This window comes from Lepisosteus platostomus, chromosome 9 (assembly GCF_059453375.1).
Source record: "Lepisosteus platostomus isolate fLepPlt1 chromosome 9, fLepPlt1.hap1, whole genome shotgun sequence".
NCBI lineage: Eukaryota > Metazoa > Chordata > Actinopteri > Semionotiformes > Lepisosteidae > Lepisosteus > Lepisosteus platostomus.
In genome coordinates this window covers 23,060,295-23,194,737 of record NC_142619.1, presented here as the reverse complement: position 1 = coordinate 23,194,737, position 134,443 = coordinate 23,060,295, and the positions used below count along the sequence as shown (strand labels likewise).

At 34.6% G+C, this 134,443-nt stretch overlaps 3 protein-coding genes across 8 annotated transcripts; 2 read left to right on the top strand and 1 right to left on the bottom strand.

Annotated features, from left to right (window-relative positions):
- Window positions 1-37,658: 37,658 nt before the first annotated feature.
- On the bottom strand, window positions 37,659-49,288 carry LOC148654650 (tetraspanin-19). 2 transcript variants are annotated; one of them, XM_088647213.1, is made up of 9 exons: window positions 49,150-49,288; window positions 47,307-47,394; window positions 46,583-46,655; window positions 45,833-45,966; window positions 44,847-44,921; window positions 41,504-41,623; window positions 40,882-41,040; window positions 38,386-38,469; window positions 37,659-37,932 (listed from the first exon to the last, which is right to left on the bottom strand). In XM_088647213.1, coding segments are annotated over exons 1-9 (792 nt in total). In that variant the 5' UTR covers window positions 49,152-49,288; the 3' UTR covers window positions 37,659-37,875. The 2 variants fall into 2 exon arrangements, with proteins under 2 accessions (XP_088503339.1, XP_088503340.1); XM_088647214.1 differs by lacking the exon at window positions 49,150-49,288 and adding an exon at window positions 47,701-47,858.
- Window positions 49,289-50,622: 1,334 nt separating this feature from the next.
- lrriq1 (leucine-rich repeats and IQ motif containing 1) lies at window positions 50,623-102,380 on the top strand. Of its 5 annotated transcripts, none has more exons than XM_088647212.1 (28): window positions 50,623-50,759; window positions 51,495-51,620; window positions 52,052-52,160; window positions 52,378-52,484; window positions 53,058-53,166; window positions 54,142-54,371; window positions 54,693-54,767; window positions 55,299-56,582; window positions 57,003-57,155; window positions 57,331-57,481; window positions 58,993-59,186; window positions 59,683-59,810; window positions 60,742-60,815; window positions 61,080-61,173; window positions 67,320-67,499; window positions 70,575-71,078; window positions 71,541-71,760; window positions 72,561-72,680; window positions 77,801-77,890; window positions 78,367-78,509; window positions 80,698-80,766; window positions 81,638-81,726; window positions 82,662-82,763; window positions 84,581-84,625; window positions 92,797-92,914; window positions 93,777-93,837; window positions 96,321-96,441; window positions 100,916-102,379. In XM_088647212.1, the coding sequence occupies exons 1-28, from the start codon at window positions 50,709-50,711 to the stop codon at window positions 101,047-101,049; spliced, it is 4,881 nt and encodes a 1,626-aa protein (XP_088503338.1). In that variant the 5' UTR covers window positions 50,623-50,708; the 3' UTR covers window positions 101,050-102,379. The 5 variants fall into 5 exon arrangements, with proteins under 5 accessions (XP_088503338.1, XP_088503335.1, XP_088503334.1 ...); XM_088647209.1 differs by having other exon boundaries at window positions 50,686-50,759; window positions 51,475-51,620; window positions 84,584-84,625; window positions 100,916-102,378; XM_088647208.1 differs by having other exon boundaries at window positions 50,686-50,759; window positions 51,475-51,620; window positions 100,916-102,378.
- An 8,819-nt stretch (window positions 102,381-111,199) lies between these two features.
- Window positions 111,200-116,709, top strand: alx1 (ALX homeobox 1). The gene is made up of 4 exons (XM_088647207.1): window positions 111,200-111,595; window positions 113,174-113,478; window positions 113,929-114,057; window positions 115,843-116,709. The coding sequence occupies exons 1-4, from the start codon at window positions 111,370-111,372 to the stop codon at window positions 116,161-116,163; spliced, it is 981 nt and encodes a 326-aa protein (XP_088503333.1). The 5' UTR covers window positions 111,200-111,369; the 3' UTR covers window positions 116,164-116,709.
- Window positions 116,710-134,443: the final 17,734 nt, after the last annotated feature.

The window sequence follows — 134,443 nt, the reverse complement described above, 5'->3', positions numbered from 1 at the left end:
AGTCTCCAAAACAGAAAGATGAATTCAACATAATATGCATGTACTCCTAAAGTTATTGAGGGGGTAAAATGTGTAGAGTAAACTGAGCACCTCTGTAAATGCCGAAGGTAAGACAGAATTACGAGGTTGTAAGGATGGAAGAGAGGCAGGGTTTGGCACATTTGAGCATTACAGACTGAAGGTTTATTTCCTCATGTTTCTCTGCTTCACTGAAGATTAGGCTCTGCTACCATGATTCCACTAGAGAAACATCTCTATAATCCCCATCAGTCTCTTTCGACAGCCTCCTCTGGACAACTCCGTCTGCACCATACCACCTGCATTGTTCACTTTATATCTTCCATAATTAGTTCCCATTATCAAATGCTGAACCATCTAACTAAACTGCAATGGATTCTCCACTGGCATTGCATTTCCTTAAAAAAATCCAGGAGGAGAGTTTCCTTCTGTCTTTGCTATCTATTCACGATAAACAAGCCTTGTTCTTCCTTGGCTTTGGTTCTATCTGACATTCGACCTCCGGCTCAGGTGTCCTAACATTTTCTGGTTCTGTCCCCTGACAGAAAGATCAGCCTTGCAATTGATCCTAAGATTGTTAATAGACCTTAACCTTGTCCATCTTCTCATTCACTCAACTAACCTCCTTCCAAACCAGAAATGTGGCCTTCACTCTGTAATGCTCAAATTATGTTGGAGCTGGTTGTGCCTGAGAAACAGGAGACAAGATTGGTGAAATGGCTGATGGCAAAGATGCATTGGCAGGCTGATAATAAGGAGTTGGGACCTCTTGCTGAAATCTGGAAAGATTACCATCAGAGACGCAGATCAAGAGACCCATGACAATGAATAGAGAATTTCTGGGAAACAGTGACAGTGATGTACAGTAGGTAGGTGGAAATTTGCCTAGAAAGTAATCAGGAACGATTGTGATTTGGAGCAGCTGGTGTAAAGTGACTTCTTAACTATGTCACAACATGATAAATGCTTATGCAGTTATGTGTATTGTTATTTATAAAGTGAAGAACAAAAGACTGGCAGTAGTACAGTATATCTTGGCATGCACTACAACACTTGGGAATATCTGTGTGATTTCAAGACTGCACTGTCTGGCATTCCACAAAGAAAAAATCTGATTTTTGTTCCCTTCTTCACCTTTGTCTCTTAGGTAGTTCTGTGAAAACTTATTTTTTCATATTTATTGATTACTTTAGTAAAACATTGAAGAGGGTGAAAAGTAAATGCATGTAAATCATTTAAAAAGTGAAGTCCCAGTCTAAGCTGGTAAGGCTACCATTAGGACTGTGGTATTTTAAAAGTGAAGTGGATTGTATCTGGTTTATGTGTGCATGTGTGTATGAATTTAATTTTTTACCACCAACCATGTAGAATCTAATATTTTTGGTCATCTAAAATTTTTGTAAATCAGAAAAATGAGTGGCAGTATTGGTACTCTCTCTTTTTGTCACTTTGGAATATTTGAACACAGCACAAGACAACAGGTAAAAAATCACGAACAGCAGAAGTAGTGGCAACCCTCTTAAAAAGTTGCATCATGTATCAGACAGACCAAAATAGACTACAAGGCCCATTTCCTGCAAACCAGACATCCTTCTCTGCAGAAGACTTTCAATCAAGTTTCAGTTTTCTATGTGCTTCCATTGTTTTATATACTCAAAAAGATGCTATAGTTTTATTAATTTCCCCATTTATATTTTATATAAATAGAAGAAAGAATATCTGGTATCTTGGTAAAATGGACAACATTTGTTAAATAGGCAATAAGATTCATCACCATTACAGGAGGTATGTCATGGGCACTCTTTTAAGAATGATGAAATACTTATAAGTTATTGACATATTGGAAAGTGTAAGTTATCAAACAATATCCTGTCTTTTTACCCAGTTTTCAATATTTGCATGTTCAGTACAAAAAACATTCTTCTACAAAAGTAAAAAAGAGGTACTACAGCCATCAGAAAGAATCTGGTCTTTTGATGATTTCTATAACAAGTATAAACCAATTTATACAATATAGAGATACTGTACTTTGGGCAATCACTAAACACTCTTAAACAGAAGTGCTATACAGTGCACTGCATTAAAGCTATAGATTTCATACTCACATTGAAGCACCTTGAAAGTGGCACAATTTAAGATTTGAGCTGCTTCTAATCAGGTTTACAAATGATAATAAAAACAGAAACAATCCTGTTTTTACTTGTATATCAGCCATCCCTAAATCAGATGCATTCACATTTTTGTTAAAAAAACAACATTTCTTTAATTTTAAGTATATTTTTATTAAATCATTTGGATCAATTTGTGGGTCTGCCTCCCATTATTGTGAATCCTGGTATGTTCCAGGAATATGCCATGTAAATAGTTATTTACAAGACAAATTACTCAAACTGTGAAATATATATGTAAATAGGAACACTCAAACATAAGTAATTACTGTATTTCACAGTCAATTAGGTTTAGTGGTCTGCAGTATTCATTATTGCATCATTTAGTATTATTGCATCACCCATTGTCTTTTATTACTACATTTTAATATGAATGGCAGGAAAATCCCATTTCACATTTAACAAATGTCAGAAACCTAATTTTTTGGTCATGAAATGATTACTTCTTCAGTTTTACAGTGTCAAGTTTTCAAAGAGCTGAGTGTGTCATTTTAACCCTTTGAACAAGTTGAGAATTTAAATACAGTATGTGTATTATGCTTCAGGCTCTAAGTCAAACAGGAAAGAACTGTAGTTTTTGTGTGCAATTGCTGAGAATCCAATGCAAAAAAATGTTTTGAAGAACTGTAAATATGGGATGTGATTATCTTTTCTCGTTGACAGACTCATAAATAAACAACAATTAAAACATCTAGATCTACAGACCTGTTGATTGGGAACCATCAGTGGATTGTAACTTTGTCTTGACTTTGTTTCTTTTGTCCATTTAGTCTTCAGTTCAACTTTTAGCATCAGTCATTACTAAGAAAAAAGATCCTGATGCAATATTGTATTGAAAATTTCTGATTTACCTTGTTAGCAAGGCAGATCATTAGCAATTTACTTATGTAATATAGTGTATACATCCTTACCTGAAAAAAATAAAGACATTACGTTTGTTTGACAGATCATTTCTAAGGGAACTGGCCATCTCAATTTTAATTTATTTTGTTCAGGTATGGTGGACTTTGCACCGTGAATTGTTTTTGGGTGGGTTGCAGCAACAATAGACCCACATCCACAGGTACCATAGTGATACCCAATCACAAAAAGTACTGTAAATACACCTCATCTAAATTGTGACTGTTTGTGGTGATTTAATTAGATGGGCATGTTGAGGTCTTTTTATATAGGATGTCAAGTAATTGTGCAGAATTAATGTACTGTATGTTAGTGTCTGTCTCAGTATAGCTGTGTATACACCCACAACCAGGGAAATCTTTTGTTTCTTAATTTCGTTTCTCCTTATAAAATACAAGTCCTTCAGTTTCCATTCAGTGTCAGAGTTGTCCATGTGCGGATCCGATACATTACAAAAATGTTTTTGTAATTTCATTTTTTATTTAGGCTCATTCTGTAAAATATGTGTAAGTCTTTCAGAGACTTCAGAGAGTGAAAATATTAAATTTTCATTGAAAGTACAATCTTTTACAGCCCGGTCCAAGTCAATTAGAAATCAGCTGCTGCTGCTGATGTACAATTTGAACATCAGAACCAGGATCCCTAGTCTGATTCCAAACTAGAAGGGTTTAATGTCACTGATTTCAGTAACAGACTGTCAACTGCGGTGTTGCAGAACTATACAGAGGTGGGTACAGCATCCATGGAGTCAACTGCAATTAACTTGCTGATTTAGCATAAAGTTGTGTACTAAGATAAATACTAGCTAGTACGACATTACTGTATCTCAGGATCATCCCCAGCTTTGTGCTCATTTGAAATGAAAAAAACAGCGGGCCAAAGTTGGAGAAAAGCTGATCCTGTTCTTAGGATAGTAGGTACTATACCGTAGGTAGGTCCCCTTTACAGGCCATAAAGGCCCATGGGGGAAAGGGCCACCATTTTTCTTGACCTTCCGACACTGGAAGTGAAGAGGATGCGGTCAGCGCCGGCCTATTACCCCCAGAATGATTATTATAATAATAATAATTGCTTACACTTACAGTATATAGCGCTTTTCTGGACACTCCACTCAAAAAACTTTACAGGTAATGGGGACTCCCCTCCACCACCACCAATGTGCAGCATCCACCTGGATGATGTGACGGCAGAACGCTCACCACACATCAGCTGTCAGTGGGGAGGAGAGAAGAGTAATATAGCCAATTCATAGAGGGGGATTATTAGGAGGCCATGATTGATAAGGGCCAATGGGAAATTTGGCCAGGACGCCAGGGTTACACCCCTACTCTTTTCGAGAAACACCCTGGGATTTTTAATGACCACAGAGAGTCAGGACTTCGGTTTTACATCTCATCCGAAGGACAGCGCCTGTTTACAATATAGTGTCCTCGTCACTATACTGGGGAATTAGGACCCACATGGACCGCAGGGTGAGCGCCCCCTGCTGGCCCCACTAACACCTCTTCCAGCAGCAACCTTAGTTTTTCCCAGGAGGTCTCCCATCCAGGTACTGACCAGGTTCACACCTGCTTAGCTTCAGTGGGTTGCCAGTTGTGAGTTGCAGGGTGATATGGCTGCTGATTAACCCCCAGTACTCATTTGGGAAGCAGGCTGAGTAGAACCTGGAAGGATTTAAAGCAAGCTACATTGCTTGTCCCTACCTGGGATTGAACCCAGGACCTTCCAGTCAGGAAGCTAGATGTCCCTGCTGTCTGAGCTACCACATCACGGTTCTTAGCATAGTATTTAGGATTATGCTGTTGTTTTTCAAAGCAGAAACTGAAGACAGGGGTGACCCTAATATAGCCACCAGCAGCTGGCACCCCCGGTGAACAAGCAATCGCTGCTCACATACCTCCCCATTCCCTCTATAAGTGAAGTGGTTTGTAAAACATTTTCTTTAAATTTTTAAATCACTTTTAAGACTTAGTTTTAGTTATTCAATTTGTCTATCCATCTGCCCAGCTGATGTTTCTGAGATCAATTCATTTTTAGAATAGATCTGTACATAACAGCTAGACAATTTTGCAGTCCAATTTCAAACAAAAGAGCTTAAAATTAAGGATGTTAATTATAGTTTTTTTAATTTTAATGTTATATATGTGGTACTATACATAAGTATACATATTTTTATTTCACAAACTATCTCGCTTTAACTTGTATTCTCACCAAATTCAAGTATAGAAAGAAATATAAAAATATTCAATTGACTTAAATAGATGTTTACAAAATATAAAAACACTCTGCACTCTAACAACATTATTTTATTGACTCATTTTTTTTCAAACTCACTATTTCTTTAAGATGTATTTTCCAGTGATTTTATGTTCTACTGATATTGTGGCAAGTCCAACAGATCTCTCTTGCCAGTTTTTAATGCAGTGTTTGAATATTTTTTTATCACTAGCTTTGAGAAGCGACGCTCACTGCTAGCTACTGTATGTAAACTAGCTAAATTTTTTATAAAATGCATAGAGCTATGAAAATCTTTGGAAAACTGTCTTAAGAGTTTATTTTCACAAATAAGCTTCAGTACTTCTTCAGGGTTGGAATGTTCCTGAGGTGGTCTTGAAAAAACCTGAGACTCACTACATAAATCAACAGCATCAATGTGTTTTGAATTTCCATACTGTATGTCAATACCACCTTTTGCTAGCTACAGTATGGATAGAACATAGAAAACCAAGTACTGTACTGACTCTAGTTGCTGCACCAGTTTGAATCTTTCATCAACTGAACGAATAGCTGTATTAAGGACTGTAAAGTAGTAATTTACTTTTAAACTCTGTTTTGGGTTCTGAATGTATGTCTAGTCCTTCATAAAGTATGTTTTTACCAAATTTGAATTGGCCCTGTCTCACATTCTGTTTAAAATTCTATTTCTTCAGCAAGCTTGCAAGAATCTACCAGTGTTCTTTCAAACCCTTCGGAATTCCTCCAGAATATTTTTAGCTTACCGCTGTTTTTGAATAGCCAAATGTATGTTTGAGTTATTTTTCTGAAGCTGTTTAGTTGTGAGAATTGTGTAATACAAAATTAGTGAAGCATCTGAATGTGTTACAGTATATTGCCTGATGGTCCAGCAAAGGTATTGTTATCAGAAATTTCAATTAGGGCATCATAAATGTTTTCTAGTTCATAACAAAGAGACTTCAAATGAATAGTTGTTTACAATAACAGCTAATGACAACTAAACAACACATACAACATAAAAGTTATCCTATTTGCAAAACATGATATCTCAGAGGCCTTAGTCCTATAGATCCAGAAACCCAGAATGCTAACCCTGTCACCTGAAGTCCTTTGTAACACCTGAACAAGCTAATTAGAGAAACCCCCAGCATCCGGAATTAACAGAATCCAACACAGTTCTAAGTCTGCCATCCTGCAATACTGGATGTCCAAAAGTGAGAGAGACTCCATCTATCTATTCTAAAATATCATCACCAAATCCAAGTCTAGAACAAGGTCTACTCACCTACTGCTTCTACTTCATTCTGTTAATTTCCATCTCTTTTCTCTGACCTTTCTCTCTCCTGTGTCTCTTTATGATGTCTTTCTGGGAGTTAAATATTTATTCTTCAATTTTGATATACGAGAGGAGAAGATTTCATTTGATCCTGTCTCACACAGCCCACCCACAGCTAGATAAACAGTTCAGTTTCTGCCTATTGTTTTTTATAAATTTTATGACCTTTAAGTTGTAACAGTATTATCAAATGTATCCCATAATTAAATGACAAAAGCATATCTCAGCCCTTATTTCTTACACTCAACCCAGTTATAGGAAAGAAAGGTTCATAATTGCACAGCACAATATAGCTAAGGTTTAATAACTCTTGTAAAATACATTACTCACATTCTAGACTGTATAAAGCTGAAAAGCATTATCTCATAATATCCCCCTTCTAAGGCCTTGCTGAGCGCAGTGACAAAGTGTGTGATGAGACTGGAGGTAATATTTTTCGGTCTTGTAAGTGTATTTCTGATTCTTAAAAATACTGTATGTAGACATTAATTCATATTCCCTCCTTACACACACATGAGTTGAAATAATTACATCCTTGTTATTTTATTCATTTCTAATCTTTTAATTTTTTAAACTATAATTTCTCCTCAAATTTGGCACCCCATGGTGCCGTGGGCAACTGCCTAGTTCCCCTGTATGTACTGTATGACCCGGTCCTGATTGAAGAGGGCTCTGATTCAGAACATTTTAATTATTCAGTCCAGCAATCAAATACAGTATGTGAGCCAATATGAAAATATAATGATTACTTTGTTGTACAGTATATCTATTACAGAATGCTTGTCAATGTCAATATAGTGCTGATTTACATTTTTAAAAGAAATTAAGATATTTATTTATAAATAATAAATAAATGTATGTATGCGGGCAGCATAGTGGCACAGTGGTTAGTATTGCTGCATTGCAGCGCTGGGTTCAGTTCCAGTCCTGAGGAGCTATCAGCGTGGAATTTGTACAGTATGTTCTCCTCACATTCATGTGGGTTTTCTTCAGTTACCTCCCACATTAAAAAAACATACTATTAAGTTACTTGCCTTCTGGGAAAATTGGCCCTGGTGTGAGTGTGTTCATGTGATGGGCTGGCACCTCATCAAGTGTGTATTTTATCTTATGCCTGCTGCTTCCCAGAACTCAGACACAGGAAAACGTACAAACTCCACACAGATTCCCCAGGAACTGAACCCAGTGCCCAGCATTGCAATAATTCCTTACACTTATATAGCTCTTTCTGGACACTCCACTCAAAGCACTTTAGAGGTAGTGGGAACTCCCCTCCACCACCAATGTGCAGCACCCACCTGGATGATGCAATGGCAGCCATAGTGCACCAGAACTCTCACCACACATCAGGGCAATGGGAAATTTGGGATTTTTAACGACCACAGAGAGTCAGGACTCAGTTTTACATCTCATTCAAAGGACGGCGCCTTTTTACTGTATAGTGTCCCTGTCACTATAGTGGGGCATTAGGACCCACACAGACCTTAGGGTGAGCACCCCCTGCTGCCCTCACTAACACCTCTTCCAGCAGCAGTTTTTTCCAGGAGGTCTCCCATCCAGGTACTGGTCAGGCTCACACCTGCTGAGCTTCAGTGGGCTGCCAGTGGTGAGTTGTAGGGTGACATGGCTGCTGGCTGCAAGGCAGCAATGCTAACCATGGCACCACCATGCCACCCCATAGAAAGACATTAGAAGCAAAATTAATCTTCAATATGGGTTTACATAACCTCTTAACATTCAACAATCAATTCAACTTTATATTTGTTGCATTTGTTTGCAGATTGATCCAAATGGAATTTTTCTCTCATATACAGTATCTGTCTCACTGTCTCCATTTGTATCACCCCCACCTTAAGACATTATCACCATTTCACTCTTTCTTTATCCCTGTTCATTTTCTTTCCCTTATAGCAAGATACTCTTGTTTATACAGTATCTTGGTAAACCTCAAGTGAATGGTCAGCCATTTACTATTAAGACAATTGCATGTTTCAAGTACATTATTACTTTAGTGGTTTAATTCACATGCTTGATTGTATCAATAAAACAGATAGTTTGTGTTGTTTTGTTGATTGATTCCTAATAGTCACGCAATTTACTATCACAGTTGCTGAATTGTGATGGTAAATTCACCCACCACTATGCATGTATTTACTTTTATTTTATGTTTCAGGATATATTTAATTCCTTTTGTATTTTAACATTACATGTATGCTGTATATTGCTTTCCCTTTGTCAAAATGTCAACAATTATAATCATAATCAAAATTAAACTGTTTCTTCTGATCATTTGTTTCTTTCAATATATTGCTTTTCAATATACTGTATGTACATATAAATACACATACAGTATACAGTATATACTGCACCTTTGTAAACCATTTTGTACTATAGTACTTCCTGTTTGGCTGCAGTAAGTATTATATAACTTTAATAGTCCTAACTTTGATCAAACAAAGAAAATGCTGAAGAAAAAGTATTTCCTCTATGGTGCTGAAAGCTTTACATGTGTAATGCATAAAATCTTATTTTAATATCCCCAGGTTGACCTTACTAAGCTATAGTTCCATATAGCTTAGGTGAGTTTTACTAAAGCTCATTCCAGCACAATCATTCTGTGATTTTTCTGTGAAATGGGAGAGATGAAATTACTTTTTTATTTCTAAAGAATCATACATGTATTCAATGTTGAATGTTGCCATAGCTCACCTGATTAATCCTCAAACGTTTCTGAGTGTTAAACAGCTTTTCATTGGTAGTTATAAGAATCTGTTAGATCCTGCGTCTAAGAGAACACAGTCTATGATGAAAGAAAGACTGTTCTTTTTAATTTGAAATGTAGCCCTCATGTATGTGCAGGTTTTAACATGTTGTCTGAGGTAGCAAAATAAGTCTTTAGGATTACTCTGAGTATGTTACTGTATAATAGATATAGCCTTCCGGCTTTATGATGGATCTAAAAATTAGATTGTTATTGTGTTTGCACTAAAACACTGTGGCTTTTTCAATCTATTTACACACAAGCAGAGCAGCTTTTTCTTCAGCATGTATGACTGGTGATTTTCCAACAGGGATTTCCGCAGTCCTACTGTCTTCAACGGGATTTTACAGTAGACAGCAATACTAACGGCATTTCCTTAATAACGGCCTCCATTTCCTAACTTAGGTCTACTGCAAAGCATGTGATCACTACAGAACACTGCAGGCAGCACAAGAATGCAGCATTTGTGACTGTTATACAAGTCACCATGTGATGAGCACCAGGCAGCTCCACTGGGGTTGGGTCATTCTGGGAGGAGTCAGCTGCCCCCCCGTCCCCATCCCTGACAAACTGTATTCGACAGCTCTCGTGATGTGTGCTCTTGTTCTTTTATGTCTCTTCCACAGCTAGTCAGAATAATGTTTTAACAATTCAAAACATTAGACACTATTGATCGTGTCTAATAGAGCCAATGAGGTCGCTAGAACTAGTGCTTTAGCTATGGCATTCAATGGTGTAGAGAGAAAACTAGTGTTTAAATAAGGTGTCAGAAAAAACAAATGTATGTTTTAAAAAGGTGTTATCATTCACTGGGCAACAGAAACATACATTATTGGAAGGGGAAGGCTGTCAGTGAACAGGTCATTATGAGTACAGTACCTGGTTTATGAAAAAAAAAAGATATAATTATCACAATTTGTGATTTTAGGGTTGCTTACAGCATTGTTTTACCTTTGCATTTATAATTGTAAGTCATTGCGTAGTGTTTTAAAAATAATAAAATATTGCTTTGGGGCAAGACTGTTGGGTGGCTCCGTTATTCACATTATGGATCAAATGAATAGTGCAGCTGACCAAGTCACAGGTGGTCAGAAATTTGTATCTACATAAAAACATAGAGAAGAAACCAAATTTCAAAAATGAAAGTGTTTCATACAACAGAAAAGTCCTGAAATGGAAATGGATTTTTGTAAAACTTTGTTTTAAAGCATTTTATAACATTTACGGCTTCAGTGTAAAACAAAATAGCAGTATAATGATACACAATGAAAACATAACAGTCTAAACAGTTTATGTTTTACATCAAGTTCTTATTGGGTGCATACTTTATGTTATTTACATTTTAAATAGAGACCAGATGTGTTTTTTTTTAATTGTTTGAGTAGTATAGTTTCTTCAGATAGAAAAATAATGAGCTCAAGTCACACTTTTTCAACACTAGGTGCTTATAGTTTGGTATTTCAGTTGAGATTATATTGCTAAAATAAGATGAGAAACAATCTATATACTGTACAGCAGATACTCGGAAAGACATAGTTTTATTTAGGGCTAGAACAGCAAAATATACAATAATGTCTCTCTTAAGTAATGTCAAACACCTAGTTGCTGTCAGTATGTTTGTGGTGGTCTGTTTTAAGAGAATTTCCCCAGAGAATTATATGTTATTTTGACAATCAACAGATTAGCCCTAGCAAATCACAATCTCAGCTTTGTGAAGGAAAGCTGTGTTTTACCACACTAGGTCAGGACCATCACATCCATCTGATTTGCCTGTGTGGTTGCTTTCCTAACTGTAATGTCACTAGCATGAGAGATTCTAGGACTCTACCTTGTTATCTTGAAAATAAAGTGCATGCTGATAGTGTAATGTTGGTCAAAGGGGTGCATGAAGACCACCTCCATTGGTGTCTGAAGCTCATGACCAAGCACAAGGTGGGAAGTTGTGCAGCCTGTAGACTCCTGTACCACCAAGGTGAGGAGCAACAGGGGCAATTGTAGGTTCCAGTTCTGTTCAATGACCAGGGACAGCTGCATGCCCAGGGTGCAATTGAACCTCTCAATGAGATGAAGGTCCAAGTCTTTCAAATACCCAAGGGCTGGCACATATTTTGGGACACTTCAGGCTCAAAGATGCAAGAACTGCACTCACAATCCTTGGTTTGAGTGCAGTTCTTGCATCACACCAAACTGCCTGAAAAATCCCCTAATTAAGCCCACTGTCTCCTCCTCCTGGTCTGGAAAAGCATAAGTCTTTGTCCAGTCCAAAATGGTCTATGGCCACGAGCAAGTGTACCTGTTGCCGCAAGGTGTGAGAGGGAGCAGACTCAAGACATCCATGGTGACTCTCTCCATTAGGGCACCCATGTGAATGGCTGCAGGGTGGCCCAGTATTGGTCCAGAGGCCAGACAACACAATGTTGACAGAAGTGTGTGACAGTCCAAGCCACTAAGCCCAGACAGCTTTAAGGGGGAACAAACTTCCAGCCATCGTTGCTCAGATGGGGCCCTCATTTTCACTCATCCAGTTTTGGACCTCTCTGGGCTCTGGATCAGTCCTCGCTATCTCCCAGTGCTGGCACAGCATCAAGAACCTATATCCTGCAGCTCGCTGTTTGGGTGGGTTTCATGCACGTGCATTTGTGCTGTGCTTCCAGCTGGCCACAGTGCACAGTCTCCTGGAGAGTGCATCAGCATTTCCTTGTAGCTTGCAGCATGGTGCTGCACAGTGAAGTTGAATTCCTGCAGCCTGGAGATCCAACGAGCCAGCTGACTTTCCAGCTCTATGAATGAGAGAAGCCAGTGCTGTGTGGCATAGTCAGAGGAAAGCATGAAGAGGAGCCCACAAATCTAATGCCAGAAATGGTGAACTGTGTTCACCACCTCCAGGACCTCCCATCTAGTGACACAGTAGTAAATGTACTACAAAGTAGTAACCTTCAACACAGAACCTTCAGGTTCTGTCCTTCTTGGGCTTCTTGGGCTTCAACAGGAGAAATCTCATGTTCACAAACCCACTTTTATTTTTGCCTGATCAATGAAATAAGAGGCATCAAGGGCTTAGAGACATATGAAGAAGTATATGCTTGTCCAGACTCTACACAATATGGTACAAAATATAGTATGTGTAGCAGACACTGCATGGCTTGTTTTACTTCCATCGGTGGTCATACAGGACTTGCTTTATGTAGTTTTCACAGTGCATCCTCTGTAGATCAGTCCTGTTATTGACAAATGTTAAAAAGAATTTATTGAATTTAAAATGTTGTTTGTTCAATAAAATGTAACACTTTCTTACAAAAAAAAATTTTCTTGATAACTTTTGATGCTCAGTATGGTTCTTGCAATATATTAACTTGGTTCTGGGTGAATTTTGGACTGTGACAGTCATGCTGTCTCCACACTGGTGTGACTTTACAATGCAACTTTTATTGTTCCATTTGGTTTCTATTTTGCAGTCATTTAAACTTTTAATGATTAAATTAAACTTTTAAATAGGGAGCTGATAAAAACAGAAGATAATCTGCATTAAAAATGCAAAGACAATAGTTTTTAGAATGTTTATATTGACAGAGTTTCAATTTAGGGGAAAAACATACTCCATTTATTTTAGACTAAAGCCAGTTATTGTTTTCTTTGTAGGCACAGAACGTTGTAGGCACAACTTCACATCATCGGTATTTTAAACAATATCAATATGTGAACTCAAACACAGGAATGAAGAAGTACTGTATTCATATTTACTTTTGGATATCATACCCTGAAATGATGACATAATCTTATTTAAAAAAAACAAACATGCAATTTATACCTGAACACCTATTATTATTTCATTCTCTGACATGTTCATTTTTACAACATGCATTTATGGAAGTTGACATCATGGTTCAGCTGCTGCATACAATTTCAAATGAAATGAGAAGATTTTCTATATAATTGAGTCAGACACTAGGGACAATAACAGGAAAAAGAATATTTGAGTATTGAAAGAAATATCTGTGATACTCCACTACACCAGAGCTACAGTAAGTAAGGAAAATGATGAACAGGATCAAGTTAAAAATTTAGTACGAATTAACTTTAGTTAATTTGTTACCAGTGTGCGTAGACATATCGTATAAATAGTAATCTTATATAATTGTTCTTGAGATTGTACTGTAAGCATAATGCTTTAAATCTGGTTTAGTTGAATCAGTCTCTAGTATCTGATGTATTTTAAATGCATCGAATTACTAAGTCCTTAAAAAAACGTAAGTGAATAAAAGTAAGAACTGCCAAAGTAACGTTTTCTTATATAGTTCAGGTGGGTATCTGCGTCAGCAAGCATAGGCTGCAAAGGAACAAGTAATAGGTTTATTCCATGCTGAAAAAAAAATAAGAAAGAAAACACAACGTTTCTGCCATGCCCTGACACCCTACACCTAAAGAAGGCTCAACGGCCGAAACATGTTTTCTTTTCTTTTTTTAAGCATGGAATAAACCTATTAATTGTTTTCTTATATATGTGTGCTAAGTTGCTTACTGTTAACAAAAGACATTTTTTGCAAAAAGCATGTAGTGACAATAAAAATTCTGGCAGGTGAGGACCAAAATTAGATTTTACAAAAGAAGTATGTTAAAGCGCTTGATAAGGTACAGTATGTTTTGTGATTTTATACGAAATAACTCCTCTTATCTTGGTTTAAACTGGACCTCAGCCCTTTATCAAAATCAGAGATACTGTAGATTAAAATCTTTGGATTAACATTTTTTAGGGGTTAACTAAATTTTACATTTGTCTACTCTATACTACTACTACATGTCAGTTCAAGATAGCAAAGTAATTAAGATGACTTAAAAAGTTCATTTTGGGGAGCACTGGATAATGCGTTCAATTTTGATCAAAAAGAGGTTTCGATGCATATTGTAGATACAGTATATGCAAAATATTCTGACTTATGATTTAACATTCCAAAGGAAAAACAAAACTTGAAATAGAAGCCTATATGAATGTTAGAAGATATGACATGGTATTGCAGTAACTTAAATGTATACTGATGGAAAAAAGAAATGCAACATTTTCTGGAATGAGAATACTATAGTTATAGCTTACAGTATGTACTTTCACAAAAAGTTGTGAATTTGTTTTAAGCCCTCTGACCAGCAATACAGCTTGAGCAGTGAGACATTGCAACTCACACAAAAGTTCATTAGGTGCACTTTTACATAACAAGGTCCAGGTGGAACAATGCCTGATCAGATCACCTTTAAAAAGGCCTTAATTCAAAGCTTAGGTCACTGCAAGAAAAAGACCACACTTAGTCAGTTTTCTGTGCATTCCATAATGCCTTGAATGTCACCAGAAGCAAGAGAGAGGGACACTGGCATGCTGCAGGCAGGCATGTCATGGACCAGCGTTGCCAGACACTATGGAGTAAGCCACTCCACTGTGTCCCAACTGCAGAGAAGGTTTCAACAGACCGGCAGGACAGATGACTGTCCAAGATCTGATCTCCCTCAAGTGACCACACCAGACTGGTCCTTCTGAGAGATCGTTTCAGATCTGCCACCCGTACTGCTGCTGGAACTGCCGGCAGACACAATACCCACGTCAGTGACAGGACGGTGAGGCTCCATGCTGCTGGCCTTAGAGCAAGGCGACCTGTCAGAGGCCCTCTGCTCACACCTCCTAGATGTCACACCCGACTGGCTTGGGCCAGACAGAGGCTGCGATGGACTCGTCCGCAGTGGCATCAGGCCTCTTCACGGATGAGTCACTCTTCACCCTGTTCCACGCAGATGGGAGGGCCAGAGTGTGGAGGAGGAGGTGTTGCATTTCTTTTTTCCATCAGTATATTTTATAGACAGATGCTGAATGTTGAACTTGACTGATTGATTGATTGAAAATCTATCCTGCCACTTGTCAAGCACCTCCTAACGTATACAGAATGTAGCTCATGTTTCACACAGGAAGCTGTTCAAATTCTGTGATAATTGTATAGTTCATATAAATAGCTAATATTGTGTACTAAGACTATTAAATGTGAGAAAGGTCACAGAGCAGCTTGGAGACAAAAACAGTGTATTGTAAAACACAAGATTACAATTGTAGTAAAATGGCCAATAACATTGCCAAATGGCAAAAAACATTTTATCTGTAATAATGAACTTAAAGAACTGGGGCAGTTTATAACCACATAATTGATTAAACAGATTACATAACAAAGTAAAATTTACTGTATATTGAAACAGTACTACTGTAGGTGCTAGGGAGGATCAGAAGTAAAACAATTACCAGTTATCTAATGGTATTTCCTGAGATGCACGGTACTTAGCTAAGATGTATCAGTTTTCAGTAAGGGTGGGTGTTGCACCTACAGACTGGAAATCGCTAATACTGCACCATTTCATAAAATGGATCTATAAACGAATCAATCTTACTCATGTTATTGGTGAAGTTATGACAGTGAGAGTTAAATAGAAGAATACTTTTGAAAGCAATGACATTTTAAGAGATAGTCAACATGTATTTACATAAGATGTTCTTATTTAACTACGTTACTAGACTGTAAAGGGACTAGCTACTGAACAACCATAATGCAAACTGCCATTCAATTTTTGTCTTTGGAATGCAAATGGAATCCAGAGAAGACCCTTACAGACATAGGAATAACATACAAACTACACACAGAGTATAAATCCTCTTTATTCTCATTGTTTAACAAAAAGCATCTGAAGTTAAATTTGTAAAGATAATTTGTAAGGTGTAAATAATACTTTATAAGCAAATACTAGAATTCTAGACTAGAGGTAAGGTTTGGGTTAAAAATAAGTATTATTTTTTTCCAAAAAGAGCAAGTTATTATTATATGATTCAGCTATATGAACAAAAGTGAAATTCTTGTTACAAGTTTGATCCTCATGTAAAACCAAATTCACACACGGCTTTAAGTAAAGCTTTAAGTGAAGTCTGTTCTTGCATGATCATAGAATGCATTCCAGTGGATTATATACTGTATCTATCTTTTTTGTATGTTGATGTCTAAAAGACATATAGGCATATGTGTGTGAGATCCATAAATAGAAGGCTCAACATCTCAACTGCAGTGACACACAAATGAATCATCACATAATCTGATTTGACTTCTAAAGTCTTTTACAGAAATAAGCTTTGATAATACATTCTCTCTAGAATTAAACCTACACACCTAAAGTGTAAGCAATAACAAACAATGTTGGATATTTTATCTGGTTTCCTTTCCTTATCCTAACCATTAATATCAACTAATAATGGAAGCAATGTGATGTTTATATGTCAAATTTGGCTGATCTAGCCTACTCATAATACTTCCTAAATGAGGATTTGGTATTGTATAGTTTAATCCTTTCAGCAAACATTGTCAGTTACCATACCAAATAAAAACAAGAAACTGGAAAGTAAGGGGTAATAGTTTATTTTTTTTCTGTCTTTTTCATTTCCAGCATATTTGCTGAACATTCGGAAAAGGAGGTGTAGCATATTTTGTGTACTGTACACTATTTATTACTGAATAAGTAACGTATACTGTATAACAAAAATACAATACAGAGAAGTTCAGTAATACAACACTATAATTTATATCTAGATAAAATACAACTAAAATATAAAATATACTGCAAATACCGTCACAGTGGCTGCACAAGTTTACTTGTGTGAAATAAAAAAAAACATTAAAAACAAACACAAAATTAAACATTCTACAACTTACCTCAACAGAGTAATACACTCATTTTGCAACATCTATTAAGCATATAAAATATCTCTGATAATGAATTATTTCTAAGGAATAACAATAACAAATTATTGGCATAATGTTTAGCCTTTTGGCATCAGTAATTGTTACTATAGGCAAAGTAGAGAAGAACAAAACAATTATCTGTATATGGCTACCACAAATACCTGTAATTAGTGTTGTCAGAGGAAAAAATATTTGTACCAAAATAAGCGTTTGTAGTGTTGCACAACTGTAATGATCAATATCATATTGATGAAGGCTCGGAAAGAATTTAGGTCTTGCTGTCTGTGTCACTGCTGCATTATGGTGTGGGTTTAACCTACTTTGAAAAACTAGTGTCCAATAAAATAGGATGTTCTACATTTGTTTTTAAATAACAAAGTTTCAAATTTTCTGTAACAATTCATTGTGTTAGCTTGGAACATTGTCTAGAAAAATCCTTAAGCACATTTTCATTAGATGGGGGATTTATTAACTTCTGGTCATGGTAAAATAAATGTAATAAAATTGTTGTAAATATTTAAAAAATGTTACTGTATATTGCACTAAAATGTAAGCAATGCATTCCATTTTTTACAAGGAGTATCTCACCTGGAAATGTATTTTAAATCTACTTAAAGTTAAAATACCACAAGTTAGATTGCCTCAAGCCTTTATTGTAGTGTACTCATAAGTACTTCATTATTAGTGTCAAACAGGGATTGGCCTAGCTTTAAAAGAATAAGAACCTAAGGCGACTGTCAATAAACATAATCAGATGCTTTCTGTGAGCATGGTTTTGTTTTAAATTTATATCCAATGATTATTAAGACTTTTAATTGAGGATTAGTTATCCAAAAAAAATATTCTGACACACATGGCCTGCATTCCAAAACTATAAATACTCTAACTCTGAATGTATGCATTAGAAGCCTATTATGTTTTGTTGTTTAATACTAATTTATTACAGTACCTTGAGGCAAAAACATTGCTTTCAACAGATTACTGTTTAGATTTACAGTTATGTTTTTATTTTTTATGGTATGCTTATCTTCTTGTGCAGTCCATTTCATTTTTGTGAAAACAACTATCTAGTGGAGAGTGGCACCATGGTGCAGTGGTTAGCTTTCTGCCTTTCAGAGCTGGGCCTCTGGATTTAATTCTGGACCTAGAGTTTGTACAGTACATTTGTCCTCTGATCTCTGTTTTCTCCAGGTGCTCCAGTTCCTTCCCACAATCCCAAAACATACTCTGTTAGTGTCTGTGTCTGCCCTGTGTTGGACTGGCATTCAGTCCACAGTCCAGCATTTATCCTGTCTTGTGCCCATTGCTTGCTGGGATAGGCTCTGACTCCCCTGCAACCTTTAATTGGATGAAGAGGTAAGAAAATGAAAGAAAATACAGAATGGGTCTCAAAAGATGTATTTTTTATACTCTCAAGGGTTTACTGCCCAATTCCCCTACATTTATGTTTTATCTTGGTAAATCATGAAATATGAGTCTTATAATACTACAAAGGTGCAGAACACACTAATTTCTAATTCCTACTCTTCCTTTGTTGATGCATAAAAATTCCTATTCCCCTTTCATGGGTGGCATGGAGGAGCAGTGGTTAACATTGCTGCAGCGCTGGGCCCTGGGTTCAATTCTGGACATGGGGTACTATGTGTGTGGAGTCTGATGTTCTCCCTGTGTTCCCGTGTATTTCCTCCAGGTGCTCCCATTTCCTCCGACATCCCACTGTCCAAAGACATACTGGTAGGTAAATTGGCTCCTGGGAAAATTCGCCCAGGTCTGAGTGTTTGCATGTTTGTATCTGTGTATGCCCTGTGATGGACTACCATATGCTGTATACTGTGTCACAACCAGGTTAATAATTCCTTAACTACGGAAAGTTTAAAGTCATCCTGTATTTGGTAATTAAATAGAACCTAGAGTATTTGTAATGTATGTCTTGCAATTGTATTCTGGGCTCACAGGTATTTCAGGTCTTTCAACCATCAGACACCCTCACCTAGGTGACCCAGCTGTGGTTGATCAGACCCCCACCTGTATCCAAATAGTGCTAGCCTGAACCAACGGAGCACTTTCCCTGACTCGCAGCATCAGTGGCAGCTCTGATTGCCTTCCTCCTCTGATCGCCATGATGCCCAGCACACTCTAGGCCATATTCAAGGATTTCCCTGCAAAGGCCCAATGGCCTACTTCAATAGGCATGCACTTTACCATCCAGCCCTTTGAACAGCACTTCTTTGCCAGTTCTTCATTCTTGGCTCTCTTCCTCATTGGACTCCTCCAGGCGTTCTTCCCATGGGACTGTAAGATCCAGCAACATGACTTGTTTGGATGTGTCCGACAGATCGTGAACTTTATTCAGTGAGGATCAGCTTTCCAAACCTCAGCCCACGACACCTTGAAGTCCATTGCTTGCTCCTACATATTCTAGGCTCCCTGCTTCTGCATCTCCGCCATCGTGTTGGTTTTCTCTTCTTCTATTACTGCTCACACTCCCTCCTGGATCAGCTTGCATCTTTCCTTCCCCTGAACCTTGTCATAGAGTGACAATAGAACTCTGCCAAGTCCAGGTCTTCCGGACACAATTCTGACCCACAACAAGCTGTTGTAGCCATGCAGCCGGCACCTTCCAGTTCGTCCCTGTCCTCACCTCGATTTGCCCACTTTAGAATCTTAAGGACCTCTTGAATCTCTATACTGCAGTGCTTCTCTTGCACGAGCAACCTTCAATTTCTCATTCAGGATGCTAAACAGTAACTTCAGCTTGTTGTCCAGCATGTACAAGGCAATCCTGCTCAGTCATAAAGCCAATCCCAGCCACCTGGAAAAGCATCAGCTTATCATCCTCTCAAATCCTTCAAATATTAATACTGGGTCTTAGTAGACCAGAAGGGACCAGAGGATCCATGGCAGGATATTGTATTGGTACAGTACATGCATGCTTTGAACTTACCTGCCTGCCACCCCTCTTGGTTAGTCTGGATGGTTGGCATGTTGCTTCTGTCAGCAAATATTTATATGGTCTGAAATTACAAATATAGTCTTGATTTAATCAATTTTTATAATACAAAGTTTTTTATGATGAAAGTGTAAAATTAATTTCCAGTTAGTGAGGAAGATATGACATACAGTGGGTATAGAAAGTCAAGTCCCTCCAAACTGGATGACCGAGCAAGAAGGAGACAGATCAAAGGCTACCAAGAAGCCAATGGCAACTTTGAATGAGCTACAGGCCTTTATGGCAAAGACTTGTCATTGTGTGTGTTGTGGGAAATCCTTCATCAAAGGAGCAGGACACAGTCTTGTGTGGATTCAGTTATTTTATTGAGCTCAATAATGACATCAACGCGCGTTGGGTCTGCCCCACAGGACAGACAAACCGCAAGGGTTTCCCAGCTCTTATATACAGTATGATCTCAGGAAGTTGTTTTGTTTCACCGCTTCATGTGTATTTGTCTTCCCCTTTGACATGTAGCATGAGTTGACCGGTTGGTCCTGTCTCACGTCCTGTCCTTTGACGTGTAGCCGTCCTTTGATATGTAACATGAGTTGACCTGCTAAGTCCTGTCCCAAGTCTTGTCCTTTGATGTGTAGCTGCAATTGTTGGAGCTGCTTAAGATATGTTAAGACAGCTGACATATTACACAATGTGCTTGAATTAATACTGTAGTGTTGAATACAGATAAATTATATATATATATTTTCTATCAATAATATATATATAATTGTTTTATGTTCTACTTCATGTGCATGTGACAACAATATCACAAGCACTCCACAAATCTAGCCTGTATGGGAGGTGGCAAGACAAAATCCACTACTTAAGAAAAGCCACATCAAGTCTCGTTTATATTGTGCTAAAAAGCATCTTAAAGATGCTGTGGTCAGACCAAAATCAAACTTTGTGGCCAGAATCCAAAATGGTACATCTGGTGAAAACCCAGTACATCTGACCATCCAAAGAACACCATTCCTCCAGTAAAGCACGGTGGTGGCAGCATCCTGTTGTGGGAGTTTCTCTTCAGCTGGGACTGGGGCACTTGTCAGGATAGAATGGAAGATGGATGGTGCAAAATACAAAATATAAATAGACCCAAGGCTGTAATTCAAGCAAAAGGTGCTTCTACCAAGTATTAACTCAGGGGGGTGTTCTCTTATCCATCCCAGTTATTCTACTTTTTTTCCAGAAATTTTGCTTTCTTTTTTCACTTGAATGTCACAAGGTACAATTTGTAAATACAACTGGAAAAAGTCACATTTGTATTTGTCTTCTATATGGGCTTTAGGGTAACAAAAGGTGAACATTTTGAAAGGGAGTGGTTACTTTCTATACCCACTGTATATGAAATGTTTATCTCATGACTAAACGCAGTGTCTTTTAAAGTTTATTTTTTGTCCCCCCTCATTTAAAAGGACAACATTCTTGAGTGAAAAGGGAGCTTTATTTTAAAACATGTCTAAGGTTATTGTTTTAATCCAAATTGCATCAAACACATCAGATAATGTGGTTTTCAGGAAATGCCAACTATCCAGTACAATGGACATTCTGAAGTAGGGTCATAAAGCCTGATGTTTATGAACAAAGCACATTGAAAAAAAACATAACATATGTGTGCCGTAATTGACATTGCCTTTAATCTTAGTTTAATGTAGATAATGTAGATAAAATGGATTTCTAGCATATGTGCATAAATATGCTATTTCTTCATTTTAAGACCTGGTGTTTTCAACATTTATGCCACTGTGAGGTGACAAGAATATTTATCACAACATGTCCCAAAAATAACCCAATTATTTATAGTTAAAATAAACTGATATGTGTTTAATCTCCGAAAGAAACAGACAGAGAATAGAAAAATTGATAGTTATGACATAGTAGTATTATATGAATCCATAATGCCATAATGCCTTAATTTTCAATTGATTCGGGCATCTAATTTTCCTTCATTCCAAATTAAATTTGATTTCTGTCCCCACTTTACATAAAGGTGAAAATTAATGCATCACTCCAGGACATTATGATCAATCTGTTTTATGTAATATATATAGCCCAGCAATTAGTTTCAAAAAGTTTGAAGTGGAGTTTGCCGATATCTGCAAAGAAATTGAAGCTCTTTTTCTTGACTTTATGGATATACTGTATATAGTATTGATATAGTTGAATGGGTCATAAAATGTGTAACATTTGCTGTTCACAATACTGTATGTTTCAAACAATAAGTTGTTTGCTTAGCAGTAGGTGAACTATGAAACAGGTAAACACAGATGATCAAAAGGAATTTTATGGTTTACTCTAGCTAATTTACCTCTTGATAAATCATTAGAAGTTTCATAGAAACACTAAAATTATACAAGGGACAGGACAGGATTACAGAATTCTATATTTCTGGGTCTGTAGAATGTTTTGACATTTTTAATTCCGATTCCATCACTACCACTGTAACAATATCATATATGTATGGATAAGGAAGACCTTAACTGAAGAAGATAAAAATCAAGTTTTGTTGAATGGAATGGAAAAAAAAAGCAAAAATGTGCATCGCAATTTGATATTTTTCCATATCACTAAGTGAAATACAGTTGTGTTTACTGTCTTTTTGACATACTGTAGAGTAAATCAAACATTTTCTAAAACTCGAAACTCGAGCACATGACATTTGGATGATAAAGCTCAATTTGCACAGAAAGTGCACAGGAAGTACTTTATTAGTTTGTGTCAATTGGAAAACCTCAGATGTATGTTAATTTGTGAAGGATGTTTAATCTTTTATCTGGCCATTACGTTTTGATTACAAAGGATATTGATCCCTCCCCACAGAAGCATTTTTCTCTGAAAAGCAAAGCAAAAAGAAACAGAATATACCATAGTTCATATAAAAGAGTTCATATAAAAATAACTACTAAGGTTTTCTATAGGTAAGATCAGTTATATAACACAATATGCTTCCAAATGGTTTAAATTGTCTTTGCTTCGATATTGCCCTTCTCTGCAGTTGGGACACAGTGAAGCGCCTTACTCCAAAGTGTCTGGCAACGCTGGCACGTGACATGCCTGCCTGCAACATGCCAATGGCCCTCTCCCTTGCTTCTGGTGACATTCGAGGCATTATGGAATGCACAGAAATCTGACTATGTGTGGCCTTTTTTATTGCAGTGACATAAGCTTTGAATTAAGCCCTTAAGGAAGAAAGATGACCTGATCAGGCATCATTCCACCTGGATCTCTTTGGGTAAAAGTTCACCTAGCGAGCCTTCATGTGATTGGAAAGTTGCAATGCATCACTGCACAAGCTGTATTGCTGCTTAGTGGGCTTAAAACAAATTGACAACTTTTTGTGAAAGTACATAAGCTATAAATATAGTATTCTCATTCCAGAAAATGTTGCATTTCTTTTTTCCGTCAGTATATATTCAACAGAACTTTTCAGATGAATAGTGACCTAGTGGGTAGGAATGACGAGAATTGAGATTGTACAGCTTAGAATAATGTATAATCTTAGACATCTTTCTGTTGCATTATTAACAATGCACTACTAGTGGATAGGGTATTCATCATGTCAGTGCTCCTTCATAAGCCTTGATGCTCAGTGCCAAAGTGGAAATGATATGCTTGAAGCTGTTTTGTCCAGCAATAGCAACACAGCGGTTACATTAAACCCTTCACAGTATAAACATGAATACTATCCAAACTTGAATGTTGTTTGGACTAGGGTTGCTATTGATGACATAATCTTTATATAAATATGGAGGTCTTGGCTGTCTGGCCTCTGTCTGAGTGTAGTACCCTTGAACAATGAATGCGAGCACCTTGCTCACTGACAAAAGACAGAATCTGCCTGTTGCTAATATGAGTAGACAAGGATTGCTGATGGAGCCATTTTAAGCAATTGAACTTGGTTGCAGTTCTTAGATCTGAGCAAATAGAGCATTACTCTTTCACGTAAATATCAGCTAGATGGAAAGGCCTTTGTTGTATTATGAAAGCTGTGTAGTAACACAGAATGGCCTTGGTTTACACAGTGTGTACTGTTTTTTCAGAGTTTCAAAAAGTTATTAAATGCATTTTCCTGAAGAAGGTACTTGTATTGTAGGTAAGTGTATTGTCATATATTAATATAAAAAAACACATTTTTTTTTTAAGACTGGGATTTATTGACTTAGCAATTCGTGGAGAAAATGTATATTCTCTCTTTAGAGAAAATAATTTCCAAAATATAATTTAATTATGAATTATCTTGCATTTTATTTATTCTCTATGAAGTATTGGTATTGGTATTTTCATAACACAATAACACAGTTCATTGAGTCAATTACAATTAACTGAAAGCACCATACTAAATGCAGTTCAACCCATGGTAAGCCCGCAGGTCCGTGCTACACAATTGTGTTACCTTAGAACCAATCGCAATGAACTTGGCTGCTGAAATTAGTCCACAGCACTGTACTAAATCTGTTCTCAGTTGCAACAAACCTAAAGTAACAGCTGCTGCCCTCTAGAGGTTACTAAAGTAGGAAACACTTAAACCACCTCTTCATATTGTTTAGGCAAGTTAGTAGCATACTAAGCAGATCATTGACTCACATTAGAATGTTCCTGGATATTGTGGAAATAATATTCCCACTACATTATGAATGTTTTGCATCTGGAAAAAATTATAATATTTAACTAAAATTACTTTCCAGTTTCCTCATTTATTAATAATATATGTTTATTAGTAGCTTTACTACAGCTAATGGATGTAGAGCCTTTAGTATGTGATAATGGATTTTCAAATATCCTGGGGAATGATGAGAACATAAATCAAGGAAATACATAGTTAAATGGGGTGTAAGTCTTAAATGTGTCACATCTGGGTGTCAATTGAATAGATTTGATGTATTTTTATTGTAATGGAACTCTACGCATGTGGTTATCAGGGGAAAGCAGGGATATTGGGAAATTGGGGGTACAGAGAAGCAGGTGGCCTAAATGCTTCTTTGCCAAAGATAGGGACCATCTGGAGAGCAGAATGTAATTTAGGCAAGTGAATAAAGTGGGCCAGCCTTGAAAATTGAATGACTACCATCAAAATGACCAAATATCCTTGAGAAAGGGGCAACAGACTAACAAAATCAGCTGAAATGAAGCTTCATGGGTGCTGAGAAACAGGCAGGGGCTAAAGAGTTCCAGCTGGTAGTGTCCTATAATCTTTAGCATGGCTAGATACAGGGCACACAGCCATATAATCTCAAATAACCTTAGGTATATTGAGCCAACAGAAGTCTCTGTACAGCAACTCCATGGTCTGTGACATGCCTGGATGTCCATCTAGGCGGGAGATGAAACTCCATTGCAGCACGTCATCAGGCCTGGCAGAGAGGGGAATGGACAAATTTACCAGGAGGCAAGTTCACAGGAACAGGATCAGAGGCCAATGCCAACCTCACAGCTTCACAGTCTCTCCCACCACCAACAGAGTAATTCCAACAATGTGAGTGGATAAAAAATTAATGGGTTCCGTTTTAGCTGGGGACTCATCCAGAGCCTAGAGTCTGGACAGAGCATCTTAAAGCCTGGCCTGTATGAATTAGAGATGTTAAAACAGGAACAAAACAGGGCCTACCCCACCTGTTTAAGGTTAAGCCATTTTGCTCCCTCAATATATGCAAGATTCCTGTGGTCCATATAAACCAGAAAAGAATGTGCCACTCCTGCCATAAGGACTTCCAGAACAGTTTAGCTCTTCCATGAAGTTGTCTCCTTTTGAATGTGTCTATGGTTTTCAACCTCCTCTGATAGCCATGCCTCCTGAGCGAGCTTCATAGACAACTCTCTGTTGCCCACATCATAAATCCATTCTGCCATCCCAAATCATAACTCCATTCCACTGGCATCCACCTCAAGAACAAACAGCTGGGAAGGATCAGGGTGCTGCAACACTGAGGCTGAAGTTTAAGCAGCTCTTCAGATTATCAAACATGCCTCTGAGGTCCACTTACCCTGTCCCAGACTTTTTATCTTAAGGGCAGTAAAGGGCACCACAATGGTACTGAAATACCAAATAAAATGTTGATAATAAGTGACGTGTAGAAAGTTTTGCACCTGCTTTAACATGGAGGGAAAGGGCAGGTCCTTGACTGCCACAACCTTCTGGGGTCAGCAGACGGTCCTTTGGTGGATGGTGGAGATGGCAGTTAGCAGGTTCTCCATATAAGAGCTGTGGATGGTGAATCTGAGGCAGTGCCAGTAAAGAGGTGGAAACATGGTTGGGACAGAGATAGGAGTGTCAGTAGTAGCACCAAGTGTACCGAATGCATGCCGTACCTGTGTTATGGCTTAAGACATGTTTTTAAGCACCAGTTTAATTTAATCAAGACTTGCTTGCTGGGATTTGGCAGCTCCATGATTAGGCAGAGCCTGATGCACAGGTTTCCTTCCAATGTTACCTCTGATTGGGGTTCTCAGTTTTTTTTCTAGTTTGGAAGTCCTTCTACAAAAGCTAGGAAATGGGATCAATTTGTCAACATCCTGAGAGTGAGGGCCAGACTGAAGGCACCAACAAGGATTTTCAACCTATCTATGTTACCATGTTTCTGAATTTCAGGATAATTGAGTATAGCTTCTGCCTTGGGCTGAACTTTCTAGGAACATAACGTTTACCTCTTCCATGATGTTGTCTTCTTTTGAATATGTCTATGGTTTTCATCCTCCTCTGATAGCAATAAATCCTACTAGCACTTGTGTCCCTGTGCAGGATCTACAGTGAATTGGCTTAAGATTTATCAGTATCTCTCAAAATTGATTCAGTTTGCTGATCACCGTAGACACAACCTTCCTTCTTTTCTGGGCAAAGGGTATGGCTATCCCCCAAGAGTTCTGTCCAGTAAACTGGCCCCTCACATCATAGGCCCTTTAGGATTTTGAAGAGCATCAATCCTATTTACCGGCCAGCCTTGCCTCATATTATTTTTTACAGACTTTCTTCAGCCTTCCGTGTTCTTCTCTTGAAACCTGCCAAAAATAGCCTAATCATGCTGTCAAACATCCTGCTCCTCCTTTTGAGGGCTTCGTTGACCTGGTTCCTCAACAGAGTATTTACTATTGTCTGGTCCAGGACAATGTTTAATACCTGATTAATTCACTGGGTTGTCGTTTGGAGGAACAAGGCTATGTTTCCGCAAAGGACTTCAGTGTCTTATATCTGATTCATTTTTTTATGCCAATTTCCCAAACAAGTGTGGTCCACAGCCAAAGGTCGCCTGTTAGGGAGGAGGTACTGTCATATCCGCACTCGTCGGACTCACTACTAACAGCCCCAATCCTGTTATTGAATCAGTAACAACAACAATGTGCTACAACAGGCAATGAGCTCCGCCCACCAGACTTCTTGCAGTATATAAGGCCCAACTTCTCATCCCCATGTGCTTAATCTGAGTTTGTATACTTGTTGTAGCATTTTCCTGTCACTTACCTTCTCGTGGTCCAACTCATTATGCTCATTATGCTCATTATGCTCTTGCATTGCACCTGTACTGCAATTGATTGCTCTGGCTTTGACAATGGACCGCTATTCTATGCCACTTCTTACTTTAACCTCTGGTGCCTTATTCTGAGCCTGCCTGGACTTTTGACTTATGTCTGTACCTGGATATGTTTTGGATAATCTTCTGGTTTGTGCGTTTGTTCCCTGAACTTGGACCATCCCTGTGAGTAAAGAGTTTATATGTTCTCCTCATGTTCTTGTGGGTTTTCTCCCGGTCTTCCAAAATAGGTCCAAAAAACATACTGGTAGGTCAGTTGGCTTCTGGGAAAACTGGACCTGATGTGAGTGTGTTTGTTTTAGTGTCTTTGTGTACCCTTTGATGGACCAGCATCCAAACCAGGGTGTATCCCACCTTGTGCCCCTTTGTTTGCTGAGATGGCTCTGGCTCTCGTACAACCCTGAAATGAATGAAGGCATTAGGAAATGTTAATACATTTGCATTTTTTTAAAAATCCAATTGATCATTTAAATATAGAATACATTTTATTGAAGTACTTTGAGGTAAAAAATGGTTTTAAGGCTGTAATGTCACACAGCTTTTGCAGTGATTTTTGAACACTGAAACATATTGTTTTGTTTTAGTCATTTACTCCTTGTAAATCATACAGAGTCAGATGTTTACCCAAAAGACCAACACTAGAGGCCCACCTATAAGTTAAAGCAGGAGAAAATCAATCTGAAAAAATGTATGTGAACCTCAAGTAAGCAGATACTTGAATATAATTTTTGCTTTGTATAAATAAACCTCCCACTTATAAGCAGAACAACTAGATTCTTAAGTGTTTATACAAAGATAAAATACAGTACATAAGGATTATAAAGAGGTATGCACTGAAAAGTAAATAATAAAAGTTGTCTCTTTTGTGTAGGCAGTCAAAGACCACCAACAGTAAAAAAAAAGTACTAGCTCTCATAGAGAACAGATAATCTGTTGTTTTTTGGAGCATTTTTACAGTATAGACAAACAGAAGAAACATGTAACAAGTTCACAGATAGCCTGAGAAATTGTACAGGACAATCCTTAGCACTGTTTTTTTCCTGTCATTGTTTAAAGCATAGAAAAAATATCAAACATTAAGGTTCCCAGGAGAGCTACCTGCATAGATCGTCTTTATTCACTAACGTTATCTTACTAGGTTTGGCAGAAAATTAAGATAATATGTAACAGACTTTTTAACTTGTTTAAATGTTATCTACATCTTAAATAACACAAATGCAGAATTTAAATTATTCTACATATATACAAAACAACCATATATCCATAAATTCAAGGATAGATCCAAGGGATAGATACAACATGATCTCACTGTACTGTTCCAGCCTTCCTTCCTTCCAACACTTCCTTCTTTGCATCAAAATAAGTATTTCCATTTTGTCTGTTACAATCTTCTGATACAGTCTGGACAAACATGTCTGTTCACTGGTCTCTGAGAGCTAGATGGGGTACATCATCCTTGTTCATCCTACTAATTTTTACTGGGGCTCAGGTCTGGCAAGGAGGGGATCCACTGCATAACTCAAATTTTCAGCAGCATGAGGATGTTGGAATGTTGTCAGATCAGGATGAGTCTGCAGGATGGGCAACAAGTAGAGTCCCAGGACTTGATCAATGTAGGACTGTAGTTATCACTCTTGTGTCAATCTTAGAGAAAGATCATGACTAAGGATCTTTTAGATTGTGACCTATCATTGATAGCAGTTGCCCTTGGCTATAATGTTTTGCCTTGCTAGAGACTTTTGACTGTAAACCCCTTTGGTGAAAGTGAAAGTGACACAGCCTCCAACAAACCAGTGGTACAAAGGTGGTGTTTTCTTGATAAGTGGGGTTGGGATTTTAATTTATACCAGGTTTGGAGTGGGACTCCAAAAAGGGTTACCGTTCTACCAGAAAAAGTTCAAACTAACAATAGATTTTAAAATAATTAAAACCCAATTTGGTTTTTAATGGTTTCAGTGCTTGCATTCACTTTGACAGAACTATCAAAGGCAGTGTAATGCATTTCAAATAATAAATATGTTGCATTTTATCTTTGTTTACTAACTGCTTTAATCTGTTCTCTGACTGCTTTATTGTCTAATGGTCATCCACTTAACATTCAAAGCTACAATGATACAGTTTTTAGTGTTCAAACCTCTGGATAAGTAAAGTATCAACCAAGGTTTTCATTGGAATACATACAGTACTGTGATCTCTGCCTTCATCCTCCTGATATTTGTTTTGTAGGTGGGCTGTTCTTTCATTGCACATTGAAATCAATTATTGGTTTGATTCATCCAAGCACTGTAATTCAAAGAACCTCATTAAGACCACTAAACATGGTGTGAGTCACACTGAAAGTGATAAAGAACTGATCTACGGTATATATTATTATAAAATAGGCACAGGAATGGGCTAGTAGAAAGGAACAGAAGAAGTTTAATTAGTAGCTCAAAGATGAGCTTAGAACATTGTTTGTGGATTTGTGTAACTCCCTCAAACTGTAAATAATGAGTACTGGTATTGTACTGTACCTTATGGTTACATTTGTGTCCATTTTCCTGAGACCAGCCCCTTAAAAGATTACTTACTATGTCCCCCAAACCTACAGATGCAGCCATTCAAAATGGGTGAGGTATTTCGCGGCATACCCCGGTGGGCGTGTCACAGTATCACGCAGTATCACGCATTTCACGTGTGTCACGTGACTAACTATCCGGCGTTGCCTTGTAAAACCGCCAGGGGGAGCTTAACCTCTCATGTACAGCATTTGAGCCTTTAATTTTGAACTGTGTATTACAGCATGTTAATCATCAGTCATTAAAATGTTGGTATATATTATGAAAGCAAGATTGCTCAGTTGGACAGAAGTACACAACCTACCTTTATCAGAAATATTTATGCATCAAAGCCTTTACTGAAGATATTACTAATAGTATTAATAATGGATGACTTTGGACAAGCTGTATACTCAAAGTATAATTTCTTTAGCACATTTGTACAAGCACTTGGAATCTGTCCAAGCCATACTTTGTCAGGCATTTTGTTTTACTTCAACGGGGCATAAAAACTTCCTTGCTTTTAACAGGGCGTTTCATAATTTCTAGCTACGAAAATGATTTAAAATGCGACACCTATCATTCAACTAGAGCTTAAAATATCACAAGGAAAAATACACACCGGTATTCCATTTCTCCCTAAACATTGTAAGCTTCGAAGTCTTTAACTAACGTGATACCGGAGTCAACAAGCATACTTTTAGAATTTGATTAAAAGGGAATATAATATGGAATCGCGTATCTAAAGAATTTAATAACGGTATGATTATATCCGTGTACTGCGGCAGGGCTGTGTAGGGCTGTTTCACCTGCCTGCGATCATGCGATCATGCGAGCTCTCTTGTAGCCTACTGGTCTAGGTGCGTGACTACCAACTGGCAGGTTGTGTGTTCAAATCCAGCTGGTGCTGGACTTTTATTTTAACAAACATTTCTTCGAAAAAATAGGTAAGCGATATTATGGACAATCAATTGACTTTTATATTTCAAAATATAAATTTTTATAGAGAAATGGAGGCTGGACAGTATGCGTTACAATATAAACATTTATATTGATTTAAATCGTGTTCTGATTTAAATCGCAAACGCTTGTTTAATTATGTGTTTTTTAATCATGATCAGGCTAATGCATTTCTACATTTTCTGTATGAACCAGCTTAGAGGTTCATACAGAAAGACAGCTTGTGTTTAAATTGAGTGTAAGGTAATTTATGCTTCTAAAGTCATGGTCAGTATTGTTGTACTGTGCTGTACTGTGTCACATTATTTTATAGCGTTTTTATTGCGTTATTAAATCCGGTGGCGCTGTGTTAGTTTCCTGACTCACATTATTTAAACTGCGACACTGATCATTCATCTCTAAATAAACTTTATTTTATATAGCGTTTTAAGCGAATAGGTAATTAGATTGCTCATAAACCTAATCACTTTTTCTACATAAACACAGCGTGATTGCTCTCTGAAAATGCTTTTCCTTTATTTTTAAAGTAGGATCAGATTTCAACTATAGATCGTATTATTATAAACTTTCTTGGAAAAATGTATTTTATGTAAACCATGTTTGCTATTAATTCATTTAGGGCTAAAATACGTTCATTGTCTTCTAATCGAGTCGAGTTGACATTGGAAGCCTGCCACACCTGGACCGTTAAACCAACGCATTAGCACGTCAAAGCCCATTGAGCCAGTATTGGCTTTAGTATCCCCCCCTTCTCCCCTCAATTCAATTCAATTCAAGGTGTTTTATTTGCATGACAGATGGGTACAAGCAGTGTTGGGTACTGTATGTATATTGTAACGCTTACGGCAGACAGGCACTGTGTAGGAGCCGACGCACCAGAGCAGCGCCTGCAATTTTTATATTTATAACTTAGTTTTTAAAATTAGTCAAGCAATACGAAGCATCTCCTTTTACTTAGTGCCTGAGCATACTGCAACGCGTGTGAAGCCCATAAACGATATTAATTTTGGAACTTAAACATACAGTATATGGCTGGTCTCGGTACTTTAAAGAAAACATACACACCAGTATTCCATTTCTCCCTAAACATTTTAAGCATCGAAGTCTTTAACTAACGCGATACCGGAGTCAACAAGCATACTTTTAGAATTTGATTAAAAGGGAATATAATATGGAATCGCGTATCTCCAGAATTTAAAGACCAGACAATCGCAAACTCGTTTTTAATAAAATTATTTTATTCATTCAGCAGTTTGTGAGAGGGACATCCAGCAGGGAGAGACACACACACCGGTTTTCATTGACAACATTGTTTTTTTTTCAATTCCTCTTGTCTAACAGGAATGTTTTGTTTGTGGACAGACTGTTAGACAAGAGGAAAAGACCGCCTCCTCCTACGAAGCATTTCGTTGATCCGATCACGAATTCTTTTCCAGTCGTACGCAGCAAGGGTTGAGAATCTCCGATTCACCATCGTACTAATGGTTTCCCGGAGATTGCAAGGCAAGGCACTTTTGCCTCTGGACCCATCGAAATTTACAGACGTGGTCCACCCCCAGTAAATTTCAAAAGTCACAAGATTTTCGAAACACGAGGGCGGTGTAGCGGTCGGCTCTTGCTTTCCCGTCTATGCTGATGCACTGCAAGTACAACCCCCCCTCCATCTCCTGGGTGATGGGTAGCAGTGTGCTCTGCGGGGGGCAGAGCTTCCGCCAGGCATTGCAGCCTGCGCGGCGGGGAGAGGCACTTTTCGGGAGACAGCTGCTCAACTGTTTGACTGCTGGAACTCTAGCCTCCCAATCCTCCCCAGTAATGCATCGTAATGCTCCCGCTGCTGCCGAAATGTCTCCATACAGGTGCTGCTTCTACAGGTTGGCCCCCTGGCCAGTGGCCGAGAGCAGAGACCCACGGCCTGTGGCAAAATAACATAATTCATGTAAGAAATAAAGTCACACAGTAGTATTCATCAGTCACGGAACAGACGTCAAAATAAACTTTTCTTTTTTTCCGTCTTACCGCTTTCTTTTTTACTGTCCTGGTGGTAGATCGTTTCGCCCGTGCGGTGTTTTCTTGAAGAACAGGCTACGAAGAAATAATTATAATTGAATTTAAAATTCAAAACGGCAATAATACCTTGTAATATGCGCTGTAATCGCATATTTCAGATGAAGTCTGCTGTATTTGCTTACCCTTCGCTCTTTGGAAGCTGGGGCGGCAGAAGCACCCCGTCTCTTCCCGTAAAACGCCTTGGTCTCCATACTGTACTATGGTCGCTGTAGTGCAGGTTCGCAGTTTATTTTTTGTGATGGGAGCTCACCCAATCCCTTGGTGTCTTTTATGCGTCACACATACTGTATTTCAGCACCATATATTTCATGGATATTATGGAATATAATGGATGGATATCTTAGTTATCTTTCTAGTTCACAGGTTTGCATGCATAATTTAATTTTGAAAGCCACTGAGACATCAGGTACTACTGTTGTATTTATGAAAAAGAAACAAAACAAAAAACATACTAACAACTGTGCCATCCTACTCCTTAGTTAATACATTTTATTATTCATAAACAGTTAACATTGTTAGCAAAATATTTTGAATTATATTTAACCCTATTTTTTCTTTAGTTTTGTATTTAACTTATTATATGATAGTCAGACTTAATGTATATTTGAACAATGAAAATATATTTTTACAAGATTTTACATTAAGCACTTAAAATTAATATGGTTAATAATAGTAAACTGTAACATGCTGTAACAAGATCGGTTAAACTGCGAAGAAAATGCTTTCAGAGAAAATGTTTCAACCAAACCTGTTCCCACACACCCCGCCCCCACTACCATTAGAATATACACAAACATTTTAGCGTTTCATTCTGAGCAGAAGACCCTCACACCTGAAGAGTGCTGGCTGTGACGAATTAAACCGGTTTTACAGGTTTCAATCACAGACCATGTGACATGGGACTCAGTAAACTACAGTAACACCGTATTTGATAACGCTTTAAAAACGCTATAAAATAATGTGACTTGGCACAGAACAAGTTTACAGCACAGTACAAAGATAAATGCTGACCATGACTTTAGAAGCATAAATTGCCTTACACTCAATTTAAACACAAGCTGTCTTTAGCCCTCTAAGCTGGTTCATACAGAAATGTAGAGATCTAGGCTCAGAACACACAGCTTCATTAGCGAATACATATGCAGGACAACTAGAGAAGACGTTTTACAGAGGATGGATTTTTAGAAACATCCCATCAGACATCCCATCATATTCACAACGTGAAATCTAGAAAATAATATTACGTAACCAAAATCCGCAATATGGAAACAGAACCTGTGTAATTGTTGATAGATGATGTACTCGTAACATTTTTTCAAGACGAACTACAACATTTAAAAAATGACTTGTATGTACTTGATATCTCTAATCAATCCACGGGTCCCAGCACAAAACGAAAGTAAAACGCATACCGTTTCGCGCTTCTTATTAGTTGCTCAAAAGTAATTTGACCGTATGAAATGCATAATATAAACCTAGAAACATATACGTGAGCAGTACTTAAGCACTGTAGTATCGGTGTTAAGACATACCTCTCAAATACTGTAAATCAAGTTAAAAATATCTCAAGACCGATTCTGGTCGTAATGAAACCATGCAAGGGAGTTTTTATGTCCGTTGCAGTTCTTTTGCAACATGAATATAATTATATCGTTATTAATTTCTTGAGATACGCGATTCCATATTATATTCCCTTTTAATCAAATTCTAAAAGTATGCTTGTTGACTCCGGTATCACGTTAGTTAAAGACTTCGAAGCTTACAATGTTTAGGGAGAAATGGAATACCGGTGTGTATTTTTTTCTTTAAAGTACCGAGACCAGCCATATACTGTATGTTTATGTTAAGATTTCCCTTCAATGGTAAAATTAGATATGAATATTCAATACTTAAACGGGCACAGTTAAGACATTAAATATACATATACATATTGTATACAGTACAGTTTGCATATGGTAATATGTTTATGTTACGCGATTAAAAAAAAATAAATAAAAATGGAAGGTCCAGCACCACCATTATGTTTATATGGTTGTTTTTGTTGGTTGGTTGTTATTATGGTTATTAATAATACGATCTATAGTTGAAATCTGAGCCTAAATAAAAAGAAAAAGCAAGTGATTAGGTTTATGAGCAATCTAATTACTTATTCGTTTAAAACGCTATATAAAATAAAGTTTATTATTAATTTGCTGGACAGAGCGGTGAACATTATTATGCATAAGACAAAGATAACGATCCTGATCAGTTTAGAAATCTGTGTACGCTGTAAGGTTTTTACTTCTTAAACTTTTAAAATACACGTTTTGAATAGAAAGAAATCCTCTTCCTGGTAGTGTGTATAGCACACCAGCACGTCTTTTTTCTCCAATCAGAGGGGTGTCAGATAGTGTCAGCCAATCACCATTCTGCGTTGGGTAGCAACGGGTGACTGTTCTCAGGCGGAAGATGTAAACAGCTTAATGTTCGTGTTAAATAATTTTTTTTAATTCAATTAAACGGGCACAATTAAGACATTAAATATACATATACATACTGTATACAGTACAGTTTGCATACGGTAATATGTTTATGTTACGCGATTAAAAAATAAATAAATAAAAATGAAAAGTCCAGCACCAGCTGGATTCGAATACACAACCTGCCAGTTGGTAGTCACGCACCTAGACCAGTAGGCTACAAGACACCTCGCATGATCAGGTAGGCGAAACAGCCCTACACAGCCCTGCCGCAGTACACGGATATAATCATACCGTTATTAAATTCTTTAGATACGCGATTCCATATTATATACAGCCCTACACAGCCCTGCGGCAGTACACGGATATAATCATACCGTTATTAATTTATTGAGATACGCGATTCCATATTATATTCCCTTTTAATCAAATTCTAAAAGTATGCTTGTTGACTCCGGTATCACGTTAAAGACTTCGAAGCTTACAATGTTTAGGGAGAAATGGAATACTGGTGTGTATTTTTTTCTTTAAAGTACCAAGACCAGCTATATACTGTATGTTTACGTTCCAAAATTAATATCGTTTATGGCCTTCACATGCGTTACAGTATGCTCCTATTCTTTTTATGCTCAGCTACTAAGATTTCCCTTCAGTGGTAAAATTCAATATCTACAACGGGCACAGTAAAGACGTTTACAGTAAGTCTTTCTACGACAGACCAACGGACCACGAGTGCCCCTGTCGGTCAACCAATCACGCACCGCGGTATCGCTTGTCATCATACCTGCGGTATCTGTACCGCGGAGTCTGTACCGCGCACTTTGAATGGCTGCATCTGTAAGGATGTACTGCAAGACTTCTACAGAAACACCTTATTTTCATTGTGTACATAAACACAGATATTTTACTCTTTCCTAGAACTAAGATATATTTATATATATACAATACAACACAACACAATTACAATACAATATTTATCCACACATCCATTTTCTAATACATTAGTACAGTACATATTCGCTGGAAGAATCGAGTCTAACCCAGTAAGCAATGTGCACAAGGTAAGATATGCTCAGTACAGGATGCAGGGATACAAACACACACACACCTACACCGGGGTCAGTTTACAGAAGTATTGATTTTAAAAAGTTTAAAATTAGTATAACAATAACCACTCAAAATATATAAATATTTTGTATAAAACAAAGTTTTGAAAACTTAACTTGTAAGCATTTTCAGTGTTTGAACCCACCATCTGACAAATTCGTTGCAAGCCAACAACTACAATATATTATATTTCACATTGTTCAATATTATAGAGTTGCACATATATTTACTAAAGAGAATACATTTTTTCTAGCGTTATTGTTAGTAAAGTAACACCACACTACAGTACAGCTACAGTATGACAGTACAAGAAAATAATACATACAAAACGAGAGAGCCGTTTCATGAAACAAACTCAGCTGTTATTTTTTATCAAAGGTTAACTCATTCTTTAAAAATTACTACATTTCTTGCAAAGGAATGATTGTCTTTTACCTTTATCTGTATTCGTTATACAGTATATGTTGTTACGTTAGTGGTTCTGAAGCTTGTGTTAAGTTATGTCACATAACATATAGTTTAGGTTAATAATCATGTTCAATATTTCCTTAGATTTAGAAAAACATACAATTTGTGTTTTTGTTGTTCTCGGTTTTATTTCTAGTTCAAGCATATTATTTTACTGTTTTTTTTTCACTCCCTTTAGATAAAAAAAAAACGGATCCAGCAGCTTTCATAGTGTTACTTTGATTGTGGTGTTACATAGAGTAGTGTTTCACAATTAAAAAAATAGTTATTGTAGAATTATTTACATTTGTTCGCATTTTTATTTTGGGACTTACTGTAGTGAACTATGTACAGTGTAATTAAAAAATGCTACCATGAATGACAAATAACTGACATGTATTCTTCAATATTCTTAGTTTTTTTCCAAAGAAATAAGATTTTACACAAAATAGCAGTAATGTTTTATTTTCTTTAAGCCTTACAGGTCCGTTACTATGATGTTTTCATTTTAAGTTTTCTGTGACAATGCCTGGTTTGTCTTAAGCAGTCTGATGTTGCAGTCTTGCTTGCAGATCAATCCTCTGATAAAAATTATTAACATGCAATATAGTCTGCTATATTCTTCTTCCAATGTTTCTAAACAAATGAACGCCAATAAAGAACTGGAAGATCTAGAGAAAAAAGACATTTGAAAAAACTTTAATTGTAATAACTTGTTGGCTTTTTCCACGATTTATACATTACGTATAGTGTACATCTGTTGGTCTCTTAAATATTTGACTATTACTTTAATAAGGAAAAGAGTAGATCTGTAATGCCATCAAAAGTACATACTGTATGAAAGAATTGTTTCTGTGTTTTTAATGATGACAATCATCACTTTTATCTATTGCTTATACTTTTTTTGGTGTCTATCTTCTAAGAATAAAGAATTCCATTGTTTGTTTAAAGAAAACTTAATGTATACAGTTAAAAGTCTACATTACAGCACACACGATTGATAAATATCACACAGCCCACTAAGAAAAAAGCTTAAATAAGAACTAAACAGTGAAACAAAGTACCATCCCTTTCTTCCCTTGTAAGTGTATGAACATTCTTATGTTTTTATTTTCATAAAGTACCTGAATTATGGTGAGTCCTAAGACAATGCTCAAAATTCCAAAGATATTCTCTGATAGCCAGTCATCTATTTCTTTTCCACAGCCCTTTCCAAAAAAGAAACAACATAAGAAAAAGAGACCCATCAGTATTCCTCTATAACATAATCTATTAATGTCAGTAGATTATGCCCATTCTTTAGATTCTACCTAAGGAAAATAATAAAAAATAAAAATCCTAAAAATCCTAAAAAAATCCCTGTATGCTTCAGTAAAGTTGTAACAGAGATGTGATGACTACAATACTTCATAGGCAATTGGAAAGACTGAGAAGGAAGTAGGTTTCTGGGAAGGATTGAACAATGAGGTAAACACTAAGCACATACTGTATAGTATTTCTCAGGAAATATTTAATTAGTTTATGATAGCTAACATTACATACATATAAAATAATAACACGTGTTTTTTTTACACCATAGGAAAGACAGGACTGAGAGTAGGGGGGTTATGCAGTACTTTGTAAATTTTAGTAGTTCAGATGGGTAGCTGCGTCAGCATGCGTAGGCTGCAAAGGAATAAGTAATTGGTTTATTCCATGCTGAAAAAAAGAAGAAAGAAAACACAACGTTTCGGCCTTGGAGCCTTCTTCAGGTGTGAGAAACACAAGGCAGTAAGCAAAGGTAATGTAGCGGGAGAACAAAAGCTGGGAGAGAGGAGGAGCAAGAGGCGGGAGCAGGGGACAGAAAGAGATGCCAATCATGAGGTGTGAAGTCAGAATAGGTGTAGAGAGGTGTAAAATGAAACCTCCAATGAATAGAGAAAATTTAGAAGAAAAGTAGTCTGTTGTTAAGAGAGGGGGGAAGGTGTGATCCTAGCTGCAGGATCTTTTTACTTTGTAAATTTGTTAAGACCTGTACTATGGTGTCCCATTTTGTAAAAAATACAAAATGATACACACCCACTTTTTAAAAATCTGAATGCTCAAACTGAAGACTTCTAAGTGTAAGATACTGTATATACTGTATGTTACAGTAAATGAAAGAAAGAATAAAATATGGAATATGTTGAAAAAAACTTATATATTTGATTGCATAAAGATTCACAACAGTAAATTCAATAATTGGTGAAAATAATTTGGGCAGCAATTAGAGCAGCATATTTTTGCCCATTCTACATGGCACATTTCCTCAGGCTCTCTCAAATTGCTTGGGAATCACTTATGGACAGCGGTTTTCAGATCTTTCCATGAGTGTCAATAGGATTAAGGCCAGAAATTCGACTTGATTAATTACTTTTTCTTATTCTTAAGTCACTCAAATGTAGTTTTGGCCTTGTTGTATGAATCATTGTTCTGCCTGCAGAAAGGTGAACAATTGTCTCAGTTTTAGATTTGAAGTAAGCTTTCCTCTACGATTTGCCAGTACTTTGCTCCATCAATGCTCCAATATATCTCCACATGATTCCCAGTCCTTACTGATGAGAAGCAAAACTATACCATAATGCTGCCACCACCATGCTTTGCAGTTGGTGTTGACTGGGTTGATTGAGTGTTGCATTATATGGAGTGTGCGTCAGAAGGCTTCGCATTTAGACGAGAAAGTTCAAGTTATGTGGTGCCTGATCACTTAGGTTTATTGTTGTAAGCTCATGCATATTTTGAGGTTTTTGTTCAGTTTAATATAAGCCCCCTTTGTTGAGTGACTGGGATATTGTTGAACTATCAACATTTTCTCCCATCTCAACAAATGAACCTTTTCAAAGTCAGCACTGGGCTAAATGTGGCATCCCTAAACATCTACTGACAAGTATCTACTCAAAGGGGTCACTCAACTTTGTGACTCATTAAGATAACTTTATACAGCTAAATTAAGTTAGGGTTGCTCGAGCAAAGTGTTGGAATACTTATACAATTATGATTTTCTTTAAATATTAATGATTTTTCTTTATTGCTTTGAATGTGTGGAGTATGTTGTCAATATAACACATAGTAATTGCTACTTCAAAGTGTAATGAGTGCAAGCTTTAAAGCAACAAAATGTAAACACTGTGCAAAGTTCTGAGTATATCTGAAAGAAAATGTACTTTAACAGCAGACGAGACCTTACCATGCTCAGACAATATTCACAAGTGTCTTTAAGACACTTTGAACACCTTTGGTGAAGTTAGCAGTGTTGATGTTTAGTAGTTAAAAGGATAGATGAAAAAAAGTATATTAATTGACTTGTGAAACCAAGGAGTGCACCAAACTTTATTTAAAAAAGCAAAGTGAGTTAATACGTATTTAAATTGAACTTTATCTACTCTAGTCATCTAGCATAAAGTAGATTTTGGGGGATTTTAAAGTAACATAAACTTTTAATCATTTGGCTAATATTCATGTCAATCATATTCGTTTGTTAGCTTTCATTCTCACCCCTCACAGTAGACAGCACTGACTCTGTTCCATTAGTACTAATATTAATGCAAAAAAATTAGATCTTAAAACCTGTACTCTAAAACAGACATCTTTAAATTGCATACCTTTTTGTAAAGGTGTAGATTCTGTTCAGTTTCAGAACAAAATATCCTTGAACTTGTAATATTAAAGCAGGAGCAAGGATAAACACTGGAATCATTAAGTGATGCAATGTAGCCATTTATCCACCAATCTGTGAAGTTGTATATTCCACAGCATTCCAGCTAGGAGAGAAGGAAAAAATAGGACATGAATACTGGTTATTTCAATTTCTCATCCATAGACTATTTCTGTAAGTAGTATTTTACAGCTACAGTAAAGCCTACAGTGATATAATGTATTGTCTAGTTAATAAATCCCATCTATTATGTGTTATTCTTTATACTATAATAATTCTAATTAATTATTTTATGTTATAAAGAGTGGTTCTATACTGACAATAATAACTTTACACAAAGCTTGTGTTTCTATTATATGATTCTTTTTACACTTAACTATGAATTTAATTTGTAAAATTTGAGAAATCAACAACAAACAAAAGTTACTTTCAATTTAATTCTACAATATAATCTTGGATATATAAAATCTTAGTTCAAAAGATGGTATAAAAGTGATCGTATTGTGATAGTACTGTACATTCCCTTTAAAACACTATTTAAAGAATTCCGTCAAAATATATATACATACATTGTGTTGCACTGCATCCAAAATTTTCCATTCATTTTTGTTGTTGTCAGGTTCTGTGGTGCCATTTCCCCCATAAGTTGTAATCATATGGTGAATTTCCTTCTCTAGGACATCATTAATCTAAAATAATTCCAATTTGTTTATTTCATTAATTTAATTTAGTTTTTTTAGAGATCAGAAACACTAACATTTTCTCTTTTTTACAACACTGATTGAAAAATATAATACATAACATGTATTATGCAGGAGAACGATAAAGACCCTATGAGAAGCGGTGGAACGGGGAATTAGCCTGGGCTCAGCAGTTCAGGAGTCATATAGAAACCAATGCCCTCAGGCAGCGGATGTGGGGCAACCTGGTGCTAGGCGGGTCTCAGGACATCCGAACGTCAATGCTGAGGGAAGGTGAATGAATGAACAAGAAATATATACTGTATCCCCAGAGAGAGAGACACTGGAAGGACAGCAAAGCGCAGGAAACTAGGGACAGGACAGAGTAGGAGCGCCCACTGGCTGCAGAGGGTGTGACAATAACATGCAATATCTTTAATCAATATCGTAAAGGCAAATGATTCTATATGTATTTACAAGTGCATGCTGCACTGGACTGAAAACAGTCAAGCTGATTAGAGATGTGAATATACTGTATGGGAACACAGAGGTGAGAGTTAATGCCAGGAGTTCTTTGAACAGTATACAAATCAATTTACCATAATCCATTAGAGTTGAAAAAGACATGTTACAGTTGTATTGTTACTTTGTTTGCCAACAGCAAGTAGTCAGCCAATTGTGAAGTAGTTGTGTTTTAACCTGGTGAAGCATAATGGAATAATATTTGTTATTCGATACTGATTTGTCTTTTAATTTATGAATTGTTTGTCAGTGAGGGTGATGTAGATGTGAGTTACATTAGTAAGATGAGACAATATTAACTTTCAAGGGTGTCCCACTTGACATATCTAACATAAAAAAATGTGGATTTGTAATTGGCTATTACAAATTGGGAACTGTAAAAGGGGCTAATGATTTGCAATTCTCACTTAATTAAAACATTAATCTACTTGCATCTATAACAAAATGAAAGAGCTTGCATTTTATAATAAAATATTTATTTGATCAATAAATGAATACATATTTGGAATATTTAGTTTTATTCTAACATAGAAGTGGACAAGCAACGTTGTCATGTTTAAATTATTTTTTTCCCCAATTTAATAAGGTATGTGCTTAAAGAATGTCAATTAACTTGGTGTCACCCTCAGTCCTTTGCTGCCCTACTCTCTTTACATATTTTTTGTTTCATAAGCTTGCACTTTATTTCTGAACAATAATGCAGAAGTCATCATTTTCTCACGAGCTTGAATCTAATTAGTTTAATTCAAATCCCCAGCTTTGCTTGGGTCATGCTGCAACAATTTTCTTCTGATTAGCCTTCATGCTTCTGCCATTTGTTTGGTTTCTGAAAACTTTGCTTTTCTCTCTGTATCCTTTCTAACTCACTTATCTAGTGTTAAAATTACAAACATTTCACATTCTCTATCAGTTTCTTATCCCCTACTTAAGTCCTTTGTTTTTCCTTACAGTCTTTATCCTCTTATCTCCCCTTATTCCCTCTCTCAACCACACCCCTCCTCTCCTACTGGTACATGGAAATACCTTCTTCACACTCTCTATCTTCACAATCCCCTCCATCTGTTCCTGTGCTCCAATGTTGTAAAACCAGCTACAGAATCACTACCAGGTCTTCCTCACATCTAAGAATGCACTTTGCCTCTACCTTCTCATTGCTCTTCTGCTCTGTTATTGGTACTGTCCCGTTTCACTGTACATGTATGATGCACCGTGACATATTTTTTTACACTTCATAAAATTCTGCAGTTTGCATTTTTATAATAATAATAATAATAATAATAATAATAATAATAATAATAATTGCTTATACTTATATAGCGCTTTTCTGGACACTACACTAAAAGCGCTTTACAGGTAATGGGGAATCCCCTCCACCACCACCAATGTGCAGCATCCACCTGGACGATGAGACGGCAGCCATAGTGCGCCAGAACGCCCACCACAAATCAGCTCTCAGTGGCTGAGTAGAGTAATGCAGACAATTTAAGATGGGGATTATTAGGAGGCCATGATTGGTAAGGCCAATGGGAAATTTGGCCAGGACGCCGGGGTTACACCCCTACTCTTTTCGAGAAACACCCTGGGATTTTTAATGACCACAGAGAGTCAGGACCTCAGTTTTACGTCTCAACCGAAGGATGGCACCTGTTTGCAGTACAGTGTCCCTGTCACTATACTGGGGCATTAGGACGCACATGGACCGCAGGGTGAGTGCCCCCTGCTGGCCCCACCAACACCTCTTCCAGCAGCAACCTTAGTTTTTCCCAGGAGGTCTCCCATCCAGGTACTGACCAGTCTCACACCTTAGCTTAGCTTAGTTTCAGTGGATTGCCAGTTGTGAGTTGCAGAGTGATATGGCTGCTGGCAGCCATATTACTACTGGATGTAATTTACTGTATTAAGGTGACTGATGAGATTTCCCTCTTTTTAATTTTGATTGTATCTTTCAAAAGCTAACTTAGACGTAGTCTTCAGCAAGACAAATAAGGAAAGAAAAAATTCCATCCTTATGAATGCAATAGAGAGATGAGATATAATTGAGTATTTGGTGTGACTCACCTAGCTGGGGTAATAGCAGATCATTGTGAGGAGTAAACTAGGGACTTTGCTGCAAGGGTGAAGATGGGAAGGCAGGGAGGATATGAGAGAGATATGTGAAGGGAAGACCTGTGTGTGAGACTTACTGTATAGTACTGTATATACTGTACAGTATGAAGGTAGGTGGAAGTGTGCAAGATTGCAAGAAGTGTGCAAGAATCTAACCTTCCTCCTGAACTTCTGTTATAAACATCATTGATTACCAGTGTAATGGGAATATTGCTATTGAATTAGAATTGAAAGTGCAGCATATTTCAATACAGTGTGACAGCAAGTGCGAGCACAAGATAGTTGAGATTTGTCAGCTAAATGGAGCTAAAACTACTTGCATAAATGAGAGAAATTAATTTCAGCACTATTAGATTTAATAGAAACTCTTCTGGACCCCACAACTACTTAAAAACACCACGATCACAATTATGGGAAAGAATTAAGATTAATTTCTAAATCACAAAAACATATCTCGTAGTTATGTAAAAAATATGTGTTACAAGTATTTTAAATCATGCAATCTGTTTTTTTTGGGTGGGGTTAAAATACTGTAGTTTGTTATAATTGATAACATTCCAAGAAATACACTTACCTTAATCTGCAAACACAATTACTCACTTACCTTATTTTTATTTATTAATAGTACAAAAGTGATAAGAATCTGTCCAGAAACTATTATGATCAAACAGCTCATATACTGAAAAAAAAGAATAGAACACAAGGAAACAGGTTAAAAATAAATAATATGCACAAGGGAAGTCAGTATGTCGCCGACTTTAAGGCAAAACAATATTTTATATCAATTGTTTTTGACTGTGCAGAGTAGTCTGGACAAACAATTAAAGTTTTTTATCGGGGAAGTTACTGTATGTATGGTCAAAGCCATTACAAAATCCTATAATATGATATTTTCCTTCAATCTTATTAACATAAGTGTATACACACAAGGCAGCAAAAAAAGTGATATATCAGAAGAATTAACATACTTCTTTGAATTGTGTGACCTTTCAGCCTGACAACAATGGAGCTTGTTCTGCATCATCTATCATGATCAACACCTTGGGTATCTTACTGTCACAATAATATGTTCGGTTTCATCATGGTTTTCCTTTTTATGTATATTACTTTTAAAGCTCCTTCAAAGAAATTAATATAGCAAAGTTCTTTGTATTGGTTAAGTTAAACCTTAATCTTGCTGGGTGCTGAGTAAAGTATCTACTTAATGACTAATTTAAATTAACTTTCAAGTAATTAGCTCTGTTTCTTTCAGGACTAAAATGTAGTTCAAATCCCAACAGTATCATAATGATACTGTGTTACAATAGTATAAAAGTGAAATAATAATTGCAGGTAAGATTTCCTGAATACATTAAATAACACATTAGTTATACAGGACACTTTAAGCATTATGTTATTAGCTTTCAGTGGGTGGAAAATAAAATGATAAATTATTTGTTTAGATACTCACATCTGTTGGACAATTAACATATTTATTTTTAGTTTTGTTGAATATTTAACAAGTACTGTATGCTTTTAATTACATTTATGTACTCTGGATATTTTTATCATAAATAAATTGCCTATTTAGTAATTAAATACAGAACTCACCATTAGTAGAAGGCATCTTATTTCTTTGTAAGCACCCAAACAACCTATGAAGCAGACAACTGCAACTACAAAGCCAATTATAAGAAGACAGGTTGCAACAAATTCTACAGGTTCAATAGGTTGATCCTCAGCTCCTATGAAAGTAAAATTACAGATTTCAAATAAAGAATCTAGGTAGGTTTGTCAGCACAATTACTGTACTCTTCTACTATTGCATTCCCTAATAAATAGATATCATATTTTAATCTAAACAATTTAAACAGCTCTCAATAGTCAGATTCTTTAAGTTAAGAGTTTAGAATGTGGTGCCCAAGATAGCAAGAGACAAAACCAGATGAAGATGGTTTGAAAGAACAAACTTGAAGTTTTTTTTTAGAATTGTTGTATTTGTTTTTTTTTAGGACATGATATGACTGCAAGAGAAATGAGAAAAGCTAATCATTCACTATTGTATTTCCACAGCTGCTTACCCGTGCATGATGTCATGATATACACTACAGTATAAGATATATAAACAGATTTCTGTTGATCAAGAGTTATATTTGCAACGCCATTGCTGAAAAAAATTTAATATTTAAATAAAAGAAATAGTTTTGTACCCCTGGACTGGAACTGCAGACTCCACTAACCCTTTATTAGAAAACATTTCCAGACAGCAGCAAACTTCCATCTCTATAAACATGATATATGACTTAAATTGCCTTCTGAGTACCTGATATAAACATTGCATTATATATATTGTTTACTTACGTATTAATGTGATAAAACTATTTCTGTCAAACAAAATCCAAAGTCCACTTCCTAGAAGCAAGAAACCCAGAACCTAAAAAGGAATATTTACAGTGCATTGTTCTATAGTCCCATATCATCTTTCTGTATATTTACAATTTAATTATTTTGTTGATTTGTCCTGTAATCAACATCCTTGTTTCTTTTTTTCTGGCAGTTTAAACACTAATAAACATCCAGGGTCACAAGTGTAATAGTCCATTATACCGTAAAAATAAAAACATATGGAACTTGGGCACTCTTTTTTTTTCATTTTCTAAAATGTTCACATGGATTATCTTAGTAAATAACTTGATAAACATGTAAAGTTCTGATATAAAAAAGATTAAAGTTTTGTTTTACTTGTTTTCCCATTTGATAAACTTGGCACATTATCCTTTAGTGCTAAAAAAGAAAGTCAAGAATATGTCCTGTAAATAAGGATTAGAAAATACAGATTTGCCACAAATTCATATTGAGTGCATTTTTAAAACATCGTTATGAAATGTGTTATACAAATCATTTGCAACAACTAATATTTAACGATTCTTAAAAAAAAACGTTAATTTTGGAAGTGCAAATGAGTACAATGAGAACCCTACGTGACAGAAGCAGAAGAAAACTACATGACCTGACTCCATGAGTAAATGGTGCTCTAAAGTCAGAGCTCTAAATGCATGTAGAGCTACCCGTTACAGTCCCTTACCAGGAACACTCCATTGAAAACCATCAAAAAGAATCGGAGAATTTGTATTTTGTCTTCAACTTTCATAATGGTTACTTCAAGTTTTACCCTGTAATAAAAATAAATAAATAAAATCCAGAACAGTAATTTAGATCAAATGTGCGTAAAAATTGCAGCCAATGGCGACAGCTATTCTATTGTTATACTGTACTGTACTGTACAGTATGTCCCAAACGGTCGTCAGTCATAATTGAATTGTCTACTTTCGTTTTAATTCACATTTTGTTTAATTATTAACACATAAAAATAGAGATTCCAACATTTCCAACTCCGCACTTTACGGTGCGCATAAAAATAAAACAAAAGGAGATTTAAATCCATAATTTAACAAATGCAAAGAACAATTCATTCTAACCTATCTTTCTGCTCTCGTTGAATAAAGGATAAACGTCTCGTTTAATTAAAAAAGGGCTCGTAAATTCTGCTTTTTAAAAACAAATAGTTGACATGTTAGTAAGTTACTGCACATGTATGATCGATTTCTACCGATTTAAGTGAGTTTTTATTTGGTTTCTCTTGTTTCCAAGGTGATGACAGCCTGACTGGCAAACAGGATCTTTGGACTAACGAAGGATTGCCCATGGCTATTTTCTACAATACAGTCCAGTATGTCGTTCTGTCTTGTTCTCGAAACATTAGTTGACGGATTTATTGAGCGCCATCAGGTTGTGAGTCAACACTCACTATTACTATTACGGTTTAGTAATAAGGTGTGAAGTCAAGCTTCCTTTAATCGATCTGAACACACAGTAACTTCGGTTTTCTTCTTCTAAGAAACCGGGATGCTTTAAAAAATGTGTTGAATTTCAAAGTGCTGTCAAATCTGCAACTGATAAAGTGACGGAGGTGATGAACATGTCCAGTGTGAATGTATTGTACCACGCAGTTTGGGAGCCCAAAATAAATTATTTCTGTAAACTGACAGCTTTTTTTTTTAATGGAGAAAATATTCTAGGTTTTAAGACTCCCACCCCTCTCTGGCATTGATACCAGATTGCTCATCCAATTGAAGTGTACTGGGGTTTCAATCCCAGACCAAAATTGAGAATTCCTGATCTATACAGTACTAGATGGTGTACTGTAGATGAAGAATATGTGAACCTTTTTTTCTGAAAAGCTACCACGTCTTCTACAGCCTGAATTCATTCTTGTTTCTCTCATTTAAATTCTTTCTAAAGACACAATATACTGTATAATAGTATTATACAGTAGTTCGCAAGGCGAACAAAACTGAACACAATATTATAATTGGGATCTTACTAATGATTTAAAAGTTTAGCCATAACTTCCTTTGATTTAAATTTTATAGTTTTGCTTTATATCCTAAATGTATGCTTCTGTTTATGTTTATTGTTGCTTCCCCAGATCCAAATCACCAATGTAATATGTATAGTGTAAGCCCTTCTTACTAGTGTGAATTAATGTTAAATTTAATTTGCCACGTGTCTTCCCACTCCATGATTTTGATTTGATGATGAACCTTTCATGAGTGACCTTATCAAAAGTATAACGAACATCATCATCATAAAATAACCATGCCTTTGTATCCTTCTATCCATTTGCAGTATAATGTGTATAAAAATTTCATGTACAGTATATTTAAAATTGATAACTTAATTTTTCAATAATTGAGAGAATTAATTCATGAAAGGACCAATATTTTTTCTAAACAATTATAAGATAATACTGTACTTTAGAAACTTAGCATTTTTAATCAGCAAAATATATCAAATTAAATGTCTTTTTCTTTTGTATCTTTTCTACTTATAGCAAAATGTATACAATAATAGTCAAAGGTACTCACATTCAACATGTTCTTTGAATAATACTCCATGAAATGTCCATGTGGTGAAGTGAATACATTTGGTCTTAAACTCTTACAGTATGTCACCTTTTACTGGAAGAATTTCCTGGTTCCAAAGTACAGCTGTCCTTCCTTGTTCTTTAGTACTTAATTGCCCTGGTTGTGGCTGCATGAAGTATCATTAACTTAACTTGTCCTACTTATAACACTGTTTTCCAAATTACATTTAATTTACTTAGGTAAAAATATTAATATTTCCATAATAGTCTTAGATTAATGATTAACACATTATCTGGAGCAAAAGAAAATAGTTTTTAAATAGTTATCTGAGTGTTTATGGCTATGACTCTGCTCTGAATTTACAGTTGTGTCATTTGTTTTAAAGATAAAAAATGACTTGTTAGTAATAATGCATTAGAAAAACATTAGAATATTTGCACATTTTTTATATTTTTCTTGGATGCCATTGAACGAATGTAAATATTGTTTTTTTTACAACTTCTTATTTACTGATATTTAAGAGTTACAGCATATATGGGTGTTTGGAACAAGCTGCCCAGCCTTGGTATCAAATTTGATATCCTGTCTTCTTTCAAGAAACTGGAAAGCATCCTCTTGTGACTTCAATATTAGTAATCAAATGAGCAAGATGGGCAAAAGGGTCTGTATCTCTCTTATGTTCTTAGTAACAATATGTGTGAATAGACGACAGCTCCCTGAAAGGGCATAGCATTTTGTTATGGAACTATGGTAAAATTTGACCTAAGCATTTGTCACTACTGTCACAGAATTTAAAGCTGAAAGTCAAAGTCAATGAAAAAACTTAAAAGATAGATAAAAACCATCAAAGCAAACAGTAACATGTCACTAATGTTGATTCTGAGGAATAAAGACATTATTTGACCATAAATGAAGACACATAGTGTGCGCTCTGTATTACACCAAAAGAATGATAAGGCACAAGTAATTCAACAGTGTAGCATGCACTCCCTGCACCCATCTCACCTATCTCAATGTGATGGAGGATAGGGGGCTGGGATTTTGACTTCAGGATAATAAGGATGATTTAGTAATGATTAATTTATTATACGATTTATAGAAGACTTCACATCACATCACTGTTAATAACTGCTTATCCAATTCAGGGTCACACTAGACACCAGCTGTCCCAGGGCTCACACACACACTGACACCAGGGCCAGTTTTCCCAGAAGCCAATTAAACTGTCTCTGGACTGTGGGAGGAAACTGGATCATCCTGAGGAAACCCATGTGACCCTACTGTGACAGACAATTTAAATATCATGCTCCCTTGTTCAAAATCTAGATATTTTTTCATACACGTTATTAATAGGCTTTAGCCAAATAAAATTATCTTGACCTTTTCATGTATATTATTAGTTAAATTAAATCTAGTTGAGTGATGATCATGTTTTGAATTCTACTTCGGTCAGCGAGTAGTAGAGTAATTCGAAATAGAGTCGATATTCTCCTTGTTTCTAGGTTTGACCCTAATTGCGCTCCATAGACTATTGGTGGTGTTGTTTCTATGGCAACTGCATGCTGAGGACGCGGTGCTATGTTACTTGCGTAGGAATACTTCTTTGTAAGGTAATCTGCGGCGTTAAATTCAAGCTTTTATTAAAGCACCAGCTGGAAGTTTAGTGATCTTACTGTATGACATTTGAATGATAAAAACAAACCGATCTTTATTTGGAGCTGGTGTAGTTCTTTCGCGGTTTTCGTTCTTATTGGGAGTATTAAATATGCATATTGTTTTTAGTAAAATATACGTCTCTTTAAGAAACAACGTACAGATTGTCTTTGTAAATTGATCATCAGAGTACACACACACATTACGGAGTGAAATTAAATAATTTGTTTTAAGATCTGTTCTTATATAATTGTTAACCTGTCCGTCGTAGTTTGGGCCAGGATTTGGAAATCATGCTCCTTTTCTAATAAAGACGACAACAACAGGAGCAACAAACATTTTCTAGACTGATCAGTCAACTTTCACGATGTGGCGATTGCAGTTTTATAAACAACGATTTATTCATTCCGTAGTTGCGTTATCATGAATGATTTAGGACATATACAATATGTAAATAATGCCGTAGTAAGGAAACAATTATTTTGTGAAATACAACATACAATTTAACATGTCTGATGAATACAATATACAATACATTTCTCTGTCTTGATGGACTATATGCATACAGAAGGTAGGCCTATAACATATAAATATTGCATGTGTTTTTTGTTAGCACACTTCTTAATATAAAGACGCTATTTTATTGTATTTTATTGATGCTTGCTTTTTCAGAATTTTCTTTTTTTCCGAAGATAATGAATAACAGACTAATAGAGGAAGCTATTGAACAAGAACTGAGCAAAATCTGCATTAACCCTTCAGATACTGAAGTATTAGAAACGTTTTCAGAAGATGAAACCATTTTTGATGAAGAACCAGTAAGTTTTTTTTTGTACAGTACAGTATACTGAATTAATATAACATATGTAAAGTAATATAACAGTTAAAACTGTAGGTTTATAACTCTAACCTCTGCAATCCTGAATTTTAAATTTTACTTTTTTTGTTACCATAATGGGGCTTTTGAAGTATTTATTTTACAAAATAGTTTTGAAGTATAGAGACCATAGGAAGTTCAAAATAATGTACAATAAGTTGATGTGCTAAAAGTAACATTTTACTATATGTATGTGTTTATGTGGTCTTTTGCTATAATTTGTATTAACAAAAAGGGTAACATAGTAAGAAATATTATAATACATGCTGTGGATTGTCTACTTTGCATGCTTGAAGGTGTTAATGTTTTAAAAATTAGTTCCTTCATTGAGTATAAGTTTTTGTAATCATTTTGGAATTGCTTCTTACTTAGGTCCCTGATGAAATACCTGAGTCAGTTCTTTCTTGTTTGGAACTGGTTAAAAATAGAATGCATAATGCAGAACAACTCATTCTACAGGACCTAGAGGAAAGAGATTGTGGTAAGATAAAGTGGTTACATTGAGATTAATGCTAGAAGCAGTCCCCGAGCTGAATATATGGATAATGTTTGTGTGCACTAAATTAGTTTCTAAGATCAAGTCTCCAAAGGCACTACCCACAAAAAATAGTGAAAAGATGTTTTCCATGTGTGGTCATCTTTTGTGTAATATTTCACTACAAATGCTGACTATAGTTCTATGCACATTTCTTTTTCAGATTTAATAAAAAAAGACACGTGTGGCACCATTTCAAATCATAGTGAAGATTTTTGGATGAAGCTGGCGTCTGATTATCATGAAGATCCCATCAAGTTAAAAGAAAGGGTGTGTCTTGGGGAAACATTAATATTACACACAATTACACACGGTGGCAGCATTAAGCTGCTTCTCAGAAAGATGCATTTTGAAATCTTTTAGTAAAACAAAAAGTAAAAGCAGAGAATAGCAATAAGTGGTGAAGGTGACTAAATACTGATGGAAGAAGGGTAGTCAGTATAGACAGCTGTAATGTTGAAACATTTTTGGTAGTGGTAGTTATTTTAAAAGATGCCAACAAAATAAATAGAAGTAAGGCACTTAGAAGAAAAGCAGAGTAAGTCAATAAAAGTAGAAGATACAATAAACAAAAGTTAACCAAATGAACAAGACGATTTGGGAGTCTCTGATCGGATTGTTTTGGATTTTAAGGTCTTCTTTTTCTTGGTGAGATTTCTGTAAATCTCGGTGAGATTTCTGAAAATTCTGCTTTTGTGCAAAGACATAAAAAGCCGTGAAGTAATATGTATGGCACAATATTACAGTTTACTTTACAATGTAAAGCAAAAACATTATGATAAATAAAAAGTCTAACCTTGGAGAATACCTCCAAATAAAAACTAACATTATACTTTTACCTAGATAATTCATGAAATTGAAGAAGATGAATCACTGATAAACCAGAACAGGCCAGAGTTTCAGGTTGGATCCCCAGAAAATTTAACTGAGCAAATCCCAGATGAGGACAAAGGTATTGTATATACTGTACTGTATTTTTCAGATTGTACTATATCTTTCCTATCTTAGCTAGTTTAAATTTTCTTTTGACTATAGAGGAAGAACAAAGTGTACCCCTGACCCTTTTCTGTCAAGTAAGAGGCTTAATATTTGCTATTATTCTTTTTTCCTCCCACATTCCAGTAATCTTGAGGGAAGGAAGGTATTTACTCCACAGTCTTCAATAATTGCTCTGCCCAAAGCGTGTCCCTGTAGGGAGTTCCCTTATATAACAATGTGCATTTTTCTTTGTTGACTTTGACTTTACCACAGGACAAGTTTATTTGGTAATAGGCCTTTGTCTTTGCACTAATCTTTTTTTATTTTTCCTCTCCAAGTCAAGAGTGCTTTATTTTCTGTCAACATGATCTGAGTAAGGTTTTTAGACCCAGAATCAGGACTGTGATAAACTTCAATTACTGACTGTGAAATGTAATAATATCGTATTAAATGAAATTTTAGAGAACCTAAATTCTACTGCTATCATTTATAATTGGATTGAGGGCAAATATAATTGTTACTTTACTTTCTGTTGGATAAAGGTATTTGCTAGAACTTTGACCACCCCATTAGCTACATATTGTAAACCTAAGTAATTTACAATTAGCTGGTGAGTTAAAGTTTTTAATTCAGGCCATAATTGATTAACTATTATTTAACAAAGACGTCTGTAAATGAGGTAAAACACAATTTTAAAGTTAGAACTGTCCTTGCATATCAACTAAACTGTTGAACTTGGGTATCTGATAATGTTTATCTGAAAGGTTAATTGTGGCTGATTTGATATACAGTACATTAACTCTAAAAGATTATCTAATATTTTCTTGTGAAATGATGTATTTTATAACATCCCAATCTTTATATAAAATAGTGGCTTTTGAAACAATGTAACTGCCCTGTAACTACAGTATTTATGATATAACTGCATATATTTATCTTTTCTTTTTAGAGAATCTTGAGGCTACTTTTGCTAATATGTACTTAGAAACTGAGAAACAGTGCCAGCTTGAACTGGAGATCTTGGAGAAGAAATTTAAAGAAATGGAAGAAAAAAGAGCTGCAGAGCTTAAGGCAAAAAAAGATCAACAGTTGAAAGAACAAAGAGAGGAGGAAGAGAAAAGGAGACACAGACAGAAGGAGTTTCAAGAGGAGTTAAAAAACATAGAGTCTGAAAATATGGTAAAGGATGCATTACACAGCATAAACACAAAGGGCAGTGGAGTATTACAGAATATTACACTTAAAAGTTTTTAAAAATCACACACTTTATCGTTGTTTAATTATTACCACTTGCATTAATAAATGAACAGAGGATATCAAGCATTCAACAAACAATTTGGTTTATAAAAATGTATAACAAAACATGTATTCTTTTTTTGAGAAAGGCAAAATAGGCTCTTATCCTCAGACTTCATTAAATTACATTCAAACAGCTGAATACGTTGTAACAGATAACATGGAATTTTAGACTGATAATGTATTCCAAAGTATTATTTGCAGGAGAATCAGAATGAAGTGGACGAGACTGAAAGAAAGGAATTTGAAAAATTACAAGAGGATTTACGTGCTCAAGAGGTAGCCTGTTTTTGCTTAGATATAAATACTTTGATGTATTTCTATGCAAATGTAATAGACATGAAGAATTTTAAACAGTAATGATCAGCCAGTCTTTCCCTTCATTCATCCATTAACATGAGCAGACCAGGGGTGGAAGGTGGTACGGTATTGCTCTCCCCATGGTTAGAATGCCATGTCATTGAAGCACAACAATGACATACTGTACAGTACAGTAGATGTCCTCATTAGGATCTCATCTGGAAAAAGGTAATGAGAAAAGGACTATTTAGAGTAGCCTCAGCCATGTTTTTAAGATATATAGTTTAGGATAGTTAATTGAGCTAATGAGGATGAAATCTTGAGATGTAGGCTGCTGAGTTTTGGTAAAGCACAATCTGGATAAAAAAAAAGACTCAGACCTGTATATAGTATATGTATATGTCCCAAATCATGCACATTTCTTTTTTTATAGGAAGTGTAAAAAGATAATTACATTACTATATTATGATTGACTTATTTTTTTTAATGCAATGACTTTTTACTTCACAGGAGCTCATAAAACGCTTGGAAAAAACTATGGAAGAGGAGAGGACAGCCTTTGAAGAGCAGCAAGCTACGGAAAGGAAAAGAGTAGAAGACCTTCGGCGCAGAGCGGCAACACGCATTCAGGCTGCAGTTCGAGGATTCCTGATACGCAGGGCGAGTGCTTTCTTACTTAGCCAGAGGAGAGAGGAGAGGAAGAAGAAGAAAGAGCTGCAGCTGCAGCTGGAGCAAGAGCGGAGGGAAAGGGAAGAGAAGTGCAGAAGAAAGCTAGAGGAGCAAAAATGCAGAGAAGAGGAAGAAAGGAAAAAGAAAGATGAGGCAGAGAGGCAGGCAAGAGTGGAGCAGGAGAAAAGACGCGCTGCTTACGAAAAGGCCAAGGAAGAAGAGCGTTTGCGATTGGAGGAGGAGCGGAAGCTGAAGTTAGAAGCTGCAAGTCAGGGAAAGAAAGAAGAGGTTAGGAAAAGGGAGGAATTGGAGAGAAAAATTAAACTGGATGAAGAAGGCAAGCGGAAAAAAGAAGTAGAAGAGAAGAGGTCAGAGGAGCACAGAAACCAAGAAGAGATGGAGAAGAAAAGATTCAGTGAGTTCAAGAAGAGGAAGGAAGAGGTGCAAAATGCAGAACAAATCCAGGAACAAAATGTAGAACAAATCCTAGCAGAGAAACAAAAGGGATCACAACGTGGCGAATCTGATGAATTTGAAAATAAAGGAGATGGCACTAAACTTAACGACAAACTTAATGAAACATTACAAAATAATAGCACAGACTGCGAAAAAGTCAAGCATGATTCAGGTTTTTTGGATTATGATGTTGACAATAAAGATGCTTCAGTTCAGGAAATATCTCTCCAAAGCAACAAGAAATCACTTAATTGTGCTAGTGAGGAGATGCCATGTCTAGAGGATAATGAGGATAAAACAAACATGGAAAATGCAAAGAAAAATGAAGGTCTGTCCCAGGAAGAGAGTGAGAAATGCCACAACATGGAGAAAGATCTAATTATGTCCTTTAGGCCAACGGGCTGTATCCCAGAACCTAAAGGTAATTGTCATGGTGCTCCTGCTGTAGACATGTATTCTTTAACAAACCAGATGTGCCTTCCTGAGTGTACTGAGCAGAAAAGGCTAGCATGGATGAAGGCTTGTACTCCTTGGTCTAAAATTTCAATGCAAAATAAGAGAAAAGAGGTGGTGAAAAGGAAGGTGATAAGAAGAGGTTCAGTAGTTCAGCTGCCTGCCCTGAGTACAAACACTATCCTTCAGTCTGGTGACTGGATTTCCCTACAGCAGGTACTTGAAAACCTAATTTCTCCTGTCATTTATAAATCTTAAAATAAAATAATCCTTCACTGATACATTGTTTTTTTTTACTTAGTGTTGTTTGTCCTCAATGAGCTTTTTTTCATGTCAGCCTTTTAGACATTTGGAGGAATAAATTAATGAAGTAAGCAGCAGTAGTAAAATCATGAGTATTTGCTTCTTCTTTTTTCATTGTGAATTTTAGGATTTGCATTATTGTCTCTCTTTTTAACGACAGAGTCTTGACCTGAGACTTCATAAAGGAAAGCTGTAGTTTAATTTAACAAAGTAGCTGACAAAAAGAATTCCATATTCAGAATAGTGGTAATGTTAGAGAAAATACTTGTTTGTTGAATATTAAATTTGTCGTTTCTGTATAGTTTTGATTGACATGCACATTTTCTATTGTAGGTTACAGCAGTTACCCTTCAAGACTTACCGGGCTGTAGCCTTTCTACTCTGTCTGAGTGTACTAAATTACAAATGCTGACAATGAAAAGATGTGGATTAAAAGCTTTAGAAGGTATCAGTGGGTGCAAAGATCTTAAGTATATTAATGTGCAGGTAACATTCAATTTTATTCCTTAATTGTAAAGTTTTTATCCTTTAAGTGACCTGAATATATTATTATGAATATTTTTTAACAAAATCAGTTTGATCAAAAAAAATCTTGATTCACAATTTTGTATGCTTTCAGCCTATATGACAACACAATTATTTCTTGATTTTGTTTTTCAAGGAAAATGCAATCCAGTACATTAACTGTCAGGGTATGGATAACCTTGATGTTCTTCTCCTGAATCATAATCAGCTTGCATCTATTCATGGTTTGGATGGAGCTGTTAATCTACATGCACTTGAACTGTCTCATAATCACATCACACGCATTTGTAAGAAGACATTTTTGTTATATTTTTAATTTTTAATTATTATGTATTTTAAAATTTACTTAATAATGCATATTTAAAGTATATTTCCACTTCCTAGTAAAACTCTCCGAGAAGAAAGCAAGTATTTAAAAAGCTTAGGTAATTTAGTGATATTGTTAGTGTATATTATTTGTTGTGCAGTATAATCCTTTTAAGAAATACTGTATATCTATACTATTTTATTAAAATCGTATTATTATTATTTTATTATAAAGTTTTATTAAATGTATTAAAACCCCAGTCTACCTGAATACTCCAAACTGATTAGGCCTGTGTTTAGAGCCTTTTTATAGGGAGATGATAAAAAAAGCCACAGATCCCTGTTTTTCTTTCTCTCTCTAATTGGTCTCTAAGTAGTAGCGCAGACCAACACAGATTACTCTGAGGAATCTGTTACAGTGCCCATTTGTCTGTGTTTCCTTATTAATTTGTGTCTATTGCTACTTTTTTAAGGTGACATTCTGTCAGAAAATCTCTCCATCAGGACACACGCAAATAAAGAATATTGAGTGTCACGAAGGTCAAAAGCACACAATTAACACATAATTATCTTATTATATTATAAAACTATTGTAAATTTAAATCCTTTTAAAAGCAACATAGAATTAGTATTGACTGTAGGTGTAATTACAGTAAAGTAAGTAAGTACAGTAAGTACATACAGTAAGAGTACAGAACATAGAATTGACTAGCAGTTGCAGCCACTAGATGGCAGTATGGTATTGTGCAAACTAACAAAAACTTTGAAAGTAATGTGAACAAATAATAATTATCACATTTACTTAAGAAAATAATAATTTCATTGTAATAGAGAATCACATGTGGCTTTAGTACTGTTTCTTATAACATTTAAGTAACAAGGTATTTATTGTCGTCTATTAGTAATTATGAATGAAGCAACAAACTTTATGAGTAGTGATTTGCTTAGAAGAAAACGTAAACTGAAAATGGACTGAATGAACATGAATGTTGTTACAGAACATACCTTTTGGTAAACAGTATTATTTTATAGGATAACAAACACATAATAATGATATTATGCTCAATAAATCTTCATTTGACATTGATTAATTAAAATATTTGGTAACCTAGAATATTTTTATTAAAAATGTTGGTTCCCTATAACATTTTTTTAGTAAAATAGTATTTTGTTTTATTCAAATTTAGGAAACCAATTGAATCAAATCATTTTTGCAGTGTGTGATGTGGGGCTGTTGTTCTATAATGCAATAATTAACAATAATCAACACTTAATTAGGTAATTAACAAACTACAGTACTGGTAAATATTTATGAATGCATATGTAGCAAACTGTGAACTGTTTTGAAATTCATGTCAAAATGCAATGAATTTGACAAAATTTCAAAAATTACCAGTCCAGAATTCAACTGCAGTGATTTATTCCCATTTATTTACACTAATTCCCTCAGCTGGTTCTATGCTGACGTATTGTTTTTTGTTTCATATTCTAGGTGGCTTGGAATCTTTAAAGAAACTCCAAAGGCTAGTGTTAAGTCATAATCAGTTAATCAGCACCAAAGGCCTGAAAGACATAGCCACTCTCTTGCATCTTGACTGTTCCTACAATCATCTTACAGAAATTGAAGGGATAGAAAATTGTGCTCTTCTCCGTACATTGAAGCTACAGGGAAATAATCTTACAGAGGTAATATTAACTTGACATGATAGCTCCTTTATTATGGAACAGTATTACAGATGTATAGAAAATCATAGTTATTAAAGTACAAGCCAAAAAAGTACGTATTGATCCTTGGGTGATTTATGTTTTCATTTATTCCAGGTTTATTCTTAGTGTGCATAATTGATGTGAAAGGATAAGATAAAAAGACATACACTTTGAGCTGATCACTTTTACTAATAACCTTATATTGAGAAATAATCTACCTTGCGTTTCTTCATTTGAGTTAATATTCAGTATGCTTTGATTTGTAACATGGTTGTTTGGTATTTAGATGTTACTGTATGTCTCAGAAGATTACTAAATTTATCTGAATATACTATATATTCAGTGTAAATACTGTATATACATTTTCTAAATATATACAGTGTAAAGTATGAAAGACAGATATGTAATGTATGCCTGCTTTTCTTAACATGTTCTAAAAACACCTACTGTATTTGAATGCTTTCATTTTTTATAGCCACCCAGTTTGGTAAACCACGTCTTGATGAAGGAGTTGTATATAGATGACAACAGCATCACATCACTGGAAAACTTATCAGCTTGCTGGCTTCCGCTTTTACAGGTCCTTTCATTATCACAAAACAGGTGAACCGCAAATATTTTTTCCTGTTTTTTTAGACATAATGAATTCTATTTGCTGTAAGTAGCAAAAGAGATATTGCTTCTACCCTCATTTTCAATTTCACATTTTCTCACTTTCTTTTTTACACATCTATTTAAACTAACTGCGTGTTTTTAAAGACAAGCCTTATCTTATGTATGCTCTTTTTAATGATGCTCATTTATTCTTTAGAAAGCACAAAACCTTCAGAGATCTTTACATTCTTGTTAACACTTTTATGTAATTGGGTGATGCAAATGTGTTTCTTCAGATGCTGTGGTGTGATATGGCATTTAAGAAACTTTAACACTGTTATTATTCTGTCATAACAATATACAGCATCTGATGTGTATAACTTAGGCAGTTCTCAGATTTTGATGCCCTATTCTACTTGCCGTTACATTAAATTAAAACTGTTTTTACTAAAAAGCCATTGCACATGTAATCTGCAGTACATGTTTTCTCCGTATCTTTTCTTAATAGAATATTTTGTCTTGAAAGAATAAGACAATTCTTCTGGTTATCTCTGGAGATGAGGGGTTATTGTGTTTCAGCTGACTATTACTTCTTTAAAAGAGCTTCATTTTCCAGATTCGATTTCTATGTAATTCCATTATTGAGATAAAATAATATTGTAAATGCACAAGTACTCAGATGCAAATTTTTATCTACCATGTAAGATCTAATCTTGCTATTATTACCAAAATGTTATAATTCTGTTGCTGGTTTCATTACTTTTGAGTGAAGCAAACTTGTTCCAATTACTACCAATTTAGAGAGAAGTCTTGATAGTATTAGCAATGTTTTCAGTTTGAAATGTATTCACAGTATGAATGTATAATTATACTGTTTATTGTATGTGAAGTTTAATTCTATAATTTCTCAAATGTATGTATGTTCTTACATTACTTATAGCTTGACCCATATACCTCCACTGCTCGACTTCTTGTCTTTAAAGGAGCTTGATGTGAGTTGTAACTGCATATCAGGTATGTTTATTTCTGTTGATGTAAAAAATCACACCTTTCTAGATATCTCTAAAATGATTTTAAATAGGTGTAAGATACATGTACCTCATGTATTTATAATCAAAGTTAACTTTCAGTTTGAGTAAATAAAATCAATACAATCAGTACCACAATTGGTGCACAAGCAAACATTTAGTACAGAATTTAAGAATATAAACAGATCAATTACAAATTGACCCACATGTATTGTAGACTCTTGTTGATACCATACCTCTCTATTTTCAGAGCTGAGAGATGTTCATTTGTCCCTTGAAGGCTCCACAAATCTCAGGGAGATTAATTTGTCTGGAAATCCTGTTCAACAAGAAACTAATTGGAGGTAAAGCTTTTTTTTAAAAAAAAGACTGAATTAGCGTTCCTTAAAGCGTTTTCAAGGCACACATCAATCTCCAATTAATCAGCAGTGCTCTATTTCACTGTTCACAAAAAGCAATACTAAAGAAATAAAACTATAGTACTAATTGTTATTTACCAGTTAAAATATACATAAATATAACAAATATATTGTTAATATATGAGTATTTAAAATATGCCTTGTTAGTTTAAATACTGTATGTACCTTAATATCAGTGTGTCAAAGGACAGGCTAGTTATATTTCTTTACCCCTTGTTGCTGAAGGAATGACACAAATAATTACAGTGGCATAAACACCTACTATTGTTTATATTATTGTCTGTTTTCTACAGTTTTCTGTATTGCAGAAGTTTGTAAAGTTAGATGACAAGATTTTTAATTAACATAAATTAAAGTTACGTATTGCCACAGTCTCAATGTAAAAAATCTATAATATATAATAATACTGTATTTCGTCAGTGTCCCATTTTAAAAACTTCTATAGTGTATCTCACTAGACTCTTTTTTATACTAATTTAATTTTTTTTTTAAAAAACATTTACTTAGGTCACAATGTGCTAATTACCCAAAAGCAGCAAAAAGTATAACTATGCTCCCACCTAACGTTTTACAGTGCATACTCCTTGTAAATAGCCTATACTGTTTGCAACATGCCTCATATAAATGGATTAGGCTTGGAAGACACACAAAACATTCCAGGTTAGTATAGAGTTTCTTTTACATTTTACACATCTGTGGTTTATATGATATAGTGTAAGTATACCTGTAGTTTATACGTATGATTGTATATCTAATTTTGTAATTCTTTTAAAACATTGTTCTAAATTCCATGTGGAATTCAGCTTTGCTTAAGTACAGTACCAACATATAACCTTATATCTCACATAGGTTGAAAGTCTTTTTGAAAACCAAGTTACCATATTCTGTGAAATAAAAACATATATTTTATAATAAGCATTCTAAGGGGTAAAAGATATGAAATATGAAATAGAAATGGCAATAGTATCGGCACACTTGTCAGAATAGCACACTTGTGCCACAAGGGGGTGTATGAATCGCATTCTTAATTATTGTTTCACATTCGTTTCTATCATTTGTATCCAAAAGCCTTCTCCAGCACAAAATAAGCATTTTATTTAGTTTTCAAAGAGTGAATATTACCAAAGAGAAGCTCAAGCACTTCAGATACATGTCATTTTCCTATAACAAATCTTTCCATACTTAAACAATAAAGGGGTGTGTACTATTTTGTTCTGGGTTTATACCTTAATCACAAAAAACTATATATACTATAACTATTTTCTAAAAATTTTAAATAGCGTTTTATAAACGTTGAAAATAGTGAGATGATTTTGAAAAATATGTTTTCTGACTACAGTTTATTGGAATATAATTTAGTCATCAAAACCTTTAAGTTAAACACACATATTAGAGTAACAATTAAACACAATTATTTTGAAAAAAATATCTGATCATATATTCCTCTGTCATATGTTTTTCGGCACAGGCAGTTGTTAAAACAGATGCCCATAAATTCGAAAAGAACCATACTGATAAAATGTATACTTAAAATATTAGTATAAATATTTTTTTACAATTTTCTAGCTTGTGTATATGATTGTATTCTAATGTAAAGATGTTGACAATTTTATCTTCTTTGCATTAATGGTCAGCAACTCCACCTTCTCAACAAGTTTTTCCAGATTCAGTTGAGCAATGTATGATATTCATAATATCACTTTATTAAGGCCAAATATTTTTAGCATTGGTATTTTAAGTTCTTATTGTCACATTCATATGAAGTGATATAAAAATACTTAGCTGATATATAACTTCTCAGTACCAGCAAATATGTAAAAAAATGATTCTTTTTTCTTATGGAATGATATTAATCGATTTTGATATTTTGAATATTTAGCCTTACAGAAAGTAAAAAAAGAAAGCATTACAGTCTTAAAATTAACTGATTAACTTTGTGCCTTTTTTAGGATGTTTTCTTTTTGGGAATTTTCTGTGTTAGTCACTGTTATAATAATTTTCATTAAACTGTGCTAGAAAAACTGTTTCATGTTTCTATAACTTCCATGAAGACTCTTATATAGTTGCGTGTATCAGCACTGTCAGATAAGGAAGTTAGATACTGCTGTTGTTTTTATCTCCATTACATTACTTATAACCCTTTCAAGGCAACTTGGCTAATGCTAAGTCCTGCAAACAAACTGAAATATTTGTTGGTTTTACACAGGGATTTTTTTTTAGGTTCCACCATTGACTGAAACTTAGGCCAAATGTTATATTGAACTTTGCGTAACCCTTAATGCCAACAATGGAATTAGCTATAGTCTTTCCCGAGTCGCCCAACACTTTCATCTCTGGCCAGTGATAACACCAGTTAAATTAAAGCACTAAAGAATATTGCGAAGAATTATATTTTAAGAGCAGTTTGGGCTCATGAAAAGGAGTGCATTTCACTTTTGTGATGATTAATTGATCCTTTTTAAGCAACAGTGTTTTCAAGGAAGTTTTTACTAAATGAAATACAGTTTCATTTCTCAAAGAAGGCCAAAGCTGGAAATGCTACAACGTAGATCATTCTACTTCAAGATACTTTCAAGTTAAATTAATGAATGCTCCCAAACAATTTGTTTTTCTTACTGTACTCTGCATGTCCAACTATTAATGATATGTACTGTATGCTCACACCGTAATATTTTTCTTATCTTTTTACTTACATTTCAACTGAAGCTAAGGGATACAAACAGTAATTTGTGGAGTTTAATAATAATCTGCAAATGAATTTACTGTCCAAAATATTATTTTCGTAATGCGCGAAAACAGGAACTTTTAGATACGTGATCACTGTGCCTGCTAAATAATGTATGTCAGCTACACAAACAGTTATTGTATGATACATATTACAAGAACAACAAAATGACAAAGGATTATTATATTATCTTATTATATGCACATTTTATTCACATAAATATGTTTATATCATTGGGCATATAAATAATATTTATATATGTATATAAATATTATATCTTTATAGATATATTATTTAATCCATATGTATTCCAGGCTGTAACATTTAAAGTTGTTTTGGATGTATTAAGCATATTTTTGGCCCCAAATCACCAAAATACAAAACAAAGAAAAGGCCATTTTTTTATTTCACTTGTCTTCTCACAAAATAATTTACAGTGTTTGACAATATATTAATTTGTTTTTATTCTGTACATTTTAACAACACAATATAAATGAATACAATTTATAAGAAATGTCTTACTATTTGGTTTTAATATATGAAATAAATACTGGGCAATACCATCTTGGCTTGATTGTGTTTCTTATAGAGATTTTTTAGATTCCATCTAAAAGCATGTCCTTAGCCCAGGGCATGGGGTACATGTCATAATATCCTACAGCTGAACTTTCGGTTTACATCAAGGCAACCAATAGCTGCTCAGATTTAATCACTTAAGTTTTAAGTCGTAACATTTTGAAACAAATAATGCTTGACTGGCAACCTAGAGTCCAGGCATGAATTGAAGCCCAAATACCCCTTTAGCCTTTAATCTACACTCCATGTCATCACATACTTCCTTCATGAGAGCATCAAGCAAAAATGAAATCTTTTGTTCTGTATTGACAGCAATCTTGTTGACTTTCTGGGGTCCTTAATGTCAAACTTGGTACATATTTTATCCACATTTTTAAGTGGTTTCATCTGCTCAAAGTAAACATTTTCAAAACTAAAAAAAAAAAGAAAAAAGTAAATGAGTGGTTGTAGGGATCACTTGTCTTGCTGTGACACATTGTGAACCTGAACATTTCAGACACTTTAATACCATATGTGTGATGCATTTGGACAATGACTCCTAGATATTCAGAATGGTATGAATAACATGCATTAGAAGAATTGTAGGATAAATTAATTTGAATGTTTTTTAAAAGCTAGGTATATCACTAATTGATGTCTTAAAAGAATAAACCATGCAGTGATCAGGCAGAGTATATTTTAATCAATATTATTAAGAGGCTTAAATCATGGACATGAAATATGAAACCATGCAAATATATCATATTCAAAGGAAAAAAGGAAAGTAATTATCAGCTGTTTTTGAAACCCATTAGCCTATGTTGACAAGTCGCATTGCAAGTGTGCGGATGCTGTTCAAATATATTTGTATACTGTAGATCAGACCTGAAATATGCAATCCAAGCCTCCCATCCCAGATTAATAAACATTTAATTTTTTTAATGTTAAGTTAATACATTTTGGCTGTCATATCATGTAATCATTTGTAAAAAATATACGTGGGACATGCATTACATTGCATATGGTCTTGTGGTATTAAAATCCCTCACCTCTGTAAGTTATATACACCCAATGTGTCCACTATCAGCTCAAACAAATGCAACACATGACATGGTATGTATTGGTATTGGTAAAGCCGTAAGTATGTTGTAAGTCTGATATTTGTGTTGCTATAACAGAGATGACCACTAGTTTCCAATAGTGGTCAGCACATTGGTAGATCTGATTCATCTGATTCTGAATCTGGAATCAAAACTGAAATTTGCTTTATAGATCTTCAATGGCCCCCAATTGTGGTACCAGCCATAGTTGTTTCTGTACAAGAACAATGCTTCAGGGAGTCTCTCATGACTCATTACAAGTGGTTGAATAGGTCTATGTTGATTACAAGTGTTTCTTGTCAGTTAGTAGCACTACTGGAGTAGAGTAATGGTGGATTCACAGCCCACAAGTTCTCATGTATTGCTGCTTTGTAACTTACCTGCCAGCAACAGCAACATTCTTACAGAGTGACCTTTCTCTTGCTATGAGCTATGACATTATGTTACCATAAGTTAACCTGCGTGCCTTATATGTGGAGAAAAGAGAATGTGAGGTCTCAGATTTTCTACCAGCATACCATATCCATTAGTGACATCATACTCAAGCCGGTTTAAGTGGTTAAAAATGTGTAATAATAATGTTCTGTGGATACTACACAGCCATTGTTTACTTGTTCCCTCTACTCTGGGAAAGAGTTTAAATTTGGAGAAAAAAAATGTTTACAAAAGGTATGCGTAACTGTTCTCACCTATAAGTGTACCATTTTTAATGCTTCAGTGCACATGCCATGAATGTTTGGAGGCCCAGTTTTAAAGTGGAACCACAAAGATCAGTCTAAAATGATTTGACAAATTAAATGCAAATTGTAATGTAGGTTAACCCTAAATGTATGACTGATAACTATAATACACTTATCAACTGTAATATGTAGTAACTGTAATATGATAACTACAGTGTAATAACAATTTATGCCGCAAATGCATTCTTCATTTTTTTCCTGACTTAAAGATCTATAAATATACAAACCCAATATACTGAAACCCTTACCAGTACAAAAAAGTGGATCAGGACTGAAAGTGAATATGTAGATGGATCAGAATATAACAGTACATTTATAAATATCCTATTTTAGAATGTATTAGAATTGAAACATTGAAATTGAAAGATTAATTCCCCGTTCTTCAGTTTTTATTAATAAGCGACTACACATATACGTTTATTAAAAATGTAAAAAATTTAAAATGCAGTTCCTCAGTTCTGTTCTTAGATGGTAACCGTCTACAGTATAAAAAGTTCTAAATGCCTTTAAATCATTGTCTACTTTACACCTGAAAAGAGAGTTAAATTAATTTAATTAAGCAAATAATTAGTCAATTGGCCAAATTAAGAGCTTATGTGGGATAAAACCAGAGCACTGAATGGCCCTTGGAACCTAGAGCTCGCTAACATTGACACTGATCCAGAGTTCACATAAGGGTAACATGTTTGTGTTCAAAAAGTGTATGCAAAGGGTGTGATCACAATGAAGTAAAAAACTAGACACTGGGAAGAAAATGTAATGCATGATCTAATCTTACTATAACCTTGCTGGATACATAGTATTTAATTTTTAGTAAACAATTGTAATATATAACACTGTTCTCTGTTAGATTTCCCTGTTTCTTTGTCATAAAATAAGTATGATGGTTTATAAGTTTTTTATAGCAAATGAAAACCAAGAATCTTCAACTTTCACTCTTCTGCTTTTCAGGTCTTCTTTGCAAAAGATGTTACCTGGCTTAAAGAAGATTAATGGGGAGCCTATCAGTTCTACACAAGTATATCTCACAGACAGAAGCGCTAGACCACCGCCAGGGAGCTTCTTGGCACTTTGTCAAGCACAGCTTAAGCAGCTAGAGCTCCTGCTCAAGAGACATGATAGGGAACTTCAGTAAGTATTATTCTTTAGATTCTACCTGGCTTGCTGTCTTCAAAGTTTAATCAGGCTGGACCTCAGCAAATGAGCTAGTACTGTACCTCACAAGATGTGTGCTTGCTCCAGGCTTTACTCCATCTTGACTAGAAACCAACAGGAAATGCTGCCTTTGGCTGTCTTTACAGAGAAGTCATCCAGTGAGACCTGGCAGAGGTTGTGAGAGCTAAGCTATGGGTTTTGTTGTTTGGCGCATACACTGATTATTTTTACCAAGTGACCTGGCTTTTTAGAAATGTTTAAATCCTTCTTAAATTGTATTTCTTCATTACTCTATATGTGGATTTCTGTGGTAACATGAAGTGGTGAGAGAAACAGGACAATAATTGTGATGGAAAGGGTAAAATCACAGATTACATTAAGTGAGAGAAAGAACCAAAGTTGACCAAATGGTAAATTTTGAATCAGTTAGAGCATGTTTCGCAATGTTAAGATACTTTTCCAAAATAAATAACACTTCATATGATAAACATATAATAGTGGCATGGTGGTGCTTTGGTTAGTGTTGCTGCCTCACAATTTCAATATCTGGGGTGCTACAGTATACTGTATGTGTGGAGTTTGTATGTTCTCCCTGTGTTTGCATGTATTTTTTGTTTCTTTCCGCAGTCCAAAGGTAGAATAGTTGGCTCCTGGGAAGTTTGGCTTGGTGTGAGTGTGTGCCCTGCGATAAACTGGTATCTTGTCCAGGGTATATCCCAGAATAGACTGGGATATGGAATCCTCCACAAAATTGCTCCTCCGCAACCCTGTTTTGGATAAAGTGGTTAGAAAATAATGGATGGATAATTAAACAGTATAAATAATGTTAAAGTTTACTGTAATTTCAGATTCTTTTTAACTTAAGAAATGGTTACATAAGGCTTCCCAAGTGACTCAGTCGGTAAAAGTGTTCACCCAAGTGCATGTTAGGCTCTATGCTCATGGGTCTGAGCTGGCATCAAGTCACTAGCTGATTGGGATGTATGGTGAACAGTGGACTGAGTGCCTCTGAGGGTGAAGTAGCATTAGTCAGCGAGGTTTCTCAGCAATACTGAGGCCTCTTGAGCACTTGCAGGCATGCAGTGCTGTCAGTGAGGGATGTGTCTTTTCCCCGGTCATTGTTGAACCTCTGGTACAAGACTATGTTACTTGTGATGTATTAAAAGAAAAATGGTTGGACATGTCTGCATGCACTTACTCATTCTCCCCCTGTGTACAATCATGAGGTTCTTAGCTACAAACTGAGATGTAAAGAACAAAATGTTTTATTCTAGAAATCAGGTGGATATAACAAAAATAATAGACAATTCTAAAAAAAAAAAGAAATATTAAATAATTTTGTGTGGTGCCTTACAGATATAGACTATAAAGCAATAAATTATTATTATCCTTAACCAAGGCAGTCAAACCCTTTGAATCTTTATAGACCACCTACAAGTAAACTAAAGGTTCTTATGCAGTGTTATGACATTTTGCCTTAATCCCTCTGACCTTTGTAAATTATGCTTTGGAAAAGATGAAAAGCAGTTGAGCCTCCACAGCAGTTCAATTTGGGGTCTCTCATGACAAGAGCACTACAATTGTTTCAGTTTAAGCTGCTTTGTGCAATTTTTTTTTTCATTGGTGTGGGCAATGGTGCTTTTGGGTTTAGGTTCAGGCCACCATAACCAATTTATGACCTGACCCAATGTCAAACTATGGCTTACAAAGGTGAAAAGTCTGTCTCAAGAGCACTGTGCTCTAATGATCTAAAGTAGACCGCATAGCTGTAGTACTACCAGATATTTAAACTGAAGCAGTGTCAATAACCAATGCTTAATATTATAAGGATGTTTTATGATTCGATCGTTTTCTCTCATCCTATGTCTGTAACTTCAGTTCCCTTCATGATTAGTTTTATCTTGCAAACAGAATTATTCTTTAAATAATTAAAGAATAAAAACTTCCACTTTCATTTAATTTGTTATATTTTACTGTTTTTTTTTTCCTTTAAAATATATTTTTAGTGGTGTATTTCTGGAATAGCTGTCAGTCTGGACTCCTATAAAAGTATTTTTATATGGCATAATTTTCTGGTGTTTGTAAATTTTGCTCATTTCCATCCATTTTATTCAGACAGCACTAATATTGTATCATTATAAATGACAAATCTTTAAATATGAATTACAACTATGTTTGCTATGTGTGGAATAATACACTTGATTAATTTTAATAGTAATGGGGATGAAACCCAAGCCAAATCTCCATTTAATTGTGCTACTATGGTATTTAAGCAATCTACTACTGTGCTACTATGGTATTTAGCATGTTTTAAAAACATGCTACAAGATAATGATAAACATAGTAAATGATTTTGACCTCCTGTTGAACAAGCAGGTATATGGGTGATGATTACTGTGGGATGGTGCCTGAGATACTCTTTCAGAGGATTTGAATAGGAGCAGCATTATTAAGAACTTAAAGATTTTTGACCCATGCTACCTAGGTCAGCTCAGTTGACCTAAATTGTAGTAGAGATTACTACAAAGGTCGGTTGGCAGGGTTAGGAATCTCACCATTGCTAATAGAATAATCTGTCATTTAGCAGTCTTTTACTGTTTTGTACTGGGCTTGAAAGGAAACATTGTGACAAATACTAATGTGTTTTAGGGATACACAGTGTGCCCAAAATAAACTCTATTGATCACACTCTTTTTATAATATATTAATATATATACAACTTGTAATCATCAATAGTTGTGTTTTGCTGTTTGTTTCAGACCTCCATTTTAACTGATTTAAAATGATGTGATAGAGTAGTAGGTATAAGACTTTTTAAGCCAATTACTTGTTCTACTCAACAATTGTTCATTACTTTTTGATAGCCAAAATACTTATGTTTCTACTGAATTAAGAATAAATAAATGCATAAAGTTAACATTAATTTTGTTTTGGTAGTTATCATTGAAAATGCTGTCATCTTTTCATAAAAAGTCACTTAATCCATTAATAATTAAATTAGTAAAATGATAATTTAATGAAAATAATTCAGTTTTATAATGTCTTATTTAGAAGTATTCTCAGCCCTCTGGATGCCCCAATGATTAGAAGTCAGCAAAGCGATGAACTGATTACACTAGCTGAGGAACACAGATATGCTCATGAATATGGAGATCTGAGCGTCAACGATGGAGATGAACCAGAAACTCAAAGCAACCTTTTGATGCAAGAAGGCAGTGACAGGCATCAGCACAATATCCCTTTTATCAGCAAAGCCAAGGAAAATAACCAGGTCTCAAAAGATCCTTCTACAAGATGGATCACTGCAAGCCAAGTTCAGCCTACAGTCAACTGCTGCACAGTCAGCCAAGAAGAGGGAAATCAGGAAGGCCAAATATCAGGAGTGAATGCAGAAATTTCTTCACTTAGAATTGGAGAAAGTAAGGGAAGAGTGGTCAACGACAAAAGGGAGAGAAGTGACACTGCTGTGTCCTGCCAACACATTGAAATAGCTCACGGCCCTTCAAGACTGCTCAGAAAAAACATCCATCACTGTCAATACAAAGACATTAAAATGTAATGTTGGGATTTTTTTTCAAATATAATCCATCTTTTTAGTTTGATTTTTAAACTTAATGTCATATTACATGGTTTTGATTTGTTTGTGTTACACAGGGCAGATTAGATTTATTCATCCCTTGACTATCAGACCTAGCCTTTTCAAGAGTGAAGGATGCATATATACAGTACAGTATATAGTAGTAGTTCTGGTGGGTAGCTGCATCAGCATGAATAGTCATAGCCTTCTCTTCACAGCTGAAATGTTGTGTATAGTAATATCCTTATTGATTTGATTCATATCAGAATCTGCTGTATTCAACAAACTAACCTACATAGGTGCATTGCATGTTTGGTCCTAGACTAGTTATCTAAGCATCTGTTGTTAAAATGAGTTAAAATATGTTTTTGTGAACAATTTGCATGTGTGAAATAATGCACAATATAAGGGCCCTAATATTACAGTTCTGTTCTCAACAGCATTGCAGCAGTTGTTATCCAGAGTCATTGGCGGGGACACTTATGCCGCAGAAATATTAGATTGCTCCTTGCTCAACAAGCTGCTGCCTTGGTGATACAGTCAGCTTGGAGGAAATACTCTATTTGCAGGAACAACTGGAACAAAGACAGCTCTTCACATACCTGTATTTCAAAGGACATATGCTTGGATATTATGGAAAGGGCAGCTATTGCCATTCAGGTAGGCAAATCTTAATCAGCATGTATTGTTTCTGTTTAATTCACAAAAAGTTTATGACATAATAAAATGTATATTACTTATATACGACAGAAAAAAATGTATATTGTATATCCTATACAGTTTCTTTCAGTTCCAATGAATCTATGTACATAAATGCTTTTAGTCTAGTGTTTAAAGTGCATTTTTTTCTGTTCCTTTTCATTTCAATTTGTCCATGTTTTGCTTAATGCAAATCCTGTATGTTCAGTATCTTTGGCTCACTTGGCTAACAGTTTATTTAATTTGAAACAATCACACCATATTATCATTTACTTTAACATGCGTTAATCACTGTTCTGTGTTGATGCTGTAATAAAGCAGTACAATGTAGCCAAATCATACCACATACATTTAACCACATTAATGGTGGTACTCATTAACACAAGACTTGTGTATTCTTGTGTTCTTCATGCCTATTGGAAAACATGTAACTTGATTTTTAACTTTTGCTCACATTTATTTCTTCTTTTACTTAATAGGCCCTTAAGGATTTGAAAAATAATTAATTAGATGGACCGGTTTTGGAGTAGTGGGAGCTATAAGATTCCATTCTACTTACTTGTGAAACCATTCCATGGGGAATTTGAAGATTTAGAAGCATTCTGGCATTCCATTTGTCTTGTAACTTTAAATGTCAGACAAAGTTCAGAAAACAGATCACTCAGCAATTATACTGAGGTTAACATGTTTTATCTTCCTAATGGGATAACATATAATATTTACATATGAATCTGATCTATAACTTTTTATTTTACCTTTAGGCCACTTGGAAGGGTTATGTTTTGAGGAAGAAGTTGGCTTCTGCCCTTGCTGCTGTTAAAACCAATGAAGTGGATGATGATTTTGAAGAAGTTAATATGGAGGATTTTGCATTTGATGAGGTATGTGTCTTTTTCACTTGATCTGTTCCCTGTGAAAGGTGAATTACAATATATGGATAATCTGTTTCTTTTGCAGTCCATCTATTCATGGTTCACACAAACCTACATTTTAAAGGGAATGGGTACATGCTTTTTGTTAGTAATTTTTCAATTCTATTTTCCCAAACACATGAAAACAGTATAAAAATAAAAGCAACCTGTCTCAAACCCACAAGAATCCCTCTTAACTATTCCATTCTGGGGTATTCCTCTCTACGTTTCTACCTAAGGGCCTTTAAAATACAAACAGCTATAAGCTGCTGGAACCCCAAAGCAATAGAGCTTGAACAGCATTAGCAGCAGCATTCCAAGCCTCCGCTGTCTTCCCACTGGTACCACAGATCCTAGGAGCTGAAAGTTTCATATAAATAATATCAAAACAGGACCAGGATCTACTGGCACCCAGGTGGATGCATAGGCTCCCAACACAGTCCCAAGAGTGAGCGGATAATTTTGTTGAATATTTGATTAGTATTGTTCCTTGAGATAACATATTTCTGAGCCAACATTATTGGACTAAGAATCTGTATAAATAGCTATTCAAACACATTTATTTAAAGCAAAAATACAGAACGTAATGCAAATCATATGACTGAAGGAAATCTATGTGTGAGAAAAGTTGCCAGGACAATAACATGTTCTGCTTAAACAGTAGGGCAGTCCAAAGAAACTAGGAACCTATTTTTTTCAAGTACAAAATTATCATGCACTACATAGGAAGAGAGAACATCTCACAGAAAATGTCTGTCAATGGGCTGATCAGGACGTTGTATCAATGTTGCCAGGGTTGGTTTATGTTTTCATTTTGACACTGTGTCGAGTTTCATAATCAACATATCATGATTCTTTGATCTGTATTGTTTTTTTTAATCCAAAATATGCAATTTTATCAAATGAACCATTTGTTAATTCAAATTGTAATTAACTAATATAACACTTTATTTTCTGAATGAGGTTGAGCCACCAAACCTGAAATAGAGATATAAGAAGTGAATCTTACTGATTATATATATATCCAGTCTCCTAAGTCATTTCTTAGAGGAAACACTTTTTGTAGCAATTAGTCTTGATAGACAGGTCACTACCAGCTTTGTACTGAGAGATGATTTGGACTGTGGGACCCCTGGAAAAAGTCCCTTAGTTTCTTCTGGATCGTTGATGAGTCACAACTTTAAAGTCTCACTATAAATCTTCTATTAGTTTGAACTCAGAACTTCGACCAGGTCACTCAACGGCATATCCCTCTTGCGTTTCTTCCATACAGGAAAGGTGTGTGTTGGAAACAGGATATTGTACAGTGTATGAATGACTCCCATTTCATAGAACATTTTACCGTAACTCTTTCAAGTCAAAGTCACAGTGGCATCCCTAACTATTTTCCTGGTTGCCCCTCTGCTCAGTTCAGAAGGGCAGCCTGATCTACAGTAGGGTACATCTGGGTACCATGATACACATTCCTCTTTTTAATGATTGATGTAATTGTAATTAAATGGAGAAGTTACCTTCTTCAGATTTATTTCACTTTATCCATAGTGTGTTCCGAAAGCTTCTTTATATAGTATGTCTTTTTACTGTGTCTGTGGTGACTTGAAATGTGGTATTATCACACTGTATGCAATGTGTGTTGGTTTTCCTTTCTCTTGCCCTTTTTAATTTATCTTTTTAAATATAGTGTCCTATTTAAAAGTGTAATAAATGTAATTTGAAACAACAAAATATGAAAAGTTTTAGGGGTTGAATGATTTTGCAAGACATCATATATGTGTGTAAAACTTTTCAGAAAATCCATTTCACCTGAGTGTTGCATATCCCTTTATGAATTTTGCTTCACATGAACCCTTTCTTTCACCCTATCATGATTCTTGCAGCTGCTTCTTGTCCCTAGTGCGGGGGGGTTAGAGCCTTGTCCTAACAGGCAGGCTGTCATTCCCTCAACCAAGTGGGTTAAGCCAATAAATTAGTTTCTTCTCTACTTTTAATTTTTATTGGGAGTCGCCAGAAGTACTGAATTTAGTGATTACATTTATTTTGATTCATGGGACTTTTTTCACTTCTCCTTCCCTCAGTGTATGACTTCTTTAAACAGGTACAGTGTACCCCACACCATCAATCATTGTGTTTATTCCACAGGGGTCTGATATTGTAGCTCTGTGTACTCCTATAAAGCAAAATTAAGTGAACTTTCTTAAGTTGTACAGTAAATCTTGTGGTAATACTAAATATCATGTCAGTTTCAGATCACTGAAATTTTAAAGCTGCTAAAAAAAATCAAAGGGTTTCAAAGGGTAGCCATCTATCAATTGGATATTGCTAAGTAAGGAATATGACACCTTATCTCTGCCCCACTTCTGAGGGGATATAGGACCGTCAAGTTTCCTGCTCTTTGTTTTTTGTTTACATATACAGTAGTTGGTATGTGACTGAGCTTATATTTATTTCTTATGTTTACCTCTGTTATCATTACTATAACATCATAAGTATCATAAGAACTTTAGCACACAAATTATGCAAATATGTTACACAAAAATATAAAACTAAAGTATATGGATTTTGGATATTGATTAAATGCTTTTGACATATTTTTGATTAATCATTCATGACTCACCGTGATACACTCGTGTCTATTGCAAAAGCTCTATATCACTTAGTGATTTAACCTGTTGAATGTCAAGCCTGGTTAAAATCAAGAAAGAAAAACATAGAAACCAATATAACCCACTTAAAAAGGAGAACAGCACATTCATGCATTTGGTATGTTGGAGGCTGGGTTCACATTGGGTGGACTTGCCAGCAGGGGAGCCAAGTCCCCTTGGAATGAATAAATCAATGTGTTTTTTTTTTTTAGACCACCCTGATGGAAATCAGAGAATATAGAGCAGACATGCAGAATGATATGCTAATTGCTGTGCCAGACCAATGGGTAGGGAGGTTGACGTGTGATTGCCTGAGCAGGAGTGTCTAGTCACCAAAGAACTCCACTTAGAGTGACTGATAGCAACCTGACTACATGGCAGTCCACATTGATCATTTCCCTTGACCTCACTTGCTGTCCTTTCCACATGTCTATCTTGACATAACAACGATGCAGCAGGACAATGCATTTTATGCTGCTTGTGTAACAGCAGCTTTCATGTGAGAAAAGCTCCATTCTCACAATAGGCCCTATTCACCCCATGATCCCCATTGATGAGCTAAAGAGACATGCGGTACAGTATATGTAGTGCAGAGAATAGTGAACAGTCACTTTCAGTATTTGTGTTAACTAGATGAGTGAGGTAAAATCCCAAGGGACTACATCTTGCCTCCAGCTGTAGCTACATACTATTGGTCTAAGTATTTCACAGTAGGGACCATTTTAATGGCAATTGTTAATCAGTTTAAATTAATAAATGTACTTTTTTCACGTTCAATAAAATGTCACTGCACTTGCAGAATTCATTTACCCCTGCTTATATAATACAGATATCTTTTGTTTTATGTCATGCTCTTTTGATGTGTATTGGTTTTCCTTTCTCTTGCCCTTTTTAATTACATCAAGGATCATAAGATTCCTGTCCACTTGTTTGCTTTGGCATTTATAAACAATGAGATTTTTTTCTCTAAAGTTAAGAACTGAGCACATCTTATTCCTGTTTCTGTTGCATTCTTTTACTTTATGAATTGGGTTGCTTTATCATCATTATATTTGATGATACAATAATTCATTTTATCTAGTGATTTTAAACACTTAAAATCTGATGGAAGGTGTACACCAAAATCTTAGCTCAACTGTTCTTGTTTCTTAATAACCTGTATTAGAACTATGCAAGAGATTTTAAACCATAAGTGAATACACATCATAATACCTATAGTATGTACAGCTGTAGTGTATAGTGCATTAATAAAGTCCCCTTATCTGTTAGAGACATCCTATAATTGATGCTCAGGCATGCATGTTCTGGCGCAAATATGCCTACATTTCACATGGTCTATTATGTGACAGCATTGGTATTCTTTCCTACTGGCTGGTGGCATCACTTCAAAATGAAAGGGAACATTGGGCTGCAGCTATAACCCTGGTTCCCTGAAAGGAAGGACCAGCTGCCAGGCTCTTTGGGTTTCTTGGGGGCCATTACACAGTGTCTTTCAACAAAAGAGGAAGAGAAGGAGGCACTTATCTCATCTTATAGCCTCATATCCCATGAAGATAAAAAAATGCACCTCATATAATTATGGAGTCCCCCCCCCCACAACCCCCTCCAGGGGTGGCAACATCCCACTGCCAATTACTGTTCACATTCAGGGTACCAAGGTTAACAGAGTAAGCTAATACTCCTTTTCACATTTTCAGATTTCCAGCATTCCATCTTCAATGTATTAAAACATCATTGACTACTATCATTATCTTAGAATGCAATCAGTTTCTCTAAGTTACTCATAATATTTTTACGTACAGTATATTTCCAGACTCTCATCCATAAATACATAGTTAAATTAATTTTCAGACTCCTAGCTGGAAATCTGTATAGTTATATTTTAATTTTTAACCCCAGATAGGCAAACCCTTTTTAAAACTACAAATATAACATTACCTACATCAGTTACATAGCTAAATTGTTATTTGTTTGATTTCTTCCATATTTTGTTTGAAATTAGCATGACATATGACTCTGTGAACATTTGTATTTTTTTCCATAAATGTTTTTAACAAGCACAATTATATGATTAACTGTATGGCTCTTGTATTCTCTTTTAGCATAGCAGATAAGTCTTTTTAAAATAAGTTTTAGTTTTTTGAATGTGTATCTGGTAGAACATTAACATGTCATCTCCAATGCGAGGTTTGCTTTCCATGAGGAAGCAGATATGAAACAGCCTTTTATGTTGAATGTCAGAGTAGTATGACACTGAAAAAGCATGTCTATCGGATTACCTTTGTTCTAAAATTATTTTTCCGTGCTTTGAAGTATGAATGGTTAAGTATAGCAGTGTCTCCGATATATGAAGTGCCAACATCAGGAAGGTATTTAAAAGTTTTATAGTATTTAATTTTTTTTTGACTTGAATTATAAAGATTTTAATCTTTGACTGGTTGTAAACAGGCTGCCTTGGAGAAAGAATGGATAACTCTGGATTCGAAATGCTTCCCTTCCAAAATGCTGCCACTCTCAGACCAGCTGTACTGGCCAAAGGTAACAGCATGGAAATCTCTTAGCCTTCAGTCTTTCTTTATTCCTTGAGGATATATAGTACTGCTGTGATTAATACTTAAATTTATTACCTTGAAAAACACAATTACTTTAAGAAGCCTCTAACTTCCTCCACATCACCAGATGTCATTTTTCAACCAGCCTTTTCTTCATTTTTTCTTCTTCTTTATTTTGGATTGCTTTCAGCACTTTACATCACGGTAGCAAAACATTGATCGTTTGCAGCTGTGAGTGTAGATTTTGCTTAAAATTATTGAGACAAACAACTTAAAAGGTCTACGTACAGTATATACAGCTCTGTTAATTAATATTATGTTGTATGATATTATTTTATATCATATCATTTTGCAAAAATGTTTATAGATTTTATTAAAATGTAATATTAACTTGTGAGATGGATGCAATTTAAATGAAGCACAAGAACTTTGTTAAGGACAATTTTTTGCTTTTGATTACAGCCTCCAACTCACCAAGCCATAAAGGATAAAAATATTCCTGTAGTATTATGCAACCCAAAACAAGCTTGGTTGAGTGAAGAGAGTGAAAAGATGACAAAAGAGCAACAGAATTCCTCATCACTAAATCCTGAGAGTAGCAGCAGGTACTGTATCATTATAAAGCCTACACCAGAGACATGGGATTGTCTGTAAATGATTGTTGTGTTACAAGTTGAGTTTAATGTAGCCCCAATCTATGACTGATCTGACGGAAGCAGTGATTAAAGAGTAACTCTGTTAATTATTTATACAGCAGATGCACAAATGCTTAATGCAGACTGTATACAGAGGACTTAAAAATAAGATATAAATCTTATTTCATGAAGCTGGTAACGATTGTGTGTAATTACATTTTGTCCAACTGTTTAGCAAAAGTATTCCTGAAAATGAGTACTGTACAGTTCCCTCCAAAAGTATTGGGGTATTGATATTGAAAACAAAAGTGTCAAGCAAATCAAGCAATTATTATTTATTTATATGAATGTTATTAATATGTTAATATGAGTGCTAAGAACAGTATGATACATGTATAACTTTTTTATTATATTAAAAAAAACATAATTTTTGTTCAAACCAGTCAATTGGGGCATTCTGCAATTGGATTTAGATCTGGAGACATGGACAGACTAAGATTTTCCCCTTTTTTCTCGTGATGAATTCCTGGATTGCATTTCAGTACTGTATGTGTTGGGTTACTGCATGGTAAAGCGCTGCCCAATAAGTATGAAACTATTTTCCCATATATAAGCAATCAAAATCTTTCTGTAAATTTAAGAATTTATTCGGTCTTCAGAGGTATTATGGGTCCAGGTCATGCTTAGAATTTCCTTGGAAGCGCATTTGCAAAGAATTGGAAATGGTCCACTTGATCTGTGAAGCACCGTAACGGGAAATGTTATGCAAGGCCACCTCTGGAGCTGGCCCAGTCTTATTAATTGATAATGTTACTAATGATAGCGGCAGAAAGAATTCCTATTTGTAAATTTGAGCTGATCTAAAATAGGAACATGTAATAAATTCCTTGCTGAAAAGAGAAGAAAAGAAACACAACATTTCAGCTATGGACCCTTCTTCGGGTGTGAAATATATGCCAGGGCAACAAAGTCCATCAGGAGAAAATGTTTAAGACTAGCCAGGTCAGTCGCCAGATATTAATCCAATCGAGCATGCATTTTACATGCTTCAGAGAAATTGAAGTCAGTGCACTCCACAAATATGCAAAAACTCAAAGTGGCTGCAGCAAAAACTTGGCAAAGCATCTTAAGAAATTATACAAAAAATGTTGTGATCTCACAGACTTCATGCAGTTATTGCATCAAATATTTATGCAACCATTGACTTTAACATTCAAATAATACTTGACTTTGCTAAAATAATACTTTCGGAGGGTATACAGTATGCGGTTTTAATTTTTTCTGATTCAAATAATCTCTTGGATTATTATGGATTGATAATACCATATTATTTTGGCGGCAGTGGTTTTTATACAGTATTTTTTTAAGAGACGCTGCATGTCAAAGTGCTTGTTTTACTACCCATTCTGTTTTATGTAAAACCATTGTTAAACTGTACCTAGAAACAAAGGTTTCTTTTAGTCTTTGGTGAAGATGCTGAAGAAAGAGATTCATTATTAACGTTAATCATTTACTTTTTTAAGTAGTAGTACTCATTGACTGACCCTGAAAAGATACTGTACTCGTCTCCAAAGGCAAAAAGACACATTTGTACTTATTTCAGAAGAATTCCTTACAAAGTGATGGATACAAATTAAATGCAGTATATTAGACTAATTTCTCATAGGTTTCTAACTTGGGTCTCCATAGATTGCTCAGAGCATGTTTCTTTACGCCAGTCTGTAAAGAGCTTTTAAATTTAGTTGGCTTTTCCTGTACCATGAACACTGTCAACCCTGTAGAACTAATGATATTAGCTTCAAATAAAAATGAGACCATAGGGGACAAACTCCAGTGGACAACTACCAACCACTGGGTACTGGCACCACCATTGTTGACCACAAGGCACACAGCACATTCTTAAAGTATCTAATCTGGATGACAGTGCTTCCTTTTGGTATGGGTATATATTTTTCATGGTCCCATTGGTAATCTGCAATTTTATTTTCACACTAGACGTGAGTGAATATTCCAGGTAACCTTCCAGGGAACCTTATAAGCAACCTGTACTTTTTTTCCTCAGAATTTATGACTGTATATAACTTGAGCAAATAATATTTCCTCAGGACTCTTATTTTCCATTAATGTTATTTTTTGTTCAATTTTCTTTATTTAATAGAAGACATTCATCTTCTTCAAGAGCCGAGTCTGCTCTCACATCAGAAAAGGAAAAACTGTTAGAAGAATGGTACTGTATGTCGAAAGGATTCTTTTCTAATGAAATAGTTGTCAGGTTTTCTAAGTTTAAAAAGAGTGATAATCTGGTATTTAAAGGGTATATTGGGAGGGAATAAAAGTAAAATGAATAGCAGGTATCGGCTCTTCTCGGTACCATTTTGAGAATATCTATCTATATTATGTTTAAACACAAAACAGGCATTTTTATTTCTTTTCATTCATATTTCATTTATTTTAAATAACTATACTGTAGTTATTTAAGTATAAAATGGTTTGAAATCAGTTACAATGTGGTCGGCATAGTGGCACAGATGCTAGCATTGCTGCCTTGCCGCGCTGGGCTTGTGGGCTCAATTCCAGACATGGAATAGCAAATGGCGTGCTGTTTGTATGGAGCATGTTCCTGCCATGTTCGCATGGGTTTTCTTCAGGTGTTCCAGTTTCCTCTAACAGTCCAAAGACATATGGTAGGTTTATTGCCTTCTGGGAAAAGTGGCCCTGGTGTTAGTGTGTGTGTGTGCCCTGCTCACAAAAAAAAACACCAAAGTGAATTGTTTCTGTATTGGTCTTTGGAATTGATAGTATTGTCCTAAAGTCTGAGTTTTTTATAATGCAAATTATTTACAATAATTTAAAGTGATTACATTAAAATACATTATTATGACATATTTAAAGAACAATATGCCTATAGCATGCACAAAATGAACAGTTTATTATGATCCTTTATGTTTTATTTGTTGCCTGTACTTAGGGTTTGAAGGTACAGTACTGTACAGAAAAACAAAGATTAAATTGTATGTGTTTATTAAGTACTCTTAAATCACCAGCTTCTGGTATTAATTTCTTCTTCAATTCAAACTGTATAAACTTTATGTTTATAGGGGAATAAAAGACAGCTATACTGCTCATTTGATATTGAGAAGAGCACATAAAATGAAATCTAAGAAACAGCAGCAGAAGAAATTACTTGGTAAGTAACTGAAACAATGGTCTGCATTTCTGTCTTTAGTAAATCATCTTTAATACTTGATTACCTCTCAGTTAGTCCATTAAAATATTTTAAACAGATTTTAAAGAAACTTATTTCAAAATTCAAGTACAATGTTTCTTTAGGCAGCATCTGAAAGATCCTCTAAGTTTACTTAAATAAAAATTAGTCTGCATTTTTAGTAACATTTATTGACAGTTTTAAAGAAAAAAAATAGCATACTGATATTCACTCCTGCTGCCTATGGCTGCATATCAGCTTATACAAAATTAACTTCTTACATTTAATTGCAGGTTAAATTGAAATGATTCTTTGTGCAATTATTTTTTAGCATGGATATTTTAAAAGTGGTTTGGTAAAATTATGTAAAGAGACCTTTCCTTTCAATAACCTATGAACATTCATAACAGAATTACATAAACTTGACATTTAATATAACTTCATGTTGTCTTTAAGCATATATTTTCTGAAGTGCAGTTGCCTATTTTCCCACTTCAAAAAACTTTCAGATGCATCAGAGAACTTTGTTCATTTTAAAATAAAAGTATGCACTAATTAAGCAGACATTACATCACAACATTAGACTTTAAAAAACAGATCTAAAAGTTGTGATAATTAAATGTAGATTTTAATATTTTAAATAAATTGACAGTGATTTCATGATTTGATTCACCTTTAATTGCCTCACTATTTAGTACCAGAAATCCAACTGCCATTCTGTATATCTAATAAAGTTAGTTTTTTTTTTTGCAATGGGAAATGGATCATATTATTATGCTAATTACATCTGTTTGGTCATTGCTTGTACTTAGCTAGTCAAATTTCAAATATTCCTGTACCCTGTTATGTCAAGTCATTATCCCTGTATACCTGGTTTTATGTTCATTCTGATTGAACATTTTCTACTATTTGGCCAGACCCAGCTGTGCGTCTGGCATTATTCAAGAGCAATGAAAATAAACATACCCCTGTGAAGCTACCAAAGAAAATGTATCCTCCAAAACTAAGCTATTTTAAAGGTAGGTCTATACAAAATTGATTAAACACTTAGCAGCTGCAGAATATATGTTTGAAACATTGTAAGCCTACTTAACAGGACATGCCATCATTCCATCCAAGGAAAATTAATGTCAGCTTCAATACTAAAGATGTTTACTTTTTTTAGAAAAATGTGTTTGTAGATATATCCAGTAGTTTTGCACAGAGGCGTGTTATTTTGTAGGCAGTTCTTTCTGGCTAAAGAACTGGAAAGTTTTTCTTTCTAAATTATGGGAGAATAGATATGTTTAAAACAGTTATTTCTTGGTTTACACTTTACACGAAACACAATGGAAATGGAATAAAGAATCATGCACCCAGTAGCAGAGTGGACTAGAATAATTTCATAAGATTTCTTATACTGGTATTTAAGTAGTCTTCCATCTTGCAGAAATGCAATGCATGACCTGACTTCTTCCAAATAATAATGTAAATATCACCAATTACATGAGTATTATAATTTGAAACCTCTGTCTTTTAAACCAGTATCAAAAGTGTAAGTTGATGTTGTAATTTAGTACAAGACATAAATTCTGCTTAACACATCCTCTGATATTAGAGAGTGTTTTATATATTTATGTTCCAAAAGATTTAACTAAATCAGATGTCATTTGCTTTTTTGGTTTAAAAGTATTTTAAACAGTTATTAATAGACTCATATATATTCAATAGATATCTTCAGATCTTAGACAAAATTAGTTGTTCCTTGTTACTCATCCCTAAAGCTAAAATGTTACATTTTTGTAGTGCAAAATACAGATCTGTAGTACAAAATGTCAGGATTAGCTAAACTTTAAAGAAAATGGATAACATTTCAGTGGAAGATCATCATAATGTAGAATTGTTCATGAAGAATGAAAAATATTCAGTGAAGAAGTACTCAGTGTAAATATTCTTTTAATAGAATGATGCCAATACCTAAGACATTTCCACAGCAGTTCAGGAAGAATTCAACTTATTGATATTGATATATTTGCCTATCATAAGGTTTTGCACTAGGTATCAGTGTGAAATCCAATTTACCAAAGAGAAGTAGACTTTTGAAACATTTAAGGTTAAATTTAAATTTGTCTGATTTGGGGAATCGGCAGTTATTGCTTTTCCTTTTTATTTGCCAGTAGAGACCCTACTTAACAATAGAGATCAACAGGAGGAAATATTTTCTCATATTGAGAACTTTCATGGCTTCTTACCAGTGCCTGCACATGTAAACTGATAGCCATTTCAAGTAGGTTACTCATGTCCAGTACATCCACAAAAGAGCCAGGATAAAATAAACACACCGAGTTAGATATCTTGGAAAAAATCTGTCATGGGTTTGGGTTAATCATATCCAGAAGACGTTCAACTTGATGCCTGAAATGTAAGACTTGCTGGGGAAAGCGGTAAGGCCTGAGGCAGTGTTGATCTGAAAGAGTGCCTTCCATGGGTCAGAGCTGCTCTGCTGGCAGAGTGCAAAGCTGGTTCACAACATCAGCTCTCAAAGAAAGCTGTAAAAGGCTGCAGGAGCCATTCTTGTGCACGCATTCAGGTTTCAGTTACACTTTTAAAGCCCTATCTCTGATCATAAACTGAATCTGAAGAAAATGCAAAATCTGTACCTAATTTTCCGACCTCCTGTCTATCAGCTGTTATATTTAGTCTCCTTCACGCTTTGTAGAGCAAGGTATTTCTTTATATATACCTTTATGTATATCATGAAAATCTATATATTGCAATGTAATTTCTATGCACTATCCAATTTGCATATACAGTACATATATGTGGTACCTAAAAGTGTTTTTTTTTTTTAATTCAGCAGGATTTCTGCTGTACAACGAAATACAGAAAGATAGTGTACAAGGTAATTGCCTTATTTGGACAGTTCAATATCAATAAAACTGTAAGACAAAACAGATATGCTGGCAGATAAAAATAATATTTTAAGAAATAAGTTATTGTATTTTTTGATTTTGTGCCAATGTAAGCTAGTGCTATTTTTTTCTTGGTTTTCAAGTACAATGTGAAAAACCAATTAACTGTAGTACAATAATAAATACCAGTTATTTAATTGTAACTGATATGATTATATACAGTTTATAATCATATATATATATTATACGGTATATATAGCTTATGTTTGTAGCTACATTTCCAGTTGATATTCATGAGACTGCCATTTGGTGACTTTTGGATTCTCAAAGGATACCAGAAGTATCCTCTAAAACAATTATAATTAAAGTACTTCTTTTCTGGATATGAAACCACATTATATCTCTTTCATGGTTCATTTGGACTGAAAATAACTTGTACAGAAGTTTTGACCAGTATTGTTTATGACAGATCTGAGAATTTTTCCTTAATGTCTCCTGAGATCATATCCATGCTGTTCTGGGGATCTAAAAATTCATCTTGTTAAAACACTTCAGTTAGTATGCTAATACCACAAATAATAGCATCCATCTGTTTGACATTGGTAGAGCTCTATTATTTTAGCAACTGCCAATGTTCTGTTGTATAGCTTTGTTAAAACGTTTCATATAAAAGCTGAACTAATTTCACAGACAATGCAGGTAGACAGACATCTCATATTTAATTAATTCATTGTCAGGTGTTCAAAGTCACTTCTCAAGCATGGTTTCAGAGAGGTTACTTGTTGTTCTCAGCCCAGGTCATGTGAAGCCTTGACATAAAGACATGAAAATGTGTGTTCATTGATTTATAACACTGTACTTTGATTTTAACTGTGTTTAAATCAAAAACTCATTTTTTCTTTAATGCCTTTGAATTTTTATTTGGTTGAAAATGGATGGATAAACTAGGCCTTTAGAATACTGCCTTTAATTGACTCAGTTGAAAATTTGAGAATCCTATTAATGAAAAAGTCAGATATCTTGTGCAACCGTGTCTTAAGAATCTATTATTGGAGAGTAAAATGAACAAATTCATTGAAGTCTCTTATTTTTTATTGAGTACCAAGAAAATGTTAGAAATGTTTTTTTTAATGTTACAGCCTTGAAAGTTGTACATTAATCTGTTTATCCATTTTCAGCACTTTAATTTCATAATATTTTATTCAATTTAATTTAACTTGAATTATTAAAAAATAAACATCCTGTAGATGTTGTGTTGTGAAACACAATAACAGAGTAAAGGTGAAACAAAATAAAAGTAACTGGAAACTGGTTTACTGATAAAGCTCATGTCATTGATGGCATCCCTTCTAATTTTTGTCTGACTTTATCACCCCAATTAAATCCACATTTGCTTTAATGCTTAATGGCATATGTCCATTAAGGAAAGTTTTTTTTTTGGCGGGTTGTTAATATGGTCATCATATCCCTTTTATTGAAGTATGAAGTCCTAAATATTCTGCAGATTACATTTCATTGATGGAATTTACTGAGACACCAAATTGTATTTGGTAAGGTGCTTTCTCTCCAATTCGAGATGTGCAGCTTAGTTCACTGCTATCAGATGAACATTATTAAAGGGTACCAGGCTTCTGATAACACTCTTGCCTTTTGCACATTATACTGTACAGTACATGTAACTAAAGACATGGTCTCTTAGTGTGCTGTTCTGTAATTAGATGCTGACAAGGCTTCCTACCTTTGGTAGGAATATTTATGATTGGTTCTGAATTATTGTGCTTGTGCTAAGGTTTCAGCAAAGGTGTTTCAGCAATGATGTTGACAGGCAATAAATGTTCTTTCTTGTTTGCCATTTGGCATGAGCAGTTGCCAAATGTTTCAACTTTGTTCCTCACTCTTTCTTTGGATTGTGTAGTTCAGGCTGTTTGCCAGTCTACCAATTGTAATTCTGTTATTGTTTATAATTTTTAATATTCTGTATTTTTCAATGCAGATTATATACTGTTATTATATCGATATGTGAGCTATTGTCTTAATGCCTGCTTCAAAGCTAACCATTGAGGAAAATTGATTGTTAAAATGTTGCAGAGGAACAAGCTGGCCTACCTCCAACTGAACCACTGGTCAAACACTTCAGACACCTTGTATTGAGATTAGTGCTCCTTTACAAACCTCCACGGTAAACAACATTAAAAATATGTTTGCACTTGAAGAGATTTAACTCATTTGCCTTCCTTCTTTTAAAACTCATATTTCCATACTAAAAATGAATATGCTCCTACACTTATTTTTCTTTTTAGTTCTGTGATTTCACTTTTCCCTCCTTTAGGCTATTGGGATAGACTACATTCTAGAATTTCAAAATTCATACGGAAAGGGAAGTGACCATGTATTAAATTCTCTATTCTATAGCATGAAAAGTCTGCAGGAGCCCTGGCTTTGCCAACATTTTAAATTTTATTTCTACACCTTTTGTTTTGTTTCTATTGTCTGGTGTAATTCTGATACTCCTGTATTTTGGCGTCTACTTGAAGAATGTCTGACCTTGGTATTTAGACTTCAAGACCTGATTTATGATGGGGAACTTTTAGATAGTGTACATTACTGTTAAGTCCAAAATTACACAATTACTTAAGATATGGAGTTCAGCACAAAATTGCAGAAAACGTGGTATGTCCATTCTATCAATTAAAGGTAATTCTCCTTTCTGTTATTCACACTGGAAAAAAATATCTGAACTTAGTGGTAAAAAAAGGATTGGTCTGCCTTATGCTTAATTTTAATCTTTTTTTTATTGCAGGCTTCATATAAATCTTAATCTGTGGTTACTCATCAATGGTTAATAACGTAAGGACTTGATGAAGATGAAGCTATTTCCTGAGGCAATATTTGGGATGATACAGTATAAAATTTGTCTGCAAAAATCCTCTTAATTGAATCCTTGACAAAAAATAATGAAGCTAGATTTTAATGCATGGTATACACTCTGTCACTTTGAGGCACATTTATACATGTTTTGGTTGGAAATGTCTAGAGGTGTTTAAATTCTGGAAACAGGTTTCACCTTTTAAACAGAGCAATCCCCTGTTCTCACTTGGTATTGTTGATGATGACTCCAATCTGGACCTCTTGCAGTGACAAAAATAAGACCCAGTTGGCTGATCTGACTGCAGCTAAAATGCTGCCAAATGCTGGGACTGTGCTGGGAGCCTCCACATTCCTTCTCCTGGCACTGGATCATGTGATCCTGACCTGACTTAATATCATTTATATGGAATTCCCAAGTGCTAGGACCTAAGGTACCAGTGAGTGGACAGCAGGGGCTAGGAGTGCTGCTGCTGACACTGTCAAGGTCCTCTTGCATGGAGTTTGTGCTGAAGCGTTCTAACTTTTCTTAGGCATCTCTAAGGGAGGACTTGTAATCGGGTACCACTGAGGTACAGGGAAGATGGGGGATGTGACTTTATTAATGTTTTTGTGTTGTTTTGTTAGGGCAGCAGGCTGGTGTAGCGTTTAGCATTGCTCTTTGGTTGCACTTGGGTTCTGACTTCAATCCATGTTTAGGGCAGCTTGTGTGCGGAACTTGTTGTTTTGCCAGGGCCTTCACTTTTCTCCCACTTTCAAGAGACATGCTGTCTAAGTTAAATGCCATCTCTAAATAGTTTCCCATATGAGTGAATGTGCATCGGCTGAGTTCAGGTCTAGTCTACCATGACCTTGCATTAGACTATAAAATTACTAAAAGTGGATGGAATGAAAAGGTGTTTGAAAATAAAACTTAACAAAACAACTCTATAAACCTGTGTTTCAAGAAAGAAGTAAATTTGGTTCTGGGATGCTACACCTGAAATTGTATAATGTTTTTAATGTCTTGAAAGGAAGAAGATCATATGAGGGATTTTGGTGTTTTGCGTATAATAGTTTAGGAAGAGCTCAAAAGAATATCAGAGGATATTCTTTTCTGCTGTATTAATGCAGTCAGACAGCATTGGGAGCTTGGTAAAAACTTACCTTGAACATTGAACTTTATGAATCTAATGTTTTATTCATTATGAAAAATAATTAGAACTATATTACTGCTGCAAGTTTAAATATTAAAACCTATTTAAAAATGTAAGAACTACTAGTAAAGCTAATGAAGAAATATAATCTAATTATTTCCTTAGACATTAAATGTTGTTATTATGGAAGAGTGTGGACATTTCACTTTAAGAAATTTTTGGGTTTTTTTTGTTGAGGTCTATGGAACCTCAGTCATTATTAACAAGTTTTAGCAGTCCTTTTACAGAGCTGTAGAAAGATCCAAATGTTTTGTTTTAAGCAGTGGACTGTGGTTGCATACCTGCGATTTGTTATATGCTTTACCCATGTTTTGTGTTGATAATGAAGGAATTAAGGTAAATATATACATATTTTCACTTTCAGTCATTAACAATTAACTTTAAATGTTAAAGTCTGCCATTTCCTTCTATGACCTCTGAATGACCAGATAGCCATTTCCTTTGCAGAAGTAAGGTCATGACCTGGGCCATACAGAGCAGGAGACAGTCCATTTTTGGACTTGCTGGCTTTTTAAACCTACTAATTAACATTACAATAGTAAAAACACATTATACAGGTGCCAAAAAATCAATTGCAATATGTCTGCGTTTTGTTGATGTCAGTTTTGATCATTTTAATTTAGAATAGTTTTAAAGTACTGTTTTGTTTGTAGGCTATTTAGCCTTAACAATTGCAATGGCAGTTTCTTTTAGGTTAAAAGACTACTATGTTGATTAGAAGTATGATAAGTTTTAAATAAAATATAAATTCTTATATAAACGTATACATCTTATACAAAATAAGAAATATAAAATTTCACATTTATTACTTTTTGAAAAAAGCATTTAGGATTAGAAGTAGTGAGTCAGAGGATAATTATTTGGAATTTAGACTGGAATTTTAACTTTTTTTTCTTTTGTCATACATTCATAAAATAAAGGCCTATGTTAAATGAAAATGTCATTATATTCTCAAATCAGAAATGACAAAGCTGATAATTGATGACAATTTTATGGGGGGGGGGTTACGTTTCTTGCTTTTACCATGAAACTCAACTTCACATGCTGGGATTGTAATTTTTGACTGGCAAGTGGGTTCACATTCGGATTCAGACTGCTTTTGTATAGAAGGCTGAACGTGTCTGAATAAACCTATTGTTCCTCTGCAGCCTACGCATGCTGACACAGCTACCCACCTGAACTAAGTATTAAAAGTACTATACTTCTATTTAAAAGGCTGTTTGTTGCAGGTGTGTTTTCTTATTCATTCAAACATAATCTGTAATCTGAAACATAATCATAAACATAATCTGTAAGCAAAGTAAGCAATAAAATATGAACTGCGTTAGGAGAAACTGAATTCGTATTTTAATAATATGTGTTAGTCTGGAATATTCAATCTTTCAGTTATCCCTTACAGATAGATAAATGTCTCAATAATGTTCTCTGCCATGGATTTCAGGAACTATGTTTAAAAAACCTCTAGTGCCAAAAGTCTGCGTGATGTGCTTCAGACTCTGAAAATTCACCTAAGTGCATACACTAAGGCTAATAAACTGCGAGCTTTATTTTTGTACAGCTGTAGCTTACACACACATACAGAATCTTTACATTTGATATAGAAACTGATTTGAATGAAGATTTCTGGTTCATTCTTTATAAATTAATATTTTAAATTAAAAATATGTAAAATACATTTTAAAACTCCAGTAGTTGCTGTTTTTTTTTTTTGCTTTAGTTTGCTTTTCTGCTGTTAAAATTCAAAGGTTACTGCTGTGAAAGTTAATTCTATGTTGAAAGAAATAACTATTTTCAGGTGATATTTCATTTTTTATTTGTGTTCTAGTTTTGACTAGAAGAATAAAGAATCTAAATTATATGTTTTTTATTAAAAAAGAGTGCAATAATAGTTATCATTACAAAAATTATGTTGGCTGTATGCTATCTGTCTCGCATTTTGAATTATACTTATTCTTGTGTATTGATGATTACGTAGACATTTACATGCATATCTGTCATTCTTTTTCTTGATTCCCTGAATTTGGATTCAAGTATTAATATTTTAACAAGATATTAAAAATCATTGCATTCTTTTGCTTATGTTTAGATTAAACTGCAGATGACCTTGATTTGTTTGCTCAGAAGAAGGTTTCTAAAGTGCCTGCAATGAGTCCCTTTTTAGGACTTAATTGCTGCAAGCCTTGACCTTCTTGACTGTCCGTGACTGGCCCAGAACAGTTCTATTCTCTGATATCGTGACATGGCTCCTGTTACCTCGATGGTGATCTTAAGGTTGAATGATACCCCTGAGAGCTCTACTTAACAAGCATGACTCCTGATCTCCTCAAGGGTTTGGGGAGGAATAATAGGGAACCTTGTGCATACAATTAATCTTTGTCATTAATATGTTAAGAATGTGTTATGTGTACAAAGTGTATTAGTTTAGATTTTATGAACAGAGAAAGAACTTTCCCATTTGTGCGGTCTGTTTTTCTCACCCACATCCACTGCTGTCACACTTATTCTTCTGATGGAGAGCATAATTCTAAAAAAATATTGAATCTGCAATAAATGTCAACCATTGAATATATTGTGTGTATGTATGTTACATACTGTATTAAAGTTAATTAAGTAGTAAATATTAACATTTTGACAACATTAAGTGCAATTTGAAGTAGCTTTTAATTTGGCCTCAGGGGATATGTCAATCAATCTGACTGCAGATTTTAGTTAGTTATTAACCAAGAACAAATGCTGTAAATCTTTACAGACTTTTACTCCAGCCTTGAAAACCATGAAGATTTTTTTTATTAAATAAGACATTCGTTTCCTCATAAAACTGTCACAAGCAATTACTAATGGATGAATTACTTTGTCTGGAAATGTATTGTTGTGGGTTGTCACAGTATTTAAACTTAAAAATGTCTTGACTTGGATATCCTGTTTGCTGGTTGTTTTAGACTGGCGGTCTCAATTTTGTGGTATTAAATCTTATTTACTTATTGCATTGCCTTGGGCAAATCTATTACACTTTAAACCTGAGTAATGTTCTACAAGCCACTGTGCAAAACAATATACTGTACTTCATTTCATATTATTGAAAAAAAGGCATTTATCTAGTGATAATACACAACTGGGTGAATGACATGGTGATTTGTAATATTTTTAGCTACATCCGCAAAAAATAAGCTATTTCTCCATTCAGTAATGTGGAGTAGGACATAAAGAGTTGATAACCAGTATCATTTAGTAAAGAATGGAAGAAGCCAGATTTGTATAGTTTCGCTTTTTGGATATTAAAACAGAATAGATTCTTATCGGTGAAAAAGGAAAACAAAAATTTTGTAGTGGCCTTTTACAGTATATCAAAATGTTTTGTTTTAAATTTCAAACTTTAAAAAAGGAAGGAAAACAAAAATAGGCAACATCACATTAGTTAAGATGTTAAGAAGATTTATTTTCAGCTTTCAGATTGTTGAAGCCAATCATTCATATTATACATAAATATTACCCTCGAGATAAATATTCTTTTATCTGGTAATTCCGGAAGAAAGCAGACATAAACATTGTTCTGTTTGTTCCACTACTAAGTTAAATTTTAAAGGTTTGTTTTTGTAAAAAAACATAATTTATGTGTCTCATTAAAACTCTTCAGAATTCTGATGTGGCTGCTTCTTTATGTGGTTCAAAGATGTTAAATTTAAATAAATTCTTAAAACCTGTCATTACAGGTATGTATAGTAAATCTGTTTATTTTTTGTCGGTAAAATACAATAAAAGGATGTAGAATTTCATGTTTAAAACCATGTTGATAAAGCAGTCAGCACTGTTAATAAATGTTCCGACTCAACAGTTCAACAATACAAAACAATTGAATGTTTTCAGAGTGAATACATGTAAACCTTGATAGTGGGCACCATGTTTTCTTGGATATTTAAAATTTAAATGTATTTTAATCCTCTTGAGAAACACCACATATATTGCTATATTTTCAAATTAATTACTGTACTTAGTGTGCATGAAATTACAGTTTATACTGTATAAAATGTAAACATTAACCACAAGTTTTATTTTCTTATTCTTATTTATGTATTCATTTCCTTAAATCTGTCTCATTTAAGAACTTGCACCTTCGGACACAATAAAAGGAGATCAATCTGAGGACAGTAAAGAAAGGACATATCAGTGGCTTCACACACAAATTGTAATTTCTGACACCAGCTCCAGTTTTATGAAAAGGTGAGATTTTTTTTTTCTTCAAAGAACATTTTATGCCCATATGGAATTTCTGTTCTGTCTTGGAATTGCTTGTATATACTTGCCGTATCAATGCCGTATCAATGCTGTGTTAATTACTGTTAAGCAATTATTGGGCAAAATAGTAAACAATTAAAGACCAAACATATTTAATTATGGCAACCTCACTTATTATTAAAGGCTCATTTACATTTTTAAATAATAAAGATTTTCTTGACTCAAAAAAACTTTCATAGTTGGCATATAGTCAGAATAGTACAACTGACCTAAATCAACAGGACAGCACATGGAGCCGTGATTAAACTTTGTGCTTTGCAGCACTGGAGCCCAAGGTTTAATTCCTGGGATATTATCTATGTGGGGTTTGTATATTCTTCCAGTGTTTGCATGGGTTTCCTCCAGGTGCTCCAGTTTTCTCCAAAGACATACTGGTAGGATAACTGGCTACAGGGAAGATTGACCCTGCTATGACTGTGTGTGTTTGTACAGTATCTGTGTGTGCAGTGTGTACAGTATCTGTGTGTGTGCCCTACGATGGTCTTGTCCAGTGTGTATCCTGCTTTGTGCCCGTTGCTAGCTGGGATAGGTTGCTGCTGCCCTGCACCCCTGTATTGAATGTGGTTAAAAATGGATGGACCTAAAACTTTACATGCATTAAATATTCTTCAATAAACTGTTTTGTGTTTTTCTAAAAGAGATTAGGGCAAAGGCTGTACAAAATTTGGTGGCATTGTTTACTCTATGTCTTGCCATATACAGAAGAAAAACCTGATTATCCACATGAAAAATGCATTTTTCAGATGAACAAGTTAAATAATATGGACATTTATGGACATTTTTGCAGTGACCGTTTCCTTCCAGAGATTGATCCTGATGTTCTGAATGGTGGACGGGTTCAGCTTGTGGTAAATATACATCTTTGGAACTGCTTTTTTGCTTCACTGCTTAAACATTTTTGTTTTTATTTTTGCTTAAATATTGTGTGCCTAAATGTAACTTTGTTAATCATTTGTTATACATCAGTTAAAATGGCCTGTGAATTTGTACAAGTGATTCTGAAAGGCTGATGACTGCCAATAGTGTGGGAGCATTGCAATGTTTCATTATTAGAATTTATACAAATTGAATTTAGTTATAGATTAACAACTTGATTAGAATATAACCTGCTTCCTTAATAAGAAAAGATTTGCACCAAAAAGACAGGAAATATTAAGAATGTAGTTTGTATGTTTACTTCGCAGTAAGGTGGAGGTTCTGTAGTTGTGGTATAAGCTTCCCTGAGTGATTATTTTATGTGCATAAATTACATGATATTATGTTACAGTGAAATTATTATTTATATGAACATTCAATGTTGTGCTAAAAAATCTGTTCCCAAATCACCCTTTTAATTATTTCACTTTATTATTTTATTTTTGTATAATATGAAGAAAACATATTTACAGTACATACAATTCTTATATCTTAAGAGAAACACCTAATTATATGTTGTGTTATGGAGTTGGCACATTCTAAACCTCTGATATGAATGTCATAGCTTTGCAGTCACAGACAGCTGTTAGATGCTTTTTATGATGTTTTTACATCAATGTTAATAATGCAATTAAAATAAATCCAAAAGTACAAATTCTATACATTAAATAAAAATAAAGAGACCTCATAGGGACCTACTAATTATATATACTGTATATTCAGTTCCATTACTGTTGTCGTGGTAGTTCTGTTCTCACTAAATCAATTTTATATTTATCTACTTCCTTTCCTTCAGTGTGTAACAATTCTCATTTCTATTCTTCCATTGGCGGCCAACCAAAAGCGCACTTGTGGGAGCAAAGCATCCTCAAGGATAGTAGCAGCCCCCAACAGCAGAAACAGAAAACTGGCAGCATCCTTCCTTTCTTTAAATCTGTCTATATAATCTTTCTTTAAATTGGTTTGACAAACCGTATTAGTGGAAGTTTATTTTTTATATGTATGAACTACGCTCTGGGCCACAGGTTACCCTCCACTGCTCTAGAAACTCTTTGATTTTGGAGTGTTATCTTGGTTTTCTTGAATTAATGGGCTTTCTTACATATTGTGCTTAAAATAGCTAATACAAAAAGAATAAAAATACAAGTACAGTACTCTCCATCAGCATAAAATTATGGGAAATAATATACAAAGTTCATGAAACTTCAGGCGGGGATGGTGAGAAGGCTCTGGCCTGCCATCTGCTTCGTTTAAGTAGGTAAATAGAAGTCTAATTTAGCATACACATATGTCTGGGTAATACCTTTAATATTGTGCTTAGTACAACAGTGCTTTATATTGATTAACTGAGTTCGTAACATATAAAAGTTTTTTTTTATTCTTTTTGAGAAAAAGAGAATGTTACATTTCTGGGTGACAGGGGAACTGCTGTTGATCTACTGTGCAAGAAATTATTATGATTAAAATTGCTTTTTAACCACTTTCACAGTGTAAAGCAATTGTAAGATGGCCACAAGAACTGTGTTACCTAAAATGACTTGGTATATTATGGTGCTTACAGAATGGTAGAGATGGAGATGATTAGTATATCAAGGTAACTTTTTTCTGCTACATCAAATAGTATGTTACCTTTTCAATCAAGAGTTGTGAGATATGCCCGACAGAGGGCCCATTGGTAACTGTTCAGACGTAATCATGACCATATGTGCACCACGTTGGTGTGTGCTATATCAGCATCATCATCTTCAGCCTTTATCGATCCTCAGCTGGATTATGCCCCCCCGACATTCTTCAGCAAACTCCTTTCTTTGGTTATCCTCAAAGGAAAATATTTAGAACATATGTAAAAGCCAGTGAGCACTTCTGTGGTGAAATTTAGTGTTACTTTCAAATTTAATACCAAATTGGCATTTAGATGACCAAAACTATTTTTGTCCTGTGGAATAAACACATTCTTGTTTAACAAATGACAATGTTCAATAATCTGTTATTATTGTAGCCAATAGTAGTGGTTACAGTATAGTCAGTAACTTTACTGGCTTATTATTAATTCTGTATTTTAATGTAACAGTTTCTCTTTTCAAATTTAATTTTAGAAATCTAAGAATAACTGACCATTCACTCTGATTTTCACCTCTAGTGATGAACATTTCATACATTGTTATTATATTAAACAGACTTAATTCATTTTTATTGTTATTTCTGATAATCATCATCTTTCATAGAAATAAAATTCTTTGCAATGTGGTACTTGCAGCTTGGTGTAAAAATAGAAGTGGGAGCACCCATTAGTGCTTTAAAAGAACTCATATTTCATGAATGTGCTGTTTATTTATTTAGAACTGTAGCGTGAGCTGCATGAAGAAATGACAGATTTTATTTCATGTTTGTGTCTGTTCACCCCTGCTGCTCCTAGGCAAGCCCTGTAAGCAGAGAAGGTCTGGATCAAGAGACTCTGTCCATGGCCAGCGGTAGTGCTTTGACTCAGCCTTGCAGAGAATATAATCAAACACACAGACACTCAGTAGGACGTACAAGTGAGTACTGAGATAACAGATTTGAAATTTTACATTCAAATTCAACGCTTAAGGTAAATGTGTTTGATCTATGAAATCGCCTTTCTTAACAAATGAACACTCAAATATTTTTTGAGAAATGTAGTTATTTTGGGATATATTTGTAGATCATTGCTGTTTGAAATGGTTTTGAAAAATTAGCTTTACTAGCAGTAAAAGTCCTTCAAGTCTTCATACAGTACAGGTTTATTAAATTTAATATACAGTATATATAGTTTTCTGTTTGATTTTTTATGTTCACTTTATATTACAGCTGATCAATCTTAGATTTAACAACATCTTGTATATAATTGTAATATGTAAAACACATACAATACTACAATATGAATTTTGTGATTGTAGTATAGATTATACTATACAGTAGGTAGTATAGTGTGTTAAAAATAACACATTGAATACTCCATACTACTTTTTGCAAACATCTTACACTTATTCACATTTATCTTTGAAATATTTGTCAGTTATTCTATCAGTTGTGAATTTTCATATGGTTTTATATTCTAAGTATTTTTCATTTTGATATACATTATGCACAAAGACATGCTGTTATTATCACTATAACCTGTGAATACTTATAAAGTATGAATGTTAAAAATGACATAGAATTGAACCTGATACATTTTAAACATGTACAAAATTAAACTGTGATGAAAATAAATATTGGCATTAATTGTTACTGCTAAGGTTCACAACTTTTAGCTTTGTTGTTCTGGAGAATGTTCTAATACTATGTAACAAAATACAAAAAAGACTACAGTAATCTAATAATACCACATTTACTATTTAATAATGCATACAATATCAGTTCTTTTGCTCGTTGGAGGTAAAAAAGGTCATACAGAGGACATCACAATGAGGATTTGCTTCAGCAGGAAATGGCAAAAGGCCCGTTTAAAAGAAAGACTATCCTTCTGTCAAAGGTTTTCCTTGGGGTCTTGTGTGACAAAGATGCTACACATGGAGAGGGCCAAGAAGGGCAATGAAGTGACTAGATTAAACAAGTTCTTAAAAAGCGTATCACAATAGAAGAAAACACTGTTCACATTAACAAGGACAAATAAGATTTTGATGATGATTGAAATGAAATCCACGAGGAAAGCAACTAACTTCGTGAGAAACAAGCAATTTATCTTTGCAGTGAAAGAATACTTTTTTCCTAAAAAGTAATCTTCTTAAGATCAAAGTTAATTACACAGCAGGCTGATTAATACCGTGTCTAAGAATTTGTGGTTTCTGTATATACAATAAGAAGATAAAATGGCAAAAATAAAATAAATTCTAGTTCTAATAGCTCCCTTAGCTTTTTTTCTCATTATAGTATCCAGGTTGCCATAACATATTCTATATATGTATATTCATAAACATATTATTTTTGCCATTTTGTGTACATACTATGTAAAACATTTGTCAGTTCTTCTAGATCTATTCATTTAGAAGAAGGTTTAAAAAATTGTGAGAGCTCTCTGTTGGTCATTTTAAATGCACGTATTTACCAAGCTTAGGAACACTAATGCTAAAATTAAATCAGTAGGTTTGGGACCTTACGAAGTTTATGTATGTATTTGAGTTACAAAAATCTCCAAGATTAAGATATTCTGTTAATTGTGCTTAAGGGCACAAGAGATGTTATTCATATACTGTTAACTACTGTACACCTTCCAGTAGTCACTCAGGACAATGGTAATGCCAGCTTACTGGAAAATTACTAATGGCTGTCTAGAAAAAGCCAAGTCAATTAAAGACCAATACATCCTACTTCTTTTATATGTATTATAAATTAGAAGCTTTAGAATAGGTAAATCTTGTTTATCTGTGTTACTGTGAGTTCTTTGAAATAGCAACACAGGTAATCCTTAAAAACTGAATAGATAGTATGGATTATTTAGATTTTAAAATGTTTCCTTGTAAAAGATAATCAAACTTAAAATTGTAAGCATCCAAGTAAATATTGTGTATTTTGACAACTCGAAAACTGTTCAATATGTGTGAGCGCTCATGTTGGGGTGAAGTAAGTTAGTGGAGAAGTACTGGGGTCTGTATTAGGACCACTGCTGTTCCTAATTTATAGCAAGTCTAGATTTTGGTGACACAAAAGACATTCCAAAGAAAATTAAAAAAATTATTCAGATAAAACTTAAACCTAGGCAAAAATCCTGCAGACGATGTTTATTGCAGTGCATAAGTGCATAACATAGCGATATTGCCTCACAGATTTTGAGACCTATTTTCAATTCCTTCAGTATGGAACTTGTACTGTATGTTCTTCACTTGTGCTCATATGTATGAGCTGTATGTTTCCTCCAGGGCTCCTAAGCGGGGTGGGTTTTCCTCCCACAGTCGAGAGGCATGCTGTCCAGGATAATTGGTGTTTGTAATTTGCCCCTGGTACATGTGTGTGAGTGAACGTGCAATGTACTGTGATCCCATCTAGGGACAGTCCTACCTTACACCCTGTAACAGCTCTAGTTCACTGAGTCCCTTTAAAGACAAAGTAATAACTGAAAATGGATAAGTACATGTAATATAGGAAACATCATACTTGAAAAAACTACTTATGAAAAAAACCTAGGTATTTATATTAACACAGTATTAATATCATCAAAACAGTGTGGGACAGTAATACAAAAGATAAGCATAATTTTAGAATAAATAGTATAAAGTGGAACATTTAAATCAAGTGATGTTACAGTAAAATCATACAATACACTCTTAAGAATGCTTTTAGAATATCGGTACAATTCTGTTCACCATGTTACTTAAACGGTATTGCTGCTCTGGAATCTTTGCCAGGCTTAAAGGAATGCTCTGACTGACAGGGTAACAGAACTGAATGTTTTTAGGCGTGAACAAAAAAGAATGAATAGGGTATATCTCTTGAATTCAAAATCATCAAGAGCATTGACAAAGCCAACCCAATGGACTTGTCAATGTTAAGAATCAGCAGTGAAGTATGAACCAGATGAAATAAGTCTGGTTATTTCCAGACTATTGTAAGTCTAGAAACTATGGGAAGGAGCATTTAACATTGATAATATTAAGTGTAGGAGGCACTTTTTTATACTATATACTGACAAGTTACTGTATGTTTTCCATGTTGATTGTACACTAAAAAGGCTGCATTAGATGCTCTAATCAATTAGCTGTTAGCAGCCAAATGTAACGTTTTTATCAAAGATTTCGCATTATGATACTTGCTGCTCACCGGGGCGTTTCTGTAAAATGCATTCAACCCCACATTTATATTTATTACTTACATGTACATGACAGTAACCATTTTGGCCAAGCTTACAGAGTTCCAGTGTTCTAAAGCTCCAAACATAATCTGAGTAAAATAACTGAAACAATGTGTTTGGTCATTGTGGGTAAGAGAATGTACAATAACTTTTAAATTATGAGGACTGCAAAAATAATACAAAAATGGTAGAATAGTTGTCTGCAAAATTAATCTTTTTAACCACAGCTGTAATTGTGTTCCTGGCATACAACACTATACATTAAATGAAAAATGAAATAGTATTCTTCCCAGTCAGTTTTTTAATGAAATTTGTAAGTAATAGAGTAGTGTTTACAGTACTTAATGAAACATAACTTTGAGATCATGCAGGTACAGTAGTTCCCCAGTTTCTGGGCAATTACAGTATATAACCTGTAACATGTGCCACCTCCAACACACAATCAGCCTCATACAATTTCTTGCATTAGGAATTTGTCTTTTTGCATACCCCAGCTTGCTCTCCATGCGACACACAGGCAGGGAGAGAGAAGCTTGGGGTCAGTGCACCGGGTCAGCAATTTATACGGTGCCCCTGGAGCAGTTGGGGTTAAGGGCCTTGCTCAGGGGCCCAACGGAGTAGGACTCCTCTGCTGGCTATGGGATTTGAACTGGCAACCTTCTAGCCACAGGCACAGATCCTTAGCCACAGAGCCACCACTCAGCTCAATCACATACCATTTTTACCCACAATAAGCTAAAACCATTTGTGTGCATGTGTATGTAAAGCTGTGTGTGAATAACACTTTCTTAATCACATTCACAGAAGTATTGACAGTATTAAAAAGAATCTGAATCTTCCAAAACTAGAAAGTCTTCCATTAAACTCAATATTAATGTAGAATATCTATTATTGTTTGCTTTTTCAATTCCTATCAAGATATATTGTTTTGTCAAACTGTTGTGCATGTAACTTAATTAATGCTGCATATTATTTTTATACCTTGCATATTTATTTTTTTTTTTCATTAATGAATAGAACAGATTCTGCAACTTGGCAGAATGCAGTTATTTATTATTAGTAGTACACTGTTAGTATATTTCTAAGGATATAAACTGTACTTTTTCACCCATTGATAAAAAGATAAAAATGTTTGTCATTGATGTTACCTCACCTTATTCTGAAAATGAAAATCATGTTTGCATTTTTTTTTTATTTTACAGCGAATAAAGTACCAGTTCCTGTAAGGGTTGAATCTGCTCCATCAAAAAAAGAACGTATTTCATTTCGGGACAATCCTGTTCAGCTGAGTACTGGATGGGGAGGAGGAAAGAAGAGGACCAGAATGTGTAAATAATATTTATATCACATGCCAATGTAACAAACCAATCATTATATTTCTTTCACCTTTTCTGTATTCTGTTTAGTCTAAATACTGTATATTGAATTATATTAATTTTATTTCAATTCTGTAAAGAGCATGTTTGTATCTCATTGAAGTGTTTATTGATTATATTCATTATTGTACTCACTGGTTCTATTTTTGTGTTTAGTGTTTTCATACTATGCATATTTTCCTAGAAAGCTAGTTTGGGGAGGGGAATTAAGAATTGAAACACAGGAACCTGTATAAAATGAATGTAGAGAAAATACTACAATTTAAGATAAAATATCTTAACATTATTAAGATAACATCATTCTAATATATTCATTTAAGTACCATTAACTTAAACATGCATTGGTCCTTGAAATGTGACAAACTTTTAAAAAAAATATATAATGATCTTATTGCTACTATGAACAATAGGTTTATTTTTAAAATTCATTTTAATAGATTCACTTATCACAATATCACTTTTTAGATTTTAGATTTTAATCCGACTCTAAATTGGTAGAACAGACAAACAGTGCCATTGCAATTTTGTTTTTGTATTTTTACAAGAAAAGACTTATATGCCTCATTGTTTTAAAACCAGTTAAAATTATGTTTTTAGATGAATAGACAAATTCTTTTTTTTTACCATGACAAATATTGTAGGTTTATTTGTTTATATATAATCTGAATTTGGATATTAAAAACTTGATACCCGAGAAAAGTTTGTCTACTTTCATGTCCTGTTAAAAAAAAGACAAAAAAATCATATTATACAGATTAATACATATTGTAACTTTCATTTACATTTGATATCTTTATAAAAGAGAGTTAACATACACAAAGATGATACGTTTTAGATAATCCTTATTTTGATTGGATATTTAGAATGCACTTTCATTATTCATATTCCTGCTTTTGTACTTTTCTTCCTTAAGATTTAATATGCATTAATTGAATAAGTGTAATTTTGGGATATACCCATACACATAACATCACAGTTAATTTTTGTCAACTGTATATGTATTGAAATATACCAAATAACAGATTGTATCTGTTATAGAGAAGGAGAAAATGAATTACTTTTCTCAACCTTCAGATTTATTAAAGCATCCTATCAATATTTTGTATTTTGTCATTCATACAATATGCTTATGTTATGCATTTTGAACATGTAAGAATAATATTTCTAAAAAAACTGCAAAACTGAAAAATTAATGTTTCCCTTCTTCATCTGTATTTTGATACTCTCTGTATGTTTAAGTTTCTAAATTAAAGACATAAAAATGCACAGAAATATGTTATTAGATTTTATGGTGGCAAATTTGTTTGGGCTTGAAAAGCTATTAAATGTGAAAAATATTTGTATGCTTTATTATTTGAAAACATATAGTGAGATCAAATATTTGTGTCCTGTGAATAAGTCTATATAACACTATACATTTTATATTTCATATCTACTTTCATATCTACTCACAAAGTGAAATGCAGATTTAACATTTTTCCTACTCTCTTTATTAGTATGCACAAGTGGTTTTCTTGTGTTATTATTTAAAGGTGTTTTAAGTATAAGGTTCTAAAATAACAGATGTTTTCACATGGAAAATGTCATAGTATAAATTATGAGATACTTGCCTTTCCAAAAGGGTGCTCCTTTGAATAATAACTTTGCTTTTCCTATGGGGACAAATCTCTTCTGGATTCTCTTTATACAGTTAAGGTTATAAATGAAACTAAACTATATTCACATCCCCTTGCTTTTGAATCCAGAGGATGTGAAATCACTCATCTAAAGTATGAACATTAAATACAATTTCAAGAAAAATGCCAGTCAGCACTAGATTTGGAAAACCAAAATCTTTGGCAGTCTTTGACACAGGAGATATGCATTTGTGTTACTTTTTGTTACATTTTCCTTGAATGAATTGCTTTGTCAGAAGTCTCACAGAAGCTTTCCATGTTTCTAGATACTGATCCTCAAATCTTGCAGAAAGTTAACTTTGACATGGAGTCAAAATGAATTCTCGTTCTTTGCTACTATTTCCTGGCTGCTGGCAATTCATTCAATGTAAAATATACTAAGCAGTGATCAGCCATCAAAAGATGAGAGACATATTTAATTTGCCATGTTTTAAACCAGAATTTTTATCCAGGTATACACTATATGAAAGCCTACAGTGATTGTAAAGATTTTGTTTTCTTTCAACTTTTGAAACTGCTTGAGCTTGAAGACCTGGCAGCGTAACAACTCATACTCAGCAGTTATACCAAAGGGGATAAATAACCTATTAAATACAGTACGTGAGAAAAACTGGGGTCATACAGATGCAGCCATCTAGAATGCGCAAGATGTTAGTGACTGTTTTTATTTTTTCGATAATCTGATTTTGGACTGTACTACACTGTAAAACTGCCAGGTGGCACAGTGAATCCAGTACTGCAGCTGTATATTTTTTGTCAGACAAATCAGTACATTATAAAATGTGTATTAACCTATTAGTGCACTCCTGCACTAATCATTCTGTAGCATATTAGCAACATTTTTGTTAAATACAATGATTACATTGTTGAGACAGGACACTTTTTAAAAAAAGCTCCAGCTTTCCAGAGGTCATTACCACCTGGAAGGAATGAGCCCTTAAACATCATGCAGTGAACTGGAGTCAGGTGATGTTCATCTGGAAGACGACATTTTATTGAAAATGTGAGATAGAAAATAGTATACAGAAAAACTTAAAAGATTTTTACTGAGAGACATTGACACAGACAATCACTGTTTTTCAGCTCGATGATGAACTTCATGGTGCAAGTAGGCTATTTTATTTTATAATGATGATGCTAGTCTGTGATATCAAGCAATAGGGGAGGGTGATCGACAAAAATATTATATACTGTACTGCACAAAAGTCACTTTCTTTCACAATAGCTGGTATCTTTGTATATGCAGATCCAACAGTGTATCAGGAGTAAACTGTCTCCTCACTACACTGATACTATGTTTAGTTGTTAATTGACCAAATGGTTTTTAAATAGCAGAAGTTAATGTAATGGGCTCCATATCATCAATGAAGAAAAATCAATGGTGGGCAACTATTTCTGTTTCTTGAAAATATAGCATATTTTATATGTAGTTCAGTTGGGTAGCTGTGTCAGCATGCATAGGTTGAAAAGGAACAAGTAATAGATTTATTCCATACTCGGCAGTGGAGACTTCTTTGGGTTTAAGCAACATATTTTATATATAAATATATAAAATACATAGCCTAGCTATCATATTAAAATGTTTTTTTCTAAAAAGGGGATTACAGTACAAGCCACGAATGGAGCCTGGATTGGACCTCTGTTTTTTAATGTGCCTCGTTTCAGGGAAATTCACAGAAAACAATGAATTTCATGGAGTGACTATAAACTAATAAAAAAAAACATGAAGTAATATCCATAGATATCCACACTGTACATCAACTATAGTATTAGCAACATTTTCACAGAATGTACTAGTAGATGCCATTACTCACACCACTGTTGCAAGCAATCATTAAAATTATATTAAAATGTTTGAGGAGTGCATACAGTACCCCAACAGCAAATTGCAATATTAACAATTTAAATATATTGATTTAAATCTTGTTCAGATTTCTATCAGATACTGTACAATGCAACACAACAAAGTTACCCAAATTACTGCTCAAAACCTATATTTTAATATGGCCACTTTTTGTTTTTTACATGTTTATTTGCTTTTACAACTGATATTTTAAAGCCACTAAGTAAAAATTATTCTTTATAATCCAAATCTAAAATATATATTTTTTATTCTATAGTTACTATTCATACACAATTACTAATAGTTTTGTATACTCCATGCAATTAAAAAATATCAATTGGAGTTGTAGCAACATGGTGATGTTAGCTACATTCTCAGTCTCTTTGTTAGTTGCAGCATGGAAAAACATCTCTATTTTAGTCCTGAAACTTAGTAACTTTTAAGTATTGTTGTGATGACTCATATTTTAAAAATTATTTTAATTAAAATTCAATAATCAATGGATTTGCAAAAGACTCAACGACTCATTGCTGAAATAAGCCAATTAATTATATTTTAATTAATACATTTTATCCATATACCCAATCCCAGAACCGGATTCTGTTTTGAGAAAAATCTGAAATGATCAAAAACAAATGAGAGAATAATATACACTGTAAGACAGACTTGCAAAGTAAGTGGTATAAATACAGGTTAATCATAAGTATATTATTTACTATATTAAAAAAAAACATATAAAGCTAAACTCACGATTAGTCATACCACTAGTTAAATGTTGGCACATACTTACTGTAGGTCTAAGGGGAACCTACTTACGACTACATGAACCATAACACATACAGCTCTGGCAATTTTGTCTTGCAACTGAACTGCCTCACAAATGAATCAAAACTTGGTAAATTTCACAAACAAACCTCCTTTCAATATGAACCTCACAAGTTGCTGTGATAATTCTTCTACCTATGCCATATCATTAACTTCTTGGAAAAATGCAGTCTCTTACGCAAACTGCTCTTGTGCAAGGATTATTTCACCACTTAACTTCAAACATCGTGTGTTCACTGAAGTGGCAATGCAATTAAAATACAGTGAAATAGAGTTTGTGCGTAAACCAGGAAGGTGGCTTGACCACCATTTTGTTCTTTTCTCAATACTCATCTAGTACCACGATCTGCTCCTGAGCAAAAACTGTTAGGTTGTTTTTATTCTAAACATGGTAGGTACAGTATGATTTTAGTGACATTACACTTTATATATGGCTAAATCGGGTTCCTGCATTCCCTTTGACTATCATTCTGTTTGCAGTCTTCAGAATACCATCTGTTTTGTCTTGGTAACCATTGCACTGGTCAACCTGACATTTGGCAGGTTTCATTACATTGAGACCTGATAATGAGTTTCACCTCATAACACTTTATACACCCACATCCAGTAATCACCTGCTTGGAGAAATGCAACCAACCTGTAATTCTAACTGTTGCTCTTCAACATTCTTGTGGTCACAGAATTACAAAATTTGTAGGTATCATTCTGGTTTTCCTTTTCATCAGTCTCTTACTGTGACTCACACTATTCATGTACAGTAAGTGGGTTGGGATGTGCTTTAAGTGGCTTGGAGTTTCCTAGTTTCCTTGTGCAATTTACTGTATGCTGTGCCTTTTCACATATTATTGGGCCTTGAATTCAACCATTTATTCTAAATGCAGGTTTGGAAAAAATACTACTCTTAATGCTCAGCAAAAATAAAACACTGCCTGTATTTGTAGCCCTCTTATCACTGAGTACCATATGGACATTTTTATTCAAGTTTTTTATTGCTTTTTAAGAATTAGCTTAGAGAAATTTCAAACGATTTCAGTTTCCAAACTAATGTCAACTGCACTTTGGGTTGATGGAATTTTTCATGCCAGAATACATTACAACTCTTGAAGGAATTGAAGTATGACAGAGGTTTATTATTGTTTTAATTACTTCAGTAACTGTGAGGCATATGCACATAAACATTTACTGACATATTTGATGAAGCCCTGACTTTTAACAAACTCGATCATATGGCTCTTACTTCTTAGAAAAGAAATAATAAAGCATGAATCAGCTGTTCAATTGTTTATATATAGTCAGATTTAAAAGAAAAACAGCTCCTTTGATAGCAAGTGTTTTGAGGGATTTAAATTTGATGACTATTGTAGTAAAAACGATAAGACTTAGCTATAGTAATATTCATTTAAACACATAAATTAAATATATAAATTACATAATGCCTATTGTGGTAATCCCCATAATTATTATATCTTAAAATTCACAAAATGTAACACTATAGCCTTTTCGTTATTGAAAATATGTGGAAAATATAACAACAATCTTGGCTACCCATTCATTTTCAGACTTGTTAATTACCTAAAATTAATTTGAAGAACACCTGCTGTATCAAAACTACAAATTAAGTACAAAATGTAAGTCCAATTTTTAAAATAGATATCAGTATTTACTGGTTATTTTCAAAATTGACATAAAAAGGAGAATTTGACATACTGTAAATGGAGAACCTTGACATTTGTATATGATATGTACAGTATAGAGTACAATATATCCAAGTCACATAATAAGAACTATAATAAATCAGATTATAAGAACAGGTGAAGATCAGAGAAAGTCTCTGCTGATGGTTGTGACACTAACAAAATAATCTATGGACCTTGGAAGAGGAGCATTCTAAGGGATATTGATAGATGCTCATGGGTAATCTCTAAGGCATTTTATCTTATGATGTCATCTATAAACATTTTTGCAGTTTTCAGAATTGTCATTGAGATGTACAGTAGCGGTTGAGGTAGAAGTTTGAGTAGAGGTTTCAGTGATAACTCCAGTCATATCTGAAAACATAGACTCCTACATCCAAAAGTGCTCAGTTAAAGAACACTCCCAAAACATGTAGGCAAGTACTGACTAGTACTGGCAGTCTCCATCTTAAACAAGACTACTATCCAACTTGGAAGCAGATTGATTTCATATAAGAAAAGAGTTATCTAGAATGGCATGCAGTGGTTAGCACTACTGCCTCGCAGCACTGGATGTTCATTTCCAGACCTAGTGTGCTATCTGCGCAGTTTGTACAGTATGTTCTCCCCATGTTTGCATGGGTTTTCTCGGTCTTTGATTTCCTCCCATAATCCAAAGGCATACTGGTAGATTGGTTAGCTTTTGGGAAAATTGTCCCTGGTATGAGTGTGTGCGTATCTGTCTCTGTGTGTGCTATACGACGGACTGGAGTCTCATCCAAGGTGAATCTGCCTTGCTCCCATTGTTTGTAGAGATAGGGTCTGGCTCCCCCATGATGCTGTATTAAATGAAGCAGTAAGAAAACAGACAAATGGAAGAGTTATCTATGGCAGAAAAACAAAAGAAATGCTAACCTTGTTCACACGAAATGTAAATACTTTATTATTTTGAATACAGCATAAGATGACACCGGAAGGCATTCTATTTGCTGTGCCCATATTTCTTCAGTGCTGTGTATGGTCCAGCATAAACAGGGATTTCAAAAATGATTCAGTCTTGACATCTATTTACTTTGCTTGGTTTCTTGATCTCTCTTGGTTCTGTCAAATGGCCAATAATCTAAGCACTGAAACCCAGAGTAAATGTACTGTTTATCAGCATTGGCTGCAAAACTAATCATCCAAGGATGATGATGTTGTTGTTGTTGATGATGTTCATGATGATGATAATAATAATACAGTATGCTTTCATGATGTCTGTACTTGTCTAAGCCTGCACACCTTATAACCCTATAACCAATTTAATAATTAGATCCTTGACAAATCTGAATCAATGTCTCTTTCAGTCTCAATATATTATTTAACAAAAGAGGAAACATAGTATAGACTCTAATCACATGTTGCTTCAGTATTGAAGTTGTATTCTGAGATGGTTTATTAAAGAGGATTTTGTTCAAATACAGTGTTTGCATTATTATAATTACATACAATTATTTTAAGAAAGCATAAAGGTATAACATTACAATCCATATTCAGCTTTTGTGGTCATTATGCATATATAAATATTTACAAACCTTATACTTCAATGACAGAATGTGAATATATCAGTGTTGGGAAGTTTACATCACATCTTTGAAAATAAATTTGTTGAAAGTATTTGATTACATATATTTGACAATCACAAAAATTAAATTTGACTACAACCCGTATTAATCCTGATCCTGTTACTATATACAACAAAAATATGATGAAAAAGATCTTGAAAAGAAAGTGTCCAAGCCTAAAACTAGCAGATTTTAGATAACCAATTTAAATTTGGTTGTAATTCTACAAAGTAGTGCTTGTTGTTTTTTTTCCCAGACCTTAATGTATAATATTACTGAAAACTTGCTGATAATTTTTGTTATCCTTCCACTGATTTGCTGTAGGTTTTTCTCTAATTTGTACATGCCCAAAACCACTGTGAGTATTTGCTGGTCTTGTATCCTTGGTAGAGCAAGCAGTGGTTCGTGAGTATAGTATGAACACTTCAACGTGGTTTTTCTAGAAAGGCCATGGTTTCAAACTATATCTTAAGTTATGCTGTTCTAAAATCCCATGGATACTGGATATCTACTGGTGTCTGTACCCAGAGGAAATCACAAGGCAGGTGAGGTTTACTTAAAAATTATAATTGTATCTAACGATTTCTGTTTTCTTGTCTTTATTTCTTTGTAAGTTGAATGGGTGGTGTATTCTGTTCTTATTCCCATTATACAGTACGTGGATTGATTGACGAGTTCACTGAGTTATTGATTCAGTAAATTTTATCTAGGGTATGGTATGCATTCAAGTGCTGCGCGTATTTGTTTAAGATGTTTTGGTCATTGAATGCCTTTTACCTCTATTGTTCAAATATTATGAATATTAAAGCAAATAAATTCATCAACATAAAACATAACTATAAAATGTATATATTACGTCTGTGTTTTAAACGATTGATGTAAAATATTATTTCTAGGCTACTTTTGTTTAATGGAAATACGAGTGATTTTTTGGTTCCGCGTTATTTCAAGTTTGTGGCAAACTTTTAAAGTTCCATGGATTCTTGGTGAAATTTAATTAACATTGTTGACTATTGGAACACGAAACAAGCTCAACTGATGTCAATAACAATTTTAGCTTTAACCTCAATGGTTCGTCTTGAAACATTTATTTGCTTTTTGCTTTTACTTAGACAACATAATTGTTTTTAAAAAGAAAATCTACTATCCGGTCTGTGCTTGCGAGTCAGTGTTTTAAATGAACCATTTATGTAAATTTACTGTATATGTTAAGAAAAGACATAAAGCGCGTTCCAGAAAATCGTTTCGTTTAACTTCAACTTTAAAGTTATTGAGCTTAACCGTATAAATGAAGCGCTGGATAAAACTGACAAAAGTGCCGACATGCAGTATCATGGATTAATCTTTTTTAAAGATAGGCAACAGGTTCCGTACATGATGCCATTATTATTATTCTTGTTTTTGTTGTTGTTGTCGTTAAAAAAAAACATTTGTTTTATAGTTTACAGTCACTTCAGATCAACAAAACTAACAAATTAAAGTAGAAGAACGTTTTGTTTATAAAATTGTATTTTATAGAAATGGAAAACTATTTTAAGAATATAATTACATTTGCTAAATTATAAAATAAAATGTTGCGCTCTTCCTGAATACAAAGGTTTCACCATTTTTTCCCTATGTTTTTTACACAAATTAAATTAGCGGGGAGTTCTTGTTTTTCGGAATTTTTTGAATAAAAACCGGCCGTGCACTCAAAATAAACCACTGTTGTAAAACGAGGAATCGCTGTGATGATTATAAAATTATTATTTGCTAAGCGTACACCCAAACAACCATGGTGGTACAATACAGTAACATAAACGAAATCATTAATAAAATAAATGGGGCGATTACAAAGTGGTCGAGCCAAGACGTTTCTGTCAAACACATGCAATAGTTATAATTCTAGGTATACAGATACTGTGCATACAGTATATAGTATACCGTAATGTCAATTCTTTGGATCTGTATACATTTTTACAGTAAGCATCTTACTGTGTGTGCAATTAGCAAATTACATTATCTGTCTTGAGAATGTAAAACATAATTCAACATCTCCCAAAGGTCTTATTTGAAGTAAAAGTTAATGTCTGCAAACTACTTGAAAGGTCTACATGAATAAAACATGTATTTTTAAATCATGAAACAAGCTGGTCTTTTTTACATTCAGAAAGTGTGTGGTTATATTTAAATTAATACCGTTCCCTGTGACTTGTGGTATGGTTTAGATTATTTGGATAATGTAAATGTTGTGTTTCAATTAGCTTTCGACTTTTCAAAATCTCCAATCAATTAGCAAGGCTATTCATTACGAGGAGTTCATAAATCATCACACGTTTTTTTACATGGAATGTCACAACATATGTTGCAAATGAAAGTCAATTTAATAGTTCCTTTTATTTCAAATCGTTTTACTATCACTTAAGTCCTGTTTAGCTTGGATTTGGTGTCTGGGAGGAGTCTTAACTTTTCCATATTCATTAGAAGTTGGGAGGCTACTTTAGGGAATGCGTTGGGCTTCGTGATATAAAAAGAAGCCTCAGTTTACAGCGAGACAAGACAAATTAACCACCTTTGCAAACAAAAGATCTGGGAGACATATTGCCGTTATAAAAACTTAAACAGAACATTTATCTCATGCGCCAAGTTATCGAGCATCGGGAAAGCAGTAGGCCAATAGATGATTATGGAATATATGAATGAGAAGTTTTCTATGAAGAGCCAAGCGGTTAAAGGCAATGATTTCTACATTGGATCGGGAGGCACGCTGGATCAAGTTATGGAAAGCTTAGAGAGTGTACAGTTCTATAACAAGACCTCACTCAAATGCGGGCAGGCCTTTAATCTTCAGAACAATGATCACCAAGGACGACTCGAAAGATCATCACCTTGTAAGGACCAAAACGGTGAGACACTCGCTTTCATTATCAGTGTATCCAATCAGACGTAAGATTGGTGGTAAACTGTTTGAAGAAGTATTTTTTTCAAACTTCTTATTATTTTTGTTTTATAATTATTAGTAAGAAATCTTTTCAACTTAATTTTTCTATGACTTTTAATTTATGTTTATTTTGTACAGCAGGTCATTTACTGTATGCGTTTCTATTCAGCTTTATAACTGTTATGCATGTTAACATCAAAGCACAATAATTTTGTTCTACTCCCCTTAATTGTTTTGGAGGCAATATTCCAGGGATAAAATGTTTTTTTTCTTGCATGCTATTTACAAAGAACAATACACTATTCATATTTCCAAACCAGTACAATTTGTTATGGTCATCAAGTGAATATGTGATGCAGTTACCATACTAGATTTTTTTTTTTACTTGAGTACAGTATATACAGTATAGTTGTTTATTTATGTAACACTTGATGCGCATTGATAGACCTTGTTTAAGGCCTTCAGATACAGTATGTGTTTTACCATGTTTTATTAAATGATGTATTATACTGTAAGCGTTACTGAAATTAAGATTGCAGTGAAATTAATTAAACCGTACTCTAATTAAATATGTAGTAATAGCACAATATTTGACATACACTTTGTATAAATATTTGTATAATTTTAAATCATAAATATGAAGTGATACCAGGTATTTAATACCTGGTTTGCATTACAACTGGTGACACTTCACCAAATATGTACTGTATACCTAGGACAATATTTTCAGAATATTCCTGCATTTCAAAGCAAAACTGTGGGACAGGGATCAATCAATTAATGTCATTAATGATTAATTAAATAAGCAGCCCTTTCATTCAGGAAGTTAATTTAACTGTCGTTTACTTCTCAAACTTAATTTAGATACAACATAAGAAGGCGTCTTAACTGCAGTAACACGCAACAAGAAAACCTCTCTGAAACATGAGTTACACAAGATTTCAAAAGGCTCTGACGTTCTGTTTATGGAAAGGGTTTAAATACTTTAGCTACTCTTTGAAATAGCAAGGCTTTCTCAAGGCACGAATGCACAAAATAAAAAAGGGCGAAAGATTTTTTTTTCTTTTTGATGGATTTTAGGAGTGTTTCGTTTTGTCATTTTTGTTTTACCAAGTTCGGGAAAATCGCAGTTGTAATTTTCCTTTGTAATTCAATGTAAAACGTCTTACAGACTTTGACTTCCTGTAACATGTAAAATGTAAGTGGATTTATACAAGTATGCTTACAAGTACATGAACAATGTTTATTGCTTCCTCTCAGACCCAGGGTCTCACGGCATCTGTCAGGACCTAATGAAATATGCATCTACCAGGTTACTGTATACGGGATCAAATATTCTTATATTGCCGATTCCCCCCTGAAGATTTTTGTGTTTTCCTGTCACTTTACTAATTCTGTGGATATTGTACTTTGTTGTATCAGTTGTACTTTGATTAAACATGTTTATTAGCATTCATAATTTAGCATTATTTTCTTAATAAAAAGTAAAGAGAAAAATGCGAATGCTTAATGGAACATTTCGAAATTTGTATTACTTTCTCAGCGAACTACGGAGTTCCTAAATCTGAGGAGGAAAGTCTCCACACAGATCTAGGAAGGTCAATGGAGAATTGCTGCAACCTGAGAGTATCACCGGCAACTCAGGGCCAGGAGAAACCTGACTTGGACGACATCAACGAGAAGTGCGACAGCAACGTGTCCAGCAGCAAAAAGAGGCGGCATAGAACAACATTTACTAGCATACAGCTGGAAGAACTCGAAAAGGTTTTCCAGAAAACTCACTATCCAGATGTTTACGTGAGGGAACAGCTGGCGATGAGAACAGAACTCACAGAAGCTAGAGTACAGGTGACCTGAGTTAGCGTCTTTTACAGATAACGAAGATAATAATTGTCGATGTAACTAATAATTTCAACATTTAGACTATAGAGTATGGAGGATTGCGTTTTTGAAGACGTTTCTTCTGGTTTCTCTTGCTAAATTTAATTTTTCTTCTGTTTTGCGGTTTACAAATCAAAAAATTACATAGGTCTAATGCAAAAAAAAAAGACCCAACAACTAATAAAATAGTCAAAACATTCTGGGAACATTTTGTATATGTAAACTATAATTATATATGTAATGACGTTATACTGTCAGGAATAATTTAAACGATTAGGAATGGGTGATTTAAACACTTGAAGTGACATGCAGACTCTTTGAAAGCTGTGACAGCTGTGTATACAGTCCTATCGATGTTTTCATTCATTATATCGGTAAGATACATTGGTTTATTTTTAATTTTTTACTATTTTGTAGGTGTGGTTTCAGAACAGAAGAGCTAAATGGAGAAAAAGAGAGCGTTATGGCCAGATTCAACAAGCAAAAAGCCACTTCGCAGCTACCTACGACATATCGGTCTTGCCAAGGGCGGACAGTTACTCACAGGTACTGTAGGTTTTTTTTCCTATTCTTGGTTTTGTGTCAGTACCCTGGATATACTGTACCTTGCTGTAACAAGCAGGGTTTGTTTTAAAGGATAACAAACGTCAGTAATTGGTTTGTACGTGCGTGCTCTACTTGCTACTGTATGTTTTGCGATTTTTAATTTAATATTAATACCCTTTCAAATAAAACCACCATTGACAGGCTTTTGTTTGATATTTTAAGTGCCACTCAAACGCGAAATAAGCTGTTTAAATTCTTCCACGAAAGAATCTGTCAATGTAGCCAGCCTTGAATGAGTTTCTTTTCGTTGACTTATTAGGAGTTTATAATTAGTAAGATATCGAAAATGCGGTTTTTTGCTTCACCTAAATAATCGTTAACGTTTTCGGTATGCTCAGTTAAATGTTTATTTCGCCATCGGTAATTAATGGGAACAAATTATACCACAAGTGGAATATAAGCAGTTAAGGTATCATTTGTGTTACCGTATATTTTATTTCCATTAGCAACTCCCCTTATAAGCAAAATCTGAATTAAATCTCTGCAAACACAATGTACTAGAAAGTTAATTTGTCCGAAATCTGAAGCAGTTTAGTTATTTTCATTTTAGACAGCCGACGGCAGTTCTCAGTTTTGTCGAGAAAACAATTTATGAGTTTTCTTACTTTCTATGGAAGCACAGTATTATTTCTTATTTTCTATGTCACTATTTTATCGTATATCTTTAATTTATGACAAGAAGGGAGTGAGCAGTTGTGGTAAAAGTGCCTCTGAAGGTAATTTAGTCATTTTGCCTCACCCTTTTTGAATTCTTAAATTAAAAAAAAAGTAAGAAAGAGGATCTATTAAAAATCTATTATAAATGGAACTCATCAAAACATCATGAAATATTAATTTCTTACTAATAATACATACATTTTCTGATATGTTTTTTTTATCAGACCACATAAATGTTGTTCAAGACAAGATTTACCTCACATTTACAGGAATTTTAAAACTTAAGAATGTCTTTGAATCAAATAATTTATTTAGTGTTAGTATCTAGTATTAATGGATTGTATCCCATCTTTGGTTCAGAATCATTATTTGCTATTTTTGGCCTTGATTGGTCTTCAACAACCAGGACAGTGAGCTAAATTTAAATTCATAGTAAAAAATCCCTTTTAATTAATAAAAGTAGTTATAGGTCTACATGGAAAATGAAGATGTATTCAACTTATCTGATTTGACTTTACATTCATATTCAATCTCTAGGCCTGTTTTAATCTGTTATTCTCATTTGTTTTCTACATAAATACCAGCATAAACCCAAAGACCTGTGTTATTATTACTAACATTATTAAAACAATACTTTAACAGTAGACATTCTGTAAAATTCATTACTTTGCCTTTAAATGAAGTCAAATAATTGAAAATGTTCATAATATTAATCAGAAAATAGTTACCAGCTACAAAATATAGGTTCCTTTCAAATTGAAATGTCCTGTTGCAGAACCTAGACTCTCTACTGCATGTGTTACATATAAATAAAAACTTGCATATATTTCTGCATACATACAGTAGATTATTTTCATTGCAAAACATACATTGCTTTTTTGGTATCTGAGGATGGTTCATTGGTACTAACTGGAGGCACCATACAGTATATCCATTTCAATATAATATATTGAACTTTAAAGATAAAGAAGAAACACATGCCAACAATATAATAACATGAATTTCAAAATAAAATCTCCAATGTTTCTAGATGAAAATGTTAATAGATGCTTTGTTTATTCATCTCAGATTCAAAACAACTTGTGGACAGGACCAGCCCCGAGTGGTTCTGTGGTTTCTTCATGCATGATACCACGTGACTCTTCTCCCTGCATGTCCTCATACCCACATTCACCCCGGAATGACCATGGATATGTGGGATTTCCCAACCAGCAAAACCAATTTAGCCATGTTTCTCTCAACAACTTTTTTACTGACTCTTTACTCTCTACGACTCCTAATGGACATGCATTTGAAACAAAACCTGAGTTTGAGAGGAGATCCTCTAGTATAGCAGTTCTTCGAATGAAAGCAAAGGAGCACACAGCTAACATTTCATGGGCTATGTAAGAAATCAAGCCAAATGCTTTTCATTTATAATAATAATAATAATAATAATAATAATAATAATAATAATAATGCTTCATTTGTTTTAAACAGACATCAAACACACCAGACAGTAATTACTTGAGAAATTACTGTAGTAAAATGCTATTAATGCCAATTCAATTTTTTTTTTAAAACCACATAATGACATGATGTTTCTGAAACATTGGTGCTCTTTTAAAGCACCACTATTCCTACTATTAAGTTAAATAAAAATTTGGAGTTTTCCCCCTTGTATCTTGAAAGTGACTATGTAGACACAACAATTCAATAACTCCCTCAACTGATTCGATATTGTGTGCCATTCAAAGTCAATGCTGATGATTCAATTACACACAATTTTCAATGGTTGGGGTCACCAAGTTTTAAAAACTGGCATATTTAATTACATCTTTTGTTTGTTTTGCAGCAGAACTCTTTATTCTTATTTGTCTTTGCCTCGTTTTGTGCTAAAGCACAAAAAGAGTTTTGTTTTTTATTGTAAAATCAAATTAAAATGAACAAACTCTATTCATTTGTCTTGTCTTTTTCCATACACATTCCATGCTGTAAAATGTGCATTGTAGAACAAAGTGTAGATGCTGTTTTTGTGTGATACATAGTATACAGTGCCTTGCAAACATATTCACACCCTTCCTACGGTGCCCCTTTCTGTAAAATTATAAGTTTTAAAACTTAATATTTTACTCAAAACCTGAGTGCTCAAACTGAAGACTTCTTAGGGTAAGATAAGTTACAGTAAATGGCAGCAAAAGCTAAATAGAAAAAGTGAAATATGTTGATTTTGGAAGTATTCAGAATAGTGAACTTAATATCTGACAGAATCAGCAATTATAGCTGCACGCTTTATGGGTTAAGTCTGTAACAACTTTGCACATTATTTTTTTGTTCAAGCTTTCTCAGGTGATTTGGGAATCATTTATGCATGGCAGTTTTCAAGTCTTTTCACCAGTTCTCAATAAGATTCAAGTGAAAAGATTGAATGGGAAACTCCACCCATACAGTATATATTTACTTTCTTCTTCAGCCATTTCAGTGCAGCTTTGGCCTTGTTGAATCACTGTCTTATTGCAAGTCTTTACCGGTTTTCCATGGGTAATTAACTATAACCTTGCTATGCCCATTTTTCCTGTAATCAAAAGAAGAATTCTAAACCCTAGTGAGGAGACACATCCTCACACAATGCTGTTGGCACCAACATGATTAACTAAGGGATGGTGTTGACTGGATGTTTTACTACATTGTTTTCACTGGATGTAACATTTTTGCCTTTAACTCAAACTGTTCTAGTTTTGCGTTCTCTGACCACAAAACATTTTGTCACATTTGCACTATTAAATGCTTTGTTGAAACTTGTTTTCTTTGTTCAATACAGGCCAGCTTTGACTCAAGAACATTTTTTTCATTTTTCATCATATTTCATGAAATATGAAAAAGTTGCTCTTGGCTTCACAGTGGCATTGTTTAACATTCTCCTTGACAAGTAATTTGGAGGGACAGCTTGATCTAGGCGGTGTTGTAAGCGGGTGGTACAATACTTCCATGTTTTAGTGACTTCACCATGGTTAAAAAGATATTGAGGGTTTTACGCCATTCTTGTGGTCTGTGCCTATCTACAACTCTATGCTTAAGTTGTTTTCAAAGAACCTTGGTCTTCATGGTTGAATCTTTGAAGTTCATGAACTTTGCAGAATCATATGTATTAATTTTCCTGTGATCCTGTGAATGACTGTTATTATTGTGCGCAAAGGCAACTCAACTTATTACCTCTTCTGACTCATTAAGGTAATTATGTGCACATAAATGAACTTTTCCACAGCAAAGGGATTGAATGTTTATGCAATTATGGATTCCATTCTTCTTTTTGTTTAAATTCTTGCTTTCCATATGTAGGTGCTACTGTATATATATAAATCTTAACTGCTACTACAGAGTGTCATGACTGCAAGTTTAAAGCAACAAAATGTGCAAACTGTGGAATATCTTAAAAGGCACTGGTATTCATACAGTATACAGTATATAGTACTGCGTACATATAGTGTATATAAACTGTAGTATAATTGGAGAAAACCATTATCCCTAAAGGGTGATAATAATGGACCATTTTCCCCTTTTTGTCATCTTTCAGAAACATCTTAAATTTATTAGAGTCCTCAAGCTTTAGGATGACTTAAAACACAGCCGTATGCACATTTTGTCCTGAAGCAGCACTGAAGTATTAATACTTCAAAGCAGTCTGCCATTTTAGGCTTACTCCATACTGTTTGTTGAATATTCATATCTTAATTCCTGTGTTTTAAAAAGGTATCCAAAATGATATTTTTGAATCATTTACTTTAAACCCTTTAGTTGTGCTGTTTTTTAAAAAGAAAACATCATTTGCACTGTTACAGAATAATAAGAATTGCAAGATACAGTATGATGTTGAAGGAACTCGGAATTGATCTTTGTGTCCCCTTTGACAAAATAAAGAGAAAGAGCCATCATAAAGCATAAAACATCTGAGAGTACTGTATATGCATTTATAAATACATACACTTATATGCAAGAATAACAATTGTCATAACTGTAATTACCCTAACTGTAGTACACCAAAATTTGACTTTATTACTAGTGTTTAAACTAAATGAAAGAATTAAGAAAAAAACAAGTTTGTATTCATTTATGTAACTGTTCATATCTATATACAGTTGATCTATGAGATCACTTCCCTAGTAAAAGATAGTTATCTGCTGGCTTCTTCCAGAAAACTGGTCTGTATGAATCATCCTAATCTAATTAAAATTTAAATCAATGTCAGATGTGTATCTAGATACGTATACGTTTGCTGGAGATGTTTACATAGCTGTATACCTGCATAAGTCCTAAGCTTCAGTATGTTGTGGAAACATCAGTCAAACAGTTATCTTCTACTCTTTCTTGGGAACTGAAGTGGTTGGCCTCCTTTCTTCCAATGTAATTTGCATAGATTAACTGAAATTAAGTTTTGATGTTCCTTTAAGATGTTTTTTTGTGAGATTATACAACTCTCTGTATATACAGTATGCATACTAAAATATTATGTAATATAGTATAAATGTACAGAGGCAGCACTGTGGTGCAATGTTTAGCTTTGTTGTCTCACAGTGCTGGGATTCTGGGTTCTGGTCCTCTGGTCCTGGAGTGCTATTTGAGTAGAGTTTGAATGTTCTCGCCGTGTTCGTGTTAGTTTCCTCTTGGTGCTCCGGTATCCTCCCACAGTCAAATAACATATTGTACATACTCTAGGTTCATTGGCTTCTGGGAAAATTGGCACTGGAATGTGCCTGTTTAGGTTTGTGTCTGTACAGTATTTGCCCTGTGATGGACTGGCATCCCATCCATCACAGGGCACAGGAATTGGAAGAAGAGATTAGAAATTGCTTGGATAGATACAAATACAGTGTACTGCAATATGGCAGTCACCCCAATTTGTCATATTTTGTTGAGTTACAAGGACATTCGTTTTCTTCTTATAAGCTGCTCTGATAAGCTGTAGTTAGTTTCAATCTTGTGCTTTGGTCATGGTCCTGCTGAAAGGTGATTTTTCATCCCAGTCTTAGGTCTCAAGCAAACTGAAGGAAGTCTTTCTTTAAGATTTGCCTATTCTTTGGTACAGAGATTGACATCTTGAGAGGCTTCCAAGTTCCTGCTGATGAGGAGCAACCCCATTACACAATTCTTTCACCAACATACTTGACAGTAGGGATAGGGTTGAATATTGACGTGCTGTGTTGGGTTTGTGTCAAAGATGTAACAATTTGCATTCAGACCAAAGGTTTCAGTTCTGTCTTGTCTAACCACAAAACCTTTTGCCGCATGTTTGTAAAATCACTTAAATGCTTTGTTGCAAACTCCACTTAGGGAGTGAGATGCATACAACATATTTGTCATTATTCTTGCCACTCTGCAATACTGGTCAGTTTGGTGAGGTGACTAGAATATTGTTGTGATTTTCCACCATCACAGATATTGAACTCTGTAGCTTTTTCAAAGTTGCTGTTGGCCTTGTGTTTGCATCCCATACAAGATTACCCTTTTTCCTTTCTGCTCCTGGAGGAATTCATGCCTGGATAGTACATCTTCTGATATACAGTACATTCCACTTAATGATTGACACACCATGTTCAAAGGGATACTCATTGTCTTTATTTTTTATACTAGCTTGTGTCTTTCTAAAACATTATCCCTGAATTGTTTTGTTATTGCATACAGACTGAGGCCATTCAACTAATTGTGTGACAAAATATTTTGCACACCTCAACTGCTTTAGGTTTTCCATAGCAAAAGAGGTGTAAATTTATGCAATCAGCATATTTTAAAGTTTGATTTGGATTTACAGATTTGCTGACATTCATATAAATGTTCATTGTGAGCACTTATGATTAGACCAAAATATTGAGTATATATGTGTACATCATTCATAATTCAAAATTATGGGACATCGTTAGCCATATTTTTTTTGCAAAACAACTGTATATACTGTATTCTGTATACACAGCTCTATAGTAGGAATATACAATATGAATGTATCAATCCCAAAACTGATAGTATATAATAATAGTTCCATGCATTAAAGTTCTAATAGTGCAACTACTACACTAATTGAATTAAGTGGAAAATGTATATACTGTAGGCTTAAATTATGTAGGCCACATTAATCAAGCCCAAAATTAAATGGCAAGGACACTGATGTTCACTCTCTATTCTTACAATGTTAAGTTTTGAAGTGCCATGAAATCATTATTGATCGAATAATCAGAACTTCATTTTAACATCTTATCTGAATGATGGCAGCTCTTGCAACAAAGTGCATTGTGTCGACATATAGAGGCATTTATTTGGAAAATCTGATAAAGAAGGAAGAGTTTGATAACAAAGGGGTAAATAGTAATGCAATAACTATATTTTAATGTTTGATTTTACTCGTCCAGCAATACCACTCACAGCAGCAGACTGATTTCCTTATTGCTCACTCAATAGTTTTAACGATTTAGCCATTCTGAATTTTTGTAATCTCATGAAATCAAGCTTCAAGACAGCAATGCTACTATTAACACAAATTGTTTATGTTCTCCAGTGATGCAGTATGAAGACTGATATCTTTTTTTTACTATTGGGTATGTTCATCAGCATTGTGCTGTACTGGCAATAGTGTAGAATGTCTGAAATATAGACAGATATGAACAGTAGAGTAAGGAATATGGACAGAAGTGAGCACCACCGTCATAGTGCTGCCACTACTGCAAGCTCTCAGCACTGCTTGATCAGTTTAACTGTCTTGCAATCTCATCATTTAGCTCATCAAATTCAACCTGTTTCTTATTTTACCTTTAAAAATACAGACTGCCTTTCTGACTTGGCTTATGGTATGATATCACAAATAATTGTAAAGAATTAACTTTGTTACAAAAAATAGCTTACATAATTGGTTTTATTGTGTTATTACCAGAATTTACATTATGCTAATACATCAGACAACTACTGAGACTGATGTCTTGTTGCTAGTACATCTATTATGACATGTGAAGTAACTGAGTTTCATTGTTTGCAATGTTTTCCTTAGCTGTAGTATGCAAATGTAACTTTGATTTGAAAAACTCATTCAAAATGAGTTCACATGCTTTCTTTTTACTACAGCATATGCAGACATCGGGGGATAGTAACGCCAGTCACAAGCTTAAATACAACATTTTCACGGTTTATTCTGCAAATATGATCACAAAGATTTTTATTTAAAAATTTATATTCTGTAACTACAGTGGCAGTTGTTTATTTTATTTTAAACTTTGCAAATAAAGCAAGCTGAAATATGTACAATGCATATAAATCTATGTAGCTGAAGTTGAAAAATATTAATACAAATATATATATATTTATAACATGTATATATATGTTATGTGCATAGCATATAACATAACCTAAAATGAGATTATCTGGATTTTATATGATTATTAGTATGAAGTATTAATATGAAGTCTGAAGTTTATTCAAACTTTTTCATTTTCAAGAGTCTTTCAAAATGATCTAATAGTTGAACTATGTGCCTTTCAGCAATGAGAAAAAATTATATCAGTTTTGGACAAGGGAGTTTAACTAACTGCCAAGAGAAGTGACATATTATATAGCAAACCATAACTTCTTCTTCCTTTCAAAGACTGACCATGAAATTCATTAATATAATACAGGTTTTGCCACCAGTGTGCTAAATGTAATATAAAGACTGAGAAAAAAGCATTAAAAAGATCTATGCAGGGTAAATTATATTGTTAGAATTGCCAAATGGATCAATTGATGCATTTGCCATTGTTATCTTTCTAATCAAGAATAAGGAATATACCGTATGTTAATATACATCTTTATAAACAACAATTAATCAAAATCCCTACAGTATTGTCTGGAATTTACCTGCAGTTTTTGTAGCCTGGATCAAAAAAGTTCGAATTAAGTGGAAGGTTATAAATCTCTTTCTATTTATGGGGGTATTAGATGATTATTAGTTCAACAAGACTTTACATAGTAGGTTTTTAAAGGATCATTGTGAATGGTTCTCTCAAGTGGAGCAGAGACCAGTAAAGGTTTTTGGGCTGAGTGCACACTGAATTCTATGCTCATGATATTTCAGGTTGATCCTTTATTCATGACAGTAGCCCACTTTGACCATTATACTTTTAAATGCAGCATTGTGCAGTGCTGGGTTTTTTGCTGGGCTTAGCCATCCAGAATTCTCATGGCTCCCTGTAAACAGCAACCCCCTGTGACTTCCCAGGAGCCTACTTGATGACCATGTCAATGAAGGAAGTACCATTACTTCAGTTATCACGTGTAGTAAATAATAAAAAAGCTTACAACAAAACAACAAATCAAATTTAATTAAATATTCATCTTGTGTCAAAAATTTGAGTGTCTCAAGGGATGGGTGAGAGTGGAGCCTGTGTGAACTTCCTCATTCTCATGTTGGGGGGACCATGTTTGTCACTGGGAGACAAAATGTAAAGATCCATTTGGAATTCAGTTTCAGCTTGGAATAAGTATATCTATCCATCAATCCATTTTCTAACTGCTTCTTCCAAGTCATGTGGGAGCCAGAGCTTGTCCTGGTAAGCAGCAGGTGCAGGGCAGGGTACACCCTGGATGGGACGCCAGTCCATTGCAGGGCACACACAGACACAAACACAGACATGCATGTGTGCGTTCACACCAGGGCCAATTTTCCCAGAAGCTAATTTTCCCTAACAATATCTCTTTGGACTGTGGGAAGAAAACCAGAATAATCACTGTGTGGCCGCTGTGCCACCCTGGTAAGTATAAAATTAAAACAAATCCTTGTATATTATCTGTTATTTGTTTCTGCTATATGAAATGCATTCATAGCATTGCTGAAATAAAGAGAATATTTGTATTATTATATTTAATGATGTCACATTTGAATAAACCTGCACATTGATGTAGCTGGATGGATTAAAAAGAGAAGAACAAGCAAGCCGAAAGGTGATGCTGTTTTCTTCAGATGATTATGCTACACATGCAAGCTCTCACAGGGGAAATGCAATATATCCATCTGGCCATCAGTTGCCCTTTTGGAACTCCCTCCTCCTCCAGAGAAAGGTTGAGCTTTTCTCTACATCACACAGAGATGAATGATCCTTCAGAACTTGGACAAGTGAAAGAAAACATTTCTCTATGGTCACTGCATTTGACATAAATCATTTGGAGAATGGAATTGACCTTGAAAGGTTGACCAAAGCAATTAATAAGTGAACCTCTATGGGGAGTCTGCTGGTGTAGGAAGAGTTAGATGGAGTAGTGTGGGGCCTTATGTGTGGGTACCTTGGGGTGTTTTAATGCAGTCTCGCGGAAAAAAATATATGATAACTTATATAGAATAAGGATATAGCAATGTAATATAATAAATATTGCAAATATAGTAATATAACAATATATTTGAACACCAAATGCTGATTATATTAATAACCCTAAATAGATGTCTCTGAGACATTTGAAAAGTAGAGCACTAAAATGAATGTTTTTAAAATTTATTGATGTTCCTATGTACCTAGTTTCTACTTTAAATCTAACATCTCAGACAACTGAAACTCCATTTGTAATCTACAGTAAAGCAGAATATAAGTGACGTTGCAATCAGTTGGGACCTATCATTCAAGTATAATCCCCAAGAGACAGAACTGATTAGTTCAAAAGCCAGCCCTCATTGACTTCACATAGACCATTATAGAGTTTGAAAAGGAACTGTGGTGCTAGTTTTACATCAACCCTGTTGATTTATTGCAGAAGTTTCTTTAAAACATTTGAGCACTTTTCTCCCCAAAAAGGAATCTGAAATGAATTATAACTTCTGGAAAGATTTTTACTGGTTTCATTAGGTCATGGCAGCACAAAGCATTAAAGGACCTAGCAATGCAATAAACGTCAAATTGAAAGAATCACTTTTAAAAAGGAATGCGATGCAAATAAAAACATAGTAATGGACAGTTAACTATTCAAAACTTAACTGTAAATGCATTCATTTAATTTAAAGGTTGCAGATGTTAAATATTGTTTTAAAATACAGGTACACTATATTCTTAGTTGATAAAGTTTAAGTTATTCACATTGGAAGAAGTTATAGGACATATTCAATGCAAACAGTTAAGGGAGTGCAGCATGCAAGGCTTCTCAAATATTTCACGCTTTTAACTAATTTTAAATCTATTTCCGATCATGTGAAAAGCTATTGCTGTTTACTTATGGTAAACGTGACTAGTAACAGAACAAAGTATTGCAATCCACCATTTCTCTATGCTACTAGGTAATATGAATTTCAAAAGTTCCTAATGTCATATTGTTAGAAAATAGCTAGATAGACTAGCTATTTTTTTTAAAATGTGTTCTAGCAAATCTACAGTATGTAAATGACAAAAAAACATGGCATTTAGATTGTATTTTTAGGGTTGTCTGCAAGTGCTTTCCCACACTAATGTTTGGTACTGCACATTGATCAATTTTCTAACTGCTTTATAGAATATGGGGTCGTGGGGGAACTGGAACCTATCTTATCAAGCAACAGGTTCGAGGAGGGATTCTTCCTAGAGAGGGCACCAGTGCATCACAGGACACACACACTCACACCAGTTGTCTTTTATCTTTTTCACTATCAAAGCTGTCAAGAAGAGCATGAGCATAGCTTATGTTCATCAGAGTAACTTTTTTTAATGTATTCTAATTAGTAATAATAGTAATAATAATTTGTACCATTGTTCTCATCAATAACTTTTAAAGGGAATTGTGAGTTGTTTATGTAAAGCAGACATTAATGGTTTTTACTTCACAATTGTTTTTTTTTATAATGTAGATATCTGCATGTTGAGAACTCTCTTGCAAAGGAAATTGTTAAACATTTTAAATATTTTTACCTCAGAGCATAGAGGCTACTCCTATACAGCAGTATATTAGTAGAAACTAAACTATACAGCATGTACTTTCCTCTGTTAGAGAGACGTGGTTTTGTTGGGAACAATAATGTTCATTTATGCATAGGTTGCAAAGAAGAAACAATCTCATTTGGTTATGATCAGTCTTATTTGATTAGTATTAGCAGAAGTTATCTTATAGAGCATCAGCATTAACATTACTACCTACATACATTACCAAACACCGGAACATTTTTCAAAAAAGAAGGACCTTTCAGTACCAAATACACTTCCTCTTGATATCCACTTGTTCCTGTTTTCCATTTTTCTCTGTTGGTTGGTCAATTGGTTACTTGCTCTGTTGTAAACTTCCATCTAGTTCCCTCATTACCTCCTCTGTTCAGTGCATTTGGAATTAGGTTTTTGAACCTTTACCTTTGTACAAGATTGCTTTGAGATCAGGTAATTCTTTGCTCACTCTTCCCTGAACTCTTTATTGGGTATCAATTTTACTTTCTTAACATTGTGAATAAACCTGTTCAAAACATTTATACTCACCATAACCTAACAATTTGATTTACCATTTTGGTAAAAATGGTAAAAACAATTTGTTTAAAAAAACATACCTTTTCATCTGTTGATTTCTCCTTATCAATGCTACCTATCTTATATTTGCTGTGTACATTTTTGCTACCTCATGCAATATTTTGCACTTGTTCATACTAAATGTCAGGTGTCTTCCCAGTTCCAAAAACCTTTGCTTTTGCTTCACTGTTTTGACAGTTTTTAAAACAAACAATAACCCCTGCTCCTCATATATACGGTACAACCAATTAACTATTATCAGCACAACAAGTTTCATTTTTAACAAGTTTCATTATCTATGTCAGAGTCAAGATAATTCATGAAAGTTAGGAATAAGAACAGTCTTATTACAGTTCTATGTTACTAAATTTTCTCTCAGCTTTCCCCCTTTTTCCATTATCTATGCTTTTATTATAATAATCGGTTCTCAGTTCCCATCCACACATTGCTTTGAGTTCCTAAAATTTTTTAGAATCTTTATTTTTTATGTGGAAATCTGTCATAGACCTTTGGACATCTACATATATTATGCACCATTTTTGAATCTGTGCAGGTACAGTACTTGAATAATAATAATAATAATAATAATAATAATAATAATAATAATAATAATAATTGCTTACACTTATATAACGCTTTTCTGGACACTCCACTCAAAGCGCTTTACAGGTAATGGGGACTCCCCTCCACCACCACCAATGTGCAGCATCCACCTGGATGATGTGACGGCAGCCATAGTGCGCCAGAACGCTCACCACACATCAGCTATCAGTGGGGAGGAGAGCAGAGTGATGAAGCCAATTCATAGACGGGGATTATTAGGAGGCCATGATTGGTAAGGGCCAATGGGAAATTTAGCCAGGACACCGGGGTTACACCCCTACTCTTTTCGAGAAACGCCCTGGGATTTTTAATGACCACAGAGAGTCAGGACTTTAAGGAAGTCTAGCAAGTTGCTTAAACAAAGTCCACACTCATTTCTTATAGGTAAACAATGGAAGTTGCCTTAAAGAAAAGCAAAAGATGATGAAGTGTCAAAAAGAATACTTTTAGAAAAAAAAATTATAAGTGTATTCAATTAATATTTTCATTAAGGGTTTTCTAGGGAAGGAACTAAGAATTTGTCACAAAATAAAGAATGGCTTTCTTCTGTAAAGCTGAAGTGTTACAGCTGCTTAAACGTAATAAATCAAGAGAACATGGTGGTATTTTCCCTTTATACTGCAGGAATTTTTTCAGTGACCATTAACAAGATCTTTCAACAGAAAACTAAGACAAGGATAATACCTATGGTTACACATCCACAAAATTAAAAAATCAAACTGGAACAAAAACCTTTACTTCTTTAAAGTACTTACACCCACATAAAATTGTAATGTCATTCAAATTTCTAGAACTAAAATTTTATTTAAAATCTAATATCTAATCTATGATGCAAATATGTTTTAAATTAAAAAAAATCTTTAGAGAGTAAAAAATAATTGAAATACAACACAGTAAATGTTTAAAAAGTATTTTAAAGCATTTTTAAAACCAAAACAATACTTTCAACTCATGATTAGTAAGTCATGTCATGATCAGTTCCTGTTTTCTCAGTAAGGACTGTGGTTGGACTAAATAATTTGTAGCATCATTAGTCAATTTAAACACATTAGTAGATAAAAAAATCAACCTTATGAATATTCAAATCTGCAAGTATCCAGCTGTGATAATGATGTTTGTGACTGCAGAGAATGAGCCAAAAATAAACACGCAATTAAACCTAAAAAACAAACAAACAATTACTGCTCTTATTAGCCAACTGACGTCTTTCAATAATCAATCAAATTAAGGAGCCAAGATGTTCATGAAGCAAAATGCAAAACAATACAAATGATGTCACGATGTACCTTATTATTTTTTACTTAGATTTTAAATATAAATATGATCTAAATACAGATTTAAAATGGTACATCCTGTTTAATAGACTATCAGTCAACTAGAATACTTATCTTAAGCTTTATATAGGACACAATGCAAATCTGAACTACAAAGAATTAGTAAAAATTAATTGGCTGATATTGAAGAATTTAAACCACACTTCTGGAAACATTTAAGTTGTAAAGATTTCTGTGTTTTCATTTTTATACAGATTGGAGCTACAGTACGTAACAATGTGATTGTGGGGTATTTATCTTTTTAGGTTTTTTAAGTTTCTTATCTAGACCATTACACAGATCTCTCTCTTCAACTTCTTGCATCCAAAACAGTCCTACAATTGTCTAAAATTCAACTTCTACAAAGTTTCTTTACATAATGTCAAGCCATTCTTATTGTTATATCATTATTCCATCTGTCCATGTTCTAACCACATTATCCAATACAGGTCTTGGGGGAACCAAAGATTACTCTGGCAAGTAACGGGCACGAGGTGAGATATACTCTGGATGGCATGCCAGTACAATGCAGGGCACACAGACAGACACAAACAATAACACACACCAGGGCAGATTTTCCTAGAACCCAATAAAACCTACCAGAATGTCTTGAACTGTGGGAGGAAACCAGTGCTCCTGGAGGAAAGCCATGTGAAAATGGGAAGGACATAAAAATTCCATGCAGTTAGCACCCCAGGAACTGAACCCAGCCATCCCAGCATTCTGAGGAAGCAATGCTAAACACTGTGCATTTTTGCTGCCTATATCTGTTCCATTTCAATTTTATTTTCTTTACGCTAACAATAATACAACACACTGATGTCTGCTGTCTTATGCATTGATTTATTTTTTGTGCCATGGTGTTGTTAATAGTGTTCAATTCAATGCTTCTTTTTACTTATCTTTGTTTCTGTAGCAACAGTCATGTCCATGCTTTAGAAATATATGTGAATAAACTTTTTGTGCATGAACATGTATTGGTTGAAGATTTATGAAATAAGAAAGGGTTTTTCCTTCCAGCTTTGTATTTAATTGGTTATCCTTTTAATTTCAGTCTTATTATTTGCATTTGACAGCACTATTTGTCTTAAATATGTGTATTTACAGTACTATATCTGCTACAAATTACTGGTTACTTCTTCAAGCTTAGTCTTCTGGTCTTCAATCTTCATTGATCAATCACAATTCTTTTAAATTTGCTTCATTCAGTTCATACAATAATTACAATAGTTTGAATTATTCAGGGTTTGGTGCGTATTTTATGGGCTCATTAGCCAATTACATCTCTCACATAGGTTCCATCAATCTTTGTCTAATGTTTTCAACTCAAGTATTCCACCAATCCATCTTCTATCCGCTTTATCCAATACAATATGTGGGAGTGGGAGATTATCCTGGCAAGCAAAGGGAGCAAGGCAGGATACACCTTGCAAGGCACCCACAAACACAAACATGCACACACTTACACCAGGGATAATTTTCCCAGAAACCAATTAACATACCAGTGTGTTTTTGGTACATACTGTACTTTTTTTGGTTTGTGCTCATCCAGCACAGCTTAGATTGGGAGCGAGGGAGCTGGAAGAGAGGATACTGGCAAACCTCAGAGGGAGGATGAAGTGGAAGGTTGCCAAATGGTGCTTCTCTGTGGCGAAGGAGCTCTGGAAGGGACTTCGGGCCCTAAGGAGAAAAAAACTGTTCCTTGAGTTCCTGTGGAGGACTGGACCACTCCAGTTTCAGAGCTGGGACAGGGAAAGGGCATGGACAACAGCAAGTGGTAGGGCTTGGAGGGACCCTTTCAGTGTGCAAATCTACAGTAGCCCCAGCATCCACTTGCTCTAATTGATAAAGTACAATCATCCGATTGAGAATGTTTTTCATTGATCTTTTTTTTTATTTGATTAGAGTTTAATAGTCTGTTAAGAGTGTGTACTCAAGATGACTTATTGTGAAATAAAGTTTATTTTGATAAAAACAGAAACAGTGTGTTTTTTTGGACTGTGGGAGGAAACTGGAGCACCTGGAAGAAACTGCCTTGAACACAAGTGTCTTTTTAGTAAATCGTTCTTGATGTAGTTTTTCCAATCAAAGGCAGCCACTGAATGCATGACAGAATGTGTCAGTCACTGCTGTTAGGGTACTGTGATAGTGCAAACAAACTCATCAGGTAGGAGACCCTGAAGGCTGTGTAGCATCATAGATCCAAGTATAAAATGAAGGCTTGCAGAATCTAAAGAATGTGGATAGTGCCTCTCTGTGAATGTATACATTTTAGCACAAGCAGCTTCAGAAATCAGTGCACAAAAACCGAGATTTCAAAGAAATATTCAAGTACTCTTGTTGGCAGAAATAATGGGGATCATGGATCATACTAACATACAGTATGGCACTGACCATGATTTGATGCAGTGACATAGAAGAGAAGATCCTTATGGAGAAAGAGCTGTCACTAACAACCCAATAGCAACAGAGGTCCTACTGTATGTAGCTGAAAGCATCTCCCCAATTAGATGGTTGATTTATTGTCCAGGCAATGAGAATGAGGCATTCAGCTGCACTTCCATACAAGTCAGTCAGACAACAGGTCTAGAGATACTGATTCTTTAATTAACTACCTGCCATGACTGCTATGCATGGTTAAAAAAGACATTGCCAAAGTTTTTCATGGAAAGATTGTTACCAATAAAGCACCAATCAGGAACATAACTTACGAAAAACTAAAAAAATAAAGAATTTTCAGAATGTCACAAAAATGGACAAAATAGTAGAACAGTTAAGTAGAGTAGAATGGGATATACTGTACTTGAGTCCATTTAGGGATGTGTATAACAAATCTTGGAAGCATGGAAGTGATGATAGAAATATCCCTATGACTGCACAAAGGAGACTGGTATGGAACTGAACAAAAAACATATCTTAAATCCTGCATGGAGTTTTGCAACAAAGCCCCTTAAGTCATATTGCTAACAAATGGCAAAAGATGTTGTGGTCAGACAGGACAAAATTGAAACTTATTCCAAAGCATTACATCTGACCTAAAACCTCAACAGAGTGCATCACAGTATGTATGTTGGATTTGTGTCAGTACAACACCATCCCTACTAGCCAAGTATGTGGTGGTGGCACCATTATGTTATAGTTTGGCTTCTCCATGGCAGGGGCTGGGAAGTTTGTCAAGACTGATGGGAACATAGATGGAATAAAGCACTGGCAGATTTTAGAGGAAAACTTGCTTCAGACCTAAACCTGGGACTATAGTTTTCCTTTCAACAGGACAGTGATCCAAGTGGCTCAGTAAAATCCCTGACTTGAATCCTTTTGAAAATCTTTGGAAAGACTTCATGACTGCAAGATTTCAGACTTCAAAGCTACTGTGCATAAGCGATCTCTGAGCTTGAACAAATCTGCCAAGAAGAATGGGCAAAATTTGTTCCATGCCAGTGTGCAACGTCGGCAGAGACTTGATGAAATAAGCCTGCAGCTGTAATTGCTGCCAAAAGTGCTTCCAACAAAAAGTTCACAGGTCTGAATACTTATGCAATCAACATATTGCCGACATTTTCTGTAACATATCTTACCATTAGATGTCTTCAGTTTGAGCTTTCAAGTGTAGAATAAAATCTTAAATTTTTTTTTAAATGTACAGTATGAAATGTATTGTAATTTCACTAAATGGAACACCATAAGAAGGGTCTGAATACTTTTGGAAGGCACTGTATATGGCACTTAGGCATGTACAACACATACAATATATTTATAAACCGGTGCCATTTTATTTACAATTTATAATCAAGAATGATAAAGCAAAAAGTAACATTGTCTTAACTGTTGATGTTGCCTTAACTCAGGCATTAAGATAATCCCATCTTTCTCTACTCACATTTGCTGAATGCTTAGGTTTTGCTTTGGCAGATACTTCTGTATCAGCTAAAATTATTACACTCACTGGGAACTAGTAACAGCTTTCCATAAAAGTAGTTACATTAAAAAGTGTATTAATTGATATAAATATAATGCCAGTAAGCATAGTTGATTTCAAAAGATATCTCAGTATAATTATATTTAAGATGTATAGAACACTTGTTCATTGTGCCTAGGGTAGGAATACATTTTAATTCTCAAAATGTCTGCAATTTCAAAACAAGCTAAAAAAAATAATTTTAATAATAATTTTAATCGTTTTAAATGCTTTTTATTTGGAATGAGTCTCATGATAAAATATAAGAAATTTACATTTAATTTCAACTACGTAAACAGGTACATAATAATACTGTCAGCGTTCCTCAAGCTGTGTTGTATCTTACTGTGAGAGACACAGCGAATATGCATATAAACAATAGCCCAAGTGCTGGAACCCATTGAGGATCATATAGCTGACATAATGCAGCTGATCTTAATTAAAAGCTGCAGATCTTACAAAAGTTTCAAGGTGGTTACAGATTTCTTCATTTCAACTTATTTTGTGGACCACATAGCCATAGCAGGGCTAAAGCTTCCTTCTCGGAGTTGCAGATACAGTGTCCTGCTTTAATTAAAGTGTTTATACTATAATCTCCCTTTCATGTGGGCCCAGACCAAGTCCCTGAAGCCATACCCTGCAGTGAACTGTTAAGATGGGTTCCAGACCCCCTTGGTGAGCTCCCTCTACCTTGATCTGAAGCCAATTAAAAGAACCAGATTGTACTTTCCTGCCTATGGTATGCCTCACACTAACCAGTCTGTAGAATTGCTCTTACCTACTGAGTTACCAAGCAAGCTGTTAGTGCATGCTGAGTCAAGTCTCCAGCCCTAACAAATATTTTGCCACCTCCTTCTTAATCAAGCTCACTGCTGATCCCTCAGCAGGTCATCTTATTTTTTTTGGAGAGGTGCTAATGCTTTCAATGCACTTTTACCCTTGTTAGTATGCATCTCTGTGACGTGGTGCCCCTTGGGAAAACAAAGGTATCAACAGCAGTGTTATCTGCAGTACTACAGTAGCTACCACACATCTGGAAAGAAAAGAGTTAGGGATTTAGTTTATAGCTTTTACACATCCAGAGAAGAGATTTTATGGCAGATTTTTCCCCATAGACAAAATACCTTTAGAAACCTTTTTTATTCTTTATTTAATTATTTAAATAAATAATTATTTAAACATATATTTAAATTATTCTTGACTTATTTTATTTACCTGTGGTAATTGTAAATGTGTGTGAAAACCCTTTTGAATTTGTAAAATCCGAAGGCATATTTTTATAGTTAAATTGGCTAAATGGCCTCCTCCAGTTAATAACCTTGATTTTACATTTTATTACTGGCACTTATCTTCTTTATAAATATAAAGCCCTGTACAGTATATTATAAGAAGATGAAAAGTCCTGTAGTTCTAATGGTAAGTATAAAGAAAGCTGTATAATGGTCAGAAGAATGAAGGTATAAGTGGTCATATGCAACATTCTGTACCATAAAAAAACTGGGCCTTCTTTTAGTTCTAGAATGTCCACATAGTGTAAGTTCTAACATACAAATAATTAATACTTATACTATTATTATTGTTGTTGTTATTGGTAAGTGTTGGTGTACCCTTCAGCAAGGTATTTCACCCAGTTTGCACCACTAAATCCCCTGTTGTATTAATGAGTAAAAATGTAATCTGCTTTAAATAAAAATTGTATGCACATTATTAATAATTATATATACTTATTTTATTGCATTTAATTTCTCAAAGGTCCTGTCCATATCTGTCCTAACATAGACCATTCATCCATCCAGGGTGAATCTAACGTTCAGCGTGTAAACTAACAATTCTTTCTTCTTTCTAATGGTATTCTTTTGCTCTTTGGCTCTCTGGGGTTTGCTCACTCCACCTCATCTGTCACAGGTAGTGATCACATTTTCAATCTAATCTTTTGTAGGTGTGAACTGAAATCACCATATCTGACCATCTCTTTATCACTACAGATAATAACCTATGTGTTTGTTCTCCTGTTGCCCCTGGAATTGTTGCTGCCATTCAAAAAGAAAACTAATACAGTTCTAGCTTGCCTTGTTGCTAATTGCAGTGCGGGTCCCTGCTGGCATTGAGAGCACAGACTATCTATGGTTAGCCTGGTCTTCCTGTGTTGCCCAGTTTCGATGGCAAGGCTGTAATTTGTCAGGGTCTGTTTCTCCTTGTTGTCCGGCATCCTGGTCATTACTCAGTCAGTGCATATTGTCATTTTAAGGCCTGATAGGATTCTAGTTTCTGTGGTATTTGTGTGTCCCAGTGGGTAAATTTGTGTTGTTTGACTTGTGCTGTGGTTTGGTTGAATTTGATTTGTGCTGTTTTAGCAG

What these genes read in the sequence shown, in the direction of transcription:
- alx1 (XM_088647207.1), top strand. Translation starts at nt 111,370, where the DNA reads ATGATTATGGAATATATGAATGAGAAGTTTTCTATGAAGAGCCAAGCG. An exon ending in TCACAGAAGCTAGAGTACAG is followed by an intron (nt 113,479 to 113,928) that starts GTGACCTGAGTT and finishes ACTATTTTGTAG; the next exon opens with GTGTGGTTTCAGAACAGAAG. An exon ending in GGGCGGACAGTTACTCACAG is followed by an intron (nt 114,058 to 115,842) that starts GTACTGTAGGTT and finishes TATTCATCTCAG; the next exon opens with ATTCAAAACAACTTGTGGAC.
- LOC148654650 (XM_088647213.1), bottom strand. An exon ending in TAGTTTTATCACATTAATAC is followed by an intron (nt 45,967 to 46,582) that starts GTAAGTAAACAA and finishes TTACTTTCATAG; the next exon opens with GAGCTGAGGATCAACCTATT. An exon ending in TATTAATAAATAAAAATAAG is followed by an intron (nt 41,624 to 44,846) that starts GTAAGTGAGTAA and finishes GAATTATTTTAG; the next exon opens with ATTAATGATGTCCTAGAGAA.
- lrriq1 (XM_088647212.1), top strand. Translation starts at nt 50,709, where the DNA reads ATGCTGAGGACGCGGTGCTATGTTACTTGCGTAGGAATACTTCTTTGT. An exon ending in AGGATTTTGCATTTGATGAG is followed by an intron (nt 72,681 to 77,800) that starts GTATGTGTCTTT and finishes GGTTGTAAACAG; the next exon opens with GCTGCCTTGGAGAAAGAATG. An exon ending in GCAGCAGAAGAAATTACTTG is followed by an intron (nt 81,727 to 82,661) that starts GTAAGTAACTGA and finishes CTATTTGGCCAG; the next exon opens with ACCCAGCTGTGCGTCTGGCA.